The 121,896-nt window shown below is 43.3% G+C and overlaps 3 protein-coding genes, 1 non-coding gene and 1 pseudogene across 8 annotated transcripts; 4 read left to right on the plus strand and 1 right to left on the minus strand.

Annotated features, from left to right (window-relative positions):
* Positions 1-4,670: 4,670 nt before the first annotated feature.
* KHDRBS1 (KH RNA binding domain containing, signal transduction associated 1) lies at positions 4,671-38,464 on the plus strand. Of its 2 annotated transcripts, XR_006342350.1 has the most exons (11): positions 4,671-5,378; positions 17,765-17,889; positions 19,060-19,176; positions 20,407-20,553; positions 23,194-23,327; positions 24,115-24,316; positions 24,816-24,883; positions 25,676-25,734; positions 28,008-28,200; positions 30,817-30,876; positions 38,156-38,464. XR_006342350.1 is itself a non-coding variant. In XM_043909581.1 (9 exons), exons 1-9 carry the CDS (start codon positions 4,997-4,999, stop codon positions 28,103-28,105), a joined length of 1,332 nt encoding a protein of 443 aa, XP_043765516.1. In that variant the 5' UTR covers positions 4,671-4,996; the 3' UTR covers positions 28,106-29,358. The 2 variants fall into 2 exon arrangements, 1 of the variants encoding a protein (XP_043765516.1); XM_043909581.1 differs by lacking the exons at positions 30,817-30,876; positions 38,156-38,464 and having other exon boundaries at positions 28,008-29,358.
* Positions 38,465-46,797: 8,333 nt separating this feature from the next.
* TMEM39B (transmembrane protein 39B) lies at positions 46,798-65,572 on the plus strand. 4 transcript variants are annotated; one of them, XM_043909583.1, is made up of 9 exons: positions 46,798-46,951; positions 48,759-48,885; positions 49,389-49,608; positions 50,172-50,255; positions 50,562-50,716; positions 58,424-58,760; positions 60,035-60,222; positions 63,416-63,536; positions 65,123-65,572. In XM_043909583.1, exons 1-9 carry the CDS (start codon positions 46,948-46,950, stop codon positions 65,363-65,365), a joined length of 1,479 nt encoding a protein of 492 aa, XP_043765518.1. In that variant the 5' UTR covers positions 46,798-46,947; the 3' UTR covers positions 65,366-65,572. The 4 variants fall into 4 exon arrangements, with proteins under 4 accessions (XP_043765518.1, XP_043765520.1, XP_043765521.1 ...); XM_043909585.1 differs by having other exon boundaries at positions 63,643-65,263; XM_043909586.1 differs by lacking the exons at positions 46,798-46,951; positions 48,759-48,885 and adding an exon at positions 49,975-50,057 and having other exon boundaries at positions 49,467-49,608.
* On the minus strand, positions 54,630-54,748 carry LOC122699068 (annotated as a pseudogene).
* Positions 65,573-68,965: 3,393 nt separating the features above from the next.
* KPNA6 (karyopherin subunit alpha 6) lies at positions 68,966-121,435 on the plus strand. The gene is made up of 14 exons (XM_043909596.1): positions 68,966-69,125; positions 102,436-102,569; positions 103,413-103,505; positions 105,698-105,797; positions 106,933-107,027; positions 108,008-108,139; positions 109,105-109,193; positions 110,012-110,111; positions 110,430-110,593; positions 110,762-110,840; positions 112,578-112,703; positions 113,019-113,146; positions 114,140-114,318; positions 116,309-121,435. The coding sequence occupies exons 1-14, from the start codon at positions 69,122-69,124 to the stop codon at positions 116,494-116,496; spliced, it is 1,611 nt and encodes a 536-aa protein (XP_043765531.1). The 5' UTR covers positions 68,966-69,121; the 3' UTR covers positions 116,497-121,435.
* Positions 100,567-100,717, plus strand: LOC122699017. Its single transcript, XR_006342509.1, has one exon. It is a non-coding gene; the product is annotated as a small nucleolar RNA SNORA79 (small nucleolar RNA).
* Positions 121,436-121,896: the final 461 nt, after the last annotated feature.

Here is a 121,896-nt window from a genome sequence, read left to right on the forward strand (position 1 = left end):
CTGATTTACATATTTGTCCTCTTCACTCTACAGTAAGCTCCTTGAGGGCATGGACTCTTATCCAGTGTTGGCCCTCATGCCATTTTCATCCACCACACAGGCAAAGACCAAAATTAGGGGAAGGAAAATAAAGGAGATGTGGTACATATATGCAATGGAATATTATCCAGCCATTAAAAAGAGTGAAATAATGCCATCTGCAGCAACATGGGTGGACCTGGAAATTATCATACTGAGTGAAGTAGTCAAAGGCAAATATCATATAATATCACTTATGTGCAGTCTTTTAAAATGATACAAATGAACTTATCTACAAAACAGAGAACTAGTTTATGGTTACTGGCAGTGCGTAGACGGGCATAAGATTGTGAGTTTGGGATTGACATTACACACTGCTATGTTTAAAATAAAATGCCTTTCCATGAAAAAATAAAATGAGGTTAAAAAAAAAACAACTATGGGACGAGAATAGCCAGAATTGATTGAGGAGGTGGGAGAAGAGGATGTTGCTTGGTACAGTTTTATTGTGTTATTTCTAGGAATTTATGCCATGAGTATATTGATATCAGTGCACAAAGATGTTCTGTAGGATGATGTTCATTGCAGTATCATTTGTAGTACTGAAAAGCTGGAATCAACCTACATTTCCATCAGAAGGTAATGAGAAGTACTTGGTGGAATAATATCCTACCATGGAAAATGAAGTAGATTTACATATACTGATAAGGGATGTTTGAATAGAATATTTCATTTAAAAATAAGTCAAAAACTGTTCATATAGTATATTGCAGTTTGTGTTTAAAACAAAAAGGACAGACTCACATATAGATGCCTAAAAATGTCTAGAAGTTTACATAAGCAACCACTGAATAGTAGATATATTTAGAAAAGCACAGTCAAGTGAATGGGCCAGGCTTTAAGGGGAATCTTACTTTTCACTTTATTCCTTTCTTATGGTTAGATTTTCCTTAAAACTAGAAGCATATTATTTTTATAATAAAATGTGCTATTTATTTAATATTTGTAATCTTCTGGGCATTACTCTACTTTGTAAAAATGTGCTCTTTGAGCCCTCATAACATAACAGCCCTATGAAGTAGGTAGTAGGGGTATTTTTTTGTTTGTTTGTCCTTTTGTTTTTGGCTGCACCACAAGGTTATGTGGGATCTTAGCTCCCCCACTAGGAATCAAACCCATGCCTCCCGCAGCGGAAACGCAGAATCTAACCACTGGACCACCAGGGAAGTCGCAGGTGTAGTTTAATTCCATTTTATAAAAGAAAAAAGGAAGCACAGAGATGCTAAATAATCAAAACATAGATTTTTAATAATTAAAAAATCTTAAGTGGGGGAGGGATAAATTGGAAGATTGGAACTGACATATACACACTACTATACACAAAATAAATAATAAGGACCTACTATATAGCACAAGGAACTCTACTCCATACTCTGTAGGTGGCCTATATGGGAGAAGAATCTGAAAAAGAATGGATATATGTATGTGCATAATGGATTCACTTTACTGTGTGCCTGAAACTAACACAACATTGGAAATCAAATATACTCCAATAAAAAAAATTTAAATCTTAGAAAAATTTTAAATATTGAATTTTGGTCTCACTTTCTCCTTCCACATCTTCCACATAGTTGGCACCATAGATGTTTAAGCTTAAACAGATGGATAGTTTCCCTGAAGAGAAACTCTCCGGCCCAGGGAGAGCTGGAGAGCTCCAGGCTGGAGCCCTTCAACTCTTGGGAACTGACTGCAAAGCAGGGAAGGCAGAAGGGGCCTGCAGATCCTCCATTCATGGGTCAAGCACAAGTCAAGCAGCTACGTGCAAAAAAAAAAAAAAAAGTCCTTCCAGCCCCTCTGTTAGGGACTCACATGAAAGTGAAAACAAGCAATAAGGTACTCAAAAAAATAATAACAATGGCCACTATCGCTTATCAGGCACCTACTAATTGCCAGTTCCCCTGCTGAGTGCTTTACAAACACTATCTGTTTAATCCTAACAGCCCCAAGGTAGGTATTGTTATGACCCCTTGTTTATCAAAGAGGAGAAAGCAAGGCTGAGGAAGTTTAAGTAAAGCGCTCAATCATCCAGCAGGTAAGCCAGATGTGGACCTAACTCCATCTGAATCACAATGCTCTCAATTAATCTTGCGTCCTACACCACAGAAACTGAATGCAGGGAGGAAACAGTGGAAGAAAGTTCTCTCTCCCACCTCCAAAACAAACTCTAGCTACAGTCAGAGAAAATGAGACAGATTAGAGAACAGGCCTTTCAGATCCACAGCTAACATGAAACACCCAAAAATCTTCACTAGGCGCTAAATGGAATGATAACTACCCTGATTCTGCTTATAAACCCAGGAGGTTTACACTGTTATTTGTTAATGTTCACAACAACTCTGCAAGGTAGATGTCATCAACTCAACTTTAGAGAGGAAGAAACTAAGGCTCAGGCAGGTTATAGTTTTACTAACAGTATACAGCAAGGACAAGGCATAGCTGGCTTTGAATTTGTCTGCCTCACTCCCAAGTCAGTTTCTTCACAAGGCCATGCTCTTAATACCTTCAGGTGGAGCTGGGGAACAGTATATCGTGGTCAACACAAAATGAAATCCAGACCTCCAGTCTTTCAGGACAGGAATTACTCTTCCCTGACCCCAGGGAAGACCCCACCCCCACCCCCAAACAGAAGGCTGTTGCTTCGCCTACTTGGTGAATACACTGCAGCATCACAACATATCACCTCAGAGATAACCGTTTTTGCATCTCACTAGGAAGGTTCAAACTTCTCTTCAACCCCACCTTTAGACAAAGTTAAGTAAAGGTTTGACAGCCTCCCAAAAAGAATGTTGAGTCTAGTCTAGAAACCCACAGATACCACTACCCAGCGCCTTCTCAGACACTTCTTTATCAAAGTTTTATTAGCCTCAGCTCAAGGTACCTCCAGCTGAGCATCTCATTACAGAGTAAGGACACTTCAGACATTTGTAACACCACTACCCAAGCAGGAATTTCAAGGACAGCAGCAGAAATTAATCGCAAGGGAGCTATAAATCCTCTTCACCCCCTTTCCCCTCCTCCATACACTGGCTCTCTCAACTCACCTATTTTTTTCACAGTCCACAAATGGATTACTCCCATACCTTAAACACATCTGTGACATTCTCATCTCTGTTCATATATTCACACTTTCCTTTGCCTGGAATTCATTCTCCCCTGGCTGAAATCTATCTTCCACTTTGAACTCTAATCCCACCTAATATTTACTTATCTTTGGGCATTTGTCACATCACATTCTTCATTACAATTATCCAAAAACATTCCTTTCTTTTTTCCTCCTCCTTGATTATAAACTACCTATGTGACCTCAAAGTAAAGTACTGCCTAGACACTGGAGATAAATATGTGATAATTTATGGAGAGATCTGTGTTTTGTTCTCATTCCTGCTGGTGATTTATCTCCCTACCCCCAAGAAGGCAGCCAAGCCCTAATGTTCCCTAAGCTGAAGGCTTCTAAGTTTCAAATCTAAAAATCAGCAGTTTTTAGGCACCCAGAACACAATTTCCAGAAATGCTTTTGGAAAGCGTGGGCTTATTAGGGGAACAGATCCAGAAGGAAAAGGGATGAGAGCGAATGCTTTGAATGAGAGAAACAAAAAAAATCTGTGGGGGGGAAGGGTTAGAGAAGGTACCAAGTGTTAGAGTTTATGGAAAGTAAAGACCTAGCCTTCATTTGCATATAGCACCCCAGGATAAGGAGAACGCTGTGGGAGACCGTCCACTACAATACCTTGGCCTTGAGAGCTGTGGTAAGGGTCTATCTCTTTGAGCAAGTGTGGAAAGATGATTTACAGTGACGAGCAGGATTAGCACTCACATCAGTAGAAGGAGCCACCCGAATGATGCAACCACCACAGATTAAGGAGCTGGCCTCTACCCCACTTTTTTTGTGAAAGGAACACAATCTGCAGAAAGCAGTACTATATGCAGAGTTAAAATGCTTCACCTTTCAGACGGCTTCTCTGATCAACAATGGCTAAGTCTAAGAACCTACTATACTGGAAACGACAGGATACGGCTTCTTGGATTCGCTGCTTCTGTCTGGGGCCCTTTTCCTGGCTGGATATCAGGTCTCCGATCTGACCCCTCCCTCTTAGTTTAACTCCTCCAATAGCCTTCAGTCTTTCCACTGACCAGTCCTTCCTCAATGGCCCCCTCCAAGTCTGGCCGCATCTCCACCCCTCAACCCTACGTCAGACTCTCCCTTGGTCGTTCCTTCTTCACCCTAATCTCCCTTGTGCCTCTCACCCTCGTCTCCTTTTGCCCAGTCAGTCCCAATTCTCTCTCCTTCCCCTCCCGAATCTCCCAGGACGGTCTCCTTTCATTCTTCAGTCACCACCCCCCCGCAACCCGCCCCTGACCCACCCCACTGAGTACAGGCACCGCCCCCCCACCACAGCTCAGCCGTTGGAGGAGGCGTGGCCCCGCGAGTAACAGGTCTCCCGCCCCACACTCCGCGGGCTCGCGCGCAGACAAAGACATTCCACAGCCCCCGCCCCCTCCGCGCGCTCGGCCAGAAGGGGGAGGAGACACGTGTCCCGCTAGCGCCGAGTCACGTGGAAAAGAAACGAACGGAGCCCGCGGCCTCCCGCGCACGCGCACAAGTCCCCGGCCTGGAGGGCTCGGAGGGAACAGGGGAACGGGGAGGCGACTTCTTCGGACTCCGCGGCGGCGCGCAGGCGCCGTGGCCCGACCGGGGACTTTGTTCTCCGCGGAGAGACCCAAGGGCGGTGCCGGTGGCTGGCTGCGCACGCGCGCCGCCTCATTTCCGGTGCTCTCTTTCGCTGGGTCGCTCGGGTCGGCTTCGGTCGCTGTCGCTCCCGCTCTCTCACCCCCGCCAACCGCCGCTCGGGCCGCCGCCGCTCGGGCCTCCGCCGCTAACGCGTCGCTTCCTCGATCCTTTAATCGCACATCTTTCCCAATGCAGCGTCGGGACGACCCCGCCGCGCGCATGAGCCGGTCCTCGGGCCGCAGCGGCTCCATGGACCCCTCAGGTGCCCACCCCTCCGTGCGTCAGGCGCCCCCTCGGCAGCCGCCGCTGCCTCACCGGTCCCGGGGAGGTGGAGGAGGGTCTCGCGGGGGCGCCCGGGCCTCGCCCGCCACGCAGCCGCCACCGCTGCTGCCGCCCTCGGCCACCGGTCCCGACGCGACAGTGGGCGGTCCAGCGCCGACCCCGCTGCTGCCCCCCTCAGCCACTGCCTCCGTCAAGATGGAGCCGGAGAACAAGTATCTGCCCGAACTCATGGCCGAGAAGGACTCGCTCGACCCGTCCTTCACTCACGCCATGCAGTTGCTGACGGCAGGTAAGCGGGCGTCTGGGATCCCTCTGGGTCGCCCGGCCACTCGGAGGCATGGGTGGTAGCGGCTTTGTTCCTCTTGCTTCGCGTCCCCTGAGGACCCAGGCAGTCGTGGACTCCTCTCATCCTCATCTTCGGAAGCTTAAGATTCCACGTTCCCATCCCGGCCCAGAGGGCGAGGGAGAATTTCTAGGCTGCAGTGGAGGCCCGGAGGGAACTTGGCGATCTCTTCGCGCAAAGATCTTGATGGATAGATGCCGCGTTCCCCGCCCCCTTGGCCGACCCTTCTGCCTCCCCTCTTGCAGCTGCCCTGCTCTCCCAGTGCTCAGATTCTTCCAGAAAGGAACCTTCATCTCCCCCTTCCCCCAACGGGGAAGCTTGTTTGATCGCGGGTGGCGGTCGGCGCCTCAACTGAGAGTGTAGGAGGTGAAGACAGCCTGAGCCGGGAGGGACCGTGAGAGGGAGGGGGGCGAGGTGAGATGGGGTGAGACTGGGGTGCCCTGTCCAGCGCGCCGCGGCCGCCGGGGCCGGGTCGGACTTAGCGGTAACTGGAGCTTGAGTTGCTTGGAGGCAGGAGCAACCTGTGGGAATCCGAGCTTGAGGTTTTCCTAATCATATTTCCGACCTCGGCAGATAAGATGGTCATTGCTGCCGAACCAGACGTTTTTGACCCCTTTATTTTATAATGTGTATTCTCCACTCAAGAAAGGGGAAAAAAATAAACCTAAAGACGGTGAAAGGGGGTGATAGAGGGAGGTTAAGGATGGTTTGCGTGGCATTCCCAATCAGCTGGGGGAAAAAATTGACATAAGTTTGCGTGGCCTCCTCCCCCGATCTTTTCAGTAGTGAAATAGATAAGGAAGAGTAGTCTTTGTTCTCTGTCTGTAGACTAGCGCTCGTTTTTTGCGCAAAACTAGCCATCATCTAGTCGCTCTGATCTCCCGAAAGCCGGCTATTTTGCCCTCTCTTCTTGTTAAAACGGTTTAATAAGTGTCTTATGATACCTAAATTTTATAAGCGGATACAAATCCAAAACCTTCCAACACTGAGTGAGTAGTTGGACTCTTTGGCAGGATTGAAATAATGGACAGGTCCCATATGAAAATATCCTTTCCCCTCCGTTTGTTCTCTATCTCCCAACATTAGAGGAAATCTTTAAACAGTAAACAAAGCCCAAGACATTCAAGAATAGCATTTAAATAAACTGCTTACGGTTTCAACTCTGCTTTGCTCTTCTGTAACACAGTCAGATTGTTTGAAACATTACTGTTCATTGTGTTCTTCTGGCAAACTCTTTGAGGGCAAGGAAAGCTTTTTTAATCTTTATGTTTTTCATATTGTCTTGCATATAGCAAATACCAGTTGTCTGAATCTGAAAGCAAGTACATGTAGGTTCAAGAACCTCAGACAATGCTAAAAGTTGACTGGTCTTATTTTTATTTTCTTGCATCTTCAATCAGTCCAGGTTAAATGTGTGAGAATAAAATAAACTTTAGAACTGTAAGGTGTTGACTTGGGTTTGAAATTCTAGCTCTTGACTAGTCATCTACTCTTGGAAAACTTTCTGAATCTCACTAAGCTCATCTGTGAAGTGGGGTGGTGAGCTGTGAGGATTAAATGTTGTATAAAAAGCTCTGGCACAGTTATTTTGACCTATAATCATTAGATAATAACTTGCCACCAGTTTTCTCCTAGTTGTAAATTCGTGGTACTGAGTTAGGATGAAAACGCAAAATTTTTCTTGCCATTCTGTGCACATCAGGTGTCCAGTGCTAATCTAGTCTTTTAGGTAAAATACGATTTCTTAGGATAGCTATCAAAAACTTGATCCTTATAGTGAAGGTGTTAGTTGCTCAGTCGTGTTCGACTCCTTGTGACCCCCGTGGACAGTGGCTTACCAGGCTCCTCTGTCCATGGGATTCTCCAGACAAGAATACTGGAGTGGGTTGCCATGCCCTCCTCCAGCGGATCTTCCTTACCCAGGGATTGAACCCAGGTCTTCTGCATTGTAGGCAGATTCTTTACCATCTGAGCCACCAGGGAAGCCTGATCCTTAGAAGTTACATAAAATTTTCACCTCTCTCTTACTGCTTAACTTTTGTCACAAGAGAGCATGCTTTAATTTTTTTTTTTAATTTGAGCTTTTTTCCCCTCTCACTTTTTAAAAAACTATATATTTATTTGACTGTGTCAGGTCTTAGTTTCCACAGATAAGCTTCATTCCTCTGTGCCTTGTGGGATCTTAGATCCCAGGGCCAGGTATCAAACCTGGGTCCCCTGCATTGCAGGATGGATTCTTAACCACTGGACCACTGGAGAAGTCCCAAGCTTTTTCATGTCTTTTTTTCTTTAACCAAATTGAATTTTAACTGGAGAAAGGGGGTTGAGGTAATGCTGGCTTACTGAGAGAACTGACTTGGGAAAGGTGAACACTTCTTAGCATGCATGCGCTGTGCTTAGTGGTTCAGCTGTGTCCGACTCTTCGCAAGTCCATGGACTGTAGCCCGCCAGGCTCCTCTGTCCATGGGGATTCTCCAGGCAAGAATACTGGAGTGGGTTGCTATGCCCTCCTCTAGGGATCTTCCCAGCCCTGGGATCGAACCCAGATCTCCCACATTGCAGGCGGATTCTTTACTGTCTGAGCCAGCAGGGAAGCCCAAGAATACTGGAGTGGGTAGCCTATCCCTTTTCCAGGGGAACTTCCAGACCCAGGAATTGAACCTGGGTCTCCTGCATTGCAGGCAGATTGTTTACCAGCTGAGCTACCTGGGAAGACTCTTAGAATGGATAAATGTTGATATATGTTGGACCCAGCTTTTAGGGTTTTTTAAAGTTGAGTATAGTTAATTTACTTTAAGGTATTTTTGAATGATCTGGAAAAGGGATTGTAGTAAAGTTGACCAATTGTGAGGAAATGAGACTGAGAAGACAATAGTAGTTAAACTCTGTGATGAGAATATGTGTAGGAAAAATATGTCTAACACTATGCTAGATGCTGGACACTGGTCTGAGCACTTTACATCAACTATTAACCTTACTAAGAGGAAGTTACTCTTATTACTCTTATCTTTATTTCTACATATGAGGAAACCAAGGCAAGCAGATTAAATAATTTGCCTAAGGTAACAAACTCAATAAACAGCATGAGGAAGATTTGAAGTCAGTCTAAGTCTGGATCCTCACACTTAAACCTCTTTGCTCACCACTCCCCCATTCGTCACTATAGTGCCTACAACAAAATTGTACTCAAAAAAATTTTGTGTGTGTGCTAAAATATTAAAAGAAAATCTGAACACATCATAGTCTAGCCAACAGATCAGTGAAGGTGACAAGACCAAGACACAGAAGAAGGAGGAAACCCAGAGAGCATAGCACTTGGGACTGTGACTCCTCCAGGCAACTCTGCCCATTTCCCAAGAGGTGCCACAAGACCCAGACCACTCTTGCCTTCCCAGCCCTCCCTCTCCCTTTCCCAGCTTAACCTTATTTTGTACTTAGACCAGCATCTGACACACCATATGTTGTAGTTAATGTGTTTGCTTGTTGGTTACCCCTTCTTTATGACCAGAATGTTAGCTCTCCCAGAGCAGGGATCTTTTGTCTGCTTTGTTGATGGCTGTATCTTCTGTTCCTTTATGAGTACTGCACAAAGTGGCCTCTTACTAAATAGTTGGTGAATAAATATTCATCTTCATTGCATGATGGAAAAATATCAACACAATTCTGAAGGATTTCGATTTTGAATACAGAGTTCTATATTAGCCAAATTGATAATCAACTATGAGGACAATTAAATGCATTTGCAGATGTACAAGGACTCTCAGGGTACCCATGCTTGTTTCCTGAAACAAATAATTTATCATATTATTTGTGTTAAATACTTACATAATAAACATAAGATGTTTTTATATATATCAGTGTTCTTTTTCTACTTTTTATAATTGGGAAAATACAAGTCAGTATAAATGACTCAGGGATAAGTGAACATTTTGAATAGATTAGCAATCCCCGGATGATCTTGAAAGGATACTCAGCAGTTCATTTTCCAAAAGCACTCAGTGCAGGGACTTCCCTGGTGGTCCAGTGGTTAAGACTGTCTGCTTCCACTGCCCAGGGCATGGGTTTGATCTCTGGTTAGGAAACAGATCCTGCATGCAGCATGGCAAGGCCAAAAAAAAACCACGTCAGCGCAAAATCTTTCCAAACAGAAACCTATTGAAATTTCAAAAGAGTTAATTTCTGTATTTAATTTGCAATGTGCTATAGAAATACATCTTTTTTGATGTATTTAAATACATCTGAGTCGTGTCTGATTCTTTGTGACCCCATGGACTGCAGTCAGCCAGACTTCCCTATCCTTCACTATCCCCAGAGTTTGCGCAAACTCACATCCATTGAGTTGGTGAGGCTATCCAACCATCTCATCCTCTGTCAGCCCCTTCTCCTGCCCTCAGCCTTTCCCAGCATCAGGAATTTTTCCAGTGAGTCAGCTCTTTACATCAGGTGGTCAAATATTGGAGTTTCACTGTCAGTCCTTCCAGTGAATTCAGGGTTGATTTCCTTTGGGATTGACTGATAGAGGCTCTCAAGTGTCTTCTCCAGCACCATAATTTGAAAGCATTAGTTCTTCGGCACTCGGCCTTTTTTATGGTTCAACTCTCACATCTGTACATGACAACTGGAAAAACTGTAGCTATGATTGTACAGACCTCTAGCAAGACCTATTAAACCCAAAAAGTGGAATTGCAGAGGAACTATAGACCAAATAATGGCTGTCTACATCCACAGTTTCTTCATGTATGTGAATTCAGCCAACAGTGAATCAAAAATATTCAGGGGTAGGGGGATTCCAAAATCTCCAAAAAACAGAACTTGAATTGACTTTGCAGTGGTTTACCTTGTATTTACAACTATTTTCATTATATTAGATGTTACAAGTAATCTAGAGATGATTAGAAGTATACAAGAGGATGTGTGTAGGTTATCTACAAGTACTATGTCATTTTATATAAGGTATTTGAAACCCTCTTATTTTGGTATGGGGGTATGGTCCTGGGACCAATCTTCTTGGGACACTGAGGAATGTCTTGTAGGTATGAATATAAATACTAGGGAAGAAAGAGGCAGAATTTACCATTTGCAACAACTTCGTGGTTGGTTATCTAGGAAAGTAGGAATGTATTGGGAATATGCTCAAACTTTTGTTCGTGAATGCCTCAGTAATAAAATGGTGTACCTTATTTCATCATTGATTAGATACTGAAAAGTTTTCCAAATGAAATACTTACACAGCAGTGAAAATGAAAACTATAGCTGAATGCCACAACATGGAGAGATCTTAGAAATCTAATGTTAGGTGAAAAGGTCAGTCCCATAAGGCTTTATCCATGTGGTACAATGTTGTTTTTATGGAACATGTAATGCCAGCAAAATTAACTAAATATTGTTAGCATGCATAAATTTCAGATAAAGCAGTTTTTAACAAAACTCAACATGTGTTTACCATACAACTCAGCAAATATACTTGTGGGCATTTATCCCAGAAAAATTAGAACTCACATTCATAGGAAACCTGTACATGAATGTTCATAATAGCCGAGAACTGGATATAAGCCATATCTGTCCAGTTGATGAATAGTTTTGCTGTGATACATCCATATCATGAAATACTACTCAACAGTAAAGAAAGAAATGAACTATTAATAAATGCAACAACTTAAGATATCTCAAGAAATTGAGGGGGTGGTGGTCAGGCCTCGCAGCTTGTAAGGTCTTGATTCCCTGACCAGCGATTGAACCCCAGCCCTGGTGGGAAAGCACCAAGCCCTAACCTCCAGACAGCCAAGGAATTTCCTCAAGAGAATTACGCTGAATGAAAAAGCCAATCTCAAAAGATTACATACTGTATAATTCCATTAATTTAACATTCTTGAAAAGACAAAATAATTGAGTTGGAGAACATCAGTGATTGCCAGTGTGACGGAGAGAGGAAGGGAGGTGACTGTGCCTATAAAAGTGTAGCGTGAGGGGTCTCTGTGTTCTGTACTGTACTGGAATTGTTCTGTACTGACCCTGCTGGTGAGCACATGAATCTGATTAAATTGCATGGAGCTAGGCATACACGCGCAGACACACATATGTCCATGCAAAGCTGGTGAAATCCAAATAAAGTCAGTAGATTTTATTTGCATTTTTTGGTTATGATATTGTATTATAGACATGCAAAATGTTATAGAGAATAGTGGGTGAAGGATATAGGAGATCTCTTATTTCTTAAAACTGCATGTAAATCTACAGTTATCTTAAGATTAAAGTGGTTTGTTTGTTTTGTTTTTAAAAGGAAAAAAAGCCCTAAACTGTAAGTTGTGCCCTAAGAAAGAGATTTGGGAGACCATGGTCAATAGGCCATGATAGAGTTTGCCATTATCTTGGAATATGAGAATTGAACCACTCTTAGAGGGCTCTTGGGCTTCTCTGGTGGCTCAGACAGTAAACTGTCTGCCTGCAATGTGGGAGACCTGGCTTCAGTCCCTGGGTTGGGAAGATCCCCTGGAGAAGGAAATGGCAACCCACTCCAGTACTCCTGCCTGAGGAGCCTGGTAGGCTACAGTCCCATGGGGTCGCAGAGAGTTGGACACGACCGAGCGACTTCACTTACTTTTTAGAGGGCTCTTAACTCAGGCTTTGAAGGATTTTTTTTTTTTTTTTGAGCCAATACCCGCCCTTAGTCAACGTTGTTTGAAATACCGTGTCTGTTTTTCTGGGGAGTTAGTCTGTAAGGGCTCATGACCCTAAATAAAATTAAAAATCTATAGCTCTGTGTTCTTGCTTTACATAATAAGTAATTCAAAAAATTAAAAGAATGGAGTGGCTTTATACAAAGTTAGTAAACTTACTGGACTTGTGAATCCAAAAGGATTTACCAGCAGGATACAGGGCAGAGAACTATAAACTTAGGAGTGGTAAAGTTATATGAATTGTTAAGGGAAGTTGGGAGTGTTAATGGTATATTTCTTTAATTTGATATATGTTTATGGATGCTTGTTGTCTATTAGGCATTGTATTAGGCAGATAGTTCAGTGATGAAGTGGTCCAGAAATTGTTGATAACAGGGGAAGGAGTGCTGTTGTTATTGTGTAGATGTTTGAACGGAATACATTGATAGTATGGAGGAGGGCGTGACTGCTGACCTTTTGGAGCAGATACCCTGTGAATCTTGCCCTTCTAGAAACACTATCTCTGGATGCCTTAGTCAGAAAATCATGACTGTCTTGCTCTCTATGTAGCATTTATTAAATGATCAGTTAATGGATTGTACATGATAGTCATTTTTAGTTAAGCCAGTCCAGTTGATAAAATCTGTATATAATTTTTTCAAACTTCTCTAGTATTAATATTTTTCTGTTCATAAAATATTTTTTCTGTTAAAAAAAAAATCTTCCTTTTTTTTTTTTTTAATGTTTATTTTTATTTATTTGGCTGTACTGGGTCTTAGTGGCCAGAAGATCTTTGGAAGATCCAGCTAAAATGTGGAATCTTCAGTCTTTAGTTGTGGCGTGCGAATTCTCACTTGCAGCATGTGGGATCTAGTTCCCTGACCAGGGATCGAACCCGGGTCCCCTGCATTCGGAGCTCGGTGTCTTAGCCACTGGACCACCAGGGCAGTCCCCCAGAAAATCTTCCTTTTTAAAAGTAAGAAGGAAGACTGAGGTTTAACAGCTTGTCCCAAGGTCACACAGCAAGCATGTAGCAGAGTTGGGACTCACACCCAGTTCTCTTTAGCTTCAAAACTCAGGTTCTTTCCTCTCAGACATACATTTAAAAAGCAGTTTTCATCCTTTGGCACTTACAATCTGGTTGTAATAAGGCCTACCAAAAAAAGGAAAGATTAAGTTGTAGTAGAAGAAATGCCGCAAGACTGGTTGAATTTGCTAACTGACATACAGAATAACCTGGGTTTAAATACCTGCTCTGTCATTAATTTTGTGATGTTGGACAGGATTTCTTCACCTGTTAAGTGAGGATAATCCTCATTATAAAGACAAAGGGAAACCCAAAAGGGTAAGATAATGATTATGGTCAGCATCTGACTCTGAACCAAACGGGTCACCTCTCTGTGTTGTTTACAGGATACTTTTTCTTTCTTTGACTCTTGGGACATCCAAGGTCTCCAGAGACCCAAGCAAAGATCTTTTAAAGGAGTCAGTTTCACAAATATTGTCTAGAAGTACTTTTGCCTGCGGGTAAGGCATTTTTAGGAAGCTTCACCTTTTTCTTTTTTTTTTCCTCTTCCCTTTACAGCCTTCTTGTTAGCTCTCCGCAAGAAGTGAGGCCAAGGAGAGAAGTTGAAAAAGAAAAAGATCAGGCAGCTGAACATCTCAGGTGTCAATAGAGCCCTTTTGTTGCATTTAGCTGGATGACAGTGTCTGGGGGTATAAGCTGAACTTCCCAAAACTTTACAAAATCAGCTCTTTTTTCGCTTAGATAAAGTGTGCCCCTCTCTGCCTATTGAGAGGCAATAATAAAAGCATGAGGTTTAAAGTTAGAGAAAGCCTGGGTTTTTAATCCTTATTTGGGTATTTCAACAGCTTTCTGACTTAGAGACTTAACTTCTCTGAGTTTGTTTCTTCAGTTGTAAAATAGGGATAGTACCAGCTGCTTCACCCAGTAATGTTTGAGTACAAATGGGGTCATATTTGTATAGAATTTGATGCATTGTATACACTGAAAAGGATTGGTCCTTCCCCTTCCAAAAGTGGAAGGTGACCCTCTTTGAAGGCTCAAATTGCTTCTTTTGCTTTCTAGGCTAACCCTCTGACTGATTTATCTTTTCAGTCCTATTTTATTTAAATCATTGTTCTCGAAATTCTCTAAAAAATGCTTTAACAGTATTTTTTAAATTGTAAGGTAAGTGGACAAGGGGATCCTAATTAAATCTACCTCATTCAAAACATAGCAGAAGGATCTGTGTTTTAAATTTTTGCTTATTTATTATTTTTTATTTGTGCCAGTTCTTAGTTGGGGTGTGTGGGATCTAGTTGCCCGACCAGGGATCAAACCCCAGGCCCCCTGCATTGGGAGCAGAGAACCTTATTTAAACACTGGACCACCAGGGAAGTCCCAGATCCATGTTTTAGAAAGGCCTTATATTCACAGGGCACATTTCATTGATATTAAACCTTACTACTGGGTTCAATTTTTGCAGCCCTGCTTCCCGTGGGAATACAGATTAACAGATTTCAAGTCTTAGCTTCTTGTTTTGACCAATTAAAGTTTCTGGAAAGTGGTATAAAGTACAGCTGAAGGGCCTAACTAGATGGCAGCAGTTAGAATACACAGAGACATAGATGAGATGACGTATATAACTTGTTCCACATTTTGAGAAGCTCCTCAGTGGTGTATTCTGATTTGAAATGTGGCATCTTTGTCCCTATAGGACATTTGAAGATTTTAAATACCCGGTTTACCAGCCCAGAAGCTCTAGAAGAGGTGTGTTCAGAGATGGTAGCTCAAAACCAGTGACTGCGAAGTTAATATTAGCAGTAAGTGGGAAGGGGTGGAGGTCAGGATACACAGGCAGTGAAACAGTAAACAAATAGGGTGTTGAATGAAGCATTTAGTCTGTTGATTGTAAGGTCAAATTTGCTTTCTCCTCCAAGCAATGAAAAATAGGAATGCAAAGAGCACTGTCATTTACGGTTCTATAGTGTATAACGTCTCAATTTAAGCTTTTTAATAAACAGAGAAGCCTTCAGTTTGGAATTCTGAACTCTGTGAGTCTCAGTAACTTTCCTTCATCTGTGTACATCATAGCTAGATTTAGTCTAAACAGTTACTTTAAAAGTTTGTTAAAGGTTTAGATTTGCAGAATGTGTTTGAAGTATTATGTCTTTATATACTGAAGGTCCACCAGGCTCCTCTGTCCATGGAACTCTCTAGGCAAAAATACTGGAGTGGATTGCCATTTCCTTCTCCGAAGGATCTTCCTGACTCAGGGATGGAACCTGGATCTCCCACATTTGAGGCGGATTCTTTACTGTCTGAGCCACAAGGGAAGCCCATACATTGAACTAGTGGTTTTCAAAGTGTGAACCTTAGGGCAGCAGTATCAGCATCACCTGGTCACTGGTTTTAAATGCAGATTCCTAACACAATCCTAAATGCAATCCCAGACTGGGATTGGGTCCCAGCAGTCCAATTGAACAAGCCGTCGAGATGATCCTGCCGCATATTGAAGTTTGAGAACCCTTATCTTAAAATTATAGAAGATAGGGACTTCCCTGCTGGTCCCGTGGTTAAGACTCCACGTTGCCAGTGCAGAGGGCACAGATTTGATCCCTGCTTGGGGAACTAAGATCCCACATGCCCCTTGGCCTGGCCAAAAAGTTTTTTAAAAATATGGAAGATAGAAACACTGGAAATGTTGTATAAGGAGAACATTGTGTTAGTTAGAGTGTTCCACTGATTTTAGGGCGTATAAAATTTTTTTTTATTCTCAGTGGACCATAGTATAACATTTTAGTTGCTGGTGTTCATTGCCTCCATGCTTTGCCCCCATCTCTGTTAGTACTCCTGTTGTGGCTGTTAACTATTCTTCATTGCCAGCTTTGTATACCCCTTGTATATAGACACAGTGGAGATTGGGACCATGTCTGACTGGTTGTGTGGTTTTTCCTATACTTTACAGGGCCAGGTGCCTGGCCCTTAGTGAGTTTTCCATGGTGCTTAGTGATCATACCTATATCTGTCCCTTCATGTGCCTCACCATAGGAAGCACTCAAACACTTGGAATCACTGAATGAATGAATGGAGTTCCCTAATGATAGGAATCTCTTGGGATACTAAGGTTCTAGCTGATGAAACTGTCTTAACCTGTGAATTAAAATTACCTTGGTGCATTTTTTCCTTTAGGACGCTGAGTGAATTTGGGCTAGAGAGTGTTAAGTAGATATTAAAACACTTCGTAAGAAATGTGCTTTTAGGACTTCACTGGTGGTCCAGTGGTGAAGACTCCAGACTTCTGCAGGGGGCAGAACTAAGATCCTACATGGCCAAAAGGAAAAGCAGAAAGAAAGAAATGGGCTTTAATTAGCATATTTGCATATTTTATTTTATTTATTTGGCTGTGCCAGGTCTTAGTTGCGGCATACAGGATCTTTTTCATTGCCACATGCAGGATCTAGTTCCCTGACCAGGGATCAAACTTAGGCCCTGCTGCATTGGGAGAGAGGAGTCCCAGCCACTGGAACACTAAGGAAGTCCCTGCATTTTACTTTATTCTGTCTTTATAGCAACCTCTTGAAGTAGATATTGCCTCCATTTTACAAATGAGGACATCAAAGTTCAGAGCAGTTAAACTTTTCAGAATTCACACAACTAGTGAGTGGCAGAGTAAACCCAGGTCTTTCAAACTTTTAAGGACTACTATATCCAAAGCACTACTGTTAAAAATTTTAATAGGACTCTCAGTTGTGTATTTAAATTAACTTTGTCTCTTCATTAAGATACAACTTTGGGGACTTCCCTGGTGGTCTAGTGGTTAAGAATCCACCTGCCAATGCAGGGGACATGGGTTTGATCCCTGGTCCAGAAAAATTCCACTTGCCTCAGGGCAGCTAAGCCCGTGTAGCACAACTACTGAGCCCACTCACCTTGGGGTTGTGCTCCACAGCAAGAGAAGCCACCGCAATGAGAAGCACAAGCTCTGCCACTGGAGAGTAGCCCCCGCTCTTCACGCCTGGAGAAAGCCCAAATGCAGCAACAAAGATCCAGTGCAGCCAGAATAAGTAAATAGAAGAAGAAGAAGAAGAAAGATATGATTTTGTACTTTTTCTTGATGCAGATTTTAATTTTTTCCAGTTTGTTTAATCCCCGTTTCCTCATGTCACTCCTGTCTGTTCTTAAGAACATTTGACTGAAACTGTTTCAGCTGAAAGTGGAAGAGCAAACTGCCCTTATTAGAAGGAGGCTTTGAGACTTCCCTGGTAGTCCAGTGGTTAAGACTCCAGACTTCCAATGCAGGGGATGTGGGTTCAATCCCTGGTCAGGGAACTAAGATCCCACATGTGATGCAGCAACTAAGCCTGCAAGCCAAAAAACTAGAGAGTCATGTGCAGCGAAGGATCCCACATGACTCAAAGATCATCCCACATGCCGCAACTGAGAGGCAACACAGCCAAATAAATAAAAAGAAGCAGGTTTTTGGTTTCCTAGTCAACTTCATCTAGCTTCGGTGCTGTCTCTATTTAAAATTAAGGCACTATTCATCTGAACTATTCATTAATATTTGGTCTCATTACACAGTATTCCGTCTTACTGCTTTAAGTAGGCTCAGAATTTTGCCTTTATTTAAAAGAACAAAGCTAAATTAAATTTCTGTTTGTCCTGTTCAGAAATTGAGAAGATTCAGAAAGGGGATTCAAAAAAGGACGATGAGGAGAATTACTTGGATTTATTTTCTCACAAGAACATGAAGCTGAAGGAGAGGGTTCTGATACCTGTCAAGCAGTATCCCAAGGTAAGGGAGAGAGTGCCTCATTTCTTTGAGTTGTCTTTGTAGTATGGGGGTATATAGTATGTGCTGTGTCTTGTAGCACAGGCTGTAATAAGAGATTTACAGAGATTGTGGACCTGGTAAAGGTTCTGTCCCATGCTGGTAACGACTGTATCCAGCAGCTGAAACATACAGGTCCATAGCTAATAGCATAGCTACAGCCAGGAAGGAAATATGATCATCTTTTATTATCAAAAAAGGAATTTCCTTCTCAAATGTTTGTTTAGCTTCCAAGTTTAAAGGAAAAAAATTAAACCCTAATTGTTCTTTGTCAAAAGATTGAGCTGAAGTTTAAATGAAGGAAATACAACACAAATCCTTGTGACACAATGAATAAGTTAATTTTATTTCTTACTCAAACTTTTTTTGCTCTTGTTTGTTTTTGATTTGGGCTATACTACTTGTGGTATCTTAGTTCCCTGACCCGGAATGGAACCTGTAACCCTTGCAGTGGAAGCACACAGTTTTAACCAGTGAACCTCAAGGGAATTCCCAAAGTTTCACTTTTAAATAAATGGTTTTTCTACTACTCCTTTTTTTTTTTTTTTTTGAAAACAACTAGTTTTAGTCAGTCAGACCAGTACTACCAAAGGGTACCATATGTCTGTTCTGTTCTGAAGTAACTGCCTTAAAAACATCTGTGTTTGTTAAATTACAAAGAGCTGCAGTGTGATGATATGGAAAGAGCCCCACACTGCATCAGGAAATTCAAGTTCTAGAGCTGCCACTTTGCAGTTTTGTGCCATGCCATGCTCAGTTGCTCACTCATGTCAACTCATTGTGACCCCAGTGACTGTAGCCTGCCAGTCTCCTCTGCCCCTGGGATTTTCCAGGCAAGAATACAGGAATAGATTGCCATTTCCTCCTCCAGGGGTCTTCGCAACCCAGAGATCGAACCCGCATCTCCTGCATTGGCAGATGGATTCTTTACTCCTGAGCCACCCAGGAAGCCTCTTTCCAATTGTATAACCTTTGGCTAATCAATTTTATCAGTACCACTTCAGTATATCCTTCAGTAAAATGGGAGTGGTTAGTACTCTACTTACTTTACAGGATTATTGAAGATAAATAATACATGTGGAGATATTTTATAGGAACATATACATTTAGAAATCTGTCTTTATTTTCTATCAGTTCAATTTTGTGGGAAAGATCCTTGGACCACAAGGAAATACAATCAAAAGACTGCAAGAGGAGACTGGTGCAAAGATTTCTGTGTTGGGAAAGGGCTCGATGAGAGACAAAGCCAAGGTAAGCTCATATTAATGAGGCAAGAAGACACCCTAATGCCTTCCAGTAGCCTAGAGTCCAGTATGGATACCTTATGGAAGCTAGTTCTTATGTGTGTACTGAAAGTGATTCCCTTAAATTTACATTGGATGTGAGAGATTATAGACCAGTTAATTTACTTTGGCAACCCCAGAAGAACCTTGATATGCCCTGGTAATTATTTTCTTTCTGACTTCACTGTGTAGTAATGGAAATAGCAGTAGCAGCTTTGGCCTTAATAAGCTTATCTAGGAAAACTTGGAAGGGGATGCTGAATGTACTGAAACTTACCCAGACTAAAGACACTAAAATGTGAACAGCATTCTTTTTCCAGTTAGTGTGGAAAAGTGTGAGCAATAGGGTTGTGAGTGCAGGTGAGTTTGAGGTTTAGTTGGCTGGTTGGTTTTATAGCCAGCTGGAATGTGAGGCGTGCTAAAGGAAGATGTTACAGAAGGAACCATGAGTAATCCTGACAATAGAATCCAGAGCTTATTTTTTCTTATGCCATAGCCCCGTATTCTTTATACTCAGAGTCTCTAAGTGTGGAGAAACTTCCCACCAAAATAGAATAGTCTTAGCTTTGTAGAATCAGCTTTTTAGATGAGACATAACCTGTTCCAGCCTAAAAACTTACTCTTTCAGGCCTCCTTGTATGCAGCCTAATTGATGAACATTTTCTCAGACCCTCTTCTTTTTCCTCCCAACATTTCTCACTGGATGAATACAATTAGAGCTGAAGTATAAGACTCTATTTAATGAGGTGTACATGAGATTTTCTTCTCTCTGTCCTGACTTTTTTCCTTCTCTATACAAGCAGATCAGAAGAGCTGGTGATGAACAGCTCTACCTGGGATTTATTAATAAAAGCAAATGCTTGGCAATTAATGAATGAATGGATGGATGCTTGGCAAACAGCTGTTATCTGAATGGAGACTGGAATTAAGTTTGTCTCTTCTGTACGTTCTAATAAGAGCTCCAATGAATACACCAGCCATTCAGAACAACGGTTAGCTTTTAGCAGCAGACCAATTGCAAGTTTAGCAGACTGTGTAAATTGCTATACTCCAAAGTTTGTTTTACTTTTTTCTTGCACTTTACTGGGGTTTTTTTAGGTGTTGGAGTCATTTCTTACTGTCCCTTTGGCCTAATGGTAAAGGTGTCATTTTCTCCGTAGTCCAAATGATAATGATGTTTTTGTGCATTTTTCCACAGGAGGAAGAGTTGCGCAAAGGTGGAGACCCCAAATATGCCCACTTGAATATGGATCTGCATGTCTTCATTGAAGTCTTTGGACCCCCATGTGAGGCTTATGCTCTTATGGCCCATGCTATGGAGGAAGTCAAGAAGTTTCTAGTACCAGTAAGGAAATCCATATCCTGTATCATTTGAGCAAGAGAAACTGGGATCTTGTGCTTATTGCTAAGGCAGGGGTTCTTAACCAGGGTCTCTGCATAACCTGAAATTGCATATCCAATTCTTCATTTATGTTCATTTTTCTGAGGTAGTTCATTACATGTACCTAGTTCTCAAACCACTGTGCCCCGAGGCCATTCTACCACTCCTGGTCTGATGTGATTTTAGTTGTATGCCAGTATCTTTTGTCAATATCTTGGATCTACAGTGTGTCTTGCATTCTAACATCTGGTTAACAAAGATTTAACAAGGTCTTCAATAAATTAAGTATTTTGGTGCTAGTATGGAACCAGGAGGTTATAATAAGAAAATGGTGAAGGTAGTTGTAACCCCCTGCACTTCAAGAAGTGTTATCTGGCCTCCAGTGTTAATGGGTTAAATTCTGACCTGGGTGCATTCAAGACTCTATCCTGGAGGAGTTTACTCAAGTAAAGTTGATTTGAAGGAGGCATGATGGTTGTAGGCTTAACTGTTGATGACATTAAACAGATTGGTGTATAGCTTCTTTCAGAATGTAATTAAGGCCTTGGAAGAGTTAGAACAGACCAGGTTACCTGTCTTCCTTATTTCCACCTGGTCAGAGGTTATTCATTCTTTGAATAACTAGGAAATTATGACTTTTTGTCTTTTGACAAGACCTGGTAGTTTTCAGAGTTAACATACTACTTACTGTTCAATATTTAATAACCAAAGAAGACTCTGGAACCTTAGGAAGCATTTGGAGTACTATTCAACTAGAATTGAGTAAGCATTATAGTTTCATCACTGAGAAGAGATGATACATAGTTCTTGGTTTTCTTATACATGTAAAATGAGGGAGTTGGAACTGTCAGAGGATGTGAGAATTGGCAGAGCAAAAATTTATAGGCAGTGTGTCTCTATAATGCTGAGCTCCAAGGATTCCAGCACTGTCTCAAATGTCTAAGCAGCTGCTCTGCTTCTAAGTATGTCGTCATTAGAATGTTCAACTTGAAACAGCATATTTAAAATATCCTAGAAAAAACTCAGAGCTGGTAAATTTTCCCTTGAGGGGCTTCTTTACTCTTTGAGGTGTGTATTGAAGCATCCTGAGCCATCCGTTTTCTGAAGAACTGCAGAGGAATGCCCATCTTCTCTTTATCATTAACTTCATCGTATTTCTGAAAAGAGCTACATCTCCAAGGCTTCCATGTAAGTGGGTCTTTAAAAAAGAAGCCTACCAAGGAGATCTGGGTTTCCTCAGTGTTGCTATGGCAGCTAGAGAAATCTGAGCAAATGGCCCATCATTGGTCACTTGATTCTCTAATGTGAGTCTCAAGCAGTAGAAATAGGTAAGGTAGGAAGAGGTGAAGAATCAGGGGGTAGAGGGAGCATCTCTGTGGCGACTAGAATCTTCTAGAAGCTGTATACACCTGGGATATATAAAAGTGCACTAACTATTGAGACTGAATGACTCTCGTCAGGAAATATATGAAAAGATTTACAGATGGCATTTGACTCAGTTCTTCCTCCTTGTGAAGAAAACAAATGAGCCTGTTTTTGCATCCATGACCAGAGCCCTCTGTTTTCCCCTTAGAAACTGGTACAGTAGGAAGAGCGCTGGGCTGGGCGCTTTATCTGAATCATCTTGGATAATCACTTTTTTGAGCCTCAGTTTCCTTGTCATCCCAAATATTTGTTAAGTATCTGGAAGGGGCTGAATACTATGCTTGGGTCTGAAGTTACAGAAATGGCTCTTGAAGAGCTTATAACCTAGTGAGAAAGACAGACAGACAGACGTTTTTAAAATCATGTGGTAAGTGCTTAGAGAAAATTACATTGTGCTGTGGGAAAAGGAGAGAGTGAGGAGCTGGCATCAAGAGAAAGTTTTTCTTTTCTTTTTTTTTTTTTTTTTTTTTTGAGAAAGTTTTTCAAAAGAGGTAAGGTAATACTTTTGATTAAATCTTGTAAGAATTAGAGTCCTTCAGGTGGACCAAAAAAGGCAATAATGTATTGATTAATTGAGACATTAATGATTCAAAGCCTAGATTTTGGAGATAAGTAATTCTGAATTAACATAGAATCTGCCACTCACTAGCTCTATGTCTGTCCTTATATTGATTGCTTTATGCTTTCTGAATCTGTTTTCCCAGATGGGAAGATCTGCCTACTTCAGGATTATTTTGAAGATTAAACTGAAAACCCTATGTAAGGCTTATTATATGGTACCCAGTTGTAGAGCTTAATTAATGGTAGTGGCTTTTATTATTCCAGGAAAAGGAAACTTTGCAAGAATGGATGTGTATGAGTATGCCATGTTCTGAACTGCAGGTTGTTCAGCATGGCTTGAAAGGAGGTTATACATGGATAGAGGATGGAAGTGATCTGGAGAGCTAGGCAGGGACCACATCATGAAGAACTTCATCTGAATGATGAGGGGCCTACCATCAAGATTTTCCTCAAAGAGGTGACAGGTAGCGTGCCATTTGACTTCAGAGAATGAATAATCTGAGATTTCATCTGGGCTTTCAAAGTTGTTCTTCGTATCCAAGGCTCATGTGGGCTAGATGACTCCTCAGCAGAAGGTAGAGATGTTGCACAATACTCCTCATTATTTTTTATCCACAGGATATGATGGATGATATCTGCCAGGAGCAATTTCTAGAGCTTTCCTACTTGAATGGAGTACCAGAGCCCTCCCGTGGACGTGGGGTGCCAGTGCGAGGCCGGGGAGCTGCACCTCCTCCTCCACCTGTTCCCAGGTAAAAATAATAGAGACAGCTAGAAATGGGATGTAAATCTGACTGCTAGTGCCATGTCTGTCTTACTGCTGCTCTTATTTCCAGCTTAGAAGGGGTCTCCGGATGTGTATGTTGCATCAAGAGTGGAGTTCTAGAGTGTTCCTTGGTGGTCTAGTGGTTAGGATTTGGCACGTTCACTTCTGTGACCCAGGTTCAGTCCCTAGTCAGGGAAACTGAGATCGTGCAAGTCATGTGGAACAGCCAAAAAAAAAAAATGGAATTTTAGATCTTGATTACTTTGGCTGTAAACAGGTGCAACAGTCCTGCTGAAACTTTTTTTTTTTTTTTTTTTAACTTTTGAACAGTTTTCATCATTTTAAAATGGTCTCTGACTTTAGAATTTTACCTTTGCTGACTGACCTTTATGGACTATTCAGACTCTTCAGACAGATTCTCCACTAATAATATATTAGCAGGTCCACCATGGGCCTGGGGAACCTTCCGGAATGGGTCCTTTACCCACCTGCACATTCCTCTGTGTTTTTGTTTTGTTTTGTTTTGGCTGCGCTGCACAACTTGTGGGATCTTAACTCTAGGACCAGGAATTGACCCTGGCCACAGCAGTGACAGCACTGAGCCTTAACCACTGGACCCCCAGGGAAGTCCCCATTCCTCTGTTTTGAAGGCATCATAAAATCTCCTACCTAGCTCCAGAATTTTAAGACAAATCTGAACATGAAAGTAGCCTATTTATTAAAAATATCCATTTAAAATAAACTCTTTAAATAAAATAAACTCTTCTTTGCAGGGGCCGTGGCGTTGGGCCACCTCGGGGGGCTTTAGTGCGTGGTACACCAGTGAGAGGGGCCATCACCAGAGGTGCCACTGTGACTCGAGGAGTGCCACCCCCGCCTACTGTGAGGGGTGCTCCAGCTCCAAGAGCACGGACAGCAGGCATCCAGAGAATACCTTTGCCTCCACCGCCTGCGCCAGAGACGTATGAGGAATATGTAAGATGTTTGGACAGCGTGCCATTTCTTAACAGCTAGCAGGTCGTCACAGGAAGTTGAGTGACAGGGCCTTGGCCCTTGATGTAGGTGGCAGGAACTGCCTATAAGGTTTAGAATCTGCCATCTTCTGTTGCAGTGATTGTTAAATTATGAGAGAAGATTTTTCCATTTTAAGTATGATTTACTGTATATATACGTAGATGAAACAGGAAATAAGCTGTGCCTTGATGTTTAGTGTTTTACTAAGGGGACTCCCCATACTACTACTGATAATGCTGATTAAGTTCAACCTTGAACCTTGTTTTGCTCAAGCTGAAAGGGTTTTTTTAATTTGATTGATCGTTTTCTTTTCCTTTTTTAATTCTTTCTTTCTTGACTATTCCGCAACAGATGTTAATACTTTGGAGGGAAGCTCCCTGTTCTGTTCATTCAGAAGCCCTCCATATTACCTTACCTACTTTGTGTGATTCTGACTTTTTCTATTTGATTTTGTTTGTAGGGATATGATGATACATACGCAGAACAGAGTTATGAAGGCTACGAAGGCTATTACAGCCAGAGCCAAGGGTGAGTCAGGCAGTGGAAGTGCTGTTTCATGTCCTTGGGATACAGAGGGAGTTGGAGAACTGAGAGATTTAGGCAGCACAAATCTAAGGAGCAGATGGCTCACCTTTTCAGGGTGTCGCCTCTGTTTTTGACATCTGTAAGGCACACACTTGGATCTGCAGATTTGGGTAACTGTGAATCTTAAATTATAATGTAGAATCTGGGGTTAGCATATGAAAAATTCCTTAGCTGTGACTACATGGGAACAAAGGGAAAATGCCTTAAAATTGTTTTGATTTGTTATTTTAAAATGTCACAACTACATTAAAGTTGCAGAAGTTTAAAAGGGTACTAGATTCCCACTACTTAACTCAGGTTCTTTTCTGCTCTTTTTTTTAAAAAGCATTTTTTTGTGTATGTGTATATATGTATCTTAACTGTGATGGGAAAGGCCTCTCATAATTCTGCAGTGGGGATAGGACAGTTCTTTTCATGTTTGTTCATTCTCTTCCAGTGAGCCATGTGAATGCGTGTGTGTACACTGGTTAACACTGAGCTTTTGGGTTGAGCTTTTTCACTTTAAATTGTGTACTATTCATTTTTCTTTGCTGAAGTTGTCATAATTTTTAAATGAGTATCTAGTATATACATGTTTTGGAAATATTTTGCAGTCTGGAGATGGGGGTAGAATGAACATTTTTTGGTTTGTTTTGCACCCTCAGTAAAATGATTGAAATACGGAAGCATTTGGGAGAAAGGTAAAACTGGAACATGGTGGCTGTATAGCTCTAATACTCTGTCTTTGGCTTTCAGGGACTCAGAATATTATGACTATGGACATGGGGAGGTTCAAGATTCTTATGAAGCATATGGTATGTCTTTATTTCTGTGGTGGGACAAAATGTGCAAGTAAGTGCCCAGGAGAATGCTGGTGACTGGATTATTGGGGGTCAGGCAGTCATACACCTAAGGAGAAACCTCATAAAAAGATCAACATGTTGATGTGACACTAGAAACCCTGCTCTCATTTAAATCGTGTGGTGTGTAGTAGAAAGAAAGACTATTGAAATGGGTTAGGTGTGCTGTTACTCTTGGCTGGCTAAGTGGATGTCCTAAACTAGGGCTAAGGTCCATGTTGGCTGGCTGGAGCAGCAGGCTTTTCGGCTGATGCTGACTTTGTTTCTGCTTTAGGCTGGGAGATGGGTAGACCTGGGTTATATTGCTGAGCCTTTGCTACAAGATACCTAGGCCACATTGATGGATAATAAGAATGGAATCATATCCAACTTTTCTGACCCACCTCATTTTTAAAAACAATTTTGGATCTCATTGTAAAGAATCTCAGTGTAGAGGAAATGCTAGGTGAAAGAGCCCTAATGGCAAGAGCAGTTTGAGAGCAAGAAGAGTGCCTGTTAGATTAGAAACTGGGGACTGGAGCCAGTTTAAGACAGTTCAGCTTCCTTACTGTCTTGGATACATCTCAACTTAGTCCTTAATCCCAAGATTGCTGTAGATGCTGGAATGGCAGCAGGACCAAACTGCCTTTCCTGAGGCCTGGTTGAAAACACATTGCTCAAGAGGTATCCTCAGGAGCCGGTTATGGCCCTGTGATAATGGGCCCCAGAGGGAGTGCCATGTGGCAGGAGATGGAGAGAGAGCAGCCTTTTAAATATGAGGTGTTTCCAGCATACTTGTGGGAAGTCCAGAGACCTTGGCAAGGGACTCAGGAGTTGACAATTTAAGATAGTAGTTGACAGTCTCCCTTATACCTAACTGAAAAGAGGAAAGAGCCTCTTAGGGTTCCCACAGATAGACTCCTCACCTCCTCAGCATAGTATGTAGCAGCCAGTAAGCTGCTTGTCCAGGGGAACAGTTTTTACCAGCCCTAGCTAAATGGTCCTGGACAGTTGCCATCTGTAACACTGCACTGCTCTGCTCATATGCCACTGTTTAGAAGGGTGGTATGATTGCCCCAGGGTATTTCCCATCATCCGTGAGCAGTACAGTGGGACCTCTGTAAGTGTTCGACTAAATTACATTTCTGTTTTGCTAGAAAAAAGACTGCACTGAAACAGGCAGGCTGCTCCTTTTGCTCCTGGTATGATGCTGCCAGGGTTAATCTGTTCTGATTTCTGCCTTTATAAACAGAGTAGAAAAATATACTGTCTGATTGGTAAGAAGTCACTTAGAAAGTGATGGACATATCTGTTGTACTAGAGGTATAAACAGGCTTAGGTAGCAACTTTACATCCATGTAGGGGTTTTAGACCTAGAATGATGGAAGCAGATGTTTGTGAATGCAAGCAGCTAGAGAAATAACAGGACTGGGTAAAGTCTGGGGGTGAGCGGAAAGAATAAACTTAGAAACACAACTCGTGTTCATGAGAGGTCAACTCTAAAAGTACATGACTGTTTTTGCTATAGGCTTTTCCCCGTCACAAAGGAAAACCATTTGAAGATAGCAGTCATGTTGTCTAGCTTTTCTGGACTATTCCACAAAAATGAGATAATGAATTCTCCTAATGAGTGCTGTTGACACATTTGATTGTACTTCCCACCGCCAGAGCAGTGGGCCAGCTGTGCTGGTGGAAGGTTCTTGAAGCGTGGCCCTTGCTTGCTCTTCCCCGGGAGCCAGAGGATCCTTCTCCACGGGCAGATCTGACTTGCTGTCACATGGAGAGGGAGCTGCCTCTGTCGCTTCCAATCTGGGAGACTTCCAGAGCTTGTCACCGTACTTGAGGCTCTCTCCTGACCTTCTTTGGAAATAGGAAAGGGCATTGCAGCCCCAATGAGATTGATCTCCTCACTGTCTGAAGCAAGGTGTTGGGTTTACCCAGGTTTGGGGGCTGGAGTATGGATCATGCATGTTGCCTATGGACAGCTTCTTTCCTGGACATCACCCCAAGTCCTTTCTGAGCTGTTTGCTTCTGGCCATCCACTCAGAACTGCCCTGTACCTGGGAAGTTGCCTAAGCTGCTTAGGAGGGAGGGCCAAGCAGAGTAAAAAAGTGAGAACCACAGAGGAGGTGGCAAGGCATTGGAAGCAAAGCAGCATGTTTGGCGATCTTTACCAAGTGACCTACACCTGTCCATTCCAAAATGCCATTGGCACATGGTTTATAAACTGTTCTTGCTTTTCCCCACAGGCCAAGATGACTGGAATGGGACCAGGCCGTCGCTGAAGGCCCCTCCAGCTAGGCCGGTGAAGGGAGCATACAGAGAGCACCCATATGGACGTTATTAAAAACAAACATGAGGGGAAAATATCAGTTATGAGCAAAGTTGTTACTGATTTCTTGTATCTCCCAGGATTCCTGTTGCTTTACCCACAACAGACAAGTAATTGTCTAAGTGTTTTTCTTCGTGGTCCCCTTCTTCTCCCCACCTTACTCCATTCTTAACTCTGCATTCTGGCTTCTGTATGTAGTATTTTAAAATGAGTTAAAATAGATTTAGGAATATCGAATTAATTTTTTAAGTGTGTAGATGCTTTTTTCTTTGTTGTTTAAATATAAACAGAAATGTACCTTTTATAATAAAAAAGAAGTTGAGTAAAAAAAAAAAACCACAAACCTGTTAGTTTCAAAAGTGACATTGCTTGCTTAAAGGTTCTGAAGTTAAGGCTTGTTAGCTTTCTCTTAGTTTTGATTTGAGGCATCCCGTAAAGTTGTAGTTGCAGAATCCCAAACTAGGCTACATTTCAAAATTCAGGGCTGTTTAAGATTTAAAATCACAAATGTTAACGGCAGTAGGTGCCACCATGTAAAAGTGAGCTCAGATGTCTCTAAAAATGTTTCCTTTATATAAAAAAGCACATGGCGGTTGAATCTTAAGGTTAAATTTTAATATGAAAGATCCTAATGAATTAAATAGTTGATGCAATTTTTAACGTTAATTGATTTAAAAACAAAACAAAACAAAATTAGGTTCGTAAAACTGAATTTTTCATTATGTGGGTTTTGAAATCTAGCCCCAGACATACAGTGTTGAGAGATACTTAGTGGGAAGTAGTTTCTAAAGAGGTTGATTTGGGGGGAGGGGCTGGCCACTTGAATTGAATTTGATGCAGAGCTTTTTAGTCATGAACAACCTTTCAGTAGTAATTCTAATAATGAACATTTCAGTATTTCAAAAGACAAAGTATTTTGTCCATCTGAGATCCTACACTCCATGAAAAACTCACTTGGACACTGGGGCCAAAAGCTGATGATATCCTTAAGTTGACGGTTGTCAATATTGAACTGTTCCCAAGGAAGTTAGTCAAGTATGTCTCAACACTAGCATGATATAAAAAGGGACACTGCAGCTGAATGAAAAAGGAATCAAAATCCACTTTGTACATAAGTTAAAGTCCTAATTGGATTTGTACCGTCCTCCCATTTTGTTCTTGGAAGATTAAATGCTACATGTGTAAAGTCTGCCTAAATAGGTAGCTTAAACTTATGTCAAAATGTCTGCAGCAGTTTGTCAATAAAGTTTAGTCCTTTTTTAATCAAAGTAAATGTGATGAATTGTCATTTTTTTGGGTGGACAATAAAATAGTTTTCTCTTTCAAATAAACTTAAATTAACTCTAAAGTTAATGGGCTTGTTAAAAGTTGGAGACATTCTTAAAAGTGGTTGGGGGGGGTTTTATTTTAAGTTTACCAAAAAAAAAAAGTTTATGAGTTGTTAAGTTTTAGTTTAAAAATAACCAAAGCTTTTTCACCCCCTGGAAGTTGTTAAAAGAAGTTTTATCCAATCCTTATCACAAGCTCTGATTTCTGGAGAGAAGAATCAAACTAAGCTAAAACTTGGACTGGTTTCCATACATAGGCCTCAATATTTAAAGTGCCAGTCACCCTAGTTTGCACCTTTTGTAGAGCCCCTAGGTCGCCCTAAGTGTGACACCAAATCATCTCTGCGAGCTTGGAAAGGGATAGCACTTGTCTTTAGATGATGACAATTCAGCAAACCCTGGGTGCCCTTAAGGGTTTCCCTTCCAATCCCAGAAATGCTGTTAATAAAAGAACTGGGCTGGGGCAGGATCTGGTGTGAAGCCTGGCTCTGAACCTTCTGAGACCAAGAGAGGAAATGATGGAATTGGTTGACCCTGTTTCTGCTCCTCTACATTAATTCTTAGGGTTCCCATACCTTCCCTAAGGGAGCAACCTAAACTGCTCGGGGGTGAAAAATCCTCTTGTATGAAGTGCCAAGCTGCCTGCAGCAGTGCATGATGGACATTTTTTTTTTTCTTTTTAAAACACACCAACAAAAAAAAATGTATTTGTAGATTGTGATAAAGTGTAAATAACTGAATTTTCAACCATGGTTTGAAGTCAGCTTTCAGGGCATTATGTCTTGTTTTGATGAAAAGAGATCACTCTATACCCCCCTTTTTAAAGGAAAATTATCGCAAGAGAATCAGGATGTGTAAAGCTAACATGCATCGCAAAAAACCAAAGGTAACCTAAATGTCTGATTTTAATAGCACATATTTCTCTTTTACATAAACTGTGACAGCAACTTGCATAAACAATTCTTTAGCTGTTAATTTTAATGTTAAAACTTTGCAAAACTTGTTTAATAAAAATAGCTGTAAAAAGAAAAACCATATGCTGCCGCATAAATTAGCCATAACTCTTAATAATCCTGCCCATCACAAGTGAACTGTAATGTAACCTGGGCACAAAGTCTGACATCTTAAATGACACATTGTAAAATTTCAATGACTGTAGTTTAGATCTGCTGCTCCCCAAAGTAAAGCTTTCTGCTCAGCTATTTTAAAATGTACAAGGATTATCCCCTATTAGGTCCCCGTATTGATATTCACAATGAAATATTACTTAAAATTTCTTGAAAGTTGCATGTTTCTCTCCTGTAATGTGTAAACTGCATGCAGGATCTCTATCTTTTATTTTGTATGTCTTTAAAACTTCCTCTTCAAAATACTGATCTCTTACTTCTCCATTTTCAGGTGGTTGAAAAGTCCTGAGGCATTTCCTGGAGTAGAATGGGTAGTGAAGACCCTTGTCAGGTATGTTAAGGTGGCTTTCTATTAAGGATATTGGACTTTTATCCTAACTATACAATGGTTGTGCCAGGTGGTTTATGCATATTATAGTACATGTCAGTACATATATATACAGTGATAGGAAACATATTACTTCCCAAAGCCACTTATTTCATTTAAGATAGCTCCACGTAGTAGAAGTTTTCCTTCATTTTGAATGAGTCGCTCTAGTGACTCAAACTGATTCTACTTTAGACCACTGAAGGAATATCCTATCATGTATTTGAACATCATTTTCATTTATGTTTCTTTCCCAGCTTTAAAAGTTACTTGTTAGACTTGCTAGATCTGATTTTCAAGAAAAGCTAGAAATTTGAATTTCATATACTGCCAGTTGTTTACCGTCTGCTTAGATTTGTGTCAGTCCTTGTAAAACATCTGTGCAACCCAAATGCTGCCCATCACTTGCCAGTTTGCAGCTTCTGCAAATAGGTTAGCTCCTATTAATACAAACTAAAAGACATGTTAGGGTTATTGAGTATAATTCATATGCCACACTATTCACTTGTTCAGTGTACAGTTCAGTGGTTTTCAGTATATACAAAGTTGTACAGTCATCACCACAATCAATTTTAGAAAGTCTTTATCACTTCAAAAAGAAATACCATGTCCATTAAGCCATTTCCCACAGTCCTCTTATCCTTTCTAGGTCTAAGCAACCATTAATTACTTTGTGTGTCTATCAACTTGCTTATTCTGGACTCTTCACAAAATGGAATTATGCAACATATAATCTTTTATGACTGGCTTCTTCCACTTGAGAATGTTTTCAAGCCATATCCATGTTGGAGCATGTTGTCAATATTTCCCCTTTTTTTGTCAAACACTTTTATTATTTGCGTGTACTACATTTTATTTACTGCTTTGGCCAATATGAATAATGCTATGAAGATTGATGTACAGAGTTTGTGTGGACATATGTTTTTTGTGGGGTTTTTTTACATATGTTTTTAATTTGGGGGGTATATATCTAGGAAAGGAATCACTAGGTCATGTGGTAACTCTGTGTTTAATTTCAAAGGACTGCCAAACTTTTTTACACAGAGACTAAACCATTCCTACCAGCAATGAGGTTTCTAATTTCTCCACATCCTTACCAACACTTACTGTTTTTCTTTTTGTTTACTATAGCTATCCTATACGATGTGAATTGGTATCTCATTGTGGTTTTGATTTGCATTTCTCTAATGACCAGTGTTGAGCATCTTTTCATGTACTTACCTTCTTTAGAGAAATGTTTATTTAAATCTTTTGTCAATTTTTAAATTGGACTATTTGTCTTTTCATTATTGAATTGTAATTTCTTCATATATTTTGATGCTGGACCCTTATCAGATATGTGATTTGCAAGTATTTTCTCCCATTTCTTTGAAACAAAAAACAGTTTTTCATTTTGATGAAGTTCAGTTTGTCTGTTGTTTTCTTTTGCTGCTTATGCTTTTTGGTGTCATAGGTAAGAAGCCATTGTCTCTTTGAAGGACCTGAAGATTTATATCTTTTTCCTTCCAAGAGTCTTATAGTTTTAATTCTGACATTTAGATCTTTGGTCAATTTTGCTTTAATTTTTGTATATGAAGGGGGGATTTCATATTCTTTTGCATGTGGGTATCCAGTTGTCTCAGCACCATTTATTCAAAAGACTTTTCTTTTCCCTTTAAAGACCTTGGCATCCTTGTTGAAAATCAGTTGACCATAGAGGTATAGATCTATCCCCTTTGAAGTTGGTATTACTTTAACTCATTAATAAAATTTTTGGCATACAGCAGCTACTCAATAGCTGATTAGACTATTTTGGTATCATTAAGAGCTCGTCACTGGTGGGTCTGGCATTTGATCCCAGGTATGGATGACTCCAAGTCATGCCTGTAACACTGCAGGCTGCTAATGTGGAAACGAGACTGTTCTAGCTACCATGCCTGGCTGTATGCACTTCTCCAGAGGCTCAGAGGCTGAGCCCCTACATGCCCTTCCCCCACCATCAGCCTCTTTTGCTCCTCTCTCCAACTCCTTCCAGGGTGTCCAGGGTACTCTTTATCAATGACACTTGGTGCTAAAGGAACTCTCTCACCCTTCCTTATCTCGGGATGTGGCAGCATTCAAATAGTCTTAGGGTTTGTTCACTCTTGCTCTCTCTCCCACCACTTGCCACCTTCTGTCCCAGACTAAAAATGTAGGTGGAGATGCGTTAGCAACCACTAGGGCTTTCTGACCACCAAGAGTGAAACAGACTCGGACCATGTTTTATTTCAGGAACAGCAACCTGAGAGTTAGGGCCTGTAAGGCTTCTTGCCTGCATGTGCAGAATGCTCCTGAACCAAATGAACTAGGAGGATAAGGGTGGTGCTGGTTGGATATTTTGCTCAGTTGTTTGAATCTTAAGTAATCCCTTCCTGACCTCAAACCCTGAAGCTGTATGTCACCCAAAGATCATTTGAGTTAGAATACATCAGGCAGCAGGTGGACTCCCTCTTGATATGTTCTCATGCTTTGCATGAGCCTGTACAGGCTGCTGTTTGCCAGCAGAGTTACTATTAATTTTAATATACATTTTAACTTCATCTCATTTTATTACTTGTTTATTCCCATTAATTGATCTTGACCCCATTTTAAAAAATCATTTATTTATTTATGGCTATGCTGGGTCTTTTCTTGCTGCTTTTATGGGCTTTCTTGGGCTACTCTCTAGTTGCGATGCATGGGCTTCTTGCAGTGACTTCTCTTGTTGTGGAGCACAGGCTTTAGGCACACAGGCTTTGGTAGTTGTGTGTGGGCTCAGTAGTTGCAGCTCACGTGCTCTGGAGCACAGGCTCAATAGTTGTGGCGTACGGGCTTAGTTGCCCTGTGGCATGTGGGATCTTCCCTGGCCAGGGATTGAACCCACGTCCCCTGCATTGGCAGGCGGATTCTTATTCACTGCATCACCACGGAGAGCCCCAGTGACCCCCCTCCCCCCCCCCTTTTTTTTTAAGAGAAAGTGACATAGAGAAAATAGACAGCTTTGCCAAGCTAAGGGGGAAAAAAAGTTAATTTGACTATCTACTATATGTCTGTTTTTGTAAATGAGGCAGCTGTTACTAGGGGAGGTGAAGTAATTTACCACAGTTGCATAACAAGTCATGGAGGAGGTGCCCATTAGCATTTTGTACACCAAAACCCATTCTCTATGCCAAAAGCATGCTGCTTCTTTAAGATAAACACCATATTTCATTGACACTGAGGGCATGTGTTATGAGATGCATCATGAAATAGTGCACAGAAAGAAAAAATACTGTCAGTTAAACTGACACAGGGGTTTGTTTTCATGCGTGTTAAGATGAGTTCTGATTTCAGAAATGATAAAATTGGGGGAAAAAAGTCACTTAGCTACTATTGCATTTTTGTCAATTCTAACATTCTTTACTATGTGCCATTCACTATCTTCTCCACCTGTGAAGTAGCTATTTTATCCCATTTTTACACAGTTTAACACACATTATTACATAATGATAACTAGCTTTGGAACCTTTGGTGGGTTATCCTATCCAAGGCTCAGTTTTTGTTTCATTTTTAATATTTATTTATTTGGCTGCACTGGGTCTTAGTTGCAATATGCGGGATCTTTGATTTGTGTTGCAGTATACAGATCTTTAGTTGGCAGCATTGCAAGATCTAGTTCCCTGACTAGAGATTGAACCCAGGTTATCTGTATTGGGAGCACAGAGACATAGTCACTGGACCACCAGGGATGTCCAAAGTCTCAGTTTCATCATCTGTAAAATGGGAGAATAATATTTATTTTTACAATTATATATTTAAAATTTAATACTTACTTTACTTTGTTGTGAAGGTTGGGTGAGTTAATGTGTATAAAACATTCAACAGAACATGTGCTAAGCACCTATATAAACAGAGACTGGGAGAGTAGGTTAGTGCTGATTTTGAAAAGCTAAATTTTAGTCAAGGAATTTGGACATTCGCCTAAAGTTTAGGGAGGTATTTTAAGGCCTTAACCAGGAAAGTGACTTGAGCACACTTGTGTTTGCCCTTGCGCTGGTGAGCTGGGGAAGTAAAGGAAGCAGTAGGTAAATACCTTCCATATGTGCATCACTCCTTTGTAGGAGAGCAAAGGGGGTGTTCTCCCCTCCTCATGCCTGGCTTCTGCTCCCTCTTACCTAAAAACCTCTTTCAGAAAGAATAGCCATCTCTCCTCTCAGATGTTTGAGCTATTTGAGGAGGAGATGTTAGGCCTTCACCATACGTTGAGGGCATCATGCTATATACTGTCCTTTTCACCCACTCTGTGAATTAGAGACCAAAACTCTGTGAGTCTCCACTGATGAAGACCACACTCTTAAGGAATTACTAAGCGAGGCTTTGCTTAACCACTCTCAAGTCTTGAATGAATGAAGTCTCTGCCACCATTTCTGAGCTAACTCGCCAGGGAGTATCATGTTGCAGCATCTAGGGCAGTTCTTACAGCCTTGTGAAGGGAGTTACTCTGGGAAGCTGACACGCACTTGGTAGGATGACCACAGGGTCCGCGAGCCGGAGTTCAGACCCACGTCTCTCTGCTCCTGGTCTTTCCTCTGTATCTGCAGTGGCCACCAAAAGATGAGCTTACACTGGAAGTGGTTCCCAGCTTTGATACACGGGATGGGTGGTACCCCTAGCTTGGTTTCCAGATTCCTAAAGTTAAAAAAATTAGATCCTTCTTTGCCCTCTCTTGTTCTCTCTGGACCCTCATGTACCTCTTGCTCTTTGGATTGTTATTGCATGTTTAAAGCTAGCAGGCATCTGATGAATATTTAATAGCCTTGAGCAGACAGGCTGCATACAGCTGTGTGAGGCTACAGCTGTTGGAAGGAAGCACAGTGCACTGCCTGACGAGCATTCTTTTGTTCCCTGGCTCCACCCGTGTAGGCCCCTTGGGAGCAAAGACCTGTGGTGGGCACTGCACCCTAGTCCTGTTGTGGCCTGAGGGCTCCCAGTGAGGCTGCATTCAAGCAGCAGACCAAACCCATTTGTTTGGGGTAATGAGGAGCAGATATATTCACTGACCTCTAAAATCAACTTTCTACCCCTCCGGCTATATGTCTTCTACTCAATAGCCTGCCATGGCTCTGGGGCTGAGGATGTGTTCTTTTCCAGTGTTCTGCCAACTGTAGCTGTCTTTTTAAAAGGAAGGAACTTTGTATCTGGAAGGGATTTGAATTTCATAACCATGCTGCTGGAGGTTAGCTCCTTGACATTCCTTGACTACAAATCCAGCAGCTTCTCAGCAGTAAGTGTACTTCTCACCCCCAGCCTAAGCTGTGCTGGTTGTCTTTGGCTGTATCTCAGGAAGGAAAGGGCAGGTTGGAACTTCTGTACAGGTACACAAGCTATATAGTGCTTCTCCCCCACCTAGACCAGGAGAGCTTTTTGCTTCAAAGAGGCCTTGTCATTTCCCAGTCAAATTGGGAGAGGTTGTGGGGACTCCTGAAGAAGGACAGCCCATTTGAGGTGTTTCCAGGCAGAGTCCAGCTAGGCTGTCAGCCCAGATTAATCACCAAAGTAGAACACATTGCTGGAAATTTGGGTACTGTTTATGCTCTTAATACTGCATTAAGATGCCTGAATTAGCTCTGGAGCCTACATTGGACCACTTCAGGATAGCCAGTCTCCTCAGCAGGTATGTAAAGCATTTCAGCTGGAAGATGTAGATACAGAGCTAATTCTTCTCTGCCCTCCTTGGGCTCCTTAAGTCTTCATGCTTCCTACTTACGGCCTCGCTTTAGGTACAAAATGAGTGCTCCCAATCTCTCAGGCACTCTGCGGTTGGAATGTAGGAAGCAAACTCTGCATCTGCCTTTGAAAAAGAGAAATACCTGGTGTTCAGATACGATTCTTCATAAGCTTCTCTCAGAGATCAGTATAAATGACTCCTCTCATTCTTTTATTTTTTTTAATACATTCACTGTTATAAACTGGAACACCTACTATGTGCTAGGCACTGGAGAGTCAGTGGTGAGTAAGTAACATAAAATTAGTCCCTGATCTCGGGAAGCTTATAGTACATCTGGGGACACAGACACTAAACGTATTAATCTCTTAAATAGCATAAATCACCTAAGTTGTGGTAAGTGCTATGAAAGAAAAGAATGGGTACTGTGAGGACATAAACAGGGGCTAACCTAGCTCTGAGATTTTCCTTGAGGAAATAATGTTTAAGCTGACATCTAGAGGCAGAGTTAACTAGACACAGAGCTTGGGAGATGGTCTAGAGAAAGGACATGAAACATACTCTAGGCAGAGGGTAGGGCTGAGGCAGCATCAAGGCGAGGTAGAAATCTGGACCTTACGCTGTGGTCATCACTGAAGACTGTTGAATTCAGTAGTCAGAGGTAAGAGGTGGCACAACTAGATTTCTACTTTTTAAACTTCATTCGCTCCTGAGTGGAGAATGGGTTATGGAGACCTACAAGGAAAGACTTGAGGCAGACCTACACTAGGGTGACAGCAGTGAGAGTGTCGAAAAATGAATGGATTCAAGAACTTTTAAGAGAGAGAATGAACATAATTTGATGATTGATTAGGTGTGGGAGAAAGGGGACATACTAATGAGGGGCTCCAAGTTACTGGCTTGAACAACTGGGGGATGGTAGTGCCATTTCTTTTTTTTTTAAGATGAGGAGCACAGTTACATTCTTTGGCATGAGGTTAGGGCCCTGGCCTGTGCCCCAGACTTAGGATGTCTCTCCTATCCAATTCTCAGGGGATAACGCTGAGAATCAGGGGCTGGTAAGAACCAGAAAAAGTGGACCCTTGAGCCTAGGATTGAGGAACTAATAATAGCTATGAGAAGATGCCTGTTCCCTTCCAAAGGATTTAAAACTTTTTGTTAATCTTTATCTTTTTCACATCTCTGAAAGAGTAGAAATTATTTTCTTCTTTATATGGCTAGAGGTTCCAACGCTTGTGTAGTTAACGGCCCCGAAGGTCTAGTTGCTTCTGTCCCAGATCACTCAGCTCAGGGATGGCCAAGGATGGGAAGTATGAGGCTCCATTTTCATTGCCTGACTGACAGCAAAAAGAGAGCTCATAGACTGTGGACTTCTTTTTCTACCCATCTGTGTACCTAAAACCTTGTCCAGGATGCAACGAACTGGGTTGTGCTGTAGGGTGGGGAGATTGTAAGGGAGGCAGAGTGGTCAAATGGGAGCCTGGGAATCCCCCCAGTATGGCAGCTTCATGCTTCTTAATTTTTTTGCCTATGTCTTTGCAGCGATCAGAGGACTCCGGAAACCAGGAGAGCTGCCTACTGTGTCAAGGCTGGCCTGAGGGCATTTGCTGAGCACAGAGAAACCCAGGAGAGGAGATCAACAGTCTTTTCCCACCTACCTCTTGATCTGTCTGATTTACCCACAGAAAGCCAGCTAGAGTCCCCTAAGAGTCTCTAGGCCCAGAATGGAGTCCTTAGGGCAACAAGGGATTGTGATGCTAACAATTAAACCTGCTCAGGACTTAAAGATTGAAGGGGACTAACAGTATCCTCAGCATGGCCTCCTAGATGTGAATAAACTGGCAACTCCAATTGTGTCATTCCCAGTTTGCCTGCTTCCCTTTAGTCTCCAGCAGAACTGGCTGGAGCACCCTACCACCACCTCCTGTTTCCCATCCTGCCACATGTGTGTTGTGAGTGTCAGCTTTGGACACTTGCAGAGGTCTCCCAGAGAGTGGCTGGTTACCACCCCTGTAACAGGCTGAGAAAAGCCATGTAAGAAGGTTCATGTACTTTAAAAGGCAAGTTCTTTAGCCTCAGAGCCTGTTGTTTTTCTCTTTGTTGATAACTAAAGTCCAAAAATATCTTGAAGGATAGGGTAGGACTTTTCCCACTTAACATCTGGACTATATCCCTCCCCCAGCAAACACCTGGCACTGAGGAGCTCAATAAAGGTTCAGTCAAGTGATGAAGAGTGCCACTCATAGCTTTTACCAGCTTTAAGAGAGAGCCAAAGGAGGTGTCCTGTCTTAACTCCCACTCTCCCTCCAGCTATGTTGGGCTAGCTATTTGTCCTAATGCTTTCTCTTAAAGGATGGGAAAGTCAACCTTTGCTACACTCTGGTTTCCTGTGCCAGTGCCATAGGCCCGTAGGCTGATTTTACAGAGGGCATCTTGAGAGGTTAAAGTGGAAACATCCCACGGTCCACCAACAGAAGAAGGTGGTGGTGCTCAATCATGTCCGACTTTGCAACCCTATGGACTGTAGCCCACCAGGCTCCTCTGTCTGTGGGATTCTCCAGGCAAGAATACTGGAGTGGGTTGCCATTTCCTAGCCCAGGGGATCTTCCCAAGCCAGGGATCAAGCCCCTGTCTCTTATGTCTTCTGCATTGACAGGCGGGTTCTTTACCACTATTGCCTCCTGGGAACCCCATTTAAACAATACTATTTCACTTAATCCTCCAATCCACTATACTCATTTTTACAGATGAGGAAACAGGCTCAAAGAGGATAAATAACTTGCCTAAGGTTAAAAAGAAAACATGCTATCAGACTTCGCAGTCCCTGCTTTTGACCTTTTATAACTCTTAGAGCTAGAAGTACTTTGAAACAGGAAAACATTGTGTTTGAGAGGTTTATTTAGGGTGACAGACCATCCTTGTTTACCCAAGACAAGATTCCTGGGATGCTGAACTTTCGGTCCTAAAACCAGGAAAGTCCCAGGCAAACTGAGATGAGTTTGTCCATCTATGTTTGCACCAAGACCTTCAATGCAGGGTTGGCTGCTCAGGCTTCATTTTCCCTGATTTCTTGGTCTCCTAGGCCTCACCTGTGGTCAGTTTCTTTGTCTAGCATTGGAGGACCTGCTTCAGTCCAGCAGGCAGAGGAGGAATTTGGGGCGGAAGAGTTCAGGAATCAGATGGTATCTTCATCATGGAAAATGGAGGTGCAGAGCCTGGGTCACTACTTGAGAAGCCAGTGCTAGATTCTAGGCGGCCCTACCTACCTCCCACCCCCAGATACAGGATATGTACTTAGAAGCCATGGATTTACAGGGCCAAAGCCAGACAGATCTAGATTCAAATCCTAGCCCCTCACTTAACTTTGTATTTTTCTGGGTCTGTTCGCTCCATAAAAGTAGGATGATAATCCCAATCCAGTGAATGGGACCTGAAAAGCAACTGAAATGTGTGTGATATACATCCCACAGGGTCTATGCATAATCCTGTTCCACACTCAAGTGTCCTTCCTCCCTCTTTCCTGGCTTGTGTTTCTTGCCCAGTCCTGTCACCTGTCATGTCTGTCACATACACACACTTTTGCCATTACCACTTGCAGCCCTAGGGATTTTCCTCAGGGAGCCCTGACCTCCTGGGCTTGGCCCACCCACCCAGCTGCCCTGCATGTCAGTCACCTCCCCTGTGAGCAGAGAAGGAATGACATCAGCTTTTCCCCCTCTCCCCGCATCTGAAGCCTCTGGACTGTTTTGAGCCATAAATATTTTAGCTGGGCCTTTCTCTGGCTGTTGCCAGGGTGATGGACTCTCAGGGGACTGGGGTGGGAGTGTGGAGGCGGGGCTCCGCAGCCTGGCCTAGCTGGAGAGCGGGCCTTGGAGGGGCGGGTACAGGCCTGGCCAAGAGCCAGTGCTTGCTGCAGTAGTTCTGAAGGCTGTTACTCTGCCTGCCTTCCCTCTCCCAGGCCCCTGAGAGCAGCTCCTGCTGTTTTCCAGGCCCAGTTCTGCCCTTGAGCAGTGCTTGATCTTGGGTGGATTGCTATATATCTCTGGGCCTTCATTTCAACAACTCTAACAGATAAGTCCATTTCACCAGTAAGTGGAGAAGATAAGGTTTTGTAAAAATCCTATGAAACACGTTTGGTTAATAAGTCACGATTGGAGAAGCCTAGGGCCCACAACTCTATCCGATAGACCTACAGGCTGGGGCCCCAGGGCAATGTGGATGCCACTCTAAAGGCTGACTGTCAGACACGGCACGGCCTCCCATTCTCCCCCATGCCCCCTATCCCTCATGCTTTACCCCCAGCTCCTTTTCTAAGGTGCCCAGGCCTAGCTAGATGACGAGCACGGGGGATTCTAAGGAATTTAGTCCTTATGAACAGAGTTAATGAAAGAAAGCCTCTTTTGATTGAAATACAGAAACTGGATCTGGCCCTCACTCTTCTAATCCCTGACCGCCCCACCTCCCACCCCATCTAAAGATCTAAATCAGAATAGTTGCAAAGCTGTAGCTCTCAGCAGCATGCCCCATCCCCTTTGGGATGGCTCTAAGAAACAAGAGAGCCAGAGAGAGGGGTGCCTGGCTCCATGCCCTATCCCTACCATGGAGAAGCTCTGGACTGGGTCCAGAATTCCACATCCCTTGCCAGCCCTGCCCACCAGTGTTTGTGTGGGGTTGGAAGCTGATTCCTTTGTATCAAGCGCCCTCTGGTGATGGAGATGTGCATTGCGTGAAAATAAGATCTCAAAAGACTAAATCGCAGGCCGCTCTGAAAGGTGGGATGATTTGCTCTTACCTAAAGTTCTCCTTGACCCCAGCTACTAGTGACAGCTATTGCATTTCCCATGTAGGACAACCCTCCTGTATGTTTACTTCTCTCTGTCATTAATCCTCACAATGACATGGGAATTACTCTAATTTTACAGATGAAACAGACTTACGTGAAATCAAATCTAAACACTTCACTGTATGTAGCATGTGGCATTCAAGGCCCTCAAGTGATATGAACTTAACCTACAGCTTACCTCTGGACCTTTGCTCATGCTGTTTTCTCTGTTGCCATCCCCCCATCCTTGCAGTATGTTACACACCAAATCCATCTATATTGGAAAAACTAACAAAATACAACATTTTCTCAAGCTTGCACATACTATGTCTCTAATAAGCTATTATAAGACATGGATGAGAACAAATGTCTGAGAATAAGTGGGTAAGTGTCTCTGAGATGTGGAAGGTTGGATGGGGAGATGAACATATATGTGGAAATCAGAATAACCAAGGAAATTAAAAGAACATGAAGACATCTGGATTCTCTTGTAGAAAAAAAAAAAAAATTAGGTATAAGTATTCTTGCTGGCAAAAAGGACAAATCTGGGAAACTGAGGCAGAAATTTAGGTGACATTTCCTCAAAAGTCATCAATCTTAAATTCACATTAGTTTTCTTGTTACTTCATAATATATCCATGTTTTAATAATAGGTAATACTTAAATAACATTTACTATACACCAGGTATGTTTTAAGTACTTTACATTGTCTAACTTGATCTTCACCATAATCTCCTAAAATAGGTACTAATATTTTTTCAATTGAAATGTAGTCGCTTTATGATAATATATTCAAGTGTACAGCATAGTGATTCAAAACTTTTATCAGTTATACTCCATTTAAAGTTATTATAAGCACAGACTTCCCTGGTGGTCCAGTGGTTGAGAATCCGCCTTCCAACGAAAGGGATGTGGCTTCTATCCCTAGTCAGGGAACTAAGATCCCCTTGAGCCTGTGCTGCAACTACTGAGCCCACACACTCCAGAGCTCATGCTCCACAAGAGAAGCCCACACACTGCAACAAAGACCCAGCGCGCCCAAAAAGTTATAAATACTGGCTGTATCCTCTGTTCTGTACAATACATCCTGTAGCTTATTTATACATAGCAGTTTGTACCTCTTCATCCCCTGCCCTTATCTTGCCCCTCCCCTCTTTCCTCTCCCCACTGGCCACCACTAGTTTGTTCTCTACATCTGTGAGTTATACTAACCTCACTCTATACTGAGGAAACTGAGGCACAGAGAGGTTAAATAATTTCTTAGGGTCATGCAGCTCGTAAGTGGTAGAGCCAGGATTTGATTCCATGTAAGTCTGGCTCAGAGAAGGTGCTCTGGGTAACTATATTTTAATATTGAAAATACTGCCTTACATTGCTATGAATAAAACTGACACTCCGGGAAGCAGTATTGTATCTTATGCTGTGGTTTCAGGACCCCCAGAGGTCTGCATAATCCAGGCCGAAAACTGATCTGGAGGACAGACATGCCAACCTTGGTCCCAGAATAACAGAACCAAGGAAGAGATCCCAACTCCTGATGTCCAATGACACATGGCTGGCACAGAGCCAGTGGCATTTCCTCAAAAATTCAAGACTCCTAGGAGAGCCAATAGAGAGCAAGTTAATCAGGAAATGAAGACATACATACATAGTTAATCAGGAAATGAAGGAGGGAAGTGAGGGCCTCAGGGTCACAAAACAGCTGAGATGTGTGGGCACAGATCTAGAGGACAAAAACCCAACGAACATTCTGCCATCGTAGTTATTTTCTCCACGGAGCCTGTTGTAGGAGGCAGATGTAGAAGGATTAAGGCCCTAGATGTTTCTAGTAGATGCTGAGATGGAAGTGTATATTGTTCTAGATTCTTTCAGTAGCAACTGTCAGACACCAAACTGGCTTTTTGTAACAGAAAAGTCCTTAAAGACTTCAGATATACCTGGATCTAATGATGCTGTTAAGAAAATGACTCCTGATTCTCTAACTTTTCTATGTTTCTTTCATTGTCAGCTAAGTTCTCCCCGAAAGGTTGCAAGATAACCACCAAGAACTTCAAGTTTATATTTTATTTCCTTAGCCATCCCACAGGGGGGAAATTTTATTGCCCACTAGTTGTGGCAAAGGTCCTAGGATTGCATCTCATTTGGCCTAACTTGGGTCACTAACACACCTCCACCCTCACCCCAGCCAGTCCCTGTAGTCTGACGTGGCAGGGATGGAATGCTTTGATTTGTCAGGCCGGGAGCATCTGCACACACGGGAACTGCAGACTAAGGCAGCCACCCTAAACTTCATGGACAGAGTGGGAGGAAGGGTAGATTCCCAAGGGAAAATGAGTGTTCATATCAGAAGAAAGAGGAATGAATGCTGGGCAGGCAAAATCAGTAGTCGACTTTTACAAGGTGAGCAGGAGCCACAGGTAATGGGTCACATGCATAGTGGTCCATCTGAGTGCCCTTTGCCCCATACCCTGGATTGATTGAACACCCTCAAATCAATTAAGCAGGATTTCCCTTGTGGTATAGTAGATAAGAATTCTGCTCCAGGAAGATCCCCCATGTCACAGAGCAATTAAGCCTGTGCACCACAACTTCTGAGCCCACGCTCTAGAGCCCATAAACAGCAACTACCGAGCCCACATGCCCTAGAGCCCGTGCTCTACAACAGAAGCCACTTCAATGAGAAGCCCGTGCACCCCAAAAAAGACTAACCCCCGGCTCGTGGCTCCTAGAGAAAGCCCGTGAGCAGCAAGGAAGACCCAGTGCAAACAAAACTAAATAAATGAAATTTTAAAATGTTTTTTAAAAAATCAATTCAGCAAACATCTCCTGAGTATTTGCCATGTACAAAGTCAAGTACCTTCCACATAGTAGATGCACAGCAAGACATTCCCCTGCCACCAGCCCCAGTAAGGCAATTACCAGACTGAAGCTATTGCTTCCACCCTGAGGAATTTAACAGCCAAACTCCTGTTCTCAGAAACCAGGTCCGATGTCCTCTCTTATGAAGCCTTCCCTTGATTACCTCCCCTGTCAAGGTTAGTCATCTTCCATCCACCTCTGTACCTGGTACATACTGCTGTTGTTACCACATTGGGTCATAATTTATTGATTCTCCTCTGTGTCTCTCCCACTAATGAGCAGCACCTCTGTATCCTCAGTGGCCAACATATAACAGATGCTCAGAAATGTTTATTGACCTGAGTTAAAATGAGTTCCCAGGAATAGCCCAGCTTCAGTCATTGTCTATGGAATATTCCCGAAATCCTTTAGCTTCCCTTCCCAACTGGCTTCCTTTTAAGAGCTAGTTTGCCACTACCTCAATTCAACTGAATTGATCCCAAATAAATGCCTATCACATACCAGGTGGTTGCCAGGTGTTGGGGATTCAGTAACTAACAAGATACACTTCAAATTCAGTACTCTAAAGAGGTCAGAACTGGCTCTTCTAACCAGAATTCCTTTGGCTAGAAAAAGGAATCTCAGCCCTGGTTTCTACCCTACTTTGTGACCTGCTTTGTGATGCAGTTGTTCTCCCTTCCTAAGCCCTCTTTTTCCCCAGAAAGGAAGGCCTCTTTGTTACTAATATAGCTCTATAATTTAATAGAAGTATATATGTTAAACTCCATATTTCCATTTGCCTAGGCTAAAAACCATGGAGCAATCCTTATCTTCTCTTTCTTCCATTCGCACACCTATCCAAATTTGTCAACAAATCCTGTTGACTTTACCTTCAAATCCAGGCTCCAACCATGACTCATTTCACCCAGTCTGGTACAAACCATCAATATCTCTTGCTACGATCACTGCCATAGCATCCTGGTCTCCCTGTTTCCACCCCTCTGCCCTACAGGCTATTCTCACAGGACAGCTGGAGTGATTCTTTAAAAAAGGAAGTTCAAAAAAAAAAGGAAGTTCAAGCCCTCCAGTAGCTCCCATCTCATTCAGAGTAAAAGTCACAGGTCCATTCTTCCTTATGTCCAACTCTCATGTCTATTCCATTTCAAGCCATATTGGCCTCCTTGCTGTTTCTTAAACATAGCAGGTGTGCTCGGTGCTTGTACCTGAGGGCCCTTCCAATGACTTTTTCCCTCTGCCTGGACCGCCCCCTTCCTCCAGATATCTACATGACTGACTCACTCTTTCCTTCAAGTGTTTGTTCAAAAGTCACCTCTGTGAAACCTACTGACTACCCTGTTTAAAATTGCAACCTCCCATCCCCCTTTCCTGTTTTCCTCCATCGCAATCATTCCTTTCTAATGATTTTTACTATATTTTTTACGCCCATCTCCTCCCACTTAACTGTAAGCTTTGTGAATTTCTATTAATTAAATACCTAAATCATTTAATTAATTGAATATTGTTGTCTATTATATGCCAAACACTGTGCTAATTGATGGGAGGTACCAGATGATGGAGACAACTTAGAAGTCTTATGAGGGAAGAAATCATAACAATTACTAGTAACAGCTCATTTATCGAGAGCTCCCTCTGTGTTAAGTGCTTGCCATACATCTTAATAGTAATGACGGCTAACATTTATCAAAACAGACTCTGTTCTACAAGCATTATTTCATTTAATACTCACCAAGCCCTGTAAGGTGAAAGTTACCAGTAAAGAGCAAGAAACAGGAATCCAAGTCTTGGAACTGGCAGAATCAGGATTTGAACTAATGTAGTGAAAGGATATTCTTCCTCACATATTCTCAGAAGTGAGAAATAATGCTGAAGCTGAAGCTCCAATACTTTGGCCACCTGATGCGAAGGGCTAACTCATTAGAAAAGACCCTGATGCTGGGAAAGACTGAAGGCAGAAGGAGAAAGGAACGACAGAGGATGAGATGGTTCGATGTCCAAACTCGATGGACATGAGTTTGAGCAAGCTCCGGGAGTTGGTGACGGACAGGGAAGTCTGACGAGCGGCAGTCCATGGGGTCGCAGAGTCAGACACGACTGGGCGACTGAACTGAACTGAACTGAGCGTCAGGAAGACTAGGTGGAAGACTGGATATGGCGGTAGAAGGAAAAGGAGGAAATGACTCCCAAGTTTAGATTGGGATGGACCAAGAGCAGTAAGGCCAAAGAGAAAGATGAAAGCCCAATTTGGGACGCGATCAGTTTGAGGAGCCAGTGGACGACTCATGGATGCAGGAACCGAGATGAGGTTCTGGCCACCTCCCTAGGTCCTGAAAAGGTGCTAGGAAAAGGCAGGCAAGGGAAGAGATGGAGATAGGTTCTCCTCCCTCTCGGGTTTTCCAGCTGCATTTGCAGGAAGGGCGTGGGAGACCGCGAGACAAAGAGCGCGCGGCACTGCCTTTGTCCAGGGCGGCCCCTTTAAGAAGCGCGCCCCCAGCTTCTAGCCCGCCTTGTATGCAAATTTGGCGGCGGGGCGGGAGCGCGCAGCTGATACCCGGGGACTGGGCTGCGGCGGTTAGTCCTCTCTCGGCCGCCGTCGCCTCCGACATATTGCCCGCAGGAGCTGCGGCGGCGAAGCGGAGAGCGCCGGGGGGAGGAGATGGGTGAGCGGCACGGGTCCGGCTTGGCCCGGGAACGGGCGGGCTCCGGGGTCAGGATGGCTAGGCTGCTAATTGCTCCCCCACGCGGACAGGATCCCGGCGAGGGGAGGGGGAGGGGATGTTGGGCCCAGGGGGACCCCGCCCCCTCCTGTCGTTTTGCGGGTGGGGCTTCTGTTGTGGGGGCGGGACATTGGGGTGGGCGGGGCTTCTAAAATGGGGAGGTTCCTGGGGGCTTTAATGGGGACCCACTGTCCCGGGCTTGAGTGGGGCGGGGCTGCTCGTGGGCGTGGCCTTCGTGCTAAGGGCGGGGCTCCTAGCCTGTAGGCCCTGGTGCAGGGGCAAATTTTCTAGGCAGTAGGGGCTTTATACTGGGGAGGTGGGGCGGAAAGGAGACCTTCCAGATGAAGGGAGCCCACTCTGGAGCCGGGCTTCTGGGCAGAGAGAGCTTCTATTGGCTTGTGGGCGGGTTTTCTGAGCTGACAATTGTGTGTAGGCGGAGCTTCTGGGCTGAGAGGCTATATGTGGGTGCAGAGCTTCTAAAGAGAGGAGAGTGGGTGTGGGTAGAGCATTTGGACTGAGGGTACCTGTGTGAGGTTTTCTAAGCCAGGTAGAGTAGCACGTGAACAGAGCTTTGGCGCTGGGGCTGGTCGCGGGCAGAGTTCCTGGACAAGAACTTTTTTGGAAACGTTGGGGAAAAGCTTCCAGGCGGAGAAGCTAGGGCAGGGGGTGTGTGTGTCTGTGGAGGCTGCTGTGTGGTCATGAGATATGAACAAGGCTTTAACTTTGGGCTTCCCAGGTGGGTCAGCGGTAAAGAATCTGCCTGCCAATGCAGGAGTCACAGGGTTGATCCCTGGGTTGGGAAGATCCCCTGGAGAATGAAATGGCAACCCATTCCAGTATTCTTGCCTGGGAAATCCTGTGGACAGAGGAGCCTGGCAGGCTACAGTCCATGGGGTCGCACTGAACACACATTAACTTTTGGAAGCAACTTAAGTGACTGAGCACACACATAGCTTTGGGGCTGGGGTGGTGCCTAGGAGCTTTGTGCAGGAGCTTTTTGCAGGACCTGGGAGCTTGGGCTAGATTGCTCAACTGAGAGAAAGAAGTTGTAGGTCTATGTTTTAGGTTCACAACCATGTCATTCTCCCTTGACACTTGCTCAGGCCCTGAATCCTGACTGTGAGAGCTCAGGATGCCCATTAAGCCAGATCTTGGGTCCTGGAGGAATCATAAGCCTACAGGGACTTGTAGTAGTATCCCGAAGGAGCTGCGTATACCGGTTCAAAGAGCTCAGGACCCAGACCCCCTTACCACCTGTGACTCTGTGTAAACTGAATTTACTAATCTGGGTAATCTACCTTGCTGGATTCATTCCCTCATCAATGTGTTGTTATTGAGCACTTACTCTTACGCTGGGCACTGTGGTAGAGGGAGGGGATACAGCAGTGAAAGAGACAGACCTCACTGGCCTTCCATTCCAGTGGAAAAGATAGGCAGTAAATATGTTAACAAATGAATAAGATGAAGAGTAAACTGTGAAAAGAAAAATGGAAATAAGATAGAGAGTTAGAATGTCAGAGCGTACAGCAAGCGCAGAAGGTAGCAGTAAGCTTGGTTTGCTCAAAGAGAGAAAGACTAGGCTGGCTGAAGCATGGGGTAGAGGCAGAGAATGGTAGGAGATGCGTTTGAAGCGATAGGCAGGGGAACCAATCATGGGTGTCTGTGATTGAGTGACGAAATGAGACGCCAGGTTGTTATCCTTGATATATGCCCTCTGGCTTGAGGATCTACCTTATGTTGAGCCCCGCAGGAGGACGAAGAGGTCCCAACAGGACATCCTACTGTCGAAATCCACTCTGTGAGCCAGGATCCTCTGGGGGCTCGGGTGGGGGCCACACTTCCAGCGCATCGGTCACCAGTGTCCGTTCCCGCACCAGGTAAACTACTTGCTGTCTCTTGCACTTCCTGTGGGCTCAGAGGAGCAGTCTGGACAGAGCTCTCCCTGACTGAGCCCTAGGACATGATACCCCAGATGCCAGATGGAGGCTTAAAGGGCAGGGAGCAGCAGAAAAGTCCCTGGTGAGGGCGGTCCCTGGGTCAGATACCTTGAGACATAGTATAATGAACCCAAAGGCCTGGATTCCACTCACAGTTCTGCTCCTAGTTCACTGGTGGCTTGGGCAAGTTGTCTCCCCTCTCTGGGCCCCCTTCTCCTCACCTTTCCTTTCCTTCCTGGGGAATGTTGGAAAACCTGAATAAGATGAGGGAGGAATAGGGAAAGGCTCTGTCAGCTTCTTTGAGAGGCAGAAGAAGTAGGCGGACTCCATCCATCCTTGCCCTGGGCTGCTTTTCTGAGCCTGCCCCATGGTCCTGTGCCTCAGAAGCCCCTCTTGGTAGGGTTCTCCGGGCAGCTCCTGATGTTGTGCCCTCTCTCCCCCAGGAGCAGTTCGGGGACGGGCCTCTCCAGCCCTCCACTGGCCACCCAGACGGTCGTGCCCCTGCAGCACTGCAAGATCCCTGAGCTGCCAGTCCAGGCCAGCATTCTGTTTGAACTGCAGCTCTTCTTCTGCCAGCTCATAGCCCTCTTCGTCCACTACATCAACATCTACAAGACAGTGTGGTGGTATCCGCCCTCCCACCCGCCCTCCCACACCTCCCTGGTAGGTGCCCAGCTAGGCCCCGCTGTGGGTGCGCGTGTGTGAGTGAGTGACACGTTTGGTTTCAGTTTAGCTTATCTTGCCCAGCACCCTGGTGTTTGGCCTCAGACTGGGCATGGGAGGACTAAACAGGAACCGATGACATCTGAACACTCACCCCGATGTGCTCAGTCAGCACCACACTACACACCGTAAGGGCAGCAGAGATGAAGCTGACTCAGATTTTGTGTCAAGGAGCACAGAGTCTTGTCCTGTGGGGGAGCAGGCGTACATGGTTATTTCAAGGAGAGGCATGAGCTCTGTGCAGGAGTGGGGCAGGGGCCGGGTGAGCAGAGCAGGAGGGCTCACACACCACTCTCTTGTCTCCAGGGACTGTCCCACTTCCCTCCTCTGGGTCCTGTTCCACTCCTCTAGGTATTTTCCTGGTCTGACTCAGCTGGAGGCCTGTGAAGGTCAGAGAGTGGGGACAGTCCCAATGGAAAGGACTGGGTAGGGGGAGGTGGGTATGTGAAAAGCCCATATACGGGCAGGGGGCCCATGTGACCCCCAGCCTCTGCCCCCGACAGAATTTCCACCTGATCGACTTCAACTTGCTGATGGTGACCACCATCGTTCTGGGCCGCCGCTTCATTGGGTCCATCGTGAAGGAGGTGATTGGGTCCCAGAGGCTGGCCCGGGGACTTTGGGACACCCCTTTCCCCCCTGGGGGCACCACGGAGGCATACCCAGCCCTTGATCCCTGAGGCCTTTGCTTGGGGGCTCCCTTTGAACTTGGCTGAAGAGTATTCATCCCGTTGGCTCTTGGAGTTTCCCTAGCATCCAGGGAAAGGATTTGCCTTGACAGGTTCTGCCCACCCTGCAGGGGGGGAAATCATGGGCCATGCTGGGTGGGATTTGGGCACAGCCCCCATGACCTCCATCCAAGGCCCCACCCCATCCTATCTCCCCTGACCCAGGCTTCTCAAAGGGGGAAGGTCACCCTCTTTCGCTCCATCCTGCTGTTCCTCACCCGTTTCACCGTTCTCACGGCAACAGGCTGGAGTCTGTGCCGCTCCCTCATTCACCTCTTCAGGACCTACTCCTTCCTGAACCTCCTGTTCCTCTGCTATCCGTGAGTACCCCTCACTGCCCAGCACCTGCTCCTGACCTCTGCCCCGAGAGTGGCTGGGCCCCGAGCCCCCCGTACCCAGCCGACACACAGGCAGGCAGCTACAGAACCTCATCACGCTGTCTGATAGCACTGCCCTGAGATCGGGATGATTAGCCTTCTTTTGCAGGAGCAGAAACGGAGACGGCAGGCCTAATTTCCCCAAGGTGCCATCGAAGGGGAGGTCAGAAGGGGGCTCAGATCTGGGTGTGTCGCCCACAGCTCCTGAGCAGGGATGCACGGGCTTCGTCTTGCTATCTCTTCCTTTCCTTTCTCTCTGCTTCTTTCTGTTTCTTTGTGCGTCTTGGTGTTTGTGTAACCTCTCGGTGCCTCCCCCAGGTCTGTGTGCATGCACACATCTGTGTGTGTGTGCGTGTTTCTGTGCGGATGTCTGTGAATGAAGTGTGTGTGTGCATGCATGTCTGTCTTCACGTGCATATCTGTGTGTCTGTCTGTGTGTCTACTTTGCTCATCCACTTCCTCCGTCTTGCAAGAACCCAGATTGTTGAGGAGGGGAAGACGGTGTCTGGGAGAAGCCCAGGCCTGCCCCTTCCTAGCCTGGAACTGGGGAGAGCTTTGGCAAGATCTCCACCCTGGCTGTTCCTGGGGCAGGCTCCTGGCTGCCTGGTCATTCACAGTCATTTCCCAACCCCTGGGCTTTCTGGGTCATGAACTTCTTCAGACCAGTCCATCTCTGTTCCCTGGGAAACTTTTCAGAGCTGATCACTCCTCTCTGTCTCCCCTGCGTGACCAAAAGGACACTGTCATGCTCAGAGCCCAGTCACACTTGCTTTAGTTATAACTGGGCTTTAATTGTCAGAGATATGTGTGTCATATAAAAACATTAAACTTTACAGAGGCTTTTAACATAGAAAATGAAAGCCCCACATAATCTCAGTCCTCTAGAAAACCGTATTTTGCACTGTGTCCTTCCACATTTTTCCTGTGCAAGTACACACACATACGTTTTTTAAAAACAGAAATGGGGTTAATCCCTATGCATGATATTGTACAATTTATTACATTTTCACATGGTCATATAAGGTGGATATTTTTCCATGGCACTATATATGGGTCTTCCTCATTTTTTTAATGGCCTCATGGTATTCCATAGGACTTCCCTGGTGGCTCAGATAGTAAAGTGTCTGCCTACAATGCAGAAGACCCGGGTTCGATCCCTGGGTCAGGAAGATCCTCTGGAGAAGGAAACGGCAACCCACTCCAGTACTCTTGCCTGGAAAATCCCACGGATGGAGGAGAGTGGTAGGCTATAGTCCATGGGGTTGCAAAGAGTCAGACATGACTGAGCGACTTCACTTCTTCACTTCATAGTATTCCATCGAATAGACTTTGCACAGTTTGTTTTGTTTTGTATTCTATTGGTGGATTTTTGAGTTGTTTCTAGTGTTTCTCTGTTGAAAACAGTGAGGCAGGGAACGTTCTTCTGCATACATCTTTGCACATTTATCCAATATTTCTGTATAACAGATTCCCAGAAGTAGAATTACTGCACCAAAAGGCGTGTTTTACATTTTAGATAGATATTAACAAATGGTCCTCCAGGGTTGTACTGAAAGAAATGTTAAAAATTGCCTTAATTTGACCCTTTCTGGACGCTACTCAAATGCCACCCAGTGTTCATGTTTTGCTTTATTTAACTTTTTGAGTTTTTATTATTATGAGACAAGTATATATGATGTATGATCAAATCCAGTAGTGCTAAAAAGCTGATGATGATGGGAATTCCCTGGTGGTCCTGTGGTTAGGACTGCAGTTTCGCTGTCGAGGGCACAGGTTTGATCCCTGTTTGAGGAACTAAGATCCTGCAAGCTGTGCAGCACAGCTAAAAATAACTTATGATGGAGAACAGCCTTTAGCTCTACCCTCCAGATTTTTAGTCCCACTTCTCATAGGCAACCTCTTTCACTGTTTCTGGTTTTAAGTGTTTTTTGAGTCACCTCCATAATTCTAATATCCTTGTGCTTTTTTTTTTATTTCTTTAGATATTTATTGATTGATTTTATAGTGGGGAAAGAGATTTGCATCATTAAAATTGCAAAATATATAAAAGAATGTAGAATGATAAATCCTTCCTTTGACTCCTCTTTCCCAGCTACTACCCAGTTTCCCTTCTGAGAGGTAACCACCAGTGTTTCTGTTTTCTTATATATCCTAGAAATAAATGTTCTGTATATACAAGCATACTACACACACACACACAACACACACACACATACACACCCCTACGTGCACATGTACATCAATTTCCTGCAATGACAGATGAAGGTTTAGTTCACCTTCTATCCATGCTGTTCCTAGTATTTGACAATTATTATTTTCAGTTTCCTATTGGTCCTGTTTTTCAATAATGTGAGTATGCCAGTATTTTTTATTCTATCAACAGCAGTCAGTGTCTTAATCCCTTTTATGTAAGTATATTGTATTCGGAGCCCTACCCATCAGCTTTTCCTCCCCTCTTCCTCCTATCACTTCCTGGCAGCTGTACTCTTATATTGTCACATTTGACATTCACCTTCTCCTACATAGCCATGTTTAAGTCTTCCATTCTTTGGGCTAATTCTAAAGATTAAAAACCAATAAGTGGCCTTGATATTATTATGAGTATGAAGCTGTCATTCACTGCAGGACCAAGTAGTATGCATAGAAAGATATTCCTTCTCTGTAGTTCCTGAATTCTAATCTTGGGGCTCTTAAAAAAAGAATGTTCCTAATGTCAAGGGCAAATGGTTTCTCTTTCCTTACATTCCATCGATTGCTTAAAATCATGCCACATTTTAGTTTGCTTCATATTTAGATTGTAACTTTCTCATATAGCTTTTATTTTTCTTGGAGTTTCTAATTGCCTTTCTTCTCATTGACAAAAGAATCATGGGCCTTCAACATATCCTTAAGTTTATCCAACCTTTCAGTCATGCTACCTGTTGCCTAGAGTCCATATTTCCCCCCCAGAGACCTCCCTCCTGGAGCCCTCCATCCTCCTGCTCCAGTCTGGAGTGGCTGCTCTTTAGGCCTGCTGTTCAGCTCTCAGCCTGGGACTTCCCTTCGCTGCCCTCCTGGGTTGGATCCTCTTTTTCCTGGATCCCATGTCTTCCTCTTTCTTGGTTTTCTCCCTTATTTTGCTGGAGTACATTATCAGGTAATTTCCTTAACAAGGGGTATGTGGGAGGTATATACATTCTTTTCCTAGCATGTCTAAAAATATCTTTATTCTGCCCTCATACTTGATTGATGGTTTGGCCTAATATAGATTTCCAAGTTCAAATTCATATTCTCTCAGAATTTTGAAGATGTTCCTCCATTGTCTCTAGCAGCCAACATTTCTAATGAGAGGTCTGATGCTGGTTTGATTCCAGTTCCTTTGTAAAAGACTTTGGTTTTTCCTTTCTAAAAGCTTTTAGGAATATTCTATTTATCTTTTGATTATTTTAAATTTTGCAAGAATGTGTCTGATGTGGAGCTTTTGTCGTTCTGTGTTGTCAGTACCTTAGGACTTTTTTAATCGGGAGGTTTGGGCATCTCTTCAAGTCAGGGAAGTTGTCTTCTATTATTTCTTTGATGATATCTCCCCTTCCATTTTTTTCTGTTCTAAGACTTCTCTTCATCGGATGGTAGACCTCACAGATTGGTCATCCTTTTCATCTATCTCCCTTTCTTCCTCTCCTTTCCTCCCTCCCCTCTTGATTTCTCTCTCTTTCTCTAGCTGTCTTTCTCTCTCTCTTCTTACTTTGCCTTTAGGGGGATTTTCTCAACTATATCTTCCAGCTTTTTTTTTTCCATTTATTTTTATTAGTTGGAGGCTAATTACTTTACAATATTGTAGTGGTTTTTGTCATACATTGACATGAATCAGCCATGGATTTACATGTATTCCCCATCCCGATCCCTCACGAATTTACATGTCATCCTTCCACAGGGGCCATGCTAATCTTCTCTGTATCGTTCCAATTTTAGTATACGTGCTGCCGAAGCAAGCACTCTTCCAGCTTTTTTATTGAGATTTTTTTCAGCAATCTTATTTTTCATCTCTGAGGCTTCTTGTTTTCTGATTGATCTTTTCTCATAGCATTCTGTTCTTGTTTTTAAAATCTCTTTGTGTCTGTTCAATTTTGTCTTTCCACTGAATCAGTTTTTCTGTTTCATGCTGCTGGTTTTCTAAGTATAGTTAGTTTCTTTGGTTGTCTGGTTAAGAGTGGAGGCTGATCTTGCCTTCTGAGATGACCCACACTCTGTCTGTGGAGTGTTTTTCTCTAAATAAATCCACTTTTTACCTGAAAAAAAAAAGTGAAGGACTGAGTAGCTTGGAATGCACTTTTTCTCCCTCTGCCATTGTATATCTGAATGGGAGTTTTGATTCTGAGTATGTGGGCGGGGCACACTGACCGGCAGACTTTGCTTTAGGACAAGTGAATAAGGTGCTGGTTGTTAGGCCATGGGCCCCTATAGATGAGAAAGGGGAGAGAGGTATTGCTCTGGAATGCCCCCATTGAAGACCTCGATTCCCAGTTTATTCAGTTTCTTTAGGGAAGAATTTTTCAGGACGGGTTGTGTAAGTTGTGTAGGAGAATAAAGGGAATGACTCATGAATACAGATCATTTTTAATCCAGTTTGTTCAGCCCTGCTTCTCACTTCTACCCTCCATCAAAGTTGCCCACTTCAAGCCAGTCTCTGTTGGGTCACTCTGGACAGATCAGCTCCTGCCCCCAATGTAGCCCTCTTATGACGAATCTAGCCCTACGCTATCTAGTTTAGTCATTTCCAGCTGCCTATTGTTATTAAACATTTAAAATAGGCTAGTTTTAATTGAAATGTACTATTAGTGTAAAATATACAGCAGATTCTGAAGACTTAGCACAAAAAAACAAAAAAGAAAGGAAGTAAAATATCTCATATTTATCACATATATGTATCATAAATAATTATTTTATATGTTGAAATAATATTTTGTATATATTAGGTTAAATAAAACAGTATAAAATTAATTTCTTCATTTTTTATTGTGGCTACTAGAAAATGTAACATTATGTATGTGACTCTCATATTTCTGTTGGACAGTGCTGCTCTGGATGATGACTTCGTTCCTCATTTGTCAACATGTTTCCATCTGCCATCTAAATTTGTCAGAATCACTTATGTACTGATAACCCCCACTCCCGTTCTTTTTGCTAATACGAATTTATTTTCTACTTTTCTCTATTTACTTTTTACACGGATACTGTCACATCTTGGATGGAGAGGATGAAAGAGAATCTGCCATCTTGCATGTGAAGATGTTTCTAACTTTTGACCTGTCAGAGCAGCCATGTGCTGTTATCAAATAATGTAACTGTATCTGCACTTCTTAGCAGCAAAGCCAGGACAATTCTTAAGTACTTGTCCTTAAGTTTGAGTCTGAGCCCTTGTGTGGTCATGTAGGTGCCCACCCCCTCATTCCCACCAAGTATCCTGAGGAGTGTTTTGGGAATCCCATTTCAGTGTTCTTTTCTGTCCCATGGAATCACTGGCCTCTTTCTTTTCTAAACAGAATTGTACTGCTCTTCTATTCTGGGCCAGACACCATGCTGGGCATTGTTACGAAGATTAACAACTAAAGAGTATTTATGAAAACACTAGCATAATGCCGACTGAGCATAGAGAATCGATACAAGCTGTGTCACTTAAGGCAAGTTAAGGAAACTGAGGCTCATAGACGTTATATAGTTTGCCCTAAATCACAGCATTAGTAAGTGGCAGAGCTGGGGTTTTAACACTGGCCTCTTTGATCCCAAAGATTATGCTCTTGACCAAAATTCTCTGTTATCTTGTGCTGTGCTGTGCTTAGTCGCTCAATCATGTCCGACTATGTGACCCATGGACTGCAGCCTGTCAGGCTCCTCTGTCTATGGGGATTCTCCAGGAAAGAGTACTGGAGTGGGTTGCCATGCCCTCCTCCAGGGGATCTTCCCAACCCAGGGATTGAACCCATGTCTCCCACATTGCAGGTGGATTCTTTACCGTCTGAGCCACCAGGGAAGCCCTATCTGTTATCTTACCTTAACCTTAATGGAGGGAAGGTAGTAGCATTCCCATTAGATAGATCAGAAAGCAAAAACCCAAAGAGGCTAATTATATGAGTGCCCAAGAACACTATATCCCCTCTTGGAAGTTCAGAATAAAGGAAGAGAACATTACTATAGATAAGGAAAAGTAGAATTCTCATTGGCAGCCCAGGGACCCTTCTGGAGCTATGTCTGAGGACCTGGGGAAATTGAGAGGCCCTAAGGGCTTGGAAGCTGAAACTCCAACACTTTGGCCACCTCGTGCGAAGAGTTGACTCATTGGAAAAGACTCATGCTGGGAGGGATTGGGGGCAGGAGGAGAAGGGGACGACAGAGGATGAGATGGCTGGATGGCATCACCGACTCGATGGGCATGAGTTTGAGTAAACTCCGGGAGTTGGTGATGGACAGGGAGGCCTGGCGTGCTGCGATTCATGGGGTCGCAGAGTCGGACATGACTGAGCGACTGAACTGAACTGAAGGGCTTGGCAGGTGGCACTAGTGATAAAGAGCCTGCCTGCCAATACAAGAGACATAATGAGACATGGGTTCCATCCCTGGGTTGGGAAGATCCCCTGGAGGAGGGCATGGCAACCAATCCCAGTATTCTTGTCTGGAGAATCCCATTGACAGAGGAACCTGGTGGGCTATAGTTCATAGGGTTGCAAAGAGTCAAACATGACTGAAGTGATGGATGAAGCATAGCATAAGCTAAAACAAGGAATGCCTGTAAAGAGAACCTGTGAGGATATTCTGTGTGCTCTGCTTGGCACTTACCTGGTTTAGTTATCTACTCTTCCTAGCTATGAGTCTGTCTAATTTTCTCCTTAAATTATATTAGCCATACACTCCATCCTTTAACTTAAGGTTACACTTCAGAGGAGGGGGTTTATACTGTTTAAGGGCCTATTTCAGTGCCTAGCACATAATAGACACACAACAAATACTGTTCCTGAGCTGTCCCCCTCTGTAAACTTAAGAGCTGCCCTTACAGGCACCCTTGGCCACATCTACCTCCCTTTTGTGGTACCATGTACATTTTTGATTCAAGAATTGCTTTTATTTGTGGAGTGTCTGTCTTGATCTTGGGTACCAGACAGTTTCGAATTTAAATCCCAGCTCTGTTGCTTCCTTACTAATTGTGTGACTTTTCCAAAGCTGCTACTCCACCTCTCTGAGCCACAGCTTTCTCTGCTGAAAAGGGCACAAGATAATAGTACCTAACACAGTTAGGAGAAACAGAAGAAAGTGCGTGTAAAGCAGTTAGTGTAGTATCTGGAGCACAGGATGTGCCCAGGGAATGTGGGCTGTTGTGACTACTGCTGGACAGCGATAGACTCGGAGGGCTGAGACTCGGAGGGCTGAGACTCGGGTCTTGCCTCCTACCGTATTCCCACCACTCCATACAGGGCTTGTTCCCTGCTCAGGGCTAACACTGGTGTTGAATGACTGATCATTGGCTGGGAGGCTGGCTAGCTAGAAGGACAGGTAGAGTCTCCCCTCGGAGCAGCCAGGACAGCTAAAGCCCAGGAGGAAAGAAGATTCCCTGGGTGGTTAAGGGTTGGGATCCTGGCCCCTGGCCAGGCCTGCCCTCACCACTGTCTTCCCCAGCAGGTTTGGGATGTACATTCCGTTCCTGCAGCTGAACTGTGACCTCCGCAAGACAAACCTCTTCAGCCACATGGCCGCCATGGGTCCCCGGGAGGCGGTCAGTGGCCTGGCGCGGAGCCGGGACTACCTGCTGACACTGCGGGAGACGTGGAAGCAGCACACGAAGCAGCTCTACGGCCCCGAGGCCATGCCCACCCACGCCTGCTGCCTGTCGCCCAGCCTCATCCGCAGCGAGGTGGAGTTCCTCAAGATGGACTTCAACTGGCGCATGAAGGAGGTGCTGGTCAGCGCCATGCTGAGCGCCTATTACGTGGCCTTTGTGCCTGTCTGGTTCGTGAAGGTGCGTAGCTTAACCCAGGGAGGGGAGGGGTCTGCCCGGGCCTCACCTGCTGCCTGTGCTCCAGGAGCCCTCCTGCTTGCAGAAACGAGGCTGCTGCTCTTGATGAGATTTCCATCTGTTCTCTCGAGGGCCAGAGTGACTGCTGCCTCCCTTTTATATGTTTATTTATATATACACTTTTAACTTTCTCTTTTGTATTAGAGTATAGCGAATTAACAATGATGCGACTGTTTCAGGGGGACAGCAAAGGGACTCAGCCATACATACACATGTATCCCTTCTCTCCCAAACTCCCCTCCCATCCAGGCTGCCACATAACAGCAGAGTTCCCTGTGCTACCCAGTAGGTCCTTGTGGGTTATCCATTTTAAATATATAGCAGGACATACATGTCGATCCCAAATGCCTCCATTTCAGAGTGGAAAAAACAAGACTTGCTGAACAAACGTGGCCCGCACAAGGTCACCCAGCCAGTGAGGGGCCCACTGCATGTTGTTCATGATACTTGAAAAGGAGTACACTTTGTATACAAAGGAGTCACTTTGTATTCCAGTGTGGCTGTTTTGGCCCAGGCACGCCACAGCGTCCCGCTCTATCATTAAGTCCAAAAGCCAGATGCATCCAGATCTGGGTGACTCCAAAAGCCCGTGCTCCCTCTCTGCCTTGTGTGGCCATCTGGGAAGGCATATCCCCAGCCACCTCGTTGCATTTCTCCCAGGATGGGCTGCATTGACGGATTGGGGGTTGAGAAGACCTCACGTCTGTTGGGCAACATGCTAGAGCTTTCTTGAGTAGTAGTGTCCTCCTCACGCCTCTCAGAGGTGGCTACTCCTATCATTTGCCAGATGAGGAAGCTAGACTGCAGAGAAGTAAAGTGACTTGCCCAAGGTCACATAGTGACTAAGCAGTGGAGCCAAGATTTGAGCTCATTTCTATTGAATCCCAGGACCTGTTCTCTGGCTCAGAGTGAGAGTAATTTTTCTTTGTAGAAAACTGAGGCCTCTTGCCTTCTAGGTTGGCCCAGATTCTGTGAAGTGTATTTCTCTCTGAATATATCTACTTCTTACCCCCCCAAAAAGAGAGAGCTGAGTAGTGGGCACAGGGTTTAAGCCCATGATTAAGCTGCCTTGGTTAGGTGTTTGATCTTTGGTTTCAGGCCACCCTGAGGTCTGTCTAGGGCTGTCCTGATCGCTGAGGAAAGAAGGAGTCAGGGAAGGGGAGGGCGTGAGGCCGTTATGGGTGTCTGTGGTCTCACTCACCTCCCGCTGCCTCCAGAACACACATTACTATGACAAGCGCTGGTCCTGTGAGCTCTTCCTGCTGGTGTCCATCAGCACCTCGGTGATCCTCATGCAGCATCTGCTGCCTGCCAGCTACTGCGACCTGCTGCACAAGGCCGCTGCCCACCTGGGCTGCTGGCAGAAGGTGGACCCGGCGCTGTGCTCCAACGTGCTACAGCACCCGTGAGTCTGCCCTTCTCTGCCCCACCCCAGCGCCCCCCTGCCCTCGCCATCAACTCATTCAGTCAGTCGGCAAATAGTTACTGAGCATGTCTTATATGCTAGGCCTCGTGGCCAGAGTAGAATATGGCAGGGGCCAGGAAGGACATGCCCCCTGTCCCTGGGTAACTTGCAGTGTCTTGGAGATACGAAAGGGGCAGGTGGTAAATTCATAGACTTGTCGACTTTCTCATTCGCTGACTTATGTACTCACTCATTGGCTGATCTGTTCATGCATTCATTCATTCATTATTTCCCTCCTTCCACTCACTCATCCATCCAGTCATTGGCTCATCTACTCTTTCAGCAAGCGTTGCATCTACCTAATCCGTCCCAGATTTGGTGCTGTGTATTGGACAAAGGAGCTTGGACTTTGACCTCTAGGGAGAGAGGTGCTATGAAGGGTTTTGAACAGTGGAGGGACCCATTCCAAGGTGTGCCTTAGAAACCTCAGTTTGATTAACAGGATATGGTGCTCTGTTAGATGATGACATAACCTGGCCAGGGAAGAAGAGCTGCAGGAGGAGAGAGCTAAGGTGAGACCCCTTGAGGAGTACTCAGGCTGGTGCGGGTGATAACCGTGTACACGAAGAGTTAGTTGAGTGGGGTGAAAGAGGGCCAGCTGCAGGATGGCATTGCAGTCAGAGCAGAGGCCAATGTCACCATGCTCAGGAGCCCTGAGGGGCTGGGCTCTCCTCCCCTCAGCCTGACGTCCTTCCTGGTGCTTAGCATTTCTACAGCCCTTCTTCATAGTATTTTCACCCCAGTTATGCTAATTTTCCTGTCTGTATTCCCCCATTAGACTGGAAGCTCCTCAAGGCTGGGACCACCCCTGTATCACATCTGAGTCTTGGGCCCAGCACAGGGCCTGGCAGAGAAGAGGTCCCTAGGACAGGTTTGTAGAAGGAGGCCACAGAGGCTCAGCCTCCTAATGTTGGCCCTCTGTGCCAGTCAAGGTCCCTCCTCTATCCAGGTGGTCCAGAAAGCAGATGGGTGTTGCCAAATGGGCCGAAGTGGGGCTTGACTTAGGCTTAAGGTTCTGAGATGAGGGGGAAGGAGAAAGATAGTACATGGCTAAATCCAAGGATAAATCTGTCCATGGCTCACCATGGTCTGCAGGTAAGATCCAAGCTCCTTCACATGGCATCTCATGATGAACTGGCTCCTGCCAGCCTTTTCTGCCTCATTTCTTCCCCTAACCTGAATCATCTTCTGCTCCAGCCAGACCCAGTCTCTTCAGATCCTCAAATTCTGTCTGTACTTCTATACTCAGACTTTTGCTTTTAACACATGTTTTGCCTTAAATGGCCTTCCCAACTTTCTTTTCCTCTTTAATTCCGATTCATCCTTTAGCACATGGCTTCCTCCAGGAAACTTTTCCCTGACCCACTTCAGGATAGATTCAGTGTCCCTGCTCTGCCTGCGCTCCCCTACCCCCACAGAACCGTGAGCATTGCACCTAACACTTTCTGCTGTGTTTGCTTGGTTACTTGCCCGTCATTCCAGGACTAAAGCTCTTGGAGGTCAGGGTCCTTGTCTATCGAGCACTTGGCCATCTCCTCACTCCTGGCAAAATGCCTGGCTTGTGATAGGTCCACAGCAGATTTTTTGTGTTTTTTGTGTATAGTTTTTTTTTCTTTTTTAAGGTAAAGTTTCCTTATAGTTGAAATGTATAAGTCTTAAAAAGTGCACAATTCTCTGAGTTTTGATGAAAGGCATACACACCATGTAACCCATCCCCTGTCAAGATACAGAACATTTCCAGCCAATCAGAAAATTTCCTCCTGGCCCTTCCCAAGGACCCCCTCCCTCTGGCAACCATCTTTCACTTCATTTCACTATAGGCTAGTTTTCTCTATTCTACAACTTCACTTAAAGTAAATCATAGAATAGACGTTCTTGGGCCCAGCTTCTTTCATTCTGCATATTCTCTGTGAGTTTCATCCATGTTGTTACATGTGACATGGGGGGGGTGTGTGTGTGTGTACTCAGTTGTGTCTGAATCTTTTGTGGCCCCTTAGACTGTAGCCCTCCAGGCTCCTCTGTCTATGGAATTTTCCAGGTTAGAATACTGGAGCCGGTTGCCATTTCCTACTCCAGGGAATCTTCCCAACCCAGGGACCAAACCTGAGAAGTGACCTGGTCACTTTTTTGAATGAAAGAATCAATAGCTCAATGAGTTTGAGCTTCTTGGAGACAGTGATTCTCAGTTCACTGGCCCAGGACCCTTGGAGTTCCTAGGAGATCTCAAAGAACAATGGAAGAAAATTCACTGGTCTCACAACCTTCTTCACATGCCCTGTGGGGGCCTCTCTGCACCAGGCCTCTTGTGTGGCATGCTCTGAGGACACAGACATGAGCTGGACGCCATCCCTTCCCTTCAGCCCTCCCAGACTAGTGAGGGATACAGGGAAATAAATAAATGACAACACATTGGGGAAAGTGGACCAATAGCAGTAGCTTCAGGGACCATTTAAAGGATGCTGAACTCTGTGGGGAGTTTGACAAAGACTTTCTGAAGGATATTGGGTTTTGAAAGATGCCATAGAGCCTGCCAGAAGGATAAGGTGTCAGGAAGGGCATTGCAGCTAGAGGGAGCACCGTGATGAAGAGACAGAGACAGGAGCAGTCAGGTATGCTGGAGGAGCTAGAAGCAGTTCTGGGCGGCTTGAGCAGGCGCTGTGTGGTGGGGGTCATGGAAGGCCTCCCTCGGAGGCCAGAACACATCCCTGGGGCTTGACTCCAGTGGCACTGGAAAGCCTTCAAAGGGTTTTGAGGAGGAACTAGTCAGGCTCAGCTTGGTGTTTTACAAAGACCACTCGGGCAGTTGTGCAGTGGACTGCCTGGAGGCTCGAGGTGAGGCTGACGGGAGGCTAGATGAAGAAAATGACCCGAGGGAAGAGGGAAAAGGGTTTTCTTGAGATCTGTCAGAGACATGAATGTCAGCCCTAAATCTTCTGACTCCAGTGCAGTGAATTTCTTGTGATTCTTAACCCATTTTACAGAAGAGGCAGCTAAGACCCAGTAAAGGAGAGTCATTGTAGCTACGTGATAGAAATGGGAATAGAGCACTGGTGGTCCCCCCATGCCCAGTCTGTCCACGTCCCCTCGTGTGGGTGAGCTGGACGTAAGGGGTTCTGTTGGACTGTGCCTCCAGGTGGACTGAAGAATGCATGTGGCCACAGGGAGTGCTGGTGAAGCACAGCAAGAACGTCTACAAAGCAGTGGGCCACTACAACGTGGCCATTCCCTCCGACGTCTCCCACTTCCGGTTCCACGTGAGTCTCCTCCGCTGGGATGGAGGGGTGGTGCCTGATCTAGAGAGCGGGAGGGTCAGCTGGGCCGGAAGGTGATATCATAGCAAGAGAAGGCTATTTTCCGTAGTTCCCGAATCCAAAAGAAGACACTGCACACGTGCCGCCCAAGGACAGTCATACAGATGATCACTTAGCACTACAGCACACTTGGTACCAGATCTTTGAAAACTTTGGATGGAGAAGATAATACAACAAAAGAAGGGGTTCTTGGTGGTGAAAATCCTTACAGTCATCCTTCTTACTGTGAGCCAGCCCTGTGGTCAGCACTTCCCATGTACCCTCCCGTTCAGGCTTCATCAGAACCCTGTGTAAGAGAGAAGTACCAGGGCTGTCCCAGTTTTTAGGTATGAAATTGACTCAGAGAGTTTAACTTGTTCCAAGGATGCCTTACTGGGAAACCTGGGAACTAATGGTATTGACTCACAGACTCAGCACAATGGAAAGGGCTGCTCAAAATCATCTAGGCTGGTGAATTTCATTTACTTATTTTACTGTCAGAATTCTTTCTTCCAACACAGTCAAACTAAAGTTCAGTATATAGGACCTCTCAGTGCAGCTCTGCTTGAAAGGGTTGAAATTCCTTTCACGTCCCGCTCAACACTGCAGTAGCTCCTAGAAGACCCCCCCTGGAACCTGGGGCTCCAAGGAACACAGTTTGAAAAACCATAGATCTGGGCTTATCTCTTTATTTCCCAGTAGAGAAACCTGAGGTCCAGACAGGAAGGGGACCTGCCCAGGGTCCTGCAACCCTCAGGTACAGAGCTGAGCCTGGCTTGCTGGTCTCTTGGACTCCTGTTCCTTGCCACTCCTCCTCCCATCCTATAATTAGTTCCTGAGGTTTAGGTACCTTGGCCCCTGCAGAATCATGAACCCTGGACATTGATCGTTCTTTTAAATTAATCAGAAAATTTTTCTTAGTCCTCTATATTCTACCTTGCTCTGTAGACATCAGGTAAGAGTGATACGTGTCCATGTTCCCTGGAAGCTTCTGGCCCAGCTGAGGAATGCTTCATACACAGTAGTAAAGGACTCAGGCTGTGGAGTCTATAATAACTTTACATGTCTCTGTCATAAGATACTACATTGTTCAGGCCTGACAGTACCCAGAAGGTCACATACTGCTTTTCAACCAGAAAAAGTCTGACAGGGCAAGCCAGACCCCTCAAGAAAAGCTGCTGGGAAAAGGTAGAAGTTGATCAGGCTCTTAAACAACTATGTAGGAAGCAGTAGTCTTCTTTGTTTTTTTGACTGTACCCCACGGCATGTGGGACCTTAGTTCTCTGACCAGGATCAAACCCATGCCCCCTGCATTGGAAGGTAGAGTTTTAACCAGTGGACCACCAGGAAGTCCCAGGGAGGCAGTGGCCCACAAATAAAGGCAGAGAGGTGACAAGGTCCATACCTAACCCTACGAAGGCCAGCTCCCCACCCAAGTCTGCATGGGGCCCCAAGAGCTTGACCCCTTCATTGGCCACCCAGAACCCCCATCCAAGAGGCAGATTTCTGGAGCCTACTTTCCAGTCCATGCCTACTCTTTTCCTGGGCAGTTCTTTTTCAGCAAACCCCTGCGGATCCTGAACATCCTTTTGCTGCTGGAGGGCGCAGTCATCGTCTACCAGCTATACTCCTTAATGTCCTCCGACAAGTGGCACCAGACCATCTCACTGGCGCTAATCCTCTTCAGCAACTATTACGCCTTCTTCAAGCTGCTGCGGGACCGCCTGGTATTGGGCAAGGCGTACTCATACTCGGCCAGCTCCCAGAGGGACCTAGACCACCGGTTCTCCTGAGCCCCAGGGCGACCCAGGGACAGCATTCAGGCTTCAGCCAGGGGCTCCCTGGGAAGCAGCTGTGTGGGAGGGATGGGTGAGGGGCAAAAAAAAAAAAAAACAGACAAAAAAATCCACCAGAGCTTTGTATTTTTGTTACATACTGTTTCTTTCTTTGATAATTGATGTGATTATGAGGAAAAAAAAAGTCCTATTTTTATACTCCCAGTAAGCCTGTCTTGTATTTCTTTCCCCTCTTGCCTATCAGGCAGCGAGCAGAGGTGTGGGATTCTGGGCCAGGAAGCCCCATGTGCACTGCTGGGGGCCTATGAACTCCGCTTTCTCAAGTGGAGAAAAGATGAGGAAACACCAGAGATCAAGGTAGCAGTTGTAGCTGCTGTATGCCAGAGGCTGCCCTCCCTGTAGTACAGGAGTGAGTGAGGGAAGTCTCTCAGTCGTGTCCGACTCTTTGTGACCCCATGGACTGTAGCCTACCAGGCTCCTCCGTCCATGGGATTTTCCAGGCAAGAATACTGGAGTGGGTTGCCATTTCCTTCTCCAGGAGATCTTCCCGACCCAGGGACTGAACCCAGGTCTCCCGCATTGTAGGTAGATGCTTCACCGTCTGAGCCACCAAGGAAGTCCTTAATCCCATTTTTATGACAATCCTAGGAGGTAGGTGCTGTCACTCCTATAGATGAAAAACAGAAGCTTAGGAAGCTACAGTGATTTGCCCAAGGTAACACAGCTAGGAAGTACTAGAGCTGGGCCCCGAAAGAGGGTTTTTGATGACACTGCTGTCCTGATGTGATGTCCCGATTCTCAGCACGCAGTCACTGAGACCCTGCCCTGTGCCAGGTACCATGGTAGATGGTGAAGATGCCAAGACACAGAAACAAACATGTCACTATATGCAGGTGGGTATAACAGTTACAAGGTACAGAATAGCTCATGGGAGAGAACACTGAATGCTCTCTGGACTTCTTGGAGGAGACAGTCTGAGTTGTATCAGCCACTTCGCAGGGGGACAAGAGGAGGAAAAGGTGCTTCAAGCAGAGCAATAGCAAAGAGATTTGGAACATTCTGGTGTGTCCGGGGAGGTAAGCAGAATGTGGTTCCCTAGAACAGGAAAGATAAGGAAAGTGAGGCAGAGGTGGGTTGGAGCTGGAAAGGTCTGCAGGGACTGGATGAGGGAGGATCAATGGCTATAGGCTAGGAAGATCAAGCCAGTCAATCCTAAAGGAAATCAACCCTGAATATTCATTAGGACTGATGCTGAAGCTGAAGCTGCAATACTTTGGCCACTTGATACAAAGTGCCAACTCACTGGAAAGGACCCTGATGCTGGGAAAGATTGAAGGCAGGAGAAGAAGGCGGTGACAGAGGATGAGATGGTTAGATGGCATCACTGACTCAATGGACATGAGTCTGAGCAAACTGGGAGACAGCGAAGGACAGGGAAACCTGGCGTGCTACAGTCCACGGGGTCCCAAAGAGTCGGATAGGACTTAGGAACTGAACAACAGGAGGGAATGTGAGCAAAGCTAAGGGCAAGAATGGAAATGAAGCTGCTTGGAAGCCCTCCTGGCTCCCCGTGGAGCATAGGATGGAGGGCTCAGGGGCTGGCAGGAGAAGAGACACAGTTATAGACACTCATCTAGTCTGAGCATGTCCCCTGAGCCCTTGTTCAGCCACAAGTTACACTGGCGCTCCCTTGGTGGTGCATAGAAGACAGACACTGCAGCAAATGTTTTTGGTGCTTTTGTTGAGTCAGGCATTGTGCCAGGCATTGGGACAGAGACAAAGATGAGGAAGATACAGTCTCTTCCATAGACAACCAGGAGAGAGAGACACCTTGTGAACAACTTAGGGTGCCAAGTGCTCAGGAAAATGTGTGTCCAGGACACTAGGAAGCAGAGAGGACATAGGCTGACCCTGCCTGAAAATGCAGGAACGTGGGCTTGATCCCTGGTCGGGGAAGATGCCACGTGCCTTGGAGCAACTAAGCCCATGGCCCTTGAGCTGGTACTCTACAACAGGAGAAACCATTGCAATGATAAGCCCACGCACCACAACAAAGAGTAGCCCCTGCTTGCCACAACCAAAGCTGGCACCCAGCAAGGAAGACCCAGCACAGCCAAAAATAAATAAATAAAAATACTTTTTAAAAAAGCGTATGGAAAGGCGCAAAAGAAGATAGGAGCATACATGGGGAAATGTGGTTCCCCAAATATGGATGGAGCCTGGATTGCCTGGTGGGGAGTTGCCCAAGAAGCCAGTAAGGACCAGCCTAACATGATAAGGTCTCTGCTTTTAAAGAGATCGGGGTGGGGGGGGGACACAGTACAGAATTCCCTGGTGGTCCAGTAGCTAAGACTCTGAGCTCCCAATGAAGGGGGCCTGGGTTCGATCCCTGGTCAGGGAACTAGATTCTGCATACCACAACTAAAGATCCCAAGTGCCGCAACTAAGACTCACCAGGGCCAAATAGTGGGTGCAAGTGGGAGAACCTGGACACAGGAGACCAGTGTGGAGACAGGTAAAACAGACCCGCAGAGAATAAAGGGGTCTGACCTTCAGTAGTGGCAGTAGGAAGAGAAAGATAAGGCTCCATTTCCTGACCCCGATTCCTAGAACTGGCTTTTTGAGTTGCTTCCGTCAGTGGGCTGGGTACACAACTAGAGATGGCAATTTGTTGTGACAGGACCTCAGCTCCCAAAAGATAGCTCCTTCTTGGGATCCATGACTTAAAGACATAGCCTTCCTCTGTGTGTTGAGGTGGGGAACAGGAGGACCGGAATGTGATTATGCAAAAATGGAGGTCTAATGTGTACCAGCCATAAATTTCATGATTCAAAAGGCACATAAGAAACTTCCCTGGTGGTCCAGTGGTTAAGATTACAGGCTCCCCACTACAGGGGATGAGGGCTCGATCCCGGTTCAGGGAACTAAGATCCCACATGCCACAGGGTGCAGCCATCAACAACAAAGACACTTGAACCTCAGAGCCTCAATTGCCTCATCTCAAAAAAAGGAGATCACATTCCTTGTTTTGTGTAACTCACAGATCTGTTCATTCGTTTGTTTATTCATTCAATAAATATTTATAGAGCACATACCCTGTCCCAGATACCATGCTAGGTGCTGAAGAGCAGTAATAAAGGATACAGAACTGACCTCTGCCCTCAGCTTGCAGCAGGGATAAAGCGCTCTGTCAACTATAAAGCCCGACACCAGTGTCATTTTTCTACTTATCTCCCAATAGGATTGTAATCAGCTTTACTTTAGATTTCTTCATTTCCTTGTCTCTATATCCTTGGGCAAGTCACTTTACCTTGCCAGATAACTCCTTATTCATATCCAGTTCAGGGTCTATGCGTGGTTTTAACTATTAATACAAAAGGAAAGAATACCTTTTTGGAAGAAAAAGTTCCTACGGGAGGAGACCTTTTACTACAAAGAGGAAATAGTAGGATAAGAAGCTGAGAAATCTTAAGCAGCTTAACTTTCTTTAGTAGGTGTCCCTCCCAGTTTTCCTCCACCCACTCCTTTCATATCTCATCCCAGTTCCCCGCCTTTAGCAGCTGCGGTCTCTTTAAACGAACTCGTCTGTGTGAACTAGGCGATGGGGCCGAAAGCGCGTTTCTTCCCGGGATTGAATGTTAAGTTGTTTGTCCTTTCCGGGCTGCCGTCCTGCAGATCCGCCATATTGTCTGCTGAAGCTGCCGCTGAAGCTGCCGCCGCTGCCGCCGCCAAGTAGAAGCGAGCGGAGCCGCGATGGGTGAGTAAGGAAACCAGGCAATTGGGGATTCGGGCTGAGACAGTCTCGGGGCTTGGAGTCTGGCAAGAGCCTGTCTCCAGGCTGTAGAGGATGTCTGAATCTCCTCCAAATAGATTTGAGGGGAGAAGCCAGGCCGGGAGCGCCGCTCAGGCCAGTTTGGGGCCGGGTTAGGGCCCATGCGGGGAGCAGTCTTTGGGGGTTGGTTCCGGGAATACCTTGTCACTTCTGGAACCCCCACGTGGTGGCCCTGGGCCGGATCGCACGCGTTCCCGGAGGCTAGAAAGGGGCCGACCCTCTGGTCTGTGGCGAGCCTGGGCTTGGGGGCCGGGCTCCAGGCGGCGGGACTGGGGGCCGGGCTCCGGGTGGCAGGCCCGGGCGACGCTAAGGGAGCCCTCTCCAGGCGTGTGTCTGACCGACGCGCCTGTTAACTGGATTCACTGACTCCCCTGAACTTAGGGAAATCCTGCCGACGTCTGAGAGAGAAAGTCCTCTGGCGAAGGTACGCCAGGCAATCCGGCTCTAGGCCTGGTAACCAGGGGTAGCCATGCCAAAAGCAGCTTGGGCCGCTGAAGGCCTGAAGAACTTCCCGAGCCGAGGCGGAAATGGGGTGGTTCGGTTGGGTTCAGAGTGACAGCCTTCGTAGTGGTAGAAAACCAATGCCAAGACCTCGTGGCCATGTATAGGTCGGGGACTTTAGGCCTGGCCCTGATTAGCAGAAAAGGAGCGACCTGTTGCTCTTTCTAAAGGGACTCCAGCCAGCAAAGCCAGTGCTCAGAGATTACGATGGCGAAGTCGTTGGACTTAGGGACAGAACCATCAGTGGTACTTCTTCTCCAGCACTAAAAGCTGTTAAATTTGCTAAGCTCTTCCCTGTTGTGCAGGCATTGTTCTGATTGCTTTACATGTCACGTTTTATTTAATTTGCACAATCTATTGAGATACTACTATTATCCCAGATAAGGAAACTGAGGCTTTGGGAGGTAAAGTAACTTAGGCAAGGTCACACAGTAAGTGGCTTAAACCGGGTGGATCACTCCAGAGCTCTAGTTTATAGCTGCTGTTTTTTGTGGCCTGGCCCTCTAGTGGTTGGGCTGGAAAAGAGGGAAAGAAAGCTTTTAATCCTAGGCAAGAGTTGTAAAGGTGTTTTGTTTTTGTTTGCTAGTGGGCCCACTTTGAAATCTTTAATCTGAAAGAAAATAACTCCAAGGTGAATTGCTAACCCCAACTATTTTGGGTGTTTTGGGGGTAGGGAGCTAAATGAGATTCTAGGATTGAGTTTTGTAAGATCCCTGATCCTGAGGAAACATAAATTATTTCCTTGAGCTGAACAACAATGAGTTTAGAATCAGATCTGGTATTATAATCCTGCCTACTTCTTCCTAGCTGTCATCCAGGGAAGTCACTTAAATGTCAAATGCAGTAATGCATATGGAAAACATCTAGCACAGCTCACAATAAATGTCATTTTCCTTCCTTTCTGAGCCTTCCTTTTCTCATCTCTAGAGAGAGGGAGGGGACAGTGTTATCCAGGTGTTTAAGAATTAAACGAATTAAATGCCATACCACAGTATCTCAATGGTTTACCGCAGTGGGTAAAGAATCTGCCTGCAGTGCAGAAAGCACAAGAGACATGGGTTCAATCCCTGGGTCAGGAAGATCTGGAGAAGGAAATGGCAACCCACTGCAGTATTCTTACCTGGAAATCCCATGGACAGAGAAGCCTGGTAGGTTACAGTCCACGGGGTCATAGAGAGTTGGACATGACTGAGCACGCAAGCACAACAAGAGCTCTATAAATATCAAAACAGATTCTTTTTCACCTTCTATGTCTGTTCCTTTCTTTTAAGCACTCTGGTTTCCAGAATCCTCCATTAAGGCTGATAGGCCTGTCTTTGTAAGTGCAACTTCATGAATGAATGAAAGATTTTGGGGACTTTTATGTTACAGATTTTGTATTGGCCTTCAGTTTCAGCAACACTGCTGCCTCAAAAGGGAAGGAGCTAATATTTAGTTTATTAAGCCCAGTGAAGTAAATTTGGCCATGATTTACTCAATTTTTACAGATTGGGAAACTGCTTCAGAGAATAGAACACACTAGTTGCAGCAAATCCAGAAGTGAGATTCTTACCCATTTTGCTGCAGAGAAACCTCTAAATAGAATCACGTTAGTCCTTTTATGGTACACTTTGAAATGGAAGTTCTTCAATAGAGCAGCAAAACCGGACCAGGGTCCTGAAGGGGATTTTTAGCCTAGAGTTAGGTAGCTTCCCCTTTTTCTCTGCAGCTCCACTTCAGGCCCCTCCCCCCACCCATCCCACCTTGCACTTTGTCTTTCTGAATACTCAGCTGTTGGTGGTGATGTTTTGTGTGGGTTTTTTTTATTGTTTTTATTGTTTTGTTATGTGTGGGTTGGATGTTTTTGTTTTCTGATCCTTATACCACAGAGTGAAATGTATCCTTACGTTTAATCCTAACATCAAATCCAAGATGGTTTTGTGTGTGTGCTCAGTCACTTCAGTCGTGTCTGACTCTTTGCAATCTTATGGACTGTAGCCCTGCCAGGCTTCTCTGTCCATGGGGATTCTCCAGGCACAAATACTGGAGTCGGTAGCCATGCCCTGTTCCAGGGGATCTTTCCAATGCAGGGATCAAGCCTGCATCTCTTAATGTCTCCTACATTGGCAGGCAGGTTCTTTACCACTAGCACCACCTGGGAAGGTAGTTTTGGTTATCCCCATTTTTAAATGAGTAAACAGGCTTTGAGAAGATTTGATGTTTAGTCCAAGGCTGGTGATGTAAGCCCTAGGGCTGGGGACACTAACACAGCCTGCGTCACACCTCCATGTCTAGACCCTGCTGTATTTCACTGCCTGACCGGCATACTCTCCTCAAGCTCTGGCCTATATACTATACTGTTTCTTCTGTGCCAGACTTCGCTAGCCTTAACAGACCTTTGTAGTTATTTCATTGCTATTAGGAATTTTGTGGGGGTGATGCTTGCAGCTCTGAAAGTTACTTGTTTTAACCCTCCTTAGCAGAGACCACAGACTCTCAAGACTAAGTCTTGGCAGACATTGATTGTTTTTATCAGGTTCCTATCGTCCTGCTAACCAGGAAGCTGGCAGCACCTTCCCAGCCCTGGGGTGATTGATGTAGCCCACTAGCCTTGATTGATATAAACTCTAAATCAATCATAATTCTATCTCTCTAGACAGTGATTGATGTAGGCATAAGCAGCTGATACAGATTTTGGCTGATTAGATGTGAAGGGAAGCCTGGAGGACTTCTGAAAAAGCCTTTCTTATTTGCCAAGTTTTATTCGTTTTTGCCAATTTATATTTTAACCCAGGTATCTCACCAAAGTTTGAGAACTTAAAAAAAAAGAAATGGGATAGCTGTAGTAATAACCAGTACTTCTGTAGAACTTGCTATATGCTAGGCACTAAGTACTGTAATCCTAATTCATTTATTTCTCAGATTCTCACATTCTAGTTGAGAAAACTGAAGCACAAAGAGGTTCAATAACTAATGCAAGGTCAGAGCTAGTAAATAGAAGAATCACTTCCTCAGGCAGTATGGTTCTAACCAAAATATGGGTTATTAAGGACTGTGTTCTGCCTCTGGAAAGGAAGGAGCCCTTTTCTGACTCTTGAAATTGCCATTCGCTATGCTGGGAATTCAAGAGGCAGAATTTATAAATAAAGAGCAGGCAGTTCTAAGAGTGAGGGTCAAGATGGAAAGAATCTGATCTCTTTGTGATGTTTTTGGAACTGTCATTGCCATTGGCCTGTAGGATACTGAAGGTTGCTTCTAGTTTGCTGCAAGTAACAAAACCTTTCTGATAACCCCTCCAGGTCAGGAAGTAATTTAGAACATTTCTTAGTTTCCTTACAGCCTTGCCTCTCCATCCAGCCCATAGTTCATAACAGCAACAGAGAAGGCACTAAACTAAGTGTCCAACCAGCGTCAAACTCACTCCTCCTTCGTGGGATACTTTTCCTGAATTTTTTGTTCATGATCAGACCATTGGTCCAGACACTAGGGCATAAGAGAAGTCTTACCCTTTTTTGGTTCCTTACTCTTTTCTTCCTTTCCTATATTGGCAGTTGTTGGATACTATGATCCTCTTACTGATGTCTTCCGTCATCCCTACATTGTTTTGTGTACGTTTTTCTCAGAGCATAGTTCCAAAAAGACTGTTAATTCTGTGGTCTTTAAACTTGCTGAATCTCAGGCTCCTTGATGTGAAAATATAATAATATTGTTTATTTTAATGTTGTTAATGAAGTGTCAATGAAGTATCAATACTAGATGTTAGAAAATACTGTAAGTTGTAAAGGTGTCATTATTTCAGGAACTTTCTAAATCTCTTCTGTAACCTCCTATACCACAACCACTTCTGCTGCAGCAGTATTGCTAAAACACCCATCAGATCTTGTCACCCTGCTCCTTAATTTAGGAACCTTCATGGACTCCTTATTGTCTGCAGGATAAAATCATAACCCATAGGGTGTGGTATTGAAGGCCTTCCTACTGACTCCATTTAATATTTATCCACATATCCTGCATCCCACTCAGACTGCCTCCTAGGTGTGTATTTCATCTTTCCTGGTAGAGAAAGTGACAAAAGCAATCCCTTCCCCACCCATCTTTTCCTATGGAAATCTTGCCCCTTTTACAAGATCTGGTTTAAAGGCTCCCTCCCTCAGGGACCTTTCCAAAATACCTACCTTATGCCTTACAAACTGAAAGTGAACTGTTCTGAATTCTGTAGCACTTTGTTCTTGCCTTTCATATAGCCCTTTTCCATATTTTATCTTGTGTTACAGCTATTTCATTCTGTAATTCCATTAGAGCTTTAACCAGTTGCTTAATCTCCAGAGCTTTATTGTCCTCATCTCTTAAAACAGGGATGATGATAATGTCTGCCTCTAGGAGTGTTGGGTGATTACATGAGCAAATGCTTGTGAAGCATTTTAGCGTGGTGTTTAGCACACCGTGAGTACTCAGCAAATGATAACTAATTGCTGTCAGTCACTCGGTGAGCAAAGAAAGTGCTTAGTATGTGTCAGGCCTTGTGTTAACTATAAAAGAGTAATCAATTTGTCTTTTAGGGGAAGGCAGAGATATTTTTAAGATTTATTTAATTATGTTTATTTTGGGCTGTGGTGGGTCTTTGTTGCTGTGGGTAGGCTTTTCTCTAATTGTGGTGAGTGGGGGCTACTCCTCCTCGTGTGCGGGCTTTGTTAGTTGTGGTCCGTGGGCTTAGTTGCTCCATGGCATGTAGGATCTTCCCAAACAAGGGACAGAACTGGTGTCCCTTGCGTTACAAGGTGGATTGTTAACCACTGGACCACCAGGGAAGCCCAGAAAGCAAAAATATTATGAACACTTGTCAGAAACATGAGGCAGGCAACAGTTATTCATCATTAATTTCAGCAAATGTTTGTTGAATGCTTACTGTGTGTCAGCTACTGTTCTAGGCCCTGGAAATATAGCAGTGAATGAAACAGACAAAAGTGTACTTTTCTAGTGCAATCCTAGAGTTTAAATTCTAATGGGTAATTGAATAAAATTAACCAAATGAAAACTGACAGGCCAACTAGAGTCCCATGAGATCTGATTGATAGGTTCCAGCCAGTTGTTGCCATTACAGAATGTAGGTCTATGTTGCCTTAACTTCCCAGGTCTTTCCACAATCCCTTTCCCCAGAGGTTGGAAATCTGAATTTTCATATGATTTCTTAATAGATTAAACATTTTTAGATGTTGCAAGCTAATTTTTAAAATCTAAAAACATTTTGGAAATTCCCTGGTGGTCCAGTGGTTAGGACTCTGAGCCTGCACTGCAAGGGGTATGAGTTCAATCCCGGGTTGGGGAACTTAGATTTTGCAAGCCGCTGATGCAGCCAGTAAATAAACAGATAAATCTAAGAATATCTACTCCAATATAAATAAACAAATGAATAAATAAATGTTTTTAAGAAACAGAATCTAAAAACATTAAGCTAACCAAAAATATATTTGAGGCCAAATATAGCCCCCAAACTGCCTATCTTACTGATAAGTTTTGCCTTCATTAATATTCTATGTATTTTATAAACTATCTTTTAAGTAATCTATGTATTTTACCAAATTCTGTGTATTTAAAAAATATTTTTGAGTGGTCCACTAGATGGAACTTGGCACTTACACTGCAGTGGCCCGGGTTCAATCCCTTAGGGAACTAAAACCCCACATGCTGTGTGGCCAAAAAAATAAATAATCTTTAAGATAATTTTAAGTCTTTGGCTTCCTTAGATCTGATTAGCTGGTCATTATGTTATTTTGTGGTGTTTTATTGTGATGTGGCAAGTAAAATTCTGGTACTTAGGATCATTTACTTCCGGAGACATCAGCTCTGCTGTTTCTTTGTTCCTCTTCCTTGCATCATTAACATTCTCTTCCATTCAGTTTCTTGACAGAACTCTACACTGTTTATTTTGTAAATGTTAATTTAGTTAAAACTAGCTATCTTATAAATCCACTTAACGAGATGCAAACCACAGTGTGATACAGTGTGATGAATGTGAATGGACTTCTTCACCCACAGATAAAAGTTGCCAGTATTAATAGGCTAATATATAATAAAGGTAAGCCCTACTAATATATAAGTACATATTATATCATATATTAGTAAAAATATACATGTATGCTTTTCTTCCTGTGACCCAGTTGATTTTGTGTCTCATACTTTGGAGACCATTATGGAATAAATATTTTAAGTGAGCAATCCACCCCAGCCTAGGGGAGTCAGGGAAAGCCATTAAGCTAATGAGACCTGACCTATGGATGTGATTTGTCAGCAGCAGGGTGGAAATGATTTCACAAGCAAAAGATCGGTAGGCTTGGTGGTTGGTAGCATTTCGGGGAATGATATTTAGACCTTACCCTGATGACAGTGAAATGCCATTGAAAGGTTTTAATCTCAGAAGTGACATAATTAAATTTATTTATTTATATTAATTGAAAGCTCTGGGGAGAATAAATTAAGACTGCTAGAAGATTCTAACCAGGAGATTCTTTTAAGTAGTTGGTGGATTTTTTTTTTTTTTTTGGTTTGGTTTTCTTTTGAATGTATTTTTGGCTGTGCTGGGTCCTCGCTGCTGAGCAAGGTCTTCTCTGGCTGTGGTGGTCAGGCTTCCTATTGTGGTGGCCCCTCCTGCGGAGCGCCGGTTCTGGGTGCACAGGCTCAGCAGTTGCTGCTTGCAGGCTCCAGAGTGCGGGCTCAGCAGTTGTACCTCATGGGCCTAGTTGCTCCACGGCATGTGGGATCCTCCTGGACCAGGGATGGAACCCGAGTTCCCTGCACCAGCAAGCGGATTCTTAACCACTGGACTACCAGGGAAGTCCCAGTAGCTAGTTCTTAAGTAGTATTGTCGTCCTAGCAAGAGATGTTCAGATATTGAGAGATAGTTAGAGTAGAGAATGTTGTTCAGTCACTCAATTGTGTCTGACTCTTTGCATCCCCCTCCACTGCAGCATGCCAGGCCTCCCTGTCCCTCACCATCTCCCCGAGTTTGCCCAAGTTCATGTCCATTGCATTGGTGATGCCACCCAGCCATCTTGTCCTCTGACACCCTCTTCTTTCCTAGCATCAGGGACTTCTCCAGTGAGTCAGCTAGTAGCATCAGAAGAGCAAAATACTGGAGTTTCAGCTTCAGCATCAGTCCTTCCAACATGTATTCAGGGTTGATTTCCCTTAAGATTGATTGGTTTGCTTTCCTTGCTGTCCAAGGGACCCTCAGGAATCTTCTCCAGCACCACAATTCAAGTGCATCAATTCTTCAGCACTACACCTTCTTTACGCTCCAGTTCTGGACCACTGGGGAGACCATAGCCTTGACTATACAGACCTTTGTCCGCAAAGGAATGTCTCTGCTTTTCAACACACTATCTAGATTTGTCATAGCTTTCCTGCCAAGAAGCAGTCGTCTTCTGATCACAGTAGAAACTTTGAATTACCAGGCTTGGTTATTGGTTTCATTTGGAGGCTGAAAGTGGTTGGGGGACAGGGGTGGAATTAAGCATGACTCCTGGGCCTCTTGCCTTGAGCAGCAGAGTGGATAGTGTTGCTGTTAACTGAGTTGAGTTTAAATCTGGACATTTTGAGCAATCTCTGTGACCTCCAAGGGAAGATGTCCAAAAAACAACTGGATAGAGAAGTCTGGAGCTCAAGAGTGGGGCTTGGGGTTGAAGATAGAGAGTTGATCATCTGTTTATTATGTGGTGGCTGAAACTGCAGGAATTACTGATAGTACCTATGAAAAATGTGTATCATGGGAGATGGGCTGACAAGAGAACCTTTAATGTGCAGGAAGAAATGGATCAGCAGCCTTAATTTGAAGAAAGTTAACGAGTAATTGATGTCTCATAAACCAAAGGAAAAGAGTACTTTTTAAATTTATTATAAAATTTTATTTATTTTTGGCTGTACTGGGTCTTCGTTGCTGCCAGCGGGCTTTCTGTAGTTGGCAGAGAGTGGGGCCCACTCTCAGGTTGGAGCGCGAAGGCGTCTCATCGCCATGGCTTCTCTCGGAGCACGGACTCTAGACAGTGGGCCAAAAGTTGTGGTGCACCGGCTTAGTCGCTCCGAGGCATGTGAAATCTTACTGGAACAAGGATCAAACCTGTGTCCCCTGCACTGGCAGTTGGATTCTTAACTACTGGATCACCAGGGGCATCTGAAAAGAGGGTTTCAGGAAGAAGGAAATGGCTGTCAGAATTGAGTGCTGCCAAGAGGACCAGCAAAATAAGGACTGAAATTGAATTTAGCATCATGCGCTCCATCAGTGTCTTTTACAAAAACAGTTTGACAGCATGGAAGCAAATTGGAGTGGACTAGGATGAGAGAGGAGAGACAAACTATTTCAAGAAGTTTGAAATAAAGAGAAAAGAAGCAGATTAGTGAGACTCTTGTAAAGTCTGGGCAGGAGATCATGAAGATCAGAGTTAGGATAATGGCAGTAGGAAAAAGAGACAGAGTCCAGAAATAATTAGGAAATAAAGCCACTATTCTTAGTGATTGGATATGAGGATAAGGGAAAAGGAGTTGTCAGGGGTGACTCACAAGATCTGTCTTGAAAAGCTGAGAAGATACTGACTGGTATAGATCCCTAATCCCTTTTATCAGTGTTTTCTCAAGCTTTCCATTTATTGTCACCTTCCTAAGAAGCCTTCTTAGGCATCTTTTTTCTCTAATGCATCACTCCCAGGAAATTTTAAAACACAGATATACTCTATGGTTTTTTATATGCAATAAGTATGTCTGTGCTTTATACATAAAAAGAGTAAACATAAAACTTACTTTATATTCAATGCAAGGTTAAGAGTGACTGAACAAGATTTTTAGATTAAAGTTAAATTAAAAAGACTATTTACATTTAGCTAAATTTTATAGCTGTATTTGCTGGGTAACTTTGATTTAATTACTTACATAAATTATATCAAATTGCATATGCAAATTAGTGTTTATAAATACAGAAAGAAACTAATCAAAACTTTAAAAATTACTTAAAGCTGTTCATTTTGCAGCAAAAGCAAAACGATAGAAAAAGTCAGTTTCTTGAAATTATTGTTAGTAAACTTTTTAACTTTTGCTTTATATGAGAAAATAACAAGCTGCTAGATAGTCATTCAGATAGTTAACATTCTTTATTTTTAGCACTTGGCGTAATTAATTGGGACAAATTTTAATTTGTAGAATTAAATAATAAAATATAAAGTTTTAATTACCAAAACCATGTCACATACAAAAGCACTGGGGATCAAACATAAATAACATCCACATAACAGGCATGCTCATTGCTCAGACCACTTCTTGTCATATGACTTCAATACTCAGCCATCGGTCAAGAGAAAGTCCCCTAGTCATGGCCATCTGTTTCCCAAAGCTTTGTAGTACAGGTCTTATATACTTTTTTTTTTGTCAGCCTTTCATGAAGTCAGTGTCAGTGCTGCTCATGGCATACTCAAGAAAATCCAGCAAGAAAATTAAGTACTAGGGAATAAAACATTACTGATAAAGGTTGAGCTTTGGAGGGCCACATACCACTGTAAAATCTAAGTTCTTCCCCTCTCTCATTAACCGGCTTCACCCTTTTGAGTGTATAACACCTCCAGCAGGGTCTGAGATAGAGCCCTGTATAGCCAAATATGGTTAATATTTTCTGGCAAAGCACTCGAACGTTGAGTGAGATTAATAAGGGCTGTAAGTAGTCTCATGTTAGTTTTTGTTTTTAATATTTATTTATTTATTTGACTGTGCCAGGTCTTAGTTGCAGCATGTGGGATCTAGTTCCCTGACCAGGGATAGACCCCTGCCCCCTGTATTGGGAGCTTGGAGTCTTAGCCACTGGACCACCAGGGAAGTCCCTTCATGTTAGTTTTATTCAGGTTTTGTTGCTTAAATATATTTTGAGGTTGTATATACTAAAAACATTCTTAATTTCAGTGCTCTTTTGATTCAGAAATCCAAATAGGGGGTTGTGGTCAATGAAGTGTATAAAGAATGAATGAGGAGCAGGTTTATGGAGACAATGCTGACTTTAAAAAAATGTGTTTAGAGCATTTGAGGTGCTTACGGAACATGGGTAGAAGGAACACCTTGAGTGTTAGGTATGACTGCAAATGTGGATTTAAAAGTCATCAGCTTTTAAATCTTCCAAAGAAGCAATAATTGTAATGAGACGTGATTAGAATTGCTTATTTTGCAGTGAGGTAAATGGTAGAGAACGAGCCCTCTTAAAAAAATCTGGCTCATTGATTCTTACAGCCTAGCTTTGGAAGGAATGAAGATGGAATAGAAGGTAAAGATTAAGAGAAAGGAGCTACAGTGTTAGGAGAAAGGAAGAGGAAGAATCATCTCTTAGTGGAGAGCAAGGAAATAGAATTGTTCTTTTTGTTTTTTGTTTTTTTTTTTTTTCTTTTTAAAAAACTTTATTTAATATTGGAGTATCTGATTAACAGTGTGATAGTTTCAGGAGCACAGCCGAGTAACTCAGCCATACACATATGTGTATCCATTCTGCCACAAACTCCCCTCCCACCCAGGTGCAACATAACATTGAGCAGAGTTCCATGTGCTATACAGTAGGTCCCTGCTGGTTATCCCTTTTAAATACAGCAGTGTGTACATAACAATGTCAAACTCCCTAACTATCCCTTCTTCTCACCTCCCCTGCCCCCCACATAACCATAAGTTCCTTCTCTAAGTCTGTGAGTCTGTTTCTATTTTGTAAATAAGTTCATTTGTATCATTTCTTTTTAGATTCAGCATATAAGGGATATCATAAGATACTTCTCTTTCTCTGTCTTACTTCACTCAGTATGACACTCTGTGTCCATCCATGTTGCTGCAAATGGCATTATTTTCATTTTAATGGCTGAGAAGTATTCCATTGTGCATATGTACCACATCATCTTTATCCATTCCTCTGTCAGTGAACATTTAGATTGCTTCCATGTCTTGACTATTGTAAACAGTTCTGCAGTGAACATTGGGGTGCATGTATCCTTTTGTACCATGTTTTTCTCTAGATATATGGCTGGGAGTGGGATTGCAGGGTCATTTTGTAGCTCTGTTTTTAGTTTTTTAAGGAACCTCCATATTGTTTTCCATAATGAAACAAAAATGAAAGTGAAGTCACTCAATTGTGTCCAACTCCATGGACTGTAGCCTACCATGCTCCTCCGTCCATGGGATTTTCCAGGCAAGAGTACTGGAGTGGGTTGCCATTTCCTTCTCCAGAATTGTTCTTTTTGACTCTAACTTCCAGGAAATTGCCGTCATGGGGAATTGAAGATTTTCAGAGTAGGATCTGGGACGAAAAAGGAAATACCACTGATTTAGCATTTAGGCCCTAGACACTTTCACATTACCTCATCAATCATACACGGCTATAAAATTTATTATTAAAATGAGAAGCAGAGATTCACAGTAGTGGGTAATTTGCCCATGGTTATTCCACTGGGATGGGAAGCAGTTGACCTGACTCCCAAATCATTGCTCTGTCTCACTATATCATATTGGAAGGAGTTGACAGGGTTTGAGGGGCAACACTGAGTGTCTGTCTGTAGTACGTCTAAAGAGGACAGAGAGGATTCCCTTTGTGTCGCCTCTTAGTCTGGCTCTTCCCAACACTGTCCCAGGCTCTTTGTACATAGGGCCTCAGAAGATCACATCCCAAAGCCAGCTCCTTTTTGGATTAATATATACAGGTTAGAGAAATCCTACTTTTAAGTTGTCAGAATAGCTGTTGGAAAAACTCTTTCCTGTTAACCAAAGGTTGAAATGAAGACCTGATCAGAAGGATTTGTGTAATTCTCCTACAGGTAATGCTGAACCCTCCTGTCGGAAGACGGGATGAAGGGGTGCAGTGCTGCAGAATAGGGACCAGCAGTTCACTGTTGTGTCTCAGAGACATTCTGCTTGTGGACCTTTGTATTTATACCTCTGTACCCAAACTGCTCTTGTTCCTCAAACCAACCTTGGGTTCTCTGATCTCTTTGCTTTGGACTGCTCTCCCTCCCCCACTAATTGCCTTCAGAAATAATAACCATCTAGCCTTCACAGACCACTTCAGAGCTCACCACACAGTAAAAATAGTTCTCACTTTGTGATGTCATTGCACACTTAGATTCTTTTTTTTTTTTTTTAATTTTTTTTGGCCCTGCTGCTTGGTGTGTGGGATCTTAGTTCTCTGATCCCGAGCTCCTTGTAGAAGAACTATGGAGTCTTAATCACTGGACCACCAGTGATTAAGTGGTGGAAAGTCCTCTTTGGTTCTTGATGGTATGAAACTAAACTAGATTGTAAAGCTTCCCGAAGGCAGAAACTTTAGCAGAGTGCCTGGCATATACATTTTATTAAGTGAATAATAAATCACTTGTTTATATGAGTCAGTTTAGAGATCTGACCATTTGGATTTTTTCCCCCTTGATTCCTTGAGCAGTATGAGTACTTGGGAGTTATTCAGTGAATGTTTGGCATTGACTTAAGTGTGAGGTGAGCACTTTGGTTTTCCTACTTTTAAGTAATTCATTATAGTTCCTTATAGCACCTAGTGGTCGTGGCAGTGTGGTGTCCCTAGGAAGGTAAGAACCTCTAGATTCTGTACAGTCTACAAGGGATATTGGAAATTTTCTTTTGGAGAAATTGGACTTCAGCTATCCTGTTGTTTAGTTGCTCAGTCATGTCTGACTCTTTTTGCAATCCCATGGACTGTAGGCCACCAGGCTCCTTCTGTCCATGGAATTTCCCAGGCAAGAATACTGGAGTGGATTGCCATTTTCTTCTCTAGGGGATCATCCTGACCCAGGGATCGATCCCATGTTTCCTGATCGATCCCATGTCTCCTGCATAGGCAGGCGGATTTTTTACCACTGAGCCACCAGGGAAGCCCGTAGCTATCGTAGACCTCACCTGTATCTCACCACCCCTTACTTTCCCATTCCTAGGTCTGAGCATTGCATTTATATATTTATATATATATATATATATATATATATATATATATAGAAAGGCTAAAGGGACTAGTAAATGCTAGGAGAGAATTAGGACTAGAGAACTGGGATTATCAACTATCTGGTTGATGCAGTACCTCAGAGTACCATGCTTCTCTTAGGTCTCAAGCTTTGAATATATTACTTGTGTGTACAAAAGATAGTTTTCCCCACATGATCTTTTAGCCAGACCTCCTGGTTTATAGATTCAGCTTTGTTTCCTGGAGTGATCATTCTTCAGCCCAGTCCTGTGAGGATCTGCCAGAATATGAGCAGCCTTATTATGGCTCCATTATGGACTAATCCAGTTGTCCATAGAGAAGTCTCTCCCATTGTCTTGGTGATTAGCAGTTCTGACAGGCTTGCAAATAACCCCCTGAGAGCCTCATTCTGTCAGACTGTTTCAGTACTGTTTTCTTGTTTGCAGTATTGCTTGGTCATAGAGCTCTGAGAGAAATTCCAGAAGTTTGAAAAACTGCTATCAAACCCAGTCCTACCTTGCCAGAATAGCATTTTATTTTTCACAAAGCACTTTCGTGTGTATTCTCATAGGACCTTCACTGTAACTCTAATGTAGAGAGGGTAGGAAAGGGTAGGAAAATTAAGATCCAGATAAGTGACGCCCAAGGCTGCACACTTGTTCAATAGCAGACCAGAAATCAGGTAGTCTGTTCCCGGTGTGCCTGCTGGGGGTCCATCCAGCACAGCTGTCTTCTCTCAGCCTAAGTATTTCTAAGTATTTCTACCCTTGGAGATAGTCTGCCCATTCACATAATGTTGAATTTTTAAAATTGATTTCAAGCCTTACACCAGAACTGGGACGAATGGTTGTTTTTGTTTTTCCTTTAAAGTGGCATATAGCCTTCAGAGAACTACCTAACTACCTGCCAGTCCCTACAATTTTCTACTTCCGTTCTTATCTGTGTTGGTATCTTCTGATATTTGTATTCCCTAATCTTGGCAAGAACTGCACCACATCTCATTGACGGATTTAGACAGGCAATGGTTAGGGTGGTAGAATCCAAGGAGGAACATTGACAGTTCTTCCAAGAAATAACAAAGGAGTTCCCTGTGGCTAGTATGCTGTTAAGTAGAATATATGTAATAGAGCTTTGATTTTAGTCAGAAAGATCTGGATTAGCGTCTCCCACTTATTATTATCTGGGGCCTTCTGCAGATTGTGCCTCAATTTTCTCACCTCTAAAATGGGGATTTTATATGAGCTTAGACTTAAAAGCTAAGCAAATTATTACTAAGTCATTACCAATCAAATTTGAATTGTCCCTGGGAACATACCCTCTGTAGAGGTTAGAGATGACTTTGGCATTTTGGAAGAGCTTTCAAAAGGGATATCTTGACTTATAGTCCAGATTTAATAGATTAAAACATTCCACCATGGTTAGAAGCTTTGGAAAACATTCTGGACTGGACTTGAAAAGAGGGTTTCATTCACGTCAAGCAGTGAGGACACAGATGTGTAGTTTTCAGCAGCAGCAGCATCATGATCCTTGCCTGCCTTGGTGCCTGACAGAGGTGTCCTAGCAGGACATGGAAATAAGTACCATGACACATGAAAGGAACTTATATATAGCAATAATTTGTTAGGTTAGTAGATTGGTTCTATCACAAAAACTTTGAAGGCATCTGAATGCTAAATTTGTTAAGAAAGGACTTGTGTGAATCACAGGATTACCCTAACATGCTATTGCTATATATAATTAATGCCTAAAAAGAATAGGTATGCGTATGCAGAAGAATAAAGTTAGACTCCTGCCTTACACGTAAAAATTAACTTAGTGGATCAAAGACATAAATGTAAAAAGCTAAATCTGTAAAACTTTTAAGAAAGCATAGGAGTAAATCTTTATGACTTTGAATTAACAGCATTTTCTTAGATATGACCCTGAAAGCACAAGCTACCCCTCACTCCCCCCCTCCAAAAAAAGAAGATAAATTAGACTTAGTGAAAATTTTAAAGTTTTGTGCTTCAAAGGACACAGTCATAGATAATAAGAATTATGTAAGTGCTCACTCATAATTGCTTTATTTTGGCTGACAGCTGACACAACAAAATGCAAGTCAGTTTTAATAATTAAATGATTCTTGGGTTCTGCTTATCTCTACATTCATCTTTTCTCATTTTCTATACAAATGTGTATATTCCTTTTCCAGATTTTGGGTTTGGTATTTTTGTTTTGTTGAATTTATTGTAAGCCACTTCAGATCTTTTGGAAAACTAAAATTTCAAAATGTTAAGTTTAATATTTGAGAGTATTTATGTGCTGTGCGCTGTGCTACAGATTCTTAATCTCAAAGATTTAATGATCTGGAAGTGAGAAGTGATGAGTTGTGACTAAAACAGGGTCATTGATGGTTGTCAGTGGGAACCAGTTTATGGCAACAGGTATCACAGATGAACAAAGCTGGGCACTAGTTAAAGTGATAAGGACAGATTTCAATCAGTAATGTACTGTTGTAACAGGGAAGAGTGTGAACTGATTTCAGCTTTGATTTGTACAGAGTTAACTTTTTTAAAAGAAAAAAAAGGATGAGGGAACAAGGGTTGGAGTGAGAGAGAACTCCGTACAGTCAGGGAAATGAAAAATTACAAAATGCAAGGAAGGGAAGGTGGTTCACATGAAACCCAGCCGGGCTTGCTACTGGTGCTTATTGAAAGTAGTCTCCTACCCTCCCACAGAGCCTGGGAAACAGGAACCCTATTTTCAGATGCTAGCTAAAACAGTAAATTCATTCAGCAGCCTTGAGATTTTCCCAGGCAGGCACTTTTAAGTGTGGCTGGGGTCATCTAGCAATGTGACCTTGAGCTGTTAGAAACTACTGGTGTTTTTTATTCACATCTTTATAGGCCACGGTTGAGCCTCATCCAGAAAGGGCTCAGAGGAGCCTGGATAGAATTTAGTTAAGGACAGAATCTTTGGTACAGGTGAAAATCAGTTTACCAGCCTGTCGTCTTAGGGGAATAGAAAGTTCATGAGTGACTCTAAGACCAGAGTAATGGTAATGGCATGAATTCTGAACTAGGGAAGCTAGGGGAAGTAACTGGTTTAAGGAGACAGAAAGTGAGTTGGAGCTAGCCAGTTAGGCATTTGAAAATACACTTGACAGACTGACACTAGAGATTTGGTACTTGGTGTAAAAGTGGACGTTGAAGCTACGGGCGACCATTTGGGAAAGGAGGCTGCTTCTGCTGAGAAGGGGACTAAAGGTAGATACACACTGACACTGAGGGATTGGCGTTATGAAACCTGAGAAGGAGTGGTTAGAAAGTAAGAGAACTGGTAGAGGGTGGTGCCATCAGAATCATGGGTAGAGTTTCAGGAAGGCAAAAGTGATCGTCAGTGACAAGTTAGAAAGTCAGATACAATGAATGCTGATGAGGTTACTGAATGTGGCTGTCTAAAGTGTCTTTTTCTGAGCCGTTTGTGTCCTAAAGTCGTTTTTCTTTTAAGCTTATTTTGTGTGTGTGTATGTGTGTGTCCTTACATCAGAGCGTTTCCATTCAGTTTTTTTTTTTTTTATTCAGTTTTCATACCCATTCTGGAGGAAACTTATGGTTTCTGGATTTCTAGGAAGAAATCTATTTAAACTCTGCTTTTAGAAGATCTGCTTCCCTCCAGTCCCGAGGAAGAGTCCTTTGCTGTGCATTTCTTCCCTTAACTTAAACTTGCTAGCAAACACGTGTTAAGCAACTGTTATGGCTAGACCATATATCTGGGACAATGTAGGTGTTCAGTAAGTATTGAGTAGGTATTTGAGCAGTGATTCATTCAGCAAATACTTGTATATAGCATAGATGCTGGAAATACAACAAAAGGTTTTGTAGAACTTACACAGCTTATGGAGGAGAACAGATACAGATTGTAAATAGTGTAATGAAGGAAATAAAACAGGTGTTCTGACAAAAATGTAGTCACTTACTTTGTGGTGACAGGGAAAGGACCTAGCAATTCTAAGAGCTAGGGAAGAGAATTGTGGGCTGAAAGAAAACAGTATTTGATAGTTTCCAAATACTGAGAGCCATTGTGACAGGAGCATTTGATGACTGAGGGTAAAAAATTGAATGAGATGAGATGAAGATATAGGCAGCGCTTTAAACTGTGAAGATTTTACATGGGAGCAGTGGTATAGTCTGGCTTTGTTTCATGGTGGTGGGTTGGGGGTGAGTTGTTGTAGTTGCCAGGCAAGAGATGACTTTGGGAAGGGGTGCTGTGCTTAGTCACTCAGTCGTCTCCGACTCTTTGTGACCCCACGGACTGTAGCCCCACAGGCTCCTCTGTCCATGGGGATTCTCCAAACAAGAATCCTGGAGTGGGTTGCCATGCCCTCCTCCAGAGGATCTTCCCAACCGAGGGATCGAACCCATCTCCTGCATTGCAGGTGGATTCTTTACCGTTTGAGTCACCAGGGAAGCCCATGGATACTGGAGTGGGTAGCCTGTCCCCTCTCAGGGGGTCTTCCCAACCCTGGAGCTGAACCGGGGTCAACCGGGGTCTTCTGCATTGCAGGCAGATTCTTTACCAGCTGAGCTACCAGGAAAGGAGTGAGAGAGGTGTAAATACATTCAAGATACATTCAGGATTTGTCAGTAGATTTGATCAAAGAGATGTGAGAAGAGAAGGAATCAAGGATGATTTTTTTTAAATCTAGGGTTTAGATTAAGTAACTTGTAAATACTCTTGCTGTTGATGAGATGGGGGGAGTTAGAAATTGTTAGTTTCGGATACCAAAGTGAAGATTTTGATGTGTGTGTGTACAGTCACTAAGTCGTGTCCTATTCTCTTCGACTCCATGGACTGCAGCAGACCAGGCTTCCCTGTCCTTCACTAGCTCCTGGAGCTTGCTCAAATTCATGTTTGTTGAGTCAGTTATTCGATCTAACCATCTCATCCTCTGCCACTCTATTCTCCTCTTGCCTTCAGTCTTTCCCAGCATCAGGGTCTTTTCTAATGAGTCAGCTGTCAGGTGGCCAAAATATTGAAGCTTCAGCATCAGTCCTTTCAATGCATGTTCGGGGTGATTTCCTTTAGGATTGACTGGTTTGATCACCTTACAGTCCACGGGACTCTCAAGAGACTTCTCCAGCACCACAGTTTGAAAGCATCAATAGGTAGTTGCAATGAAGACCCAGCACAGCTGTAAATAAATAAATAAAATTATTTTGAAAATTAAAAAAAAAAAGGACAGAAATTTCTGTCCATGTGGAGGTCATAGGTGACCTTGATAAAAGCAGCTTTTCTTTGGAGTAGAAGGAATGAAAGTCAGATTTGATGAGTTAGAAGAGTGAAATAGAGCTCACAGAGTCTACAGTATTAGCAGTGCCCTTTTTTTTTTCTTTTAATATTTATTTGGCTGCACTGGGTCTTAGTTGTGGCATGTGGGATCTCGTTCCCTGACCAGGGATCAGACCCAGACCCCCTTCGTTGGGAGTGTGGAGTTTTAGCCAGTGGACCACCAGAGAAGCCCAGCAATGCCTATTTTTTAAAAATTGGTTATTTCATTACGTTGTTATGTGTTCAGTTCAGTTGCTCAGTCGTGTCCGACTCTTTGCGACCCCATGAACTGCAGCATGCCAGGCCTCCCTGTCCATCACCAACTCCTGGAGTCCACCCAAACCCATGTCCGTGAGTCGATGATGCCATCCAACCATCTCATCCTCTGTCGTCCCCTTCTCCTCCTGCCCTCAATCTTTCCCAGAATCAGGGTCTTTTCCAGTGAGTCAACTCTTCGCATCAGGTGGCCAAAGTATTGGAGTTTCAACTTCAACATCAGTCCTTCCAATGAACACCCAGGACTGATGTCCTTTAGGATGGACTGGTTGGATCTCCTTGCAGTCCAAGGGACTCTCAAGAGTCTTTTCCAACACTGCAGTTCAAAAGCATCAATTCTTTGGTGCTCAGCTTTTTTTTTTTTTTTCAGCTTTCTTTATAGTCCAACTCTCACATCCATACATGACCACTGGAAAAACCATAGCCTTGACTAGACGGACCTTTGTTGGCAAAGTAACGTCTCTGCTTTTTAATATGCTGTCTAGGTTGGTCATAACTTTCCTTCCAAGGAGTGAGCATCTTTTAATTTCATGGCTTCAATCACCATCTGCAGTGATTTTGGAGCCCTGAAAAATATAAGTCAGCCACTGTTTCCACCGTTTCCCCATCTATTTGCCATGAAGTGATGGGACCAGATGCCATGATCTTTGTTTTCTGAATGTTGAGCTTTAAGCCAACTTTTTCACTTTCCTCTTTCACTTTCATCAAGAGGCTCTTTAGTTCTTCTTCACTTTCTGCCATAAGGGTGGTGTCATCTGTATATCTGAGGTTATTGATATTTATCCTAGCAATCTTGATTCCACCTTGTGCTTCCTCCAGCCCCGCGTTTCTCATGATGTACTCTGCATATAAGTTAAATAAGCAAGGTGACAGTATACAGCCTTGACGTACTCCTTTTCCTATTTTAAACATACCATTGATTAAATGGAGTACTGCAATAATCTGGCTCCTCCCTTAGTGTGTGACCTTGCTGCTGCTGCTGCTGCTAAGTCACTTCAGTCGTGTCTGACTCTGTGCGACCCCGTAGACAGCAGCCCATCAGGCCCCTCCGTCCATGGGATTTTCCAGGCAAGAGTACTGGAGTGGGGTGCCATTGCCTTCTCCGTGTGTGACCTTAGACTCAGGTTATTTCTGTATCAATGAGGGCCTGTATTAATTTGCTAAGACTGAATAACAAAATACCACAGACTGGATGCCTTAAACAACAAAAATGTATCCTCTCTTAGTTCTAGAGGCTAGAAGTCCAAGATCAAGATGTTAGCAGGATTGGCCAACCCTGAGACCTCTCTTGGTTTTCAAATAGCTGTTTTCATGTTCACACGGTGTTCTCCTGCTATGTACATCTGTATCTTAATCTTCTCTTATAAAGGCACTGGTCATATTGAATTAGGGCCTTACTCCAGCATCCTCATTTTTTAAAAAGCTATCTCCAAGTACAGTCACATTTTGAGGTATTAGGATTTGAGACTTCAACATATGAATTGGTGGAGGATGAGGTACAATTCAGGCCATAACAGAGTCCACACTTACTTTGTGTTATTCTTGCTAGTTCCTTGGTTCTAAGAGCTTAAGAAATGCATGGCAACAGTAGCAGTTATTTCCTAGAAACAAGAGATGCAAGCAATTTCAGGGACCTATTCAGAGAGTTCTTCAACTAAGAAAACTCAAAGTCTGGCTGAGACAGTCAGATGTTTGAAAAGGTATGTTTGTATTGTGGATTTCTTTATCCAGGCTCAGCAAGTAAGGGAGTGCATGATGAAAAAAGCCCCTTTGCCTGCTAGTCCCTGAATGAGAGTCCAGCATTCCTTTGGTTGCTGCTTCCAGATGTGCTTCTGCAAATGTTCCTCCTTCCAACCTAACCTCCCCTGTTTGGCTTCTCCAGTGAAGTCATAAGCAAATATTTGTGATAGTTTCTTGTCACCATGGTGACTAAAGCACAGCCTAGTTCTCCTTCCAGCTTCACTGTCAGCTCTGCTTGAAGGAAGAGACAGCCCTCTGGGCAAGCGCAGGCCCAGAGTCATGAAAAACCACGTGTCAGGTATTGGAACAGCAGTCCATAGTGGTGCCTTTAAGAATTTGTCCTGTGCCTGTTTGTCTCCAGGCAGAGGGGTGATCAGGGACCCCAAAGGGAGGCCACTGCATTCCCCTAGAACTTTTCTTTTTTAACAGTAAATCGACTTGGGCTTTGCCAAGTGGATGTAGAAACTTGGGCATCATAAGACCTCTACTGCTGCTGTGGTTTGCCTCCCCGCTCTCCAGAATGAACAGAGGCACCTTTTCTGAAGTTTCATTTCCTTAGTATCTCTAGCTCCAGAACTCAGTCCTCTCCTCAACTGCTTCCGTTTTGATTTCTCTTTCATTCAGATTCTCTTAATAGACTACTTCCCCCCGCCTCACATTTATGTACTTTCTTCCTACACTTGAATCCTCAAGGTGGTCTCCTGCTTGAAGAACCGGCCCTAATCTAACCTTTGGGAGATTTCTTTTTAAGCTCTCATCATGATCACCCCAAAACACTCCCCAGAAAAGGTGATATTAGAGTTAATTGTCCCTTTCTGTGTGCCTCTAAAATTATTTTTCATCCCTTTTTTAATACTTTCTGTAACTGTTTCAGATTAGAAATTTAAAGGATAAGAAATGACTATAAAGGGTAGACCAAGTTAATAAGGCTTCTTCTGCTCGTATTTCTACATAATCAGCTTCACTTTTATCAGTTTTTTAAACAGTGATGTTGTTTTTAACATGTCAATATTGAGTAAGATATGATAAAGTCACTGAGGCCACAGGAGGAAACACAGATGAGGCTTGGAAGGAGGAAGTTTATTAAGGGTCCACGGGCTGTGGGAGGTGGGTTCCCACTCACCACACAGGGTCACAGAGGAAAACACCAGGGTGGTCAGGGGGCAGAAGGCACGAGCAAGCAGAAGACTTAGGCCGGATCCTTTATTGCCATTTCAGAGGGGAAGCGAAGGCAGGGCAGAACAAACAGTTTAGTATTGGCTAATCTGAATAATTCTGGAGGGCTTTGGGCTATAAGAGTAGTCTCTAGTTACCTACTACTTTTGGGGCCCTGGGATGAAGCAGAGGAATATTGCCTAATGGGTGTACAGGCAAGATAAAGGAAGCATGACTCTGGGTTGGTTCCTTTACAAAGGCATGCTCTTAGACATGTTGTTACCTGTAAGAGTTAGCTAGCCATGGGAGTGTCGATCTCCTGGGTTTGTAAGGCTCCCAAACGGCGAAACATCAGGAACTCAGAAAATAAGAAAATATAATCAATATAATCGGCCCTGTGATGAATGAATACAAGTAGACAAATACAAAATCTTTAAAAAAAAAAAAATCAACTAACTGAGATTCTGTGGTAATTTAATTGGAGGAAATATGCTATTTAAAAAATTTTGTGGTAAAATATGACACAATTCACCACTTTAATCATTATTAAGCAGCATCAGCTGCATCTACAATGTTGTGCAACCATCACCACTATCCATTTCCAAGATTTTCATCACTCCAAACAGAAATTCTGTTCCATTAAGCAATAATTTCTCATTTCTCCCTTCCACTTGTACCTGACAATCTCTAATCTACTTTGATAATCTCTAATCTACTTTTGTCTCTGTAAGTTTCCAGGTACCTCATGTAAATGAAATCATGTAATCTTTATCCTTTATCCTGGCTTGTTTTACTTAACATACCATCTTTAGGGTTCTTCAATGTTGTTGTTCAGTTGCTAAGTTGTGTCCGACTCTTTGCAACCCCATGGACGCCAAGCTTCTCTGTACTTCACTATCTCCCAGAGTTTGCTCAGATTCATGTCCATTGAGTCAGTAATGCTATCTAACCATCTCATCCACTGCCGCTGTCTTCTCCTTTTGCCTTCAATCTTTCCCAGCATCAGAGTCTTTTCCAGTGAATCCGCTCTTCTCATCAGGTGGCCAAAGTATTGGAGCATCAGTCCTTCCAATGAATATTCAGGGTTGATTTACTTTAGGATTGACTGCTTTGATCCTCTTGCAGTCCAGGGGTCTCTCCATGGTCTTCTCTCACACCACAGTTTGAAGGCATCAGTTCTTTGGCACTCAGCCTTCTTTATGGCCCAACTCTCACATCCATATATGACTACTGGAAAAACCATAGCTTTGGCTGTATGGACCTTTGTTGGCAAAATGATGTCTTTGCTTTTTTACACACTGTCTAGGTTTGTCATAGCTTTCCTTCTAAGGAGCAAACATATTTTAATTTTATAGCTGCAGTCACCGTCCACAATGATTTTGGAGCCCAAGAATGTAGCATGTGTCAAATCTTCATTCCTTTTTATGGATGAATAATATCCCATCGTATGTATAAGCCACACTTTGTTTATCAATTCATTTATTTTTAATGTCTTTTTAAAACATTTTGTTTTTATTTATTATTTTCTTTTTGGCTGTACCACATTAGTTGCAGTATGCATGGGATCATGTGGGATCTCATTTCCTGACCAGGGATCAAACCCAGGCCCCCTGCATTGGAAGCATGGAGTCTTAGCCATTAGACCACCAGGAAGTTCCATTGCCTATTTTTACTTTTTATCCTTTTTTTTTTTTTTTTTCACTTTTCATTTATTTTTGGCTGCTCTGGGTCCTCATTGCTGCAGTGGCTTTCTCTAGTTGCAGAGAGAGGGGGCACTCTCTTCTCGGTGGTGTGGTTTTCTTGTTGCAGTGACCTCTCTTGTGGAGTGCGGTTAGAGGGCCTCAGTAGTTATGGTCCGTGGGCTCAGTAGTTGTGGAGCATGGGTTTAGTTGCTCCATGACATGTGGGATCTTCCCAGACCAGGAATTGAACCAGTGTCTCTTGAATTGGGAGGCAGATTCCTAACCACTGGCCCAGCAGGGAAGCCCCCATTTGCCTTTTTTAAATTGAGTTGTCTTTTCTGTTGAGTTGTAGAAATTCTTTATATATTCTGAATATTAAAACCCTTATCAGATAGATTTGAAAGTTATTTCTCCTGTAAGTTGTCTTTTTTTTTTGTAAGTTGTCTTTTTACTTCCTTGTTAATGTCTTTTTTTTTTTTTTTTGCTTGAGATTTTGATGTCATAGCTAAGGATCCGTTGCAACATCCAAGATCATAAAATAGAATACCCATATTCTATTGTAAGAGTTTTATGGTCTTAGTTTATATATTTAGGTTGTTGATTCAGTTTAAGTTTTGTGTATGGTGTAAGCTAAGGATCTGACTCCATTCTTTTGTATCTGAACATTTAGTTGTCCCAGCACCAGTTGAAGACATTATTCTTACTCCATTGAATGGACTTAATACCCTTGTCAAAAATCAATTGGCTGGGGAAATTCCCTGGTGAACCCGTGGCCAAGATTCCGTGCTCCCAATGCAGGGGGCCTGCATTTGATTCTGGTCAGGGAACTGGATCCCACATGCCTCAGCTAAGACCAGCACAGCCAAATAAATATATAAAAATATTTTTAAAAATCAGTTTACTGGCCATGGATGTATGAGTTCATTTCTGGACTCTCAGTTCTATTCTCCTAATTATAGAATTCTCTCTCAATTCTGTTCTCTTGTTTATCCTTACACCAGCATCACACTGTTTTGATTATTGTAACTTTGTAGTAAATTATGAAATCAGGAAGTGAGAGTCTTTCAACTTATTTAAGAGTCTCTTGTTTAGTTTCCACATATTTATGGATTTTCCAATTTTCTTTTATTGTTTATTTCTAGTTTCATTCCTGTGGTTAAAGAAGATAATTTGTCTAATATCAATCTTTAGAATCTATTGAGACTCTGTGCCTTAATACAGTTTATCCTGGAGAATGTTCCATGCATTCATACTTGGCAAGATGTTTTTTGCTCTTGTTGGATGGGAGTGTTCTATGTGTCTTTTAGATCTAACTGATTTATAATGTAAAAGTCCTCTTTCCTTAATAATCTTCTGTCTAGGTTCTATTCATTATTGAAAGTGGTGTATTGAAGTCTCTAAATGTTATTGTAGAACTGTTTTTCCCTTTACTTTGACTATTGTAACAGTTTTTTACTTAAAAATTTTTATCTGATATTTAGTACAGCCATCCCAGCTCTCTCTTGCTTACCATTTGCATGAATATCTTTTTTTACCCATTTACATTTCTTTGTGTTTTCAGATATACAGTAAGTCTTTGCAGACAACATGTAGTAGATCACGGTTGTTTTTTTTTTAATCCACTGCCCATCTCTGCCTTTTGATTAAAGAGTTTAATCTATTTAACTCCTCTGTTCATGGAATTCTCCAGGCAGGAATACTGAAGTGGGTAGCCATTCCCTTCTCCAGGGGATCTTCCCGACCCAGGGATCAAACCTACATCTCCTGGGTCTCCTACGTTGCAGGCAGATTCTTTACCACCTGAGCCACCAGGGCCCAGTAAGTATAATATAATTACTTGGGAGTTCACTGGCAGTCCAGTGGTTCAGTTCAGTTCAGTCGCTCCATCCTGTCCAACTCTTTGCGACCCCATGGACTGTAGCATGCCAGGCCTCCCTGTCCATTACCAACTCCTGGAGTTTACTCAAACTCATGTGCATTGAGTCAGTGATGCCATCCAACCATCTCATCCTCTGTCATCCCCTTCTCCCACCTTCAATCTTTCCCAGCATCAGGGTCTTTTCAGATGTGTCAGTTCTTCAATCAGGCGGCCAAAGTACTGGAGTTTCAGCTTCAACATGAGTCCTTCCAATGAATATTCAGGACTGATTTCCTTTAGGATGGACTGGTTGGATCTCCTTGCAGTCCAAAGGACTCTCAAGAGTCTTCTCCAACACCCCAGTTCAAAAGCATCAATTCTTCGGCGCTCAGCTTTCTTTATAGTCCAACTCTCACATCCATACATGACTACTGGAAAAACCATAACCTTGATTAGACGGACATTTGTTGGCAAAGTAATGTCTCTGCTTTTTAATATGCTATCTAGGTTGGTCATAGCTTTTCTTCCAGGGAGCAAGTGTCTTTTAATTTCATGGCTGCAGTCACCATCTGCAGTGATTTTGAAGCCCCCAAAAATAAAGTCTGACACTGTTTCCCCATCTATTTGCCATGAAGTGATGGGACCAGATGCCATGATCTTTGTTTTCTGAATGTTGAGCTTTAAGCCAACTTTTTCACTTTCCTCTTTCACTTTCATCAAGAGGCTCTTTAGTTCTTCTTCACTTTCTGCCATAAGGGTGGTGTCATCTGCATATCTGAGGTTATTGATATTTCTCCTGGTAATCTTGATTCCAGCTTGTGCTTCCTCCAGCCCAGCGTTTCTCATGATGTACTCTGCATATAAGTTAAATAAGCAGGGTGACAATATACAGCCTTGACGTACTCCTTTTCCTATTTGGAACCAGTCTGTTGTTCCATGTCCAGTTCTAACTGTTGCTTCCTGACCTGCATACAGGTTTCTCAAGAGGCAGGTCAGGTGGTCTGGTAGTCCCATCTTGTTCAGAATTTTCCACACTTTGTGGTGATCCACACAGTCAAAGGCTTTGGCATAGTCAATAAAGCAGAAACAGATGTTCTGAAACTCTCTTGCTTTTTCGATGATCCAACAGATGCTGGCAATTTGAACTCTGGTTCCTCTGCCTTTTCTGAAAGCAGGTTGAACATATGGAAGTTCAAAGTTCACATATTGTTGAAGCCTGGCTTGGAGAATTTTGAGCATTACTTTACTAGTGTGTGAGATGAGTGCAATTGTGCGGTAGTTTGAGCATTCTTCGGGATTGCCTTTCTTTGGGATTGGAATGAAAACTGACCTTTTCCAGTCCTGTGGCCACTGCTGCATTTTCCAAATTTGCTGGCATATTGAGTGCAGCACTTTCACAGCATCATCTTTCAGGATTTGAAATAGCTCAACTGGAATTCCATCACCTCCACTAGCTTTGTTCGTAGTGATGCTTCCTAAGGCCCACTTGACTTCACATTCCAGGGTGTCTGGCTCTAGGTGAGTGATCATACCATCATGATCATCTGGGTCATGAAGATCTTTTTTGTATAGTTCTTCTGTGTATTCTTGCCACCTCTTCTTAATATCTTCTGCTTCTGTTAGGTCTGTACCACTTTTGTCCTTTATTGTGCCCATCTTTGCATGAAATGTTCCCTTGGTATCTCTAAATTTCTTGAAGAGATCTCTAGTCTTTCCCATTCTATTATTTTCCTCTATTTCTTTCCACTGATCACTGAGGAAGGCTTTCTTATCTCTCCTTGCTATTCTTTGGAACTCCTCATTCAAATGAGTACATCTTTCCTTTTCTCCTTTGCTTTTCACTTCTCTTCTTTTCACAACTATTGTAAGGCCTCCTCAGACAGCCATTTTGCTTTTTTGGATTTCTTTTTCTTGGGGATGGTCTTGATCCCTGTCTCCTGTACAATGTCACGAATCTCTATCCATAGTTCATCAGGCCCTCTGTCTATCAGATCTAGTCCCTTAAATCTGTTTCTCACTTCCACTGTATAATCGTAAGGGATTTGATTTAGGTCATACCTGAATGGTCTAGTGGTTTTCCCTACCTTCTTCAATTTAAGTCTGAATTTGGCAATAAGTCCAGTGGTTAGGATCCTGCATTTCCACTGCTAGGGGCCCAGACTTGATTCCTGGTCAAGGAACTAAGATCCTGCAAGCTACTTGGCACTGCCAAAAAAGAAAGTATAATGTAATTATTGATAAGGAAAGACTTCTGCCATTTTGTTCTTTTTTCTTTCTTTCTTATACCTTTTTGTCCCTCTCTTCCTCTATTACTGCCTTTTGTGTTTAATTGGTTTCTTGTAGTGAATTGTTTTCATTCATGTCTCATTTCCTTTGTGTATATTTTTATTTTGTATGTATGTATGTATAGAGAGAGAGATTGTGGGCTTTACATTTAACATCCCAAATTTATCACAATGTAGTTCGAATTGATACCAACTTAACTTCAATAGCATACAGAAACTTTTGTTCATTATTATTTTATGCATTTGTCTTTTTTTTTTTTTTCTTGTCTTTTTTTAAAATAATTTATTTCCTTATTTTTAGTTGCTATCTCTGTTCGTGGTGAGCGGGGGCTGCTTTTGTTGAGGAGCACAGGCTCTAGGCACACAGTAGTCGCAGCACCCGGACGCAGTAGCTGTGGCGCACAGGTTTAGGTGCTCCGCAGCCGGTGGAATCCTCCTGGACCAGAGATCAAACCCACGTCCTCTGCGTTGGCAGAGGATTGTATTGGATGCTCATCCACTCTACCACCAGAGAAGTCCTACGTTTTCTTTTAAATAATTAGAAAATAAAAAGTAGCATTACAAACCAAAAATCCTAGAAGCCTGGCTTCTGTATCTCCCCATGCAGTTACCTTCCTGGCTTCAAGTTACTATGTAATATCCTTTCATTCAACTTGAAGGACTCCCTTCAGCATTTCTCATGGAGCAGGTCTAGTGGTAACGAATTCCCTCAGTTTTTACCTGAGAATATCTTAGTTTCTCCCTTGTTTTTGAAGTACAGTTTTGTCAGATACAGAATTCTTTGAAAGTTTTTTTCTTTCAGCACTTCAAATATCTATAAATTTTAAAATCTCAGTGCCTTCTGGACTTCATGGTTTTTAATGAAAAACTGGCTTGTATGTGATGAGTCACTTCTTCCTTGCTGCTTTCAAGACTTCCCTTTTGTATTTGGCTCTCAATAGTTTGATTATGTTTCTAAATGTAGGTCTGAAATTTTCTCCTTGAAATTGAGTATCTCCGTGTACATTGTTGTCTTTTTTTTGCTATTATTTCTACAAAATTCTTTTCCCCTTTATCTCCCATTTCTTTGACTCCCATAATGCATATTTAGTGATTTGATTGTTGCAGTTTCATGGATCCCTAGGCTCTCTATTCACTTTTCTGCATTATTTTTCCCTTTCTACTCAGACTGCATAATTTCAATTTTCCTGTCTTCAAGCCTGCTACTTCTGTCTGTTGTCTGCTCAAATGTGCTGTTGAACCCTTCTAGTGAATTCTTCATTTCAGCTATTATATTTTTCAACTCCAGAGTTTCTTTTTGGTTCCTTTTCTATTTGTTGAATTACCTCCTGGTATCATTTTCCCTCTACTTGAAGAACTTTAGACTTTCTTTAGTACAGGTCTTAGAGCTTCCCTGATAACTAAGTGGGTAAAGAATCCACCTGCAGTGCAGGAGATGGAGGAGAAATGGGTTTGATCCCTCGGTCAGGAAGAGCCCCTGGAGGAGGAAATGGCAACCCACTCCAGTTTTCCTGCTTGAAAAATCTCATGGACAGAGGAGCCTGGTGGGCTGCAATCCATGGGGTCGCCAAGAATCATATGGGTCATACATGACTGAGCACAGTGCAGGTCTGCTAGAGACAGAGTCTCAGCTTTTGTTTGTCTGAAAAAGTTTAAAGTACAATTAATGATGTTATTTCATTATCCTTTTTAATTTTATTTTTTGCTGAAGTATAGTTAATTTACAGTGTTTTAGTTTCAAGTGTACAGAAGAATGATTCATTTATATGTGTGTGTGTGTGCATATGTGTGTGTGTGTATTCTTTCTCAGATTTTTTTTTTTTTTTGGCTGCACCATGTAGCATGTGGGATCTTAGTTCCCCAGCCAGAAACTGAACCCATGTCCCCTGCAGTCGAAGTGCGGAGCCCCCAACACTGGACCACCAGGGAAGTCCCTCAGGTTCTTTTCCATTACAGGTTACATTATAAGTTTCACAGGATATTAAGTGTAGTTCTCTGTGCTACACAATAGTTCCTTGTTGTTTACATACCTTATATATGGTAGTGTATATATGTTAATCCCAGACTCCTAATTTTTCTTTCCCCCACCTTGTGCTAGTATTATTTGGAATTTTTGTAGCTTCAGACATGACTAAGCAACTGAGCGTGCACATCCTTGTTCATAAGTGATACAGGAAAATTATAGGACCTTCTCTCATATTATCCTTCTTTGGTATTGTTATCAAAAGAATGTCCTTTTTCCAGAAGGAAGTATGTGTAAGAGTGAAACACTTATTTAAAAAATTGGTAAACCTCAAGAATTCCCTGGTGGTCCAGTGGTTAGGACTCTGAGCTCTCATTGCCAAGGGCCTGGATTTGATTCCTAGTCAGGGAACTTAAATCCTAGAAGCTGCATATTGCAGCCAAAAAAAAAAAAATTTTTTTTTAATCTCACCATTTAGACCTGGCATTTTCTTTGTGGAAATATTCTTTAGTGCTGATTCAGTATATTTAATGGTTATAAGGCTAGTTAGATATTCTTAGTCACTTTTAGCAAGTTATACTATTCTAGGAATTTGTCTTTTCAAGCAAGTTAGCATAAAGTTGTTCATATTCCCTTTTTTTAAAATAGTCACCTGTAGTTATTTTTTTTTCATTTGTAAAATTTGTGCCCTCTTTTGTTCCTGAGAGATCTAACCAGAGACTTGACTATTTTTAGTCTTTTGAAAGATCCAAGTTTTGCCCTTGTTGATTCTCTCTACTGTATGATTTCTCTCTCCTTTCTACTTTTTTTTCCCTAACCTGTGTATCTAAGTCATTAATGTTCAGACTTTATGTTAACTTCCTAAGGCTTATATACAGTTAGTTAAATTTCAGGCAAATGAATCACTGGCGTGTAAAGGGCAAGCCTTAAAACTTTCAGAAGACATGACAGGGTATCTTTCTGACCTTGGGAGCATTAAAGGATTTATTAAACAAGACACACAGAAAGAGCTAAGTATTAAAGCAAAACTTACATTATAGTTAAGAACTTGTTAAAGAACTCCATAAAGTGAAAATTGAAAAAAGTGAAAAGATACTAGAAAATATTTGTAATACAAATAATCAACAAATAGTTAATAACTAGAATATCTTAAGAACTATAAATCAATAAGAAAAGGACAAGTAATTCAGTGGAAAAATATTTGATGTACGATAAACAGACATTTTTCACAGAAAGGGAAACATGGCTAATTAACATAAAATCTAATAACCCTATTAGTAATGCAAATCTTTATCCTAGTGAAGTACATTATATTCAGTAGATTGGCAAAAGTGACAGTTTTGAGTAATAGGATGAGTATCAGTGGGAGCTCGTTGTGTATTGCTAAGCTAATATGAATTGGCATCACTTTGGAAAGCAACATGGTACTTATCTGATGATGTAAGACTTGATGGTAACACCTGAAACTGTTAAAACTTCTTTAAGAAGACACAGGAAAAAGGAGCGGAGGGTGATAGAACACCAAAGCACAAGCAGCAAAAGCAGAAATAAACAAGTAGGACCCGTAAACTAGAAAGCTTAAACTAGAAAATGTAAAAGCTTCTGCACAGTCCAAAAAGAAAAAGAAAAAGAAAAAAAAAGGTCAGCATTTGATGGCTGCTTCTCTCACTGCTTGGAGCCTTAAGTAGTGGGATTTTTTTAGCTTGTCATATATCTAAGCTGACTTATTTTCACTCAGGGCATCATGGGGATCTGGTGGCTATCTGTTAGTGCCTTCTGATTTTTGCAGAGTCAAACAATTAAAAAGAGAGAAATGGTCAACAAAATGAAAAGGCAACCTGTGGGAGAAAATATTTCTTAACTATACATCTGACAAGGGATTAATATCCAAAATATATAAGGTACTTGGTGATGCCATACGACCATCTCCAAATCAACCACCACTGAACCAATGGACATGAGTTTGAGCAAACTCCAGGAAATAGTGAAGGACAGGGAAGTCTGGTGTGCAGCAGTCCATGGGGTCACAAGAGTCAGACACAACTGAGAAACTCCATAGCAACAACAACATAAGGGACTTTTACAACTCAATAGCAAACAAACACAAATATTGCAAGTAAAAATGGGCAAAGGACCTGAATACACACTTTTCCAAAGCAAACGTATAAATGGCCAACAAGTTCATGAAAAAGATGCTTAACATCACTAGTCATTGTGGAAATGCAAATGATGATGTGTTTATACAGTGAAATAATATAACATAGGAAAAATTAATGAGATAAGGCTTCATTCAATAACATGAATAAATCTTAGAAATCCAATGGAGGGGGTATAATTCTCAGTAGACTGAACATAGTATGATGCAGTATTTAGGGGTGTACATATATGTGGTTCATAAAAATGAAAGCAAAGATAATGACAATTCATAATATCAGTTTTCTTTTGGCTGGAGTTGAAATGATAGGGGGAAACCTTACTACTAGATTCAGGTATATTAATCTAGTTCTTGGATTTAGTGGTGAGTTGACAGATGCTCATTGTATTATTTTGCTTGGTAACTTAACATGTTTCATCTTTTTTGTATGTAGCAAGTATTACAGAATAAAATTTTAAATGTCTTTGAAAAATAGAAGGGTGACCATATGAGTTACTTTAAAAAAAAATACATGGTATTCCACTGAACTGGGTACACTGTATTTCACCTTGCTAGGTTAAATATATTTGCACTTATTTAGCAAGTCATATAACTTTTCTCTTGTCATGGAAGTGATCATAGCTTGTGAGCATTTACCATATGCCTAGTGTTGTTCTAAGTAGTTGTTCAATTACTGAGTTGTGTCCAAATCTTTTGTGGCCCCATGGACTGTAGCCAGCTAGGCTCCTCTGTCTGTGGGATCTTCCAGGCAAGAATACTGAAATAGGTTGCCATTTCCTTCTTAGTCTAAGTAGTACTTCACATGTGTTAAGCTATACAATCCTTCTTAACAACTCTGTGTTTTAAAAGATGAGCTCCTGAGGCACAGAGGTTAAAGAAACTTACTGAAGGTTGCACAGCTAACAAGTAGAGCCAGTGTTGGGACTTCCCTGGTGGTCCAGTGACTAAAGACTTCATGCTCCCAGGGCAGGGGACCTGGGTTCTATCCCTGATCAGGGACCTAGATCCCACATGCTGCAGCTAAGACCTGGGGCAACCAAATAAATAAACAAATTTAAAAAAGGAAGAGCTGGTATTTGAATCCATACAATCTGCCTCCAGGGCCTACGCCTTTTAACTACTAAGCTTGTATCAATTGCTATAACAGCACTTATTTAATGAACTTATGATTAAAGGAAACTGTGTTGTTGTTATGGGGGTGGTAATAGAGATCTCGGGGGCAGTTATTGAGATTATCAGGCTTCACTGGGAAGCTGTGAGTCCCCCTGAGTGGGGGAGGGTGGGTGGGGAAAGAAGCCAGTGAGCAGAAAATGCTGTCGTTTTAAGAGCCTTTGCCAGTGTGTGTGTATCTTCCCTTCTTCCAGAGACCATGGCGAGCCCAGGGAAAGACAATTATCGAATGAAGAGTTACAAGAACAATGCCCTAAACCCTGAGGAAATGAGGCGAAGAAGAGAGGAAGAGGGCATTCAGCTCCGGAAGCAGAAACGGGAGCAACAAGTGCGTTAACCTGAGTGTTCTCAAATGTGCTCTTTAGGGAGGTGGTTCAGCCACCATGGTTGGCCACCTTACATTCTCACTTTCCTCTTGGGAAAGTAGCTTAGCTCTGTGGGCCACTCACCCAGTTTCATTTGTTGTGAAGAAATGTTGGAAGCTTTGAGAAAGAGCTGTCCCTTATTCCTTTTCCATAATTTTGTGCAACTTGGGTCATTTTAATTGTCTTCAATATAACTTTCTAGCGCTAACCCCTTGTTTTTACTCAGTAGTCACTGTTAGGTCTGGCTTCCAAGGCCCAGTCTCAAAACTGGCCTTTTAAGAAGTTTGTCAACCATTCTGGGCTGCCTTCTTTTTCCTGAGTCCATTCTTTGTAAGTCTCTAGAACTGAGACTGTATTTATGCTTCATCATCTGCACTCTGCCATGCATCACCAGCAAATGGGTTCCTTGCCCAAGTCTGGATGCTAACCTGCTTTTGCCCACCTTTATTTCTCTTCTTTGAAGCCTTTTTTATATATGTGTATAAGGGCATATATATATGTGTGTGTTTGTGTGTATATAGGGTATATATAGGGTATGTATATATATATTATATATATGTATATCTGTGCCCTTTTATACAAAGGGCACAGAAATTTTAAAAGATTTGCTTATAAAAATGTTCTCCAAAAATATAAACAATAGATGTAACATAGAAAGTAAAGCCCTTGAATATCTTTCCATATCAATAGATCAAGTTTGGCATTTTCTCATACACTAGCATTTCCTTGACAGTCATGCCATAATTTAACATTAGATCATTCTTTGTTCCTTGTTTCTGTACACCATTTCTTCTCTTTCCTTTCAGCTTTTTAAACGGAGAAATGTGGAGCTGATCAATGAAGAAGCTGCCATGTTTGATAGTCTTCTCATGGACTCCTATGTGAGCTCTACCACTGGGGTAAGACCCTTGCACGTGCTTCAGGCAAGCTTGAGAAGTACTTGCTTCTACAGAATAGAAATTGAGCAGTTCATATCATCTAGTAGCTTTATCAACAATCATGCTAATCTCTATTCCATGGGCCCTTTTGTATTAGGCTAGTGCGAATGTAATTATGGTTTCAGATCATGAATTTTAAATCATTGTAGCTAGGCTCAAACACATCTTTATTAATCAAAACAAGAGCCATTACAATCAATTCATTTTTGCCAACAAGAAATAAGTTTTTTTTTCCTGTAGCATAAAAATCTGTGCTTCAGGATTCAGCAGACTCTTAGAAAGCATTCTCTGCTTCCTGCTGGTTGTGGAAGCATTTTCCCTAGGAAAAGAGATGCCTGAAGAAGTGGTAGTCGGTGAGAGGTCAGGTGAACATGGCAGATGAGGCAAAACTTCGTAGCCCAATTAGTTCACCTTTTGAAGCATTAGTTGTACAACATTCAGTCAGGCATTGTCATGGAGAAGAATTGGGCCGTTTTGTTGACCAGTCCCTGCTGCAGGCATTGTAGTTTTCAGTGCATCTCATCTATTTGCTGAGCATACTTCTCAGGTGTCACGGTTTCACCTGGATTCAGAAAGCTATAGTTGATAAGACAGGTAACAGACCACCAAACAGTGACCACGATCCTTTTTTGGTGTAAGTTGGCTTTGGGAAATGCTTTGGAAGCTTATGCACAGTCCAGCCACTGAGCTGGTCATCACCAGTTGAAAATCCACTTTTTGTCGCACATCACAATCCAATGAAGAAATGATTCATTGTTGTTGCATATAATAAGAGAAGATGACACTTCCAAACAACGATCTTTTTTATTTGAGGCACCCACTTACTGTGTTTTTTCACCTTTCCAATTTGCTTCAAATGCCAAATGACCATAAAGTGGTCAACATTGAGTTCTTCACCAACTTCTCATGTAGTTAGATTTAAGAGGATAAGTTTCAATGATCCTCTTGATTGGTGTTGTCAACTTCCGATGGCTGGCCACTGTGCTCCTTATCTTCAAGGTTCTAGTCTGCTTTGCAAATATTCTTTAAAAAAAAAAATCAGGCATTTATAAACAAGAAAGCGTACATTAATTACATAAAAATAGTTTTCAAATAGTAGAGTAGGTCATCTTATTGTCATTAACAGCAATAAAGGAGAGAAGGGGATGGTGATGTGGACGCTTCTGGAGGGTACCAGGGTGCAAAACTTCTTGAACCCACTGCACTATACATTCATTAGCAGTTCCTGGGCCAAATGCGTTGCTGATGTTGCAAGTTGTCTCCACCACTTTACGACCCATTTTGAACTTGAATAGGAAAATCGCTCAAATTTGCTTTTTGTCTAACATCATTTCTCTAGTCTAAAATAAATATAAAATAAACAGCAAGTAATAAAATGGGAGCTGATGATGGACAGGGAGGCCTGGCCTGCTGCGGTCCATGGGGTCACAAAGAGTTGGACATGACTGGGCGACTGAACTGAAGAATAAGTCATTAGCAAAAAAACAAAGTGATAAATGCACATTAAAGTGATGTATAACATAACCACATTTATTTAAGAATGTATTCCAGTATCAGGCGGCAAAGTTCAACAGTGCAAAACAGCAATCACTTTTGCACCAACCTAATACCCAGTCATCTTAAGGAGTCAACAGGGATTTGTCTCTGGTGAAAACACCAGAGGAAACATTTAAGAGGAGCTTTCAGTTGCCTCAGAGGTTAAGAATCACTTCTAAATGTTCCAACTTGAAGCAGATATGTATTAAACATCTGAGCCTGCTGTTGTGCCTTCCTCTTGCCCTCGTCTTTTTTTTTTTTTTTTTTTTGCTGGGTCTTCATTTGCTACGCACAGACTTTTCTCTAGTGACAGCTACTCTCTGGTTGGGGTACGAGAGCTTCTCATTGCAGTAGCTTCTCTTGTTAGTGTATGGGCTCTAGGAGCACAAGCTCAGTAGGTGTGGCATATGGGCTTAATTACTCCTCTGCGTGTGGGATCTTCCCAGACCAGGGACTGAACCCATGTCTCCTGCACTGACAGGCAGATTCTCAACCACTGGCCCACCAGGGAAGCCCTGCCCTCAAGTCTTTAGAAAGCAGGATGCCAAACAGGATTATGGGCTTATATCTGGCTCTAGTGTTGGTTTGCAAAATCATGAACCTGTTTTATGTCCTAGGAGAGTGTGATCACAAGAGAGATGGTGGAGATGCTCTTTTCTGATGATCCTGACCTGCAGTTAGCAACCACACAGAAATTCCGGAAACTGCTCTCCAAAGGTACAAAGCCTAGACTTCCCCAGAGAGGCCCTGCATGACTTAGCCTCGTTTCCTCTCACTGACCTCATCAGCTACTATCCTTCACTCATTCTGCTCTAGCCCCGCTGGCTGTGGCATCCTTGGACAAGCCAGACACATTCTTACCTTTGCATGGGCTATTCCCTCTGCTTGATACCCTTTAGTTGCAGATATCTGTGTAACAGGGCTTCCCTGGTGGCTCAGTGGTAAAGAGTCTATCTGCCAGTGCAGGAGAAGCGGGTTCGATCGCTGGGTCGGGAAGATCCCCTGGAGAAGGAAATAGCAACCCACTCTAGTATTCTTCTAGCCTGGAAAATCCCATAGACAGAGGAGCCTGGCAGGCTACATTCCATGGGGTTGCAAAAGAGTCAGACACGACTCAGCAACTAAAGAAGAACAATCTGTGTGACAGCTGCTTCATTTCTGTGGTTAGAGCCTACCTTTCTCAGCAAAGCCTACCCTGACACCCTATCTAAAATTGCAGCTCCCCCACCCCCTGCTGCATTTTTAATCTCCTTACCTTGCCCTATTTTACTTCCTATTACACTTATTACCTTCAAACATAACAGTATTTCTTCTCACTAGGATATAAGCTCTATGAGGACAGAGACTTTTGGTTTTGTTCACTGTTGTATTCTTGGTACCCAGAACCACGTCTGGAACACATTTTTTTGCTCAGTAAAAATTTGACGTATGATGGGGAAAATATTTTCTTTTCTCCCAAGGACTTTTGTCCTTTGACTTGGGAGGACTTTTCTTCCTCCCAAGAAAAGAATGCTGATCTTAGAAGGGAAGTGTTTAGACTAGTGTTGCACCTACTTTGGTCATCTCTCCCTGACTTTCTTGCTTGCTTAGGTAAGTAAGGTTATTTACTTGCTTAGATTTAGAAAGCCAAAGGTGAGCATACTTAAATTGGGATTGGCTTTACTCTTTTGATTCTCAGCTATTTGATATAGTTCAAAAATGACCTGCTGTTGTTAAAACTACCTCACCAGAAGGAAGCTTGGGAGTGTTTATAAGGATGGTCAGGAGTATTTAGGAAGGATGGTGGACTGACCCCAGTGAATGCATCAGCCAGCCCTTCTGACTTCTCCTCTTTCCTTTGTCCCTCTCCCAGAGCCCAGTCCTCCAATAGACGAAGTTATCAACACTCCAGGAGTGGTGGATCGGTTTGTGGAGTTTCTGAAGAGAAATGAGAATTGTACATTACAGGTGAGGCCTGGGGTGGTGAGGTAGCAGATGAACTCCCTTTTGCCAAGAAATTGCTATGGCATGCTTCTGCAGACACATCTCTGAAGATGAAACATTTAAGGAGATGCTGTTACCTCAGAGGGCTTGGCCTCAAGTAAGAGAGCCACAAATTCTTCCCTAAAACAGTCTCAAAGGAAAGGTAGCAGAATATGACAGATTTATTATTCAGAGGTTGTAATATAGAATATATATATATGTATGTATATATACATATACATACATAAAACATTCTAGTCCATTTCTAATTCTGGAGTGAAGCACCTTGCTTCTCTGGGTCTCTCTTCTCACAAATGAGTAATGAGCCACTCTACTAGAACTTATTAAAACTTGGCTGAAAGGATCCTTGAGAGACCCATCTCACTTTTATCCTGGTTTCAGAAATGAATAAAGTGAAGTTCAGGAAATAAAACATGGCTTACCACAACCCACTCCAGTCTTACTGCCTGGGAAATCCCATGGACAGAGGATCCTGGCAGGCTTCAGTCTATGGGGTTGCAAAAAAGTCAGACACGACTTAATGACTCAACACCACCACCAACTGAGGTGGTGGGGGAGTAGTAAAGATTTGGTGTTGCTCCCAGGTTTCACTATTCTTCATGAGTCTTCTTTCATTCTTTCTCCTTCTCCTAACTTTTTCAGCCTCTCTTCCTCTAGGAAAAACAAAAATAAAGCCTGGCTTGCCCAGGGACTCAAGGGGGCTGTAATAGTGCAGGACTAGACCTGGGACCATGGAAGCCTAGTTCTGTCTTCCTATTATGTCACTGCCAGTAATTCTTCCTTTCATTTAAAGGAGAAGAGGGAAAGGCTTGTGTGGTGGTTTTGTTGTTTTTTTTTTTTTCTCCAAGTCAGGGGCAGGAGACTTAACTGTCCTAAACCAGCTGGTAGGCAAGGCTGCTCTGTCTGGAATGACCTCTCAGTCATGGCTTTAATCTCACTTTCAGTTTGAAGCTGCCTGGGCTCTAACAAACATTGCCTCTGGAACCTCTCAGCAGACCAAAATTGTCATTGAAGCAGGGGCCGTCCCCATTTTTATAGAGCTGCTTAACTCGGACTTTGAGGATGTACAGGAACAGGTAATACCCAAATTTGACTTAATTCTTGATGATGTCAGTGGTATAATAAAAAATGTATTTTGTCTTTATCCCCAGTTAAGAGGTTAAGAGCAAAGAGCTCCTAAAAACCTTGGGATTTTCTTAGTGATTTTTTTCTGTTATCCCTAAAGAGCACCTGAGTGTGTGCTAATAAGATGACTCAGGGTGGGGCCCTAGATAGCTTCAGGAAGGGAGGGCTAGTCATCAGAAAGACCAAATTAGGGATTAGAGAATAGGAACTTTCAGCCCCACCCCACCCCAACTCTTCCCATCCCACCCCCACTCTTCCCACCCCTCCTCCCCAACCTCCCTAGGGATGTTAGAGGGGGTAAATTTTGGGTTATAAAAAAGTCTTGAACTTCTGGGTTGGTAAACACTCACTGTACCGGGAAGGTGACATGCCCAGAGAGAACTGATGTAGAAGAAAACTCCACATGTTGGGTGTCAGAGGTGGTGTTGGGATAAAGACACCACAGTAACCATTTCTTAACATCTGCGGATCATAAAAACCCTGCTTCCATTTCTTCCGCTGGAGTTTTACTGGTTGACTAGAAGTGGAGTGGTCCTGGGGATTTTTCCTCTATTAATACATATAGTGTTGGTCCTATAAGGCTACAAGAATGCAAGTTTCCCATCGTTTTCTCCTTTTATGGGAGATGAGGAGGTGAGGATAAGGAGGTTTTGGTTTGGCTTCTCTGGTTGCAATACAGTGGCAGCCTGCTTTCCCCCCCCCCAAACCCAGGAATTCTCAGAGGAAAAGTCCTCATAGAGCAAGTACTCAATAAGGATGTCAACAAGGAGGGTACCTGAGCTTATTTGGTGTGTTTCAGACCGTGATGGCATGTTCGTCCTGGTTACTGCTGTGTGTCACTCTGTAGTTGTGAGTATAAAGTACTCACAGAAGCCAGTAGGTTCTGTGGGTGACAGTTCCATCCTCCCTTTTTTAGGCAGTCTGGGCACTGGGAAACATAGCTGGAGACAGCTCCGTTTGCCGAGATTACGTCTTGAACTGTTCCATCCTCAATCCTTTGTTAACGTGAGTAATTACTGTCATCTGCACCTGGGGCATCTGTAGGGCAGCCATGTAGCAGATCTTTGGGGGACAGTTTACCTCAAGTTGATGAGTAAATCCAAAAATGCTAGAAGTGCATTCTGACTGACAGAGTGAAAGGTTATCTTTTGAGAGTAAGAAGATTGTGCTGCTGGTCTGTGTCTTGTACTTCTCACTTCACAGCACTGTAGAATCTCCTGTTGGTCATACTTGGCTCACTGCTGAGCCAGAGGAGAGAGGAAGGAGTAGCCCATCTGGAAAAACCTAACTTTCTCTGCAAAATGCATTGATTTTCTATGGGTTTATGCATAGGTACATTGGAGAGCTCTGTTGTAAACCACAGATCTAAGACCCCATGCAGGGTCATATGGATGCTCCCATCCCTTCCTCCATGCCCTTAAAGTAGAGCTACATCTAAACCAAAGCAGAGGGAGGAGTTTTTCTTCAGAAGTCACAACCTCGTGAGCTACTATTAGAACTCTTTTGTGGGCCTGTCACAGAAAGTCAATCCATACTGCACAGCTAAAGCCCTCACACTAAAACTTCATTTAGCATGCTTATTCAAGGTCCAGCTCTCTGTGCTTATTCGCCATGGGCTTACCAACCACAGATGGTCCTAATCCCCTATGAAGATGTAGGTTGGCCTCCTGGACCAAACTAACTCGCTTAAATTATGGGTAGGAAAAGACAGTGAGGCAGCTAGAGTCATAGGGGTCTGGTTGGGTGTGCTCCTGGGGTTCATAGACAACAGCTCTATGCAAAGGGCATCATTGCTCAAGATCTGGCTTTTCTGTCTCCTTCAGACTCCTTACCAAGTCCACACGACTGACAATGACCCGGAACGCGGTCTGGGCCCTGTCAAACCTCTGCCGAGGGAAGAACCCACCCCCAGAGTTTGCAAAGGTAAGAGAGCTTCTTACCAGTTCCTGAGTAACAGCAGGTTCCTTCATATGGAGGAATTTTGACATGGGAGTTTTCAAGTCTTTGGGGAACACTTGGAGTCTCAATCCATGGGAAACTGAAAGAGGCAGTCATCAGTGAAGTAGGTGATCTCCTGTGCCGGGGTGGTAAAGTGAAAATGTGGGCCTGATGGCTTAATGTAGTAGAAATCTCTGGGTCTTAGATTTACTCAGTAGAGGAGGGCTTGGACATGTTAGGCTTAATGGTAGAGCTGATGTAACTCTGTCCCCCTATGAATCCCTCTCTCTCTTCTTCCAATAGGTCTCCCCGTGTTTGCCCGTGCTGTCTCGCCTACTCTTCAGCAGCGACTCAGACTTGCTGGCAGATGCTTGCTGGGCTCTCTCTTATCTATCTGATGGCCCCAATGAGAAGATCCAGGCAGTCATAGACTCTGGAGTCTGCCGGAGATTGGTCGAGCTCCTCATGTGAGTGATCCCAGCTAGAAAGGGTACAGATTCCAAGCTGAGAACTGCAGTTGGCAGTCTGCTGCCCTGTGCAAAGGTCTGGACCCATGAGTGCTACAGGCCTTGGTGGTCAGCAGAGCTGAAAGCTTGGTGCTGGCCCTTTACTGACCAGATCGCCCTCCTCTGTAGGCACAACGATAACAAAGTGGCTTCTCCTGCTCTGAGAGCTGTGGGTAACATCGTCACCGGGGATGACATCCAGACCCAGGTAAGGAGAAGGAGGAGAGCTGTCTGTGGACAAAATCCTTTCCTTCCGTAGACTGTAGTCCTGGTGGGAGGCAGTGTGATCTAGGAGAGAAAGCATAGACTTGAAGGAAAAATTCCAACTCTGCCACTTTCTGTATGATTTATGGGTAATTTGGTTGCCTTCATTTTTTATATAAATTGGAAGCAAGTCATTATCCATTGTGTGCTATTAAACAAAAACTAAATGGAATAACTTGACTTACTACCTGGGACATTGTAAAGTAATTGTTAACAGCTTTTCTGTTACGGTACCTTTGAAACACTAAAATCTATGGACCCTCACCCCTGCTTCCTAACTAAACCTCTAGGATCCCGTGGTTAACCTCATGTCAGTCCTCTGTTAGTAATGCCTCCATAGAGGGTGCAGTGTGCAAGCTTTCTCTAGACACAGCTGCAGAGCTGGTTAATCTTTGAATCTTCAGTAGTCTGCATAATTTTGTGGGATTCTTAATAAATATCAAAATGAGGTGAGCAATCTCACTCAAGCCCACACTCATTTTTAGATCATTCTTATTGTGTGTGTGTGAGCACGCCTTGTAAACAAGTATTCATAACTTAAAATATCCTGTTTTTAAGTATAGTTCAGTGCCATTAAGTGCATTCACATTGTTATTTAACCATCATGACCATCCATCTCCACAACTTTTGCATCATTCGGAACTGAAACTGTGCTCTTTAAATAACTTCCCATTTCCCTCTCCCCTCATCCCCGGGTAACTACCACATTACTTTCTGTCTCTTGGGAGTTTGACTTCTCTAGAAACCTCACATAAGCCAAACCATATATATTTGTTCTTTTGTGTCAACTTATTTTACTTAGCATGTTTTCAAACATATTTTAGTATGTCACACCTTCATTCCTTTCGGTGGCTGAATAATATTCCTTGGTACACATGTGCCACATTTGGTTTATTCATTCATCTGTTGATAGACATTTGGGTTGCTTTCACCTTTTGGCTAGTGTGAGTAATGTTGCATCGAACATTGGAATACAAATCTCTGTTTGAGTCCCTGTTTTCAGTTCTTTGGGATATATACCTAAAGGTGGAATTACTGGGTCATGGGGTAATTTTATGTTTAAAACTTTTGAGGAACCACCATACTGTTTAGCACAATGGCTATACCATTTTACATTCCCATCAGATACGTACCAGGTTCCAATTTCTCCACATCTTTACCAACAATTATATTGCCTGGATTTTTTAAGAATAGCTATCCTAGAGACTTCCCTGGGGTCTGGGGGTTAAGAACCCGCCTTCTAATGCAGGGGACTCGGGTTCGATCCCTGGTTGGGGAACTAAGATCCCACATGCTGTGGGGCAACTAAGCCTGCACGTCACAGTGAAGACCCAGCTCAGCCAGAAAAACAGAATAACTATCCTAAGAAGTATGAAGTTGTATCTCACTGAGGTTTTGATTTGCATTTCCCTAATGATTAATGGTGTCTGGCATCTTTTCATGTGCTTTATGGCCCCCTCCCTATTTTCTTTGGAGAAATGTTTATTTACATCCTTTGCCCATTTTAATTCTGGATATTCATCTTTATCAGATATATGATTTGAATATACTTTATCCCATTCTGTGGCTTGTGTAATTCACTCTATTGAAAGATGTCTTTCAGTGCACAAAAGTTTTAAATTTTGATTAAGTCCAGTTTATCTTAATTTGTCTTTTGTTGCCTATACTTTTGATGTTCTAGGTCATTCTTAACTGTTCAGCCCTCCCTTGCCTCCTCCACCTCCTGAGCAGCTCCAAGGAGTCAATCCGAAAGGAAGCTTGTTGGACCATTTCAAACATCACTGCTGGCAACAGGGCTCAGATACAGGTAGAACAAGCACTTGGGAGGTTGAGCAGCAGTGGTAGAAAGGCCTGGGATCATGAGACTTTGTGGGATATTGCCTTCTAGACGAAAAAATTTCTCTTTTGAAATTGGGATCAATGTATGCTATTGGTCAGAGATTCTGTGGAGCAGAAGCCAGGTTCTTCTGCACCACCTTATGTATATGGGAAGGACAAAGGAGAACTTTGAGGAAGGGGAATGTGTCTAAACCTTAACTGATTTGTGTTCTAGATTTGCTTATTCTCCTTGAAGTGACTTTTTTCCCCCATATGCCACCCCCGAACCCCCAATTCTTCTCAGGCTGTCATAGATGCAAACATCTTCCCTGTATTGATCGAAATCCTTCAGAAAGCAGAGTTCCGTACAAGGAAAGAGGCAGCCTGGGCCATCACCAATGCCACATCAGGAGGAACCCCTGAACAAATCAGGTACCACAGTCCTTCGCATTGAGTGATATGTGTACTCTACCTCTCAGCTTATGTTACATATGATCTCTAAATTGCCTTTGCTGGGATAGGTCTGCCCTGTTCATAGGGTTTAACTGATAAGCTGATAGAGTGTAGCCTCTTTTCCCTCCTAGAGAATGGACACTTAAGACACAGACATTCATCTCTCCTCTGCCTCTTTCTACCCACAAGAGAATTTAAACCTATATAATTCACAATTACTCATACAAATGAAAGAGAACCATGCAATGGCTCATTCAGAGCAGTTTCCTTAGGAAATCATTTTTGACAGTGATACTTGGGTAAATAGGAAATAAGTAAATAGGAAAGCTATTTTGTGTGAAGATGCTCTTTGATTCTGCTTTCCATTATGAACTTGAGTTGGAGTGGTGGGAATTAGAGAAGTGCCTTGCCTTCAGCTTTTAGCTTAGGAAGGGGGAGTATATTCAGCATATTATAAAACCTTAGGAGAAAAGGATAGCCATTGAGTTAATTAAGCTTTTGAGGATACAGGGTTGTAAATGGCATTTTGGACAGGAAAAAGCATAAGTAAAAGTACAAAAATCAGAAACCTAGAGACCTTTACATGTTTGACTGGAATGTAGTATTCTTGGAAGGGAATAATGTGAGATGAAGCTAAAAAAGCTTAGGAGCCTGATTGTATTGAGAGTAGAGCTTGGACTGTGAAAATTTTAAGCAGGGAAATAATGTTTCAGAGTAGATAGTACTGCTCAAGGAACACGTTAGAGACCAGGAGGAGGAATCTGTGGCAGCCTTCTACATGGAAATGAACTAAACCAGTAGTATTGAGGGGGTGAAGAGACAGATAAAGCCTGCGTGTTTATGAGGGCTCAGGCAGAGTGAATTGCTGAGAGCACTGATGTGTGTGAAGGAGACCCAGGGACCCCGGAATACCAGTCTGGCACCCCCCTTTTCTTCTCTTGATTTAGAACTTACCTGGTCTCCGCCCTTCAGGTACCTGGTCTCCCTGGGCTGCATCAAACCCCTGTGCGACTTGCTGACTGTGATGGATTCAAAGATCGTGCAAGTGGCCCTCAATGGACTGGAGAATATCCTTCGGCTTGGAGAGCAAGAGGGCAAGCGCAGTGGCTCAGGGGTCAATCCCTACTGTGGCCTCATCGAGGAAGCCTATGGTATGTGCCCTCCCCACAAACTAATGTCTGCCATAAGTAGAATTCAGAACCATAAGTTCTAGTTCAGAACCTCTGAAGTAGTATATGTATGTGAGAGTTTGTGGTCACCATTGAATGCAAAGTTTTGTCCCACAAGTTCCATTACTTCTGAGGAGCAAGAGATCTGTTCTCTTTCTGATAGGCTGTATCCGGTAAGTAGGTTATGATACAGATGCAAAAACAAAGCTCCAGAATTGATAATAGGATAAGGAGCTGGAAGACAGGTTTTCAGCTGAGTTTCTAGCAAGTTCCTTTCTTTTGTTTTTCCATTATAAACACGGTTATTACAAGATATTAGGTAAGTTCTCTGTGCTGTGCAGGAGGTCCTTGTTGTTCATCTATTTTGTTAATAGTAGTTTGTGTCTAAGGCTTCCCAGGTGGCACAGTGGTAAAGAATCCTCCTGCCAACACAAGAGATGTGGGTTTGGTCCCTGGATCATAAAGAGCCCCTGGAGGAGGAAATGGCAACCCACTCCAGTATTCTTGCCTGGAAAATTCTGTGGACAGAGGAGTGTGTTAAAGAGTGGGATGCAACTGAGCAACTCACACTCACGCACGCGCGCGCACACACACACACAGTTTGTATCTGCTAATCCCAAACTCAAGATTATCCCTCTCCACTTTTCCCCCTTTGTTGACCATATCTGCTAAGCCTACACTCACAATTATCCCTCTCCGCCTTTCCCCCTTTGTTAGCCATAAGTTTGTGTTCTATGTCTGTGAGTCTCTTTTTGTTTTATAAATAAGTTCACTTCTATTGTTCATCCCCATATATGATATCATATGATAATTGTCTTTGTCTGATTTACTTTACTTAGTATGATTATGTCTGGGTCCATCCATGTTGCTGCAAATGGCATTATTTTATTCTTACTTATGGCTGAGTAATTTTCCATTGTAAACGTACACAACGTCTTCTTGACCCATTCATCTGTTGATGGACACTCGGGTTGCTTCCATGTCTTGGCTATAGTAAATAGTGCTGCTATGAACATTGGGGTGTATATATCTTTTCAAAGTAGTTTTCTTCAGATATATGCCCAGGAGTGGGATCACTGAATCATATGGTAGGTCTATTTTTAGTTTTTCAAGGAACCTCCATGGTGGCTACACCAGTTTACATTCCCACCAACAGTACAGGAGGGTTCCCTTTTCTCCACACCCTCTCCAGCATTTATCATTTGTAGACTTTTGGTTTGTTTTTGGTTTTCTATTTGTCATACCTTTTGGCTTGCGGGATTTTAGTTCCCTGACCAGGGACTGAACTCAAGGCCCTGGTAGTGAAACCGCTCAGTCCTAACCATTGGATTTCCAGGGAATTCCCTTGTAGACTTTTTGATGATGGCCGTTCTGACTGGTGTGAAGTGATACCCTCATTATAGTTTTGATTTCCATTTCCCTAATAATTATTGATGTTGAGCATCTTATTCATGTGCCTCTTGGCCACCTATGTGTCTTTGGAGCAATATCTATGAAAGTCTTCTGCTCATTTTTTGATTGGGTTGGGTTTTTTGTTGTTCTTATTGAGCTATGTGAGCTGTTAATATGTTTTAGAAATTAAGCCCTTGTCAGTTGCATCAGTTGCAAATATTTTCTTCCATTCTACAGGTTATCTTTTTGTTTGTTTATGGTTTCCTTGGCAAGTTCTGTTAGGGGTACTGGATTGACTCACTGCTCATCTCCAAGAGATTCGAAATGGTTAACAATTCGCCCAGGTTAAACCACCGATTAATAACTGACATTTTAGTTGTTTTCCTTTGGGGTTATGTAATTTTAAGTAAAGATCACAGCTCTCCTCTTTCAGATCAAAGAGAGACCTGATCACATTACTTGTGTTTATAAATGCTAATATACCTCAGGGAAGGAAAAATACATTCATGTTTTGTTTTGTGGACCCATAGTAAAACACTCCAAGTTCATTCTTCTCCCTGCTTCCTTCTTGCCACCATAGGCTTGGATAAAATTGAGTTCCTCCAGAGCCATGAGAACCAGGAGATCTACCAGAAGGCCTTCGACCTCATCGAGCACTACTTTGGCGTAGAAGATGATGATAGCAGCCTGGCTCCCCAAGTGGATGAGACGCAACAGCAGTTCATCTTCCAGCAGCCTGAGGCCCCCATGGAGGGCTTCCAGCTATAATGTCTGCCTCCAGGGAGGGGAGGGGATGGGAAGCACCACCAACCAGCGGAAAAGCAGCCCTCTGGTGGGCGGGAAACCAGCCCCCCCACCGTCAGCCACCACACACCTCTGCTGCCCTGGAAACTGTGCTCTTGACCTGCTCCGACCCCTTCCCTGGAGGGAGCACCCTCTGGACAGAACCATCTGAGGCTCACGTTTGGGTTTTGTGACAAGAAGGGGACGTGTTGGGTTTTTCTTCCTTACACTATATTTTGGCTGCACATATGTCTTTAACCCAGGAGCCCAGGGGTAGACAAAGGAGGACTGAGGTAACCAATTTTGCACCTTTTTATTTTTATTTTTTTCTTCTTTAGTGGTGACTTCCTTCCCTATTATCTTCCTTCATCCTTCCCAGTCCTCTGCCCTGATCTGTGTAACTCTTATCTTGGGTACTTGAGCAGATGGAATATTCCAGAGGTGGGGGGGTGGGAAGGGAGGGGAGAAATCCAAAACAAAGTGTTCTTGCTCTGACAGAATATTAATCTTGTATGCTTGGATTGAGTTATTTAATTTTTTCTTTTGCACATTTTTTCTTGTATTAAGATTGCTCTTTCCCAGAGCCATGAGTTCCTGGTATTAGGAAACCCGGCTGCCAGCATTGTCTGGGACTAGAGACTGAGGGGGAGGTCACCATGAGACAAAAGGCCTCTCCCTCCCTCTGACCCCTTGCCCAGACCTCTTTAGTTTGGGAGATCCCCTTCACTCTCCTGGGGCATGTACACCAGTGGGAGTGAGCGAGGAGGAGCACAGGCCTTCAGACAGGGCTTCCCATGTGTCGCTACTGATCCCATGTTTCCTACCCACCTTCCAGTGGTGCGACCTGACTTCATTTGTTTACTTGAAAATTCCCCTCAGAGTTGAAATGAACCTCTGAGGTAGCTGTATTTTCTCCTAAGCACGCAACAGAGGGCTGTGGTCCTTGCTTTCCCCTGAGGAGAAAGTCCTTGCTCCGGTGACCCGTAAGCTGCAGAGGAGGTTGGAGTGAGAGTGTCATGTATTGGGATGGCCAGGGGGTCCTTGCCTTTGGCCTTTCTTCTCCTTCTTCTTCCTCTTCCATAGATGGATCATGTATATTTTACTTCCAAAGGAGAGAATGTCAAAAAGTTCTGTATTTTTTTATATGCTATATATTAGGTAGGTCAATCTTAATTGGTCTCAAGAGGAAGAACTGTCTCTAACTTCTGTAAGTAGGATACCGTGAGGAAGACCAAAAAGAGATATGGAAGCTCTTTTGCTCAGGAAGCCTGACCTTGATCCGTCTCTCTGCTTGGGTTCCGGGCCACCACCTGGACAAACCCTTAGCTCTGGAGCCTTTATATCGCAGGTCAACCTGGTCTGATTGTCCCAGTAGCTAAAGGGAGCAAGGGCTCCAGGGCCTGGTGAAGTCTACCACTCTAGTCCTTACTGCTGAACATCCTGCTCGCATCAGGAAACCAAGACAGCAGTCTGCCTCCTCAGATTCAGTCTCAAATGCCCTTGTCCACGTAAGTTATCACAGGTGGCTGCCTTTCTTACTACAGAAATACAGCAGCCTCAGGACTTTTTTGAGAGTGACTGATATCTTCCTGGATTGGGAACCCTGTACATGGTTTGGATATTGCCCTTCCTGTGACACTTAGAATCCCAATGCCTTGCCTTTTCCCTTTGAGTAGAGCTACTGCAGTGCCTCACTGGCTTGCCTGTGTGTGTCAATGGATTATATAGTAATGAAGTAAAGCCCAGCTGATGGGGTGAGTGGAGGAAGTTGTTGGCTAAGTGTAGGCCAGTGGTGGAGCTGAAGGCACACACTGCCCTGTCACTGTTTCTCCACAGAGATCAGTTAGAGATGCCCTGGTCCAAGCTGTATTTTTCCCTTCCCCAGAAACAGTGCCATTCTTGCTCCCATTCCTGCATATCCCACCTCTGGCTCAGGTGAAATCCGTGTCACTCTGCTTACAGATAAAAGGTTCAGGTCCTTTTGCCCACTGGTTTTGAATCTGTCCTCTTTTTCAAGTATTGAGATCCAACTCCAGAGGCATTTTCTGAGAAAAATGGTTGTTGATTAGTGGTTATCATTGAAAAGTGATACCAGTGCCATACCACCTGAGTGAGTCAGATGCTACTTTCAGTTTGGGCATGATAATTACCAAGCCCCACTCTCCCTGGTAGGCAAGGGGCAGGACCCTTTTCACTTGGCCTGCTGACTCCATTACTCCTACAGTTCAAAAGAAAGTCACCCCCCACCCCTTGACCTTGTCCAACAGCCAGAGCATTTGAGTAAGAACTACTTCTTGTATCTCTAGCAATAGTTAAGTCCCTGACATTGGGGCCAAATTCTTACACGTCTGTGTGAGACGTACACATCCTGCCTTCCCCAACTGTTCCTACTTTTGCTTCAGATCTTGGCCATGTACTAAATAGAAGACTCTTCTGATTATCAGTTACTGCTTGAAGGCTGCTTTCTCCAAGGACTCCAAAGGCTGAAGTGTCTCCCAGGGCATAGGAGGACATATTTCTCATCAGATAAACATGGCCTCTAGGAGCTTTCCTTTGTTTAGTGTCTTCCTCAGACTATGTTTTCCCGTTATATTCCTCTGACCTCCCCTTTCAGTTAACAGGTGAAGTTCTTGCAGCCCCCAGAGACGGTAACATCATCTTTTGTGTCCCCCTCTCCTTTGTTCATCTTGGGAAGCAAAATATTGTTTCTTTATAGCCCAGGCTTGACAGCTGCTCTTCGTGGACAGCCCCCATCTGGACTGCAGACCCTGGCCCAGGTGAAGGCAGAGCTTTCTGACAGATTTCTGAATGGATGTTACAGCCTGCTGTAGGGAATAGCCTGAGAAGATGTGTATTTGAAAGGTTAATGTTTTGGCACACGGTTATTTGCATTTTAAGATCTCTGGTGGGTTGGTGATGTTCAGGTGTGGATTAAGGGGACAAGGAACCGTTTTAGCTAAAGTGTTCAAGTACTGTTTTGAACAGCTATTCGTTTTTGCCAGCCCTTCTGGACATCCCACACCCACCCATGTTCACTAGTATTAACAGGACCTCTGGTCTTAGAAGACTGAGCTATCCCCAGTGGCTGGCTGGCCTTGGTATTGGCTGCAACCTTGTTAGAACTACACAGGTTCCATCCTCACCTGGCCAGCCTGGTTACTTCAGGCAGTGAGTACAAAGGACCCTTCCACGGAACAGATGTAGAAGACTTCAGCTTTCAGGGACCCTTTGTGTTCCCCTTTACCTAGAACCCCTAGATCTACTCCCATTCTCTTTTCCCTTGGAAGACTTTCCAACAGCCCTGTTTTTTAAAGCTGAACTACACAGATTATAGCTGCTACCATGCTTAGGGAAGAGCAAAAGGCTCTCAGGCACTGACTTTCCATTTCCCTCAAGCCAGACCAGTTTAATCTGAAAACTCTAGCAGAATAAACTGGACGTCCATTTTCTCATGTCTGCCTGCCTTCCCCCTACACTCTATAATAGACTTATCTGTTTCTAGCAAAATAGAAGGGAAGGAGATGAATGCCTATCAGTACTTCCTCCTGCCACACACCCGCTTCTTTGAAGGCCTCTCAGCTCATTTGTTCAGGCCACGTCTCTCCTCCCCAAGACTCACTCAGTTTGGTGTCCTTCATCTTGAATATTCCTCAGTAGATACATCATTTGGGCTTTGGTTCTGGATTCTCAGTTGAAGGCAGGGAGCCAGATTCTGCAGGTCTCTGCAGGCACTACAGGGACCCACAGGGTGCTGGCTGGGGGCCTCCTTGGCAGGCTGGGGAGGGGTGCAAGGCTCAGGGCACGAACCATAGGAAAGGCTCACAACCATAGGAAAGGCTAGCAACATCTTCCAGGTAGGACTATCCTAGAAACAAGTACATGTGAGACTTGAGAAACTGCTCAGAGTAGGTTTCTTCCACAGCTGTTTTAGGATTGCACATTTTAGACCAATCTTGTCCAGTATTTTTTCTGTCTTAACTTTTGTATTTTTTTGTTAAGCCAGCAAGCTGAGAATTGGGCCCTGCAGGGATCGATGTGGTAGGCAATAGCTGTTCTTTGGCCAAGGCCTTCATAAAGGATTCAGTCATCCCTTGACTGTTCCCTAGCCCCACCCCCAGATGAAGACCATGGTAAGGGAAGAATTTTGAGGTCAGTACAAACCAAATAAGTCTGTAAATGAAAGCTGTTAGTTTTCCTCTGAGAGGGCATTTTGCATCAGGCCTGGGCTATGTTCAGAAGCAAACCTGGCTGTGAGTGAGAAGCAGCACCATTAGATTTTGGACCTAGAACACCCCAGGAAGAAGGTTTGTGTAGTGTGTTTGGGCCCACCTTACTACTTCTGGGCCAGCCTGACTGCTGCTTGTGCACATTAGCACATACCTGAACCCCTCTGCTAAACTCAAGCCCTGCATCCCTACCGAGATCAGATGTTCAGCCTCTGGGTTTGGGAAGAGAAAAGTGCCATGGTGAGAATCCTCAAGCCCTGGAGTTGGGTATTGGCTCTTTCAGCCAGTTTTTGTGGGAACTGCTTTTGGTTGGACCACTAAGGAAGCAAATAAGGTGTGAGGTCCCAGTTACCCAAGACAGAGCAGATGTCCCTCAAAAACATCTTGGGTTCCCAGCTACAGACCCTTGGAAGGTGAATCAAACCTGTTTCCTCACTGGTTTATCTCTCCAAATTTATTTTGCTTTTAAGAACTATAAACTCTAGCTATTGTTTTCCATGTTCTCAGGGCCCCTGGGTAAACAGACAAAGCTTGATGATTTCAGAGCAGATATAGGCCAAGAAACCATGGCATTGAGTGTGCTGAGTCCAGACAAATGATATTTATATACACATCCAAATTTGAAGAGAAAATGTATTTCTTTAGGTTTCAAACACTGTAATAGATATAAAGCAAAAATAAAAACCTGTTGCAAAGTTCTAAACCGTGTTCTTTGGAGTGATCCTAGACTGGATTTCTTGGAAGTCAATGAAGTGAAGATGTTTCAATTTGTGGCCTAACAAGTGGAATTAAGAATTGTAACAGCCTGCTTCTGCTACAAAGTATTTTTGAAATCAGCTTTATTGAAATATAACTGACATACAGTAAATGGCACATATTTAAAATGAACAATTTGTTAAGTGTTGATAAATCTACATCCATGAAACCATCACCACAATCAAGATAGTGAACATACCTACCACCACATGCCCCTTGGGAATCTCTCCTTTCTGTCTAAAGTTCAGCAACCACTGATGTGAGTTCTGTCTCATGATGGTTTAGTTTGCATTTTCTAGAGTTTCTATAAGATTTTCACATCATTTCATCACTACTTCACAGCCCACTGAGCCCAAAGTAGTTCACAAACTACTCACTTTGGTTTACATCAATTCCTAATGTA

Source organism: Cervus elaphus, chromosome 8 (genome assembly GCF_910594005.1).
Source record: "Cervus elaphus chromosome 8, mCerEla1.1, whole genome shotgun sequence".
NCBI lineage: Eukaryota > Metazoa > Chordata > Mammalia > Artiodactyla > Cervidae > Cervus > Cervus elaphus.

Excerpts from the sequence above, each read along its gene's own strand:
- KHDRBS1 (XM_043909581.1), top strand. The coding sequence starts at position 4,997 with ATGCAGCGTCGGGACGACCCCGCCGCGCGCATGAGCCGGTCCTCGGGC. Across the intron at positions 19,177-20,406 it reads CGATGAGAGACAAAGCCAAG|GAGGAAGAGTTGCGCAAAGG; the intron begins GTAAGCTCATAT and ends ATTTTTCCACAG. Across the intron at positions 24,884-25,675 it reads TATTACAGCCAGAGCCAAGG|GGACTCAGAATATTATGACT; the intron begins GTGAGTCAGGCA and ends TTTGGCTTTCAG.
- KPNA6 (XM_043909596.1), top strand. Across the intron at positions 109,194-110,011 it reads ATCCTCAATCCTTTGTTAAC|ACTCCTTACCAAGTCCACAC; the intron begins GTGAGTAATTAC and ends TGTCTCCTTCAG. Across the intron at positions 110,112-110,429 it reads CACCCCCAGAGTTTGCAAAG|GTCTCCCCGTGTTTGCCCGT; the intron begins GTAAGAGAGCTT and ends TTCTTCCAATAG.
- TMEM39B (XM_043909583.1), top strand. Across the intron at positions 49,609-50,171 it reads CGCCCTCCCACACCTCCCTG|AATTTCCACCTGATCGACTT; the intron begins GTAGGTGCCCAG and ends TGCCCCCGACAG. Across the intron at positions 50,717-58,423 it reads CTCCTGTTCCTCTGCTATCC|GTTTGGGATGTACATTCCGT; the intron begins GTGAGTACCCCT and ends CTTCCCCAGCAG.